The 143,306-nt window shown below is 48.6% G+C and overlaps 1 protein-coding gene across 4 annotated transcripts; it reads left to right on the top strand.

Annotated features, from left to right (window-relative positions):
- The first annotated feature begins 40,236 nt into the window (after positions 1-40,236).
- On the top strand, positions 40,237-129,183 carry WHRN (whirlin). Of its 4 annotated transcripts, none has more exons than XM_059925442.1 (13): positions 40,237-41,718; positions 65,032-65,250; positions 74,935-75,060; positions 106,086-106,288; positions 107,377-107,413; positions 108,587-108,799; positions 109,617-109,826; positions 112,685-112,717; positions 123,113-123,184; positions 124,773-125,310; positions 127,195-127,373; positions 127,889-128,011; positions 128,300-129,183. In XM_059925442.1, exons 1-13 carry the CDS (start codon positions 41,098-41,100, stop codon positions 128,480-128,482), a joined length of 2,757 nt encoding a protein of 918 aa, XP_059781425.1. In that variant the 5' UTR covers positions 40,237-41,097; the 3' UTR covers positions 128,483-129,183. The 4 variants fall into 4 exon arrangements, with proteins under 4 accessions (XP_059781425.1, XP_059781423.1, XP_059781427.1 ...); XM_059925440.1 differs by having other exon boundaries at positions 127,192-127,373; XM_059925444.1 differs by lacking the exon at positions 112,685-112,717.
- The last annotated feature ends 14,123 nt before the right edge of the window (positions 129,184-143,306 follow it).

Here is a 143,306-nt window from a genome sequence, read left to right as displayed (position 1 = left end):
GGGCCCAGTTGCTCTGCGGCATGTGGGATCCTCCCAGACCAGGGCTCGAACCCGTGTCCTCTGCATTGGCAGGCAGATTCTCAACCTCTGCGCCACCAGGGAAGCCCCTTGGGGTTTTTTTTTTTTTTTTTTTTTTTTTTTGCCTGTTTCTGGAACACAAAAATGTGAGGGGGTTTCTGTAGCCATCGCTGTTTTCCAGTATTACAGGACTCCAGTTAAATTCAGCATTGTCACTGGGAATATGCAAACACGCACACACGCAGGCACTTCAAACACCCACAGCTGCCTGGTTTCTCCACCTGTGTTACGAGGCACAGCTACCCCCATCTGGTGTCACAGCTGGCTCTCAGATTTCAGATAACTTTCTCCCATCATTTCACCATAACTCACAAGCTGTAACCCCTCCCCAACTTCCACAAGCAAACTTCAGTTCTTTCTCAAGGAAAGGTGCCATATTTATCGCAGTAGTTATGTATTTCTTAACCATTTAATATGTGTAAGACTACGGCACTATTTTTATTAGGTTCCTACGTTTTTTTTAAAATGCAGCACTGAAAACATTTTCCAGGGTTGTGCCCTTAGCCCATTTTCCCCATAAGCCCTGTGGTTTGTAATTGCACGGTTTGACACAGCACAGTGCTTCTCAGGAGCACGTAACATAGTCATGTGATAGCAGAGCTGACTGTACTGGCTATAGGACCTGAGGAGCCTCTTTGGAGAGAAAGTACCTGGAGCGATGACCCCACACTAGTGCAGGATCACTGGTCTCTGCGGTGTGTGTTCTGCAGGGCTGTGCTCCGTGGCGCCATGAAGGTTTGTGTCTAGCACAGGGGTACCCAGTGGAGGTGGGGAGTGGGACTGGATCCACAGCTTGCTCTGCTTGCCAAGCTCTTGGCTCTGTCTGCTCGGAGGGAGCTCCTGTTCTTAACTTGCACAGGAAAGAGGAGGAAAAGAGTTTTTAGTTGCATTTGGAACTGGAGTGAGTTAATTAAATGAACAAGATTGTGTCTGAAACCCCAAAATGAGACTCTACTAATAACCTAAAGAAGTGCTTCCAAATCTCCTAGAAAAGGATGCTGTGTATTGAACACTCAAGGCCCAAGGCAACTGGCCAGGAGCTCTGACTGCCCAGGGCCCCACCCAGGCTGCTCTGAGGGCTCAAGGGATGCAACACCCCTACACCTTCAGACTCCAGGGTGCCATGCAGAGCTTTGACCAAAGTGAAGGTAAAATTAAAGGTTCTCACCAAAATGATATAATGGGACCATTACTCAATAGGAAAGAGGGGAGGGGTGGGGGGAGGGAGAAAAGATATGTGCCAGTTGAACCATCTACTGGAAAATTAAAGCTATTTCTGTATTAATGTGACCACACATCCCAATGGACCCAGTACAGTCTTGGTGAATGTGCCCCCTTTATTCTCAAAAGGGTCCTGCTCACCCTATTTATTCTCCAAAAGTTGAGACACCTTAATAAATATTTGGTGAAAAAGCCTGTGGTGTAATAAGAAATATAGATTTGGTTTTTGTCCCTGGTTTCTGGCATGGTGATCCTAGATTCTAAAAGGATTCTAAAACGCTTGGCATTTTCTAAGTGATAAGAGTGTCTTTAGTTATTTGTAATGAGCCGTTTCAACCATACCTGAGTTTATGCTAATAAGGTGACCCTTGGTGAACCCTTAGATAGCTTAGAATGGAGACTTGTCCCCAGAGGAACCAACCCTGTGATTATAGGATCAGAATTTTCAGCCTCACTTCATCTCTGGGGAGGTGAGAGGGGCTGCCAATTGAGTCCAATCACCAATGGAAAATGATTTATCAATCAAGCCTACATAATAAAACTTCCATTAAAACCCTAAACAGTGGGGTTTGGGGAGCTTCCCAGTTGATGAACATATCTATGTGCTGAGAGAGTGGCTCATCCCATCTCCATGGGGACAGAGGCTACTGCACTCTGGACACTTCAGGACCTCACTTATACACCTCTTCATCTGGCACCGGTCATTTCAATCTAATCCAATAAAAGAGAAAGAAGAAGCAATCTTTTTTGACCCAACCCAAGGCTACCACTTACTTCAAGTTTTCCTTAATCCCCTCCTTCACCTCCAGCTAGAGTAGATCACTTCCTTCTCTGAGCCCTGGTGTTTGACCAGGTTCATACCCCTGCTGGAGAGCCAGGAATGCTCACTTGCATCACTTACGAATGTTTTTGGCTACAAGCAGCAAACTCATCCAGCAGTGGCTTAAATAAAGCAGACACTTACTATCTCACTTCATAAGAAGACTAGGGGTCCGAGGATCCAGTGAAATCCAGTCAGAGGTCCAATGAGATCTTTCAGGAGAACCAGTCTCTTCTCACATTTTGGTTCCTCCTTCCTAAGCTGTTAGTTTTTTTCATTTTCACTCTTGTCATCTCAGGGTCACAAGATGGTCATAGCAATTAGGCATAAATCCTCATACCAACCTCCCAGAGAAGAAAGAAAGGGCATGAGCAATAATGTCTTCTCCTTCTGAAGCTCTGTCTTTTCTGTGGATATTGAGGCCCCCAAGCAGATGTCCCCTTAAGTCACTTTGGCCAGCACTGGGGCCAGGAACGCTCACAAAGAGGGATGGGATTGCCAGGGCTGCCTTAGACAAACGGTAATTCTTCCTGGGGCTGGGAGAGGGAATCTCTGCCCTTACCGCATCCTGGGGAGGGGGTGGAGGGTGGAGCATGGCTTTTGGGCTCTGAAGCGGCCAACCTTGACCATCCATTTCCCTTGGCAGTCAGTTTCTCAGTGCATCTGCACCTCCAATACCCGGGCCCTTCTTGCAGACCTCGCAGGAGGCAGCCCTCCTCTCTTCCCCCTCTCAGGAGTGATGAAAGTCCAAGGAGTTGGAGAGCACTCAATAAATGTTTTATGAATAAATGACAACAAAAAAGAAGAAAAGGTTTGGTTTTATGAAGTGAAGCAGGAAAGGGGAGAATTTGGAAGAAATGCGTTTCGTAGACTTAATGAACAATAAAACACATAGATTAGGAATTCTTTGCCGGGAGCCCATGACTGAGTGTCAGGGGGTTCCATGAACCCCTGAAACTGTACGGAGAGCGTAAACGTGTATATGAAACTTGGGTATGGAGTGTCCTTGGTTTATGTTGCATCCTGAAAGTTTCTGCAACCCCCAAGAGACCTAAAAGTCCCACCTCGAATGGCCTGAAATGACACTCTTCAATTACCAGAGGGCAAACCAGGAGCCAGCATCCTACGGTGAATTATAACCTGACTGATCAGAGCAGCCAGGGCACCCAGTTCCGGGGACTTATCCCTGGACGACAGCCTTCTCCATCCGTTCTCCTTTTAGGAAGCCAGTGCAGAGCTGCCCTTACTCTGCCTCCCGGCACAGCCCGGAAAGCGTCTCTCACACTGACTCACTAGCATCCTCCCCCGAACAATTGTCTGCAGGCTCCATCACTCACTCTTGCTGACACACTGGCCTGGAAAGAGCCGATTCTAAGTGAGTGGCTGTGTGGGTATAGGGAACACTGGGGGGAGGGGCTGAGGAAAGGCGAAGGGGTGGAGGTAGAGCGTGTATCCACCATACAGAGTCACCGCAGCCTGGAAGAGGGAAGGGAAGTTTACTTATAGATGCTGGTGAGATACCTGTTAAAGTCTAAGCAGACTCTGCAGAGCCCAGAGCTTGCGCTTGGGAGTGGGGAATTGAGAGAAGTCCTTCTCTTCCTCTCCCAGTGAGCAGCTGCTTCTCACTTATCAGGATGGAGGGAAGGCTGCTGAACCTGCTTTGGGAGGCTGATTGTGCTGATCGGGGGATAGCACCCCAGCCATAATTCAGTGTGTGAGACCAGGCCCGGGAGAGCTTTCTCTGTTCAACCTCCCCGGTATGCACCCTGGTTGATGCCTGGACTTGCTGTGTGATCTTGGGAAACTCAATTGGCCTCTCTGGTTCTCGGTTGGAAGTTACAGGGTTGCACTACATCATCTGACTGCACAAAGGTTACTCCGGGAGGGTTCCAGTGAGGGGTCTTAAAGGCTGGGAGAAGAGGCCCCCAAAGAGGAAACAGAGGGACCCTGGCCTCTGGACATCTCATACCTATGATTCTCCAGCGTGGCTGCCCTTTAGAATCGGAGAGCTTGGTAAATATCAGGATTGCTCCCATACCTACTGACTCAGAATCTTGCAGGGAATGGGGACTGGAAAGGGGACTTTCAGAAGGCTCTCCAGGAAATCCTGAAGCAGCAGGTGTTGGAGATAAAAGATCTGAGCCAACCCATAGTGTTGCTAACCACCTCCTTCCCAGCTGCCCTGCTGCCCACATGGGAGATGCCAATTCCAGAAGGCAGTCTTCGCTTCAGAGGGAAAGAAAAAGCCTTCTGAATCCAAGAATCTCTGACAACAGTGGGGTCCACGTCTCAGCGGGTCCTCCGCGGGCAGTGAATCTCCGGCAGCCAGCCGCTTGGAGCACATCCTTCTCACACACATCTGTTGCGCTGTGCTGCCTGTCTCCCCCGAGAAGCATCGTTTCCAGAGCCACCAGTCTACGAAGATCCTGAGTGGAAATATCACTATCATTGAGGTGGTGACAGACACAATACCAAGAACAGTGTACTTATTATCACTGGAGAAAAACACTGAATGGGTTTCTGAATAACCTCGGAATGGCTCAGCATGCAGGAATTCATGATCAAACGTGGCCCCGCTCCTCTCAGACGTGCCCTTGGCACCATTGGTTTCTGAAATTTGCATTCCTAGACGGAAGATGAGGATGCAGAGAGCCTGCCGGCTGAGATGGGGTGGGGAAGGGAAGGGTCCAGATGAGTGCCGGGTGGTGGTTGCCTAGGGAAAAAACGATACGGGCTGGAATTGTTTCGTCACAATGACAGGCTCTGTGTGGTTTCAGAAAAAAGGAAATTTATGACCACACACGAAAGAGCCCTGAGCTGTATCTGATTCAATGTCATAAGGAAACTGTCTCCAGCTTCTGGTTCTGCTTTCCTCTGTGGGAGCTTTGGTGTTGGCTAGGCCCTCCCATTGCAGAGGTGGCAGAGATGATCCCCAATGGCTCCAGGCCACCAGCTTAGCCACTCCAGAGAAAGGATTCCTCTTTGTCTAGAAGGTCTAGCCAAAGTCTGAGGGTGGAATCTCATTTCCAGGTGTGTCATCTGAATTCCCAGAGCAAAGCAAAGCACAGTGGCCAGGCCTGGAGCCAAAAGGCGAGGTCAGCCGCACTCAAACCACATGAACTGACAGGATGGCAATGGCGTCTTAAGGGAAAATTAGGGTGCTGCTATTGAAAGAAGGGGGGCCAGATGCTGAGAAGGCACTCAGGAGCTCTTTCCAATCACCACAGCAGGTATGAAAAGTGCTTGCTTTGCCTATGCTGTGCTCACTTCTACCATCGATTTTCCTAGATGGATATTTCTTTACCTGCTGGTTATATGCTTTGGAGGAGCAGCTGTGACCCCTATCACCTTGACACTGGCAGCTTGAAGCTTACTATATAGTAGGTGCTTAATGAATCTGAGTGGAGTGATGTAACTAGCACAGAAGTCAGGTTAGAAAATCCTGAGTTTTTGTCTTGATTCTGTCCCTAACTTGTATGTCAGCTTTGAATATGGCTTCTTCCCCTTGGGCCTCTTTCTAATATACTAGATGAGGGGTCGGCAAACTTTCTCTGTAGAGGGCCAGATAGTAAATATTTTAGGCTTCATGAGCCATAGGGTCTCTGTCACAATCATTCAACTCCACCTCTGCAGCATGTAAGCTGCATGAAAGATAATATGTGAACAAATGGGCATTGCTGTGTTTCAGTAACGTTTTATTTACAAAAGCAGGTAATGGCCCAAATTTGGCTGTCTAGCCAGAGTTTACCACTCCTCTAGTAGATGACTGTTCCCTTTAACTATTGCTATGTGACAGGCCACTCGGAAATATAGCAACTTAAAAGAACAGGACTCAGTTATTTTGCCCGTGAATCTGCAATTTGCAAGACTCGTCAGGTACGGCTTATCTCTGCTCCAGGCAGCTTCAGCTGGGGAAATTCAGCTGAGGTTGGAGGAGCCGCTTTCAAGACTGTTCACTCACGTGGCAGACAAGTTGGTGCTGACTGTCAACTGGGAATTCATCTGGGGCTGCCGGCCAGAGGCTTGATACATTTTTTTCCAGTTTTATTGAAATATAATTGACAAACAGCCCTGTATAAGTTTAAGGCGTAAGCATAATACCTGACTTCTAGATATTGTGAAATGATTGCAACAACAAATTTAGTTAACATCCATCATCTCATATAGACTTTTGTTTTAAAGAAAAGAAAATGGTACTTCTTCATGCGGGCTTTTTGCATAGGGCTGCTTACGCTTCCCCACAGTATGGTAGCTGTGTTCTAACAGTAAGTACTCCAACAGATGAGAAGTGGAAGCTGTCAGTGTCTCAAGGTCTGAGTCGGGAAACTGGCACAGTGCAGCTTCTGTCACCTGCTGTGATTGGTCAAGCAGTCACAGAGTTCACAGAGTTCCCACCTCTCAATAAAAGGAATGTCAAAGAATTTGCAGCCATATGCAATTGATCACAATGACCTCTAAGGGCTCTGCTAGTTCAGATGCACCATGGTATGAAGACTCAACAAGCTGACCTTGGATTCCAGGAGCAACTGTCTAATTCCTTAAGTTGACTCTGTAAGAGAGCATCACCATAACCCATACCTGAATCCCTCAGGTTCCTCAACTTTTACAGTGCCCTGCAATCTCTCCCTCCTTTCCATCCCCACCACCACCCCTCAGAGCCACCTGAAGGTTGCAATGGCCTCTTAACTAGTCTCTTGGTTCCCAGTCTTTCCATGTATGCTTCCAAAGTCATCCCCCTAAACCATCTCTCTAGTGCTCCCTAATCAAAATTGTCGGTGACTTCCCACTGCCAGATTGGCTCCACTTTCTCTTCCAGGCTTACTTCTGAATACTTCTTTCAAGCTGAAAAGTCATATCCTTTGCCTGAAATGTTTGATTCTCTCTTCCATCCCTCTTACAATGAAATGTGACCCAGCCATTTAGGGCCAGCCTCTAAAAGTCCCTTGGTGCTTTTCCTAATTCTTAGACTTTAATTGTGTGGTCTTTATTATATGGTGGGAAGCTTAGGCCAACTTTGATCTTATCCTCTGTGCTTTTCTTATCCCTGTGCTATATGCAGGGACCATAACTTATTCCTCTCTGTGGTTTTGTATACAGAGGGTGCTTGGAAAGAGCCTGGTGAATGGAAGCCAACAGAAATACAGATCTCAACCTCTTGTCACCCCCCTTCCTGCCTCCTTGTCGTGGGCAATCCCAGGAACCAGGGCTGCAACTTCCCTGGCTTATGAGCCTTTCTCCTGTGCCTCTTGATTCTGATTCCAGGTTATGAGTAATTGCGGCTAATCTTTCCAGGAAAGGCTTATGCATGTAAAGGGGTCCAATATCAGCTTATCCCAGAGAAAACTGAAGAGTTGCCTGCCCCATTAGAAACCAAGTTTCCTTTTGGCTTGGTTTGTTTCCCCAGCTAACTGGATTTTTGCTTCTAGTCTATGCCTTAACATTTAGGCCTAACTCTGACCTGGCCCCTTCCCAGCCCAGAACCGTTCATTTGGCAACCCGTGCTCCTCAGGATGACATTCAAGCTCCTCATCCTGAAGTCCTTCATGACCTGGTCCTCACGTACTTGTCCACCTTCATTGCTGTCAAATCTCTCTCCTTGAATGAGTCTCCCCTTATTCCATTATATCGTGTGCTTTAGTCACTCTGAATTGTTTGGAATCACTGAAAAGATGAAGCCTCTTCAATGCCTTGGGACCTTTGCCTGTGCTCTTTCCTCTTCCTGGAATGGCCTCCATGCTGTGTCTGATCGAGACCAGGCTCTAATGTCACCACCTCCATGAAGCCTTCCCTCATTTTCCTCCTCCTCTTCCAACTGGGTTAGAATGTCCTTACTCTGCTCCTGTGGACCCTAGTGCTTCCCTTGGACATAGCACCTATTACACTGGGTTGATGGCACTTTAAAAAAAATGTCTGTTCCCCTCTAAATTATGATCTCTTAGAGGGCAGAGGTTTGAGCTTTTTTCCTCTTCTAATGCCAATGCCTTGGCACAGCAAACGTTTATTGGACGGATAAATGGTTGCTCATTACTTTGTAGACAATTTTGGAAAATAGAATAATAAATCTTAAAAACTCAAGTAACACACTGGGGGAAAAAACAGTTGTTATATATATGATAAAGAGTTAATATATCTATATTACAAAAATCTTTTATGAACCAATAAGGAAAAACTTAATCTCCAAAGAACATGAGGCTAAAAACATGAACACAAAATAAACACAAATGGCCAATAAACATATGGGGAAAAAAGCCCAATAAAGCCTTACACATGAAACATTATACCATTTCATGTTTCATATTAGTAAATGTGAAAAATGGCAAGATTTGGTTTTAATGAGGTTGTGAGGAAAGGAACACTTTCCTCCACTGCTGGTGGAATATTCCTGAGCTCCTTTTGACAATATGTTCTAAATGTCTTTTAAATGTGTAGGCTCTGCTAACCAACTATTCTACTAGAATTTTTACTCCAAGGAATTAAACAGTAATACACACACATCTTCACATACAGCTCCCATTAATTCCTCATTCTTTTCTGATTGATCGCTCTGCCGCTAAGAATAGACTGACATTACAGTCAAAGGAGCTGATAGTATCTCACCACTAATTCGGGAACAAGAGCAGAAAAGTCCTCTAGTTTGGCAGTGGTTTGATTATTGGCTACCAGCCTGTGGGAAGCCTTTCTCGGGCTGCTGTAATAAAGTTGGTCATAATTTATATAGGATCCACAAATTCGTCATCTGCTGTTCTAGTTGAAAAACATCCAGCAATTACTTGAAAGATCAGTTTGGGTGGAGAATTCTGGCTTGGCAATTGGAAAGGGAAAGTATTTATTGAGCACCTCTGTGTGCCAGGAAGTTACTTATATGACCTCATTTTCTCTCTTGTTGGGTAGCCAGCATTGTCTCTAGTTTACTGATGGAAAAACTAAGATACCGTATAAGGAGGAAAACTAGGATATGTACCAGGTATGCCCCACTTCAAAGCCCATGGATTTTCCATTGGAGGACAGTAGACCAGTTCTTTACAACTTAGCACTTGGACGTGCCATTGGTTGTTCAAGCAAAGAAGATTAAACATAGCTCTTCTGATCGTTCTTCATTAAACTGTATTGAGTGAAATATTGTATGACACCCACGTGCAGTAGCTTCAAGTCTTTTCTCAGGTACATAATAATAACCTATCATTCAAATGGAAGGAAAATAATCTGATTCTGAGCAGGACAGAGCGGAACAGGCTACTGAATGGATTCTCAGGGCAATTTCCTTTAAGCAATTACTCAGAGTACCCAGATGTGTTGTGATAACTGTTTGGGAACAGACTTCCCTGTCCTGGCAGCTTGGAAGTTCCTCTGAAATGCTTCCTTTTTTGCACATTCTATAAAATCAACAGACAAGCCTTACTGCATCTGCAGCATATCATAAGAAAATAATGATTATTTGGCTGATGCCGCAGTACCTCTCCCAGAGCCACAGGTATTGGTGTCTCATGCCTTAGCGCAGCCCTGTGATGGGCGTAGCAAACCTGGACTTGGCTCTGTGACTGAGGTTGGGCAGCAAACAGGAAAGATCAAAAATGTATCAGACTACTTAGAAGTGACTCACTGGGTCTTGTTTGTTTTATTGCTGTTGTTGTTTTGGGTAGAGTGGTTCAATTTGCAGTTAAACTTTTTTAAAAAAATTGGATTTGGTTTGTTAGAGGTTCGATAAATACATATAGTTCATGTGGGTTTTTGTTTGTTTATCTGTTTGTTTAGGTTTGTTTTTGCTTGCTTTAAGTTCAAATACCTGCTTCAAAGGTAGGGTGAAATATAAAATTATACACGGACATAACACACAGCAATATAGCCAAGGAATGTAACTTTAACTACCCATAATAAAAATTAAATTATACAACTCACATCAGCAGCCTCATTTTATCTTCTTGGTGTTCCTGCCTATCACCGTTCTGCAGATGGGGAGTTTATCGCAAAAAGTAATTAATGGATTTGTGGCTTGTCCAATATTATATCCAGTGGTTCTCAGTCTTCTTGTGTGAGAAGATGCCTTTGAATACTGGAGTTTGGGGCAGGCCACTTGGTGGGGTTAAAAGACCTACTAAGATGAAGGGAGCAGAAATTACGGTACAATGGCTGCCAGAGTCAGAGAACGTTTTAGAGCATAAGGGAGGCAGTTAACATACTGTTTTCTGGAAGGAACCATCCATGCAACTATGCCCCTCACCAAGTAAACTTCTTTAGTGCTCTGACCCCACCCCTTATATATATTCTAGCCGAATACAGTAGTCAGTAGCCGCATGTGGCTACTGAGAACTTGGGGCCATTCTGAATTGAGATGTGCTATCACTAAAATACACACATGATTTTGAAAATTTAGTATGAAAGAGAGAATGTAAAATATCTCAAAAATCATTTTTTCTATTGACTACATGTTAAGATAACACATAATCTGGATTTATTGGGTTAAATAAAATATATTATTAAAGTTTATCTCACCTGTTTTTGTTTTTTTTATAAATTTATTTATTTTTGGCCACGTTGGGTCTTCTTTGCTGTGTGTGGGCTTCCTCTAGTTGCGGCGAGCGGGGGCTACTCTTCGTTGTGGCGCACGGGCTTCTCATTGAGGTGGCTTCTCTTGTTGCGGAGCTCGGGCTCTAGGCGTGTGGGCTTCAGTAGTTGTGGCTCACGGGCTCAGTAGTTGTGGCTCGAGAGCTCTAGAGCGCAGGCTCAGTAGTTGTGGCGCACAGGCTTAGTTGCTCCGCGGCATGTGAGATCTTCCCGCATCAGGGCTCGAACCCGTGTGCCCTGCATTGGCAGTCAGATTCTTAACCACTGAGCCACCAGGGAAGTCCTCACCTGTTTCTTTTAACTTCTTTTAATATGGCTACTAGAAAAGTTCTCAGTAAAATTATGTATGTAGTTCACATAATATTTCCATTGCACCAACCTGCTCCAGAGACCAAGTTCCCTCATGTTCCAGAAAATACACAACACTTCATTGCAGCTGGCTTGATGTTGCTTCTTACCTTTTAGCAGGACAATGCAAGGGACATGGTTCCTGAAGACAGTACATGATTCAAGACAGATCCTGACCAAGGGAAATGGTCAGGATCTGTACCTGCTAAAGAGGTACAGCCATGAATCAATAGCATAAACCCAGAATACAAATCGTCCCAGCCTCCTTCCAGTTTGGAGATCATTGTTTACATGATGCACTTTTTCTTTCCAATTTAGGGGAATTTTATTTCAAATTTTGCCCACAGAATGAAAGCTTAATTAATATGTTTTATATCATCCAACATTTGTAGTTCACAAAATTCAGAGGTACATGAAATGTGTCCTTGGAGTTCAGGGAGAGGCGTGCCCTGCTACGCCCTGCATCTCGTAGCCACTCAACATTCCATCCAGCAGGCAATATGCAATGGCATCTTCTCTTAGTTATTACAAGAATTTTTTTACATAGTGATCAAAACTTTGCATTACACACAGAGAGACAGTCCAGTGGTTGAGAAATGCTGAATTAGTCAGGTCAGGGGACAGAGCAGGCCATAGGCAGACATTTCTCTTCACCCCTAACCTCATATATAAATAGCACTTATGTTCTAAGGTTGACCGTAGTACCGTTGTTGTTCAGAGACCACCAGATTGGGAAGGGGCTTCAGCAGTTGTCAGGGCTGGTCCCCGCTCTGTACAGGGGTCTCCTTAGTGTAATTCTTGATAGCAGCCATCTGTTGGAACCCCCCACTTGGAATAGAAACCTCCCTCCCACTCCAGGAACCAGGTGGTTGGAGGTTTTTTTTGTTTGTTTGTTTGTTTTTAACAGCTCTGACTGTATAAACTTCATGCATATATTGAAAGAAGTGGTCAGATGTTCACTGTGCCATGACCTTAATAAGATCTAGAGGGCTTCCCTGGTGGTGCAGTGGTTAAGAATCCGCCTGCCAATGCAGGGGACACGGGTTCGAGCCCTGGTCCAGGAAGATCCCACATGCCGCAGAGCAACTAAGCCCGTGTGCCACAACTACTGAGCCTGTGCTCTAGAGCCCGTGAGCCACAACTACTGAGCCCGCGTGCCACAACTACTGAAGCCCATGCGCCTAGGGCCTGTGCTCTGCAACAAGAGAAGCCACCGCAATGAGAAGCCCATGCACTGCAACGAAGAGTAGCCCCCACTTGCCGCAACTAGAGAAAAGCCCTCGCGCAGCAATGAAGACCCAATGCAGCCAAAAATAAATAAATAAATAAAAATTTTAAAAATTAAAAAAAAAATCAGTAACCCTGAAAAAATTTTTAAAAAATAAAAATAAAAAAAGTAAGATCTAGAATTCAGAGTAAATTCCCTCCCCCAACAATGATGAATTTCAATGCAAGCTTAGCTACTTATGTTTTTCCATGCCTCATAACCAATTTCACCATCAGTTGCCTCACCTCAAAAAAAGGAGGAGGGGGGAGTGAGGAAACAGAGCTTACTGAGTTGTAAAGACACGAGAGAGGAGAAAGGATTCTCTAGATGCTAAGTGCTGCATGCATGCTGGTCTGTTTGTCTCAATTCAGAGTGTTTATTTCTTTAAAACAGGCAGGGGCTGCCTTCCAAGTGCCCAGCAAGCTCTTGCTTTCACAAAGATGCATTGGCAATTACTCGGAGCCTGTTCTCTTCTAGGCATTTACAAATTGATTTGTTCCCGTGTTTCCAGGTAGAGAAGGTAAACAGCTGAGTAATGATCCATGGGTGAAGACTGGGAGTCCAGGGGGGCTTTGTATCTGGAGGAAGAGGTGTGGAGTGAGGAGGAGATGACCCAGAGTCCCGGGGGAGAGCAGAGGCTGTGTGCATGGTGTCTACAGACTTCAAATAAACACCAAAAATGGAGAGAATGGATCAGAAAGAGTACTTGATTTGGAGTAAAACAGAGATGGGTCTACATTCTAGCTCTGTCACTTACCAGCTGCATGACCTTGGAGAATTCACATCATCTCTTTGAGTCTCTTTCATCTATAAAATGGGAATAATAATATCTACCTTGCGGTATAAAGTAGTGCTTAAGTGTTTAGCATCTGGAGGCAGACTGCAATTTATTAGCTGTATGGCCTTTGGAAACCTGTTTTGTAAAACAGATTTATGAAGGTATGACTGTCATAAAATAAACTGCATATGTTCAAAGCATACAATTTTATAAGTTTCGACATATGTAAACACATGTGAAACCATCACCACCACCAAGGTAATGAGCACATCCATCACCTCCAAAAGTTTCCTCCTGCCCCTCCCACCCCTCCCAGTAACCCTCATTCCCAGAAAACCACTGATCTGCTTTCTGTCGTAATAGATTGATTTGCATTTTCTTTGTTTAGTTTTGGATACTTTCTATCACTGTGTCATCAAGTTCACTAAAGTTCTCTGATGTATAATATGCCATGCATGTCCTCTGATGTATTTTTATCTCTGATGTTGTAGTTTTCATCTCTTAGAACTTCAGGTTGGGTATTTTGATCTTTTAAGTATCTTCCTTGTATCTAGTTAACATGTCTAATCTTTCCTCTAGCTTCTAGAACATATGGAATAAAGTTATAATGACGGTTTCAATGTCCTTATCTACTAATTCTATCATCTATGTCATTTCTGGGTCAGGTTTAATTGATTTTTCTCCTTTTTTTACTGCTTTTGCATACCTAGTCATTTTTTATTGGATGCCAGACATCATAAATTTTACCGTGTTGTGTACTGGACATTGTTGTATTAAACAAACAAATCTGAATAGAGATCATTTTAATTTAGGACACTTATAACCAGAAAAGATAAAATGCATAGCTTTTAAACTTTGTACACATTTAGCCCATCCACTTACCATTTTATCTGGCCAGGTCGTTGTTATATATTTCTAAAATATATTTTTGAGCTGTTTTTCTGGGATGTGGTTCAGTTACTTGACGGCAGTTTCATCCTTTCAGGGCTTTATTTTATGTTTTATTTAGCATGACCAGAGCAATATTTAGTCAGTGTTAATTTTCTCTGCTAATGAGGCAATACCCTTTTTAGTCCTTTCACTAATGCCCCGTGTATTATGAGAGTTTTCCACTCTGGCTGTTTCCAGTCTTGTGTGAACTCTCAGCCATGTTCCTCTAGTTCTTTCAGGTGGTTCTTTCCTCAGTCTTGGCAATTTCCACACATACGTGCACTTGTCAGTAAACGGAAGACTTGTGAGTGACCCTCTGACAAGCACCAGAGTTTTCTCTCTGTTAAGCTCCCTTCTCTCTGGTACTCTACCTTACAAACACTAGCCACCTTGACTTTCTTGAACTCCCAGCTCTATATCCTCAACTCAAGGAGCCTGAGCTGGGGATATCAGGCTCTACCCCATATCCCCATCAGCATTGTAGACTAGAAACTTTCTCCAGGCAGAAAGCTGGTGCGTGCATAAGACACCTCCTTTGTTTCCCATCTCTCAGAGATTACTGTCCTTCGTTGACTGATAGCCAATATCCTGAGAGCTGTTGTTTGGTTTTTCAGTTAATCAAGAAGGAAAGTAAATCTGATCCCTGTTTCTCTAGTTTGGCCAGAAGTAGAAACCAGGAAAGTTACTTAAACTCTCTAAGACTCAATTTCCTTACCTATAAAATGCAAATAAAAATAACGCCCATGTCATAGAGCTGTTGCAAGGATTAAATGCTTTAATACGTGAGACTAATACATGGTAATTGCTCAATAGGTAGAAGCTATCATTTTTGTTGTATCAATAATTGTTATTGGACTTCCCTGGTGGCACAGTTGTTAAGAATCCGCCTGCCAATGCCGGGGACACGGGTTCGAGCCCTGGTCCGGGAAGATCCCACGTGCTGCGGAGCAACTTAGCCTGCGAGCCACAACTACTGAGCCCGTGCGCCACAACTACTGAAGCCTGCATGCCACAGCTAGTGAAGCCTACATGCCTAGAGCCCGTGCTCTGCAACAAGAGAAGCCACCACAGTGAGAAGCCCACGCACCGCAATGAAAAGTAGCCCCCGCTCGCCACAACTAGAAAAAGCCCACGCGCAGCAACGAAGACCCAAGGCAGCCAAAAATAAATAAATAAATTTATTTCTTTTTAAAGTTGTTGTTGTTGTTATTATTATGTATGGATGGGTTTCTGGGATCTGTAAAACTCCTGAATTTTCAGTCCCAAGCACAGTACCTGACACTTCAGTGGTATTAAATATTTGTAACTTTACTACTGTATCCCAGACCTCTCCAGCAGATAGCTACTCAGCCTCGTACTTTGGAGCAGGTTTAGAATGACCTTTGAGATCTTTAACAGCTGTCATTTCTATGCCTCAAAGATCTAATCGATATTCTCATTGAGCAAATTAACATTTGCAACAAACATACTTCGCTCCGGATTTATTATGTCCCCTAAATTAATGTAACAGGGGTATTCGGAAGAGCAAACCAGAGTTTAATTCATATGAGTCTGGAGGTCAGTCTCTGAGTTAGCAAGAGGAATTCAGGGCAAGAGAGAAAGAGCTGATTCCAATCCTTCCCAGGCTAACCATATGGGCAAATGAGATAGAGAACTCAGCTCTTTAAAAAAGGAGAGAAACCGGGCTTCCCTGGTGGCGCAGTGGTTGGGAACCCGCCTGCCAGTGCAGGGGACAAGGGTTCGAGCCTTGGTCGGGGAAGATCCCACGTGCCGTGGAGCAACTAGGCCTGTGCGCCACAGCTGCTGAGCCTGCGCTCTACAGTCTGTGAGCCACGGCTGCTGGGCCCACGTGCCACAGCTACTGAGGCCCACGCACCTAGAGCCAATGCTCCACAACGGGAGAGGCCACTGCAGTGAGAAGCCCGCGCACCGCAGCGAAGAGTGGCCCCCACTCGCCGCAACTAGAGAAGGCCCGTGCACAGCAACGAAGACCCAATGCAACCAAAAGTGAATAATGCATACATTCATTAATTTTTAAAAAAAAAGGAGAGAAACCTATCTGGGACATGCAGTTGAAATGAAGGAAATAGTGGCCTAGCCTCTCCATCCCCTTAATTTCCAACTCCTGGCCTTCAGGCATCTTCCCTGTGTGGTGACGTGGGTGTTAGCCAATGTGGTGTTTATAACTTTTTATGGACCAGACATCCTCTTGGCTCCTCCTGGGGGCCTGAGGAAAGCCAGCAGTTTGAGGCAGGTCACAGTGTGTCACCTAAAGGAGTAGGACATATTCTATGGCAGCCTCAGACAATGTCTACATTTCAGTGTTCTTATAAGACCGCTCCCTTCCCACCTGCTTCAGTCATCAGAAATAGGGTCTGCTCCCCCTGTCACATCTTGCCCTAGTGTTGCAGAGACTTATGTCTCAGGGGCTTATTAATGCCCCACACATGTTCTTAAGAAGCAGGAGCCCACTGGTACTGCTTTATCTTGTTTAAGAAAAGTGGTTTTATAGTCATTAAGAACTAAAATTCTCATGCTCAAATCAGCAGTGACCACTGGTACACTGGTTTTGCATAATGGTACCTGCAGTTCATTAACAAACAGTCATTTGCCCCTTTTCATCTCTGAAATCAAGACAATCACAGACAGAATTTTCACAAATATCTGCACACTAAAAAGGACTAAGTTTGGTCCTGAAGGCTGTTTTAGGGCTGATGGGGTACGAAAAAAGCCATGACGTTCAGGGAGCGTGTCTGCGCTTAAACCTAGCCCATCATTGGGAACCTGCACTGATTCCTTTGTTCAACAGTTATGAAAGAAAGGTCTAAGATAACCTCCTATTCTCAGATGGCTGCAGTTCAATAGGGATATAAGACAAGGACATAAATTATTGGAACTCATTGTAGAAGACGCTTAAGAAATTGTATTGCATAGCGGTTAAGATTTAGAACTTTGGAGTCAGACCTGGGTTCACCTACTGGTTTTGACTTTGACTGTGTGTTCTTGGGCAAGTCATTTGATTTCCTGAGCCATTTCATTCCTCATTGGTTTCCTCTTTTGTAAAATGGAGAGAGAGAGCAGTTGTGTGAATGAAACAAGATGAGATATGTAACGTACTTAGCACATTGCTCCAAGTCAGCGCTCAGTGTTAGCTATTTTTTTTAAAATAAATTTATTTATTTTTTAATTTATTTTTGGCTGCATTGGGTCTTCCTTGCTGTGCGCGGGCTTTCTCTAGTTGCAGTGAGCGGGGGCTACTCTTCGTTGTGGTGCGCAGGCTTCTCATTGTCGTGGCTTCTCTTGTTGTGGAGCACGGGCTCTAGGCGCGAAGGCTTCAGTAGTTGTGGCACGTGGGCTCAGTAGTTGTGGCTCGCGGGCTCTAGAGCTCAGGCTCAGTTGTTGTGGCGTACGGGCTTAGTTGCTCCGCGGCATGTGGGACCTTCCCAGGCCAGGGCTCGAACCTGTGTCCCTTGCATTGTCAGGCAGATTCTTAACCACTGTGCCACCAGGGAAGCCCAAGTGTTAGCTATTATTATTCATTGTTTTTTTCAGTCCAGAGGACAGGATCTTAGATGGTTCCTCAGAGGCAGTGGCAGCCACTTGGTGGCTCCCTGGACCCCAGAGAGGGTGGAAGCTACAGCATTCTGCTTCTGCTCTCTGTCGTCCCAATGTTTCAAAAAAAAATTCAAAATGGTGCTACTTCTGTCTGGAGGCCTAAGCAGCCTCGGCACGGGGTACATAAGCTCTGTGTCCACTGCTTTTCTTACCTTATGTTCCTTGACAATCACATAAACCCTGGGAGTTTGAACTCCCACCTGAGATGCTAAGATTCTGTATTTCCAGACAATGCAGTTTGTCCCAAATTAAATATTCCCCTCCCTGTGGCTGCAAACTCATTGATAAATGGCATCATCCTCCCAGGCATTGAAGCCAAAATCCTTACTGACATCCTTGATGTTTCCTTTCTCCTTTCCTTTACCCTGTATCACCTGCCACCCTGCCCATTCCCCCTTTCTGAGCCCATGCAATCAAGTCTTATCTGTTTCATCTGCTAAGTATTTCCTGAATTCATCCACAGCCATGACCCCGTGTAGATCACTGTCGTCTCTCACCTGATGGGCTGCAGCACCCCCATCTCCCCAGTCCTCCTGCTTCTCCCTTGTCCGTGTCAACCCATTCTCTACTCTGACATCCACCCATGGGTCTACCCCGCTGAAAAGCCCTCCATGGATCCCTATACAATCTTCTTTCTATTAACCTATCTATCCAATCATTGCCTTCTCTCCTAACAGATCCCAACTTTGCTTGGGGTAGCAATGTGCTCAGTTAAAACAAACAAACAAACAAAACCCTTACTTTCCAGACTCTCTCAAAGCCTTATGAGCAGGTTCTGGTCCAAGAGATGTATGCAGAAGTCTATAGATTGAGGTTTCTAGGGGAGCCATGGTTTTCCTGATAAAAAGAGACGGCTTTAAGCGGTACCAGGCACTTTTTCTCTTCCCTCTTTTTGTCTGACTCACAGATTGATGAGTGGAGAAGGAGGAATCATCTTGACATCAGGGAGATGAAGGTCATACATTAAGGTTGGTAGAGCAGGAAGGTAGAAAAAGCCTGTTTTCTTGACGACTTCATGGAGCAGCCGCAGTAACCTAGGACCATCAAGCTCCAGACTTCCTTTCCTACACAAGGAAAATAAATCTCTATTTGGTTAAGTAACTGCATCTCAGTTTCTGTTACTGAAGTCAGATTCAGTCTTAACTGATACACTCTCCCATCAACTATAGGAGCAGTTTGTAAACTTTAGTGAGCGTCCAAATCACTGGGGCGCTTGACACAAATTCAGCGTGGGGACTTCACCCCAACGGACTCTCTCCTAAATGGATCTGCAGTGGGGCCCTGGGACCAGTATTGTTTAAAAGCACCCTGGGAGCTCCCATTACAGATGTTCCATGTAGGACAATTAGAGAAACACCAAATTCTGAAAGTTACAATTAAGCTATTAAGGAAACACACAAATTCTGGATTTATGAGGGATTTTGTGAGCTGGCCTCTGCAACTTCTCCAGTCATCTCTAGCCACTCCCATTACGTGTACTTCCCATTCAGTGACTTGACTTGTGCTGTTTCCATGTCTATGAAGCCCTTCCCACCTTTCTGGGCCTGGATGCAGTCCCCAAGATGCAGCTCAAGCATCCCCTCACCTGGGAAGCCTTCCATGCTCCCTTAGGCTGTGCTTGTTGTCAATCGTTGAGGAGCCCTTGAAAAGTTCTGGATGGAGATAGAGTTCGGAAGATACGGGAGGGAAGGAGAGACAAAATGTATGTAGGGAAAGACTTGCCTGCCCACCTGTTGCCACTTCTTTGGTCTGAACGGAGGTGGGAGGATGGAGAAGAAGACTTTGGGGGAATTTTTAATTTTATTGGTTTTAGTTTCAGTCCTCCTTTTATAATAATTTCTAGAGTCTGGAATCTGTAGCCAGAGCTGAAAGCCTGCCCCAGAAATTCATTAATTTTAGTGGGCTGTTTTCTCCTTTTCACTTTTCATCTACATTTCAAGAGTTAGAGTCAACACCGGGCATAATAGAAGCAATCAGACAGGCCCCAGTGGAAGCCAGGAACACCTAATTAAATCCTTATATTTGCAGGTCTACCTCTCAAGAGAGGAAAAAACATTGTCTAGTTTGATATTTATGGAGCTCATTCATTCATTCAATCATGCATTCACTCATTTATTCACTCCCTCACTCTGCACTGACAAGATTCTCTTGGTTACAAGTTGAAGAATCACAACTCACGCTGTCTTGAGTCAGAAAAAGGGAATTCATTGGTTCATGTACCTGGAAAGTCCAAGGGTTCAACTGGCTTCCCACACAGGGGGCTTAAACTATGTCCCCAATTATCTGTCTTCCTCTTCCTCTTTCTCTCCTTTTCTTTTTCCCTTCTCCCACCTCTCACCTTCCATCCTTCAGTCAGACTCTCTCCTTGTGGCAAGTAAAAGAGCCTCCAGCAGCCCTAAGTAAGTATCCTAGCAGCTCAGCAACCCAGGGAAGAGAGATTGTCTACTGCTCACCCCAACGGAAAAATCCCAGGGAGAACTCGGATCTAGCTCATGTTACATGTCCTTGCCTGAAACCAATTTCTGTAGCTGGAAGTTTGGAATAGTCTGATTAGCTAGGCCTGGGACACATGGCCATGGTGGAGAGTGTGAGTGGTCAAGTTCAGCACCATCTAATCGCAAGGGATGTGTACAGGATACTGAAGAGACATAGCAAACAGATTCTACCATTCAACCCATCCATGCATCCATCCATCTATCTACCCTTCCATTCATCTATCCATCCATCCATGGATCTGTCCATCCATTTTTCTATCTAATAAGCATTTATTTAAAGCTTTTTCTATGCTTGGCACTATACGGGCACTCATGTACAGATCACCTACCATATAGCTAAAGGGCAGGATCAGGGCTTGGTCTAAAGTAAGTGCTCAGTAAGTGTTTGAATGAATTAATAGATGACCCTCAGTCTTAAGCCTGGGTCATCAGAACAATGAGGATGCCCCTGACAGAAAGTGAGAGTGTGGACAGGAAAAGTGGTTCCCGGGTGAAGGGGGCTGTGCTGGGCAGAGTGCTTGCATGTCTCATGTTGCCCCCAGAGTTGTCGGTGCCACCACTGCTCCGCTGGCAGCAGGAGAGCCAGGCAAGGATAGGAATTATCTGCCGCTCTGCACTGCCAGTCTCAGAGGCTGGGGACTCAACCAATTTTTCTGAGTGATCAGATGAGTAAATATTTAGGAATGAGAGTCAGCAGGGAGAAGTGATGGGATTTAAACGGTGATACAATATGCCGGGCTGCTTTGGGGAGGCCTAATAATGGGCAGGACAAGAAACTGGGAGGACAAGAGCCCAGCGTCCAGGGCACTAATCAGCCAGCGACTACGTTCCTTGTTCCCTTCCTCTCCCTTGGGGATGTTCCCAGGGAAGGGAAGGACACCCTGCCCTACTCTCTTTTGGGCTGTTATGTCCATCAGCTTTTGGATCACATCACTGGGTATTCTGCGTACCCACCAGTGATGGGAAATGTCCTGGTCTTTGCTATAAGAACGTCCACCCCCATGCTTGCCACCCAGCTTTAAATAAACATTAGCTCCACGCAGCCCACAGGCTGAGTGGGGTGGGAGCTCAGAGGTAGTTGAAGGACAGGATTTTTATGAGCATTCTCAACTTTTAGTGCATTCATTCATTTGTTCAATTGTTAATTTACTCATAAATGTTCTCTTTCCTTCATTCATTCACTCAACAAACATCAGTGAGCCACATTATTAGTGGCCTGCCCAGATCCCTTCTTACTCTTTCTGTGCCCCATACCCTCTCCTTAGGTGTGCCTTCTCTTCTGACAGCCAGCATCTGTAGGTCTTTTGGGGAATTTACATCCTCGAAACCCCCAGGGTGACTCTACCAATGACAGCGGAGGGCAGGAATCAGAAAGCCCCAGACCCCTGGCCTCTAATCAGGAAAACTGAGGTGTCATTTACACTCCAGCATCCTCCAAAGGATCAGGCTGAAACTGCCCTCTGAGGGATTTTGTCTGAAATTCCATCCTTGCCCAGAGGGCTGGGGCTAGGGCGAGGCAAGTGAGGCAATGGGGTGCAGAATTTATGGGGACCCTTATTCTCAGGTTCGTGCACAAACCTCCACACATTTTGCACCCTGGGCACTTGGTTCCCGCAGCCCTGCACCCTGCTTGCTGGCCTTCCTCCTCTTCCCTATCTGTTTCCCCTGCTCCTTTACTGGGTTCCCCTGGGAGTACTTCCAGAACTATCTACGCGCCCGCAAATCTTCATCTCAAGGTCCCTGTATGGGAAATCTGACTGAAGTCAACTGAGTAAGTGCTGTCTGCTGGAAACTGTCCTGTGTATACAGAAAGGAATAAGACATGTTCTCTGCCCTCAGAGCTCACAGTCTGGTGGGACCATGTGGTTCTGGGCCCTCTGTCTGCAGATAACCATGCTCCCTCTGGGTGCAGCCTGGGGAACAGAGCAACTTACCCGAGCGCTCAGTTGACCGGCCTCAACTGACTTGCTACGCAAAGCTGCCCAAGGCTGCTGCTTTGAGGAAAATCCACAGCATATGGAAAACTAAGAGCACTTTGTAAAATAATTGGCTTTGTACAGTCACCTGCTGCAGACATCCACGGATTTGCATGCTGTAAAGGCAAAGAGATTTGTTCTTAATTAACTTATCCTACAGTGTTTGGATTTGAGGTTTAGTACAATCCCAGCTGCAGGAGAGACATTTGTCTCTTGTCACCACGGAGCCTCCGAGTTAGGATATGAGGCCAGGGTGCTCTGAAGCAGCCCAAAAGGAAACCATGGAGCCAACAAAGGGATTTCACACTTGGAGTAAGTCCAGAGACCCACCCCGGCAACACACACATGGGTTGAATAGTATCCCCCAAATCCAAGTCTACTTGGAACCTCAGAAGGCGACTTTACATGGAAATAGGTTCTTTGTAGAGATGTAATTAGTTAAACATCTAGATAGGAATCATCCTGGATTTAGGGTGTGCCCTAAATCAAATCACTGCTGTCCTTATAAGAAGAGGAGAGGGGTTAATATGGGGACTTCCCTGACGGTTCAGTGGTTAAGACTCCGTGCTTCCACTGCAGGGGGCACTGGTTTGATCCTTGGTCTGGGAACTAAGATCCCGTATGCTGTGCGGTGTGGCAAAAAAAAAAAAAAAAAAAGTTAATATGAGAAGAGGAGAGGGCACACTCAGACCAGAGGAAGAAGGTCATGTGAGTATGGAGGCAGAGGTAGAAGGCTGCAGTTCCCAGCCAAGGAACGCCAAGGATTATAGGTAGCTGCCAGAAGTTAGGAAGAAGCAAGGGAGGATTCTTCCCAAGAGCCTTCAAAGGGAGCATGGCCCTGCCAACACCTTGATTTTGGATTTCCAGCCTTCAGAACTGTAAGAGAATACATTTCTGTTGTGTTACATCAACAAGCTCGTGGTGGTTTGTGATGGTTGCCCTGGGAAACTCATACAACCCCAAGCCTCTTAGGAGAGTTACAGAAAGGACGTCTTAATGAAGTTACAAACCAGGGTCCAGGCAATTTAGAGCCATGGGCTAGGAGTCAAGAAATTGCTGAAAAGTGGCAACTGACTAGCAACCCCCAATAGGGTCCCTCCAACTTTTCACTAAATGCTTACGACTAGAAAAAAAAAGAAAGGTCCCAGCAATGTGGAAAACTAAGGTGGACTCTCAAATTAAGGCCATTGCGAGGAACTGACATGAATTCAAGGCTGATGATGCAGAGGGACTGGGAAAAAAAACCTATCCAGGCTTAATGCAAGGTATACACTCCCCTGGTCCAGGTAAAAGAGACCACCAGGCACGCTGTGCTGTAGAGATGAGCCTTTCGGATTTGAACGCACAGCCTCCAGAATTGTGAGAAGTGAGTTTCTGTGGCTTAAGCCACCCAGTCCGTGGTATTCTGTTATAGTTGCTCAAACTAAGAAACTATCAGTGGGCATTCAAGGGAGGATGCAAGGCTGGAGGAGGGGAGCAGGGTCTTGCTCACTCCTGTTTGTCTACCGATCCTGTCAGTGCTGCCATAGCAACAGCCCTTGTTCTTGAACTAAGAGCTGGTTCCAGTTTCCAGGTGTTCCAGCCCTCCCAGAACCAGCCTCATAACACCCCTCGTGAAGTGCAAGCAGCAGCACCCACTCCCCGCCCCACCTCCAAGCCACTAGGCTGTACCATCCCCAATCCCTCCCCTTTGCTCCCCCAGACCCAGAGGTGGTCTTTGCTCCCTTGCAGTTACTCTCTGTATTACCTCACTGTTCCCTTTGACTTTCCATACCACTAGTACTCAATGAAACAATCCCTGTATTAAATTCTCCCTGTTAAAATTAGAGTGGTTTTTGTTTTCTGACCCTGATGTCCCGGATGGGAGCTCCTGCAGCAGCCTGGATCTTGGAGTAGTGCTGTGGGCAGAGCCAACCTGCAGTGGACACGTGGTCTGAGCAAGAAATACACACACACCTTTGTGCTGTGACCCGCCAAGATTCCTGAGGTCATTTTTTTTGATGGGGCACAATCTAACTTATCTTGACTAATACAGAAGCCCTGAAGTCACAATGCCCTCCAGTTGGAATTATACCAGGAGGATTGTCTTGCCATGCTGGTGGGCAGGGAGCTGCACCCAGAGCAAGCTACACACTCTGGCAAATTTACAAATACCCCAGAATCTGGACAGATCTTGCTGTGTTTGAAACTGAGTAAAAAAGAAAAATCTGTGGTTTAGGTATGAATATTTTTATTATATAAACAGTTTTATAAATAAGGAAAAGACAAACACCCCTGTAGAAAAATGGCCTAAGGTACATATGAAAAAAAATGCTCAGTTTTCCCAGTAATCAAAAAATAACAACAACAAAAAAGTATGTGAGGAGGGAGAGATAAATTAGGAGTTTGAGATTAACATATATACACAACTATATATAAAGTAGGTAAACAACAAGGATCTACTGTATAGCACAGGGAACTATACTCAATATCTTATAATAACCAAATAATGGAAAAGAATCTGAAAGAATATGTGTGTGTGTGTGTGTATAATTGAATCACTTTGCTGTATACTTGAAACTAATGCAACATTGTAAATTAACTATTCTTCAATTTAAAAAGAAATCATGTCAAATGAAAAACCAAAAAATCCTAATCCCCAGTACTTCAGAATGTGATCTTATTTGGAAATAAGGTCATTGCAGATGCAGTCAGTTAGGATGAGGTCACACTGGAGTAGGATGGGTCCTTAATCCAATATGACTAGTGTCCTTATAATAAGATGGCCTTGTGAAGACAGAGACACAGGGAGAAAGCCACATGATGATGAGGGCAGAGACTGGAGTTAGGCCGTGCAAGCCAAGGAACACCGAAGATTGCCAGCAAACCACCAGAAGCTAGGAAAAGGAGGAAGCATTCCCCGACAGTTTTCAGAGGGAGTAGGGTCCTGCCAACACCTTGATTTTAGACATTAGCTTCCAGAACAGTGAGACAATAAGTTTCTGTTATTTTCAGTCACATGGTTTGTAGCAAGAATAGCCCTAGGAAACTAATAAAACCGTTTTTACTTTTCACACTGGAAAAGAATAAAGAGAATAAATTCCCCAGCATTTAGCAGAATGTTCCTGAGGGGTGGGTAATAGGCACAATTATACGCTGATGATGGGAGATTGTGCTTGTACAGTTTTTTTTTGTTTTTTTGTTTTTTGATGAATAAATTGGCAAAGTGTACCAATAACAACCTTAAAAAAAGAATATACCTTTTGGGGCTTCCCTGGTGGCGCAGTGGTTGAGAATCCGCCTGCTAATGCAGGGGACACGGGTTCGAGCCCTGGTCTGGGAGGGTCCCACATGCCGCGGAGCAACTGGGTCCGTGAGCCACAATTACTGAGCCTGCGCGTCTGGAGCCTGTGCTCTACAACAAGAGAGGCCGCAACAGTGAGAGGCCCGCGCACCGCGATGAAGAGTAGCCCCTGTTTGCCACAACTAGAGAAAGCCCTCGCACAGAAACGAAGACCCAACACAGCCAAAAACAAATAAATAAATAAATAAATTTATAAAAAAAAAAAAAAAGAATATACCTTTTGACCCAGTAGTTATATTTCTACAAATTTATCTGGAGAACTAAGGTAATAAAAAGATGATTATAGCTACGTTGATAATAGGAGAGGTTAAAAATTATCTACTTGTACAAAATAGGGGCTTGCTTAAATAAATCATAGCATATTCTATGCGTTCATTAAGAATAATAATGTGTAATTACATGGGACTGAGTGAACTGATGAGGATGAGTATAATTTTTGTGACTTTCTGTCTGAATTTAAAAAAAAAAAAAAAAATTCCACAAGGACTCAGAGGCAAAGAATATACAAATCAATTTTCACTGCAAAGTAAAGGAGCTGTTACAGTGGAGGATTACTGGACTGAATGTCAATACTATGACATAGTATGAGTGTGTTTCATGTTTGGTAATTGCAATCATTGTTGCTTTTGTTGTGGTCATCCATGTACAATGCTTGGTGTCAGTCGATTTATCTCTTGTAAAAATAAAATACAGTGTGTGTGTGAAAAAAAAAAAAAAAAAAAAAAAAAAAAAAAAAAAAAAAGAATAATAATGTATTGCCACAGAAAAGGATTTATCACATATTGTAGGAATGACAGAGAAATTCAAATGATAAAGTACATATATAGGGTGATCCTGTTTTTTGTAGGGAAAGATGTATATATTTACACATATACATATGCAAAGAAAAATGTCTTCAGGGTTTAGTAAAGTACTTGGCAATTAGTAGATGCACAATAAACATTTACTGAGTAAAGTAATGAATAATGAAATGAATAAAAGTTATAAACTAAAACGTTAACATTAGTTTTCTGTAGGTGGTAAAACTATGGGTGATCTTTTTTAAAAATGTTTTTTATTGTTTTTGAATTATATCTATTTTCTAATTTTTATACAATAAACATGCGTTACATCTATACTAAGAAAAAAAAGAAAGGAAAAAACCCTTGGGTTTCTGTTTCAATTCTGCTATCAACTTATTTTTTTATCACAACCTCCCCCTCCCCCTCATCCTGCCTCAGTCCCCAGCAAGAAGTGGGAGTTGGTTCGATGACTTCCATGCCTTTCTCTGGTGGCCTGGCGGAGGATGGCGGTGTGGAAGGCTCTATAGAAGAGGGAACAGGAATGAAATAGAACTGGGAACAGAAAGATTCCCCAGGAGCCCTATGAAAGCATGTAGGGGAGGGAGCCACTAGCTGTAAATCCTGTTGGGGCCTCAGAGGCCAGCAGGAGGCATAGTCAGAGCTGCCCAAACACTGTCAACTTAAGTGGACCTGAAGCCATATCACACCTGAATCCTGGTTTGTAAAAAGCCAGCAAAGAAACAAAACAAACAAGAATAGCAAAGAAGGAACTAAAAGTTACACGAACAGATGTTAGCCTAGAAGAACCCAAAAGGCTGACTTGAGAGCTATAAAACTCTCTAAGGCTTCGTGCAGCCTCTCTGGAAAACAATCTAGTAGTTCTGTTAGACATGGAGTTTCCATATGACCCAGAAGTTCTACTCCTAAGAGAAATGAAAATATATATTCACACAAAAACCTGTACATGAATGTTCTAAACAGCAGCATTCATAATAGCCAAAAGGTAGAAATAACCCAAATGTACCTCAACTGATGCATGGATAAAGAAAATGTAGTCTGTCCATACAGCGGAATATTACTCTGCTACAAAAAGAATGAAGTACTAATATAAGCTATCACATGGAGGAACCTCGAAAACATTACGCTAAGTGAAAGAAGCCAGTCACAAAAGCCAAATATTGTTTGATTCTGTTTATATGAAATATCTAGAATAAGCAAATCTCTAGGGACAGAAAGTAGATTGGGGGGTTGCCTAGGGCTCAGGGGGATAGTGGATTGGGGGTCTGGTGGCCAAAGGGTATGGAGTTTCTTTTTGGGGTGATGGCATATGTTCTAAAATTGATTGTGGTGATGCTGTCACAATTCTGTGAATATATTTAAAATGACTGAATTGTTAACTTTAAGTGGGTGAATTGTATGGTACATGAATAATATTCCAATAAAGCTGTTATTAAGAAAAAGAAAGAAAAAGAATAAGACCTCTAAGCCTACCTTTCCCTAAACCAGGTATCAGTTCATCCAGCAGACAATTGTGATGACAGCTCCCATTTATTAAGGACACCCCTGTACCAGGCAAGGGTGTTAATCATGCGTGGAGCCAGAGGACGAGAGACATGTGGCCCAGCCACACCTTTCACCCCAGCCAACAGCCAGTGAACCCACAGCTATGTGAGTGAAGCCATCCTAGTTCTTCCAGCTACCAATCCTACATGATAGAGCCCAGCAGAGAGCAGTCAAGCTGGGCCAGACCAGAAGAACTGCCCAGCTGACCCACAGAAGTATGAGCTGAATAAATGATTATTGTCTAAGGGTGGTTTGTTCTGCAGCAGAAACTAACTGACACACTTTGGGTACAAAAGTTCGAGAGTTCCTCCGGGGAACATGCTGTATCAAGCTGTAGAGCTGCTGGGTTATAGACTGGGCATGTCTTCAAGTCTACTAGAGATTGCCAAGTAGTTTTCCACAGTAGTCGTGCCAATTTACACTCCCACCAGGCCTGTAGGCGGTACCTCTTGCACCATACTCTTGCCAATACTTGGTAATGTCAGATATTTTGATTTTTGCCAATCTGATGGTGTGAAATAATGTCTTGTTGTTGTTTTAATCTGCAATTCCCTGCTCTCAAACGAGGTGGAACCTCTTTTCTGATGTTTGTTGGTTGAACGGGGTTTCTGCAAAAGAGATGACACCCTCGGTCAGGTTTGCATTTCTTCACCTTCACAATACGGCAGTGAAGCTCACAATGAGCTTAAGCTCATTCCTTAAGCTGCATGAAGAAGCTTCGCTTCGATTCCAGAGCACCCTCTCCAACCAACTCTCTTCACCTGCCTTCTTTAAGGTTCAGCTCAGCCACTGTCTCCTCCAGCAAGTCTTTCCTGACTTCCAGCCCCCATGTTGGGCTAGCTGCCCGTTCTGTGCCACGGTCACCTCCTTCTCCCTGAGCACCCACCTCATTGTAGTGTAATTGTCTAAGTCCCTCCTTGAGCAGAGGTCAGGGGAACAGGGAACCACTGCCAAGCCTCCCTTTCTAGGACCTGCCCTCTCCGCTCAGTGCTGGACCCTGGGTGGCCTCCATCCTAAACAGCTTTCTGAGCAGAGGGGTGAAAAGGGCAAATTTGAATTCACGTACCTTGAGACCATTTATCTTCACCTTTGTTTGCTGTCTTGAAGGTTTATAGAGGGCTTCCAAGTTCATCATCTCATTTTGATTTAGCAACAATAATAATAACATATTAACTGAATTAATTATTATTATGTTTATGTGGCATTTACTGAGGACTAACCATGTGAAAGTCACTGTGCTTATCACGTTACATGCATTATCTGACTGAATCCTCAAGAAGACCACACAAGGAAGACAGGTAAGACGTGTATGTCCATTTTATAGACACAGAAACTGAAGCTTTCAGAAGCAGGTGAGTCAGGGTTTAATCCAAGGTCAGTCTGACTCTGTGGCCTGTGTTTTGCTCCTAATCGTGGAGCCACACTGCATCTATGAATCTGAGACCAAGACCCAGAGAAAGGGAAATTGTCTCTGAAAACCTTCCATGAAATTCCACTGCTCACCCCTCATCCTCCCCTCACCTCGTTTAATCTGAGGTGGGTGGGAATGAACATCCTCAGTTTACTCCCACTGTGAAAAGTGAAGCAATTCAGCCACATGCTCCTGGTCCATGGTGAGGCGATAGTGGAGCCAGGACTCAGGATGGAATCCTGAATCTGGATCTTCAGTGCCCAGTGCCCGTCCCCCCTACACCTTTGCCCGTACCCCACTACACCTTTGTCCAGGCACCACGGCATTGGAATCACCCAGGAGCCCGCGAGAAGCACAGAACCCTGGGTCCCATCTCATCCCATCTCATCTCATCTCATCAACTGAGATCTGCACTGTAACAGGTGCCCGGGAGATTCCTGTGTGTGTCGAAGCGTGAGAAGTCCTGCCCACACCAGGCTGCTTGAATTTGAGTCCCTCCACCACCTGTCTTAGGGAAGGACCCTGAGCGAGTCATCATACCCTTTCAACTTCAGTTTCCCATCTCTAAAATGGGGAGAGTCAAATACTATAACACTTGAAGCACAGCAACTTTAAATAATTGTTATTAACCATGTGTATTAGTTTCCTATGCCTGCTGTGACAGATGACCACAAAGTGAGTGGCTTAAAAGGACAGAAATTTATTCTCTCCCGGTTTGGAGGCCAGAAACCCAAAATCAAAGCATTGGCCGGGTGGGTTCCTTCTGGATGCTCTCAGGGAGGATCCATTCCATGCCTTTCTCCTAGATTCTGGTGGCTGCTGTCAGCTTAACTCCAACCTCTGCTTTAGTCTTCTCCTGGCCTTCTTTCACGTCTCTGGGTGCCAAGTCTCCCTCTTTTCTCTCTTATAAGGACACTAGTTATTGGACTTAGAGCTCACCTTCAGGATGATCCCATCTCAGGATCTTTAACTTAATTACATCTGCAAAGACCTTTGTTCCAAATAAGGTCACATTCTGAAGTTCTGGATGCGCATGAATTTGGTGGGGTGAGAGGGACACTATCCCACCCACTACAGCCTGTTTTGTGTAGATTAATTGCAAGAATAGTCCCAGTTGTTCCCTTCCCTGTATCCATGCCCCTTGCAATGTGACTTTGCAGTTCTTCTCAATGGGAGGCAGAGTCTAAACCCCTTCCCCCCACCCCCCCACCCCGCACCTTGAATCTGGACAGGTCTTGTGACTTGCTTTGCCAACAGAACGTGGTGGCAATGTGGTTCTGCACTCTCTCTCTCTCTTGCGTTGCTGAGAGAGAGCCAGGTCAAGTCAGCCAACTGGAGGATGAGCCACCACATGGAGCAGAGATGAGGCATCCCAGCTGAGGTCAGCACAGCCAGCCAGACTCCAGATGATCTGCCCGCCGACTGACAGACGCATATGTGACCCTAGCCAAAAGCAGCCAGGCAGACTCAGATCAGCAGAACCCCTCTGCCTAACCCCAAGTGAGTATTTATTATTGTATGCCACTGAAATTTTGTGGTTGTTTATTATGCAGCGTTATTGTGGCAAATGATAACTGTTACATGCTATCATATAAATATAAGTAAAATAGTATAACAGCATGTTTCAATCTAGTAGTTGTAATCTCAGTAGATTGTTCAGATCTCCCTAGCATGTAAATTCCATGAGAACAAAGACTTTTTCTGTTTTATTTTCCACTGCATCCCTACTTCTTAGAATAATGCATGGCGCTTAGTGTGTATTCAGTAAGTGTTTGTTGCATGGGTGGACCAAATCCAGGCTCTGCCTCTTGAAGGCTTAGACTCCCAGCCTCAGTTTTCTTGTCTATTAACCAGGGATGATACCGAAAGATGGGAGAGTTGACATGAGTGTTAAATGAAGAAAGCAACATAATGTACCTGAAACAGAGTAAGCGCTCAGTAAATAGAAGTAAATATTATTTGGAATAGGGAGGTCTTAACCTTTTGGGCTCTTAGACCAGAGAATTTAGAGAAACGAAACATCAACACACACACACACAGAAGAAATATGTGCACAATTCCAGGGACTTCACAGATGCACTGAAGCACAAGCCCCAAGTTAAGAACCCATAATTTAGAGGTATTTATAAATTATCAGTTATTTTTATTATTATGTCCACCGTCAGTAGCACCTCATAAATCTTCAATAAGAAGGTGCTGCTGAATGAGTTAATATTAAAAATGGATCAGACTTCCCTGAAATTCCTCAGCCAATGACCATCTCAGCCCATGGGCAGGCCTTCAGGCCCATCACCTGTAAGGAAAGAGCAATGACCTTGGCTTATTCTGACAAGCAAAAACATAGGCACAGAGCCTTCTCCACATGACCAGCAGAGGCTCCCACAGTCTCCCTGGGCCACCCTGCCCAACCTCCTCACAGTTCAGTAAAAAACTCCTTTCCTCCAACTCCCAAATCAGGACAATGTGATTCTGAGATGTAACTGCAGCCTCCTTCTTTCTACACTGCCTTTTAATTAGGCATCAAAAAGCCCTGGAGATCATACTGCTCCCTCGTAATGGTGTGTTCCAGAAAATTACTGCCATCGGATTAAATTAAGGAAAGGTTATTCAATTGATTCGTCAGGCATGTCTCAGTGGTGTTGGGTTAGTATCACGGACTATCTTGCTGTTATTGTTATTTACAGAGCGAGGTGTCAACACACGTCCTTCTGGAAGGTTATTGATGAGACAAACTAGTTCTCATGGAATAGTTAAGAGAGGCTGAGAAATCGTAGCTGAAATTGGAACATAAGGATTTTCACCAATCAGACGCAGAGGAAGAAGCATCTAACATTAGTTGAGAGTATACTATTGTGAACTGAATTGTGTTCCCCCCCCCCCAATTCATATGTTGAAGTCCTAACCCCAGTACCTCAGAACATAACTATATTTGGAGACAAGGTCGTTGAAGAAGTAAATGCGTTAAAATGAGATCTTTAGGGTAAGCCTTCATCCAGTATGATTTGGGTCCTCATAAGAAGAGGAAATTTGGACACAGACATGCCCACACAGAGGGAAGGCCATGTGAAGACACACAGAGCAGACAACCATCTACAAGCCAAGTAGAGAGGCCACAAAAGAAACAACTCTGCCGACACCTTGATCTCAGACTTTCAGCCTCTAGAACTGTGAGAAAATAAAGTTCTGTTGTTTAAGCCGCTCAGTCTATGGCACTCTGTTATGGTAGCCCTCACAAACTAATACACATACTGTATGCCAGATGAGTGCCTGGCATATACAATTACATTGGATCCTCATTGCGTTCTTTACTATCTGCATTTCACGGATGAGGAAACAGACCAGAGAGGTTACTCCCTTGCTCAAGGTCTTCCCAGCAGGTGAGTGGCAGAACCAGGATTTGAACCTCGCTCAGTCTGACTCTGCTCCCTGCCACACATTGCTGCATCAGATTGACATGAGGAGAAAAGGCAGTCACTGGCCTGCATGAATTTTGAAAGTCCCTTCCAATATAAACAGTCTATGGTTTGGTACGCCGTGGAGGTGCAGACATATTTTTAGCAAGCTCTAGTGTCTACCATACCCTTGAAAGAGTGCCACCCTCACTGAGGATTCTTTATGAAAAAGTGTATAAATCTTCGAGAGATGTTAGAGAAGGTGCCAGATGCTCCTCTAGGAAGAATCGGAATCCACACTGGCAAATTGATGTCTCTCTGTTGCTTTGAGGATACTGTCGAAATCGCCGAGCTCAGCATTCCATGTCCATCATGATTTGCCTCTGCCCGCCCCCTTCTCCAGCCAAAATCTCTGGCCACATGCTTACTGAATCCAACTATGCAGAACTTCCTTGCATTTCCCTGAACAATTTGTACTTTTTCCTGCCTCGGTGTCTTCGTTCATGCTGTTGCTTCCTCCTAGAGTGTCCTTCCCCGCATGTCTACCTGATGACCCCTTACTCACCCTCCCAGGGTTACCCTTCAAATGTCCCCTCTTTCAGGAGGCATTCTTGACTTCACCTGGAAGAATCAGGGCTTCCTCCTCTGGGCACTTGTTACACTTTGTCCATTTTCTATGTGAAGGCCACACCCTAAGGTGACCCCCACAATGAGTTACACCCTTTTATAATCCCCTCCCCGTCAGTGTGGGCAGAACCAGTGACTTGCTTCTAACCAATAGTATATGAAAAGTGATAGGGTGATTAGGTTACCTTTTATGACAAAGATGATGGGATGGCACTCCTAAGATTACCTTACATTACAGAAGACTCCATCTTAGTAGGCTGGAGAGAGAGAGACTCCCTTGCTAGCTTCGAAGATGTCAGCTGCCATGTGTGGGCCATATGGCGAAAAACTGTGAGTGGCATCTAGAGTCAGAGAGCAGCCCCTAGCCAACAGTCAGCAAAACGGTGGGGCCTTCCATGACACTGTCATTAAAGATAAACTCTGCCATCAACTGAATGAGTTTGAAAGCGGATCCTTCCCTAATCAAGCCTTTGAATGAGAACACAGCCCTGCCAACACCTTGACTGCAGTCTTTTGAGATACTGAGCTGAGGAACCAGATAGACGATCCCCAGACTCCTGACCCATGGAAACTATGAGATAATAAATGTGCATTGTTTAAGCTCCCAACTTTGTTATAATTTGTTACACAGCAATAGATAACTAATACATTCTATTACAACACATAGCCAGTATTATTCTTTATATATTATTCCCAAGTAGATGGGAGCCATGAAAACAAGGACTAGAGTTCAGCTCTTTCAGCCCCACATGGTGCCTGGCACATAGTAGGCACCTGATACATGTTTGTTGAATGAATGAATGAGTATGATTTAAGGCTCCACTTGATTTAAAAAAAAAATCACTATAATTCTAGAATATTAGAACTCCATGTACTGTTACCTTCATAGAAGGTCAATAAGAATATCAAATTTCCAAGGAATAAAGAAGAATGCAGAGAGCGAGCATTCTTCTGTAACAGTTATAGATTCTTTGACAAAATTTGCCAAGCAGTTGGGCACACTGGGCCGTGTAAATGTAATAACAATGTCTGCCAAGTGTCTTTGAGGATGGTCAAAGTCAAAGGCAAAAATCACAAAACCTGCTGAAAGGCAGCTAGGACCATTAGCTGCTATTTGAAACCCGGAGGCAAAGAGACATTAGGAGCCTCAAACCAGTCAGAGGAAGAGTCATCATTCAGCTGTGGAGCCAGAGACAGAATTCTAAACCTAAATCTGCTCAGAACCCCCAGAAAACTCTTCATGCCTCCCCCCCGTCCTTGTCTTCTCCTCCCCTTCTCCTCTTCTGCCCTAGAAACAAACACTTAATTCTTAGAGCTAGAAAAGCCTGCCGATCCCTGCCTCCCAAGCCCCTCATTGTACAGATGGCAAGACTGAGGCATGGAGAGAAAGGATTTGGCCAAGAATATACAGAGGATCCCAAGGACAGCGTTCTTTTTCAGAATCCCGACAGACTGAAGTTAAAAATAGAAACACACAAAACAAAAAGTCTGCTCGAGGAGCAGTGAGGAAATGAGGCAATTAACCAGAAATTTAAAGCACCTGACTATTAAAAACCAAAGTTTTACAGGATCAATACAGGCAAGGCAAGCTAAGGAGTTATTTTCTCAAAGCAATTTTTAGAGCAGACCAGACCTCCCCTGGTCCCAGGCACTGCGCTACCTGCTTTACATGCATTATCTTCACTAGCCTTCCAACTATTTCTTTTTTTTTTATAGCCCTTTCTATAGCTCTTTTTTTTTTAATAAATGAAGAAACTGAGGCTCGGAGAGGTGACGCGATTCGTCTAGGGTTGTATAAGCTGGAATGATTTAAGCGAGTCTGTCTGCAGTACTGATCCTTTGCTGTGATGCTGAAAGAAGGCTCAGAGAAGGGGATGCCAGCTGGGGAGCCTCGTCTGGGACCCTCACACCAGGGCTCATCACGCTCCCCTCCAGCCACCCATTAGTACGTTTGATGCACTCAACATGACAGCTCCAGGAGGGCAGGAACCATGGTGGTCTTGTCCTTACTGGATCCCCAGAACAGCTGCCTCGCAGAACAGAGGAGGAGCTAAGGAAAATTTGAATGATGAGTGAATGGACAGAGTGAAGGCATGAATGGATGCCCCAGTTAACCATGTGGATGTGTGCATGGTAAGGATGTATTTGCTGGGGGCTTCTCTAATCTGAACCAAGCTGATGTGTGGAGTGAGTGTCCCTGTGTAACTAATATATAATCCTCTGATTAAAGAAGCCCTTCCAGACTTCGTAGCAATCGGATTACACAAGCACTCCTGATAAAGTCACTTCCACTGCTCTGCCTCTTTCCAGCCCACAGATCAGCTCCCTGCCATTTATTATTGCCATCAGAGTTTGCTGTTTCCCCAAAGCTGTGTGAGAGAAGTCAGCCGCAATCTCATCTGTCTTAATACAAGGTACAGTGAGAACATGTAGTGGGCAAGCATGGTGGGTGGTTAACAACACAGACTTTGGGGAAACTACTTCATAGCCTAGACACTCAGTTTCCTCATCTGTTAAGTGGGGGTAATAATAATATCCGTTTCACAGGATCCGTTGTGAGGATTAAAAAGAAATAACACCTGTAAAGGGCTTAGCTCTTTGGAAGCATTCAGTAAATTTTCCTTTTAGCTACAAATCAGAAAGCCTGGGACAGACACCTCTAGCTGCCACTGGGACTGTGGACCAGACAATGACCTTCTCCAGCCTTGACGGTCCTATCCGTAACCAAGGGTGGGAGAGGAAGAGAACTAAGGATGCATTCAACAGTAATTACTGAGCACTTACTATGTGCTTGTCCTGGAGCCGAGCACCCAACACAGAGGTAAAGGAGCTATGGTCCTGTTCTTGAGAGCCTCCCACGCAGTAAGAGCTTTGACCGAGACAGATGCCAAGCCCTGTGGAAGTGCTTGGTACATGCCAGGCAGGGTGATAAGCACTTTGCATACCTGAGTTCAATCAATATTATAACACTAATGGCAGTGCCACTGTCCCCATTTTACAGGTAAGGGCACTCAGGTGCAAGAGCCCTCCATGACTTGCCCAAGGTCACACAGGTAACAAATATCAGAGATGGGATTTGAACCTGGAGATCAACTCTGTGCTCTAACGCCTTTCTAGCACAAACACCACATGATTCTCCATTACCATGAGACAGACTCTTTGGAGATTATACCCAGGCTAAGATAAATACCTGTATCTCTCTTCTTCTCCTGATGTTTTTGTGCTTTCTGTTTTTCTCGCCTCTCTCTTATCTCCCTGCACTTCCACCAATACTGACTGCATTATCTACTAGTCATAGAGGCGAATGCGTTCCTTTTCTTTGCTGATACCATCCCCACTGATATTGCAGGGAAGAGATAGGCTCTGGTACTGGAGGAGAAGTGATAACTCCAGTGGCTAACCTTCTTTCTTTAGGGATCCCAGAGCTGGGAGGGGCTCCCTAGGACACCCTACACCAGATGGCTTTGAGTGTCCTCCTCCTTTGTCCAGACTGAGAGCCCTGGGGGTCCCCCAATCCTCTTCATCTCCATCTCTCTCAATGACATCTTTTTATTAACCCCCTGCTCATCCTCTCCACCATAGAATGTCAGCTTACCAACCAGGAGCCATTAGTGTGTGACTCGTTTTTAACCTCTGACATGCCCAGCCCAACTTGCAAGAAATGTGGTCTTTATGCCGCTCGCATAGGGTACCTTTCAGCGTCTTCAAACCAAACACTTGAGAGGCTGCACAGCACAGTGACTGAGTAAGAACTCTGGAGCCAGATGGCCTGGGTTCAAATCCCAACTCTTTCATCAGCTACCGCTGTAACCTTGGGGATAGTAATGTCCCTACATCTCGGTTTTCTGTCTTTTTTACCAGAATGATGATGGTGGTGGTGGTAGTATCTCTCTTTACAGAATAATTGGGAGACTGAGTGAGTTAAAATTTTTACAAATGTTTAAAACAGTGTCTGGCACTCAATAAACATTAGCTATATTTTTTTATATGTCCCATGGGAAATGCATCTCAAATGAAATTAATCTCTATTGTCTTCTAAGGATATGTTCCCGTAGATAAGAGGGAAGGGGAGAAGCTCCAAATGACTATGAAATAGTAAAAGGATTTCAAAAATTTCCGTAGAAAAGAGGAGAAACTAACAACATTAGGCGAACCTATGCGCTGTGTCGTGCTTTCACTTACTGCACAGGGTGTGGTATTTACAGCTGTGCTCTTGAGAGACAGGGAAGGTTTAGAAGCTTCATTTTACAGATGAGAAGGGAAGCCATTTGCCATGGGTCTCTCAGCTAGTAAAGGGACGTTCTGAGGTTGGAATAATGGTTTTCTGCCCAATATCCAGAGTGCAGTTCGATATGTTGTCTCTTGGTTAAAACAAGCACATGAGAAATAAACAACCAAAAATCCAGTTCAACACAAAGCACTTCTGAGTTGAATACAATTCACTCTTCTTCCCTCTGTCTTTTCAACTGCTCCAGTCCAAGTTTCCAGGAATATCCACAGGAGAAGGGCATTGATTTGCCAGAGTTGGGTAACAATAATGGACTATATTAAAAGTGGCTTTGATGAAGACAGCCACAGGAAGCCTGCAGCGGACACAGGAGAATTCTATTTTCCTTCTGAAGAGGGCAGTATGCAACCAAGGCCAGGTCTGCTCACGTACTCAGGGTTTCCTTCCAGGTCTTGAAGGCTGGAGGCCGTGCAGCCCTCAGAAGCGCAGGCATCTTGGGTTTCCAAGAGCTTATTTCTGAACGACAAACACATCTTCAGACATGAAATAGGATTCTTGAGGTTTGAGCACAGTTACACACTGCCTCGCCTCCAACGGTACATAGTGCAAACTGATACGAAGGAGGTCATGCAAGATGGCTGGAAGAAACCCCAATGAGTTCTTTTTCCATGTTCTTGCACTTGTCTGCCCCCCAAATTGGCCTCTATGACATTAAACAATAGCACAGCATCCCAGATGGTCTCTGATGTTTGCAGAAGAAAGTGTTTCCTTTTCTACTAAGACCTGTGTTCAGCAGTAGTTTCTGCTGCCTAAAGCAAAATACCGTCTTGCAAATATCCTCTGCACAGAAATAAAATGTTAGGAATGGGGATCTTAGCTCTTGGGATGCATTTATCAAGCCAATCACAATAACTATAATTAGAACACAAAGTAAGTGAAAGCTTAGCATGAAATACATTTGCAGAAAACCTGAACTGCATACAATGAAGCCCTGCCTGGTGGCATTTTGAGGTTTGCCATTAATATATTTTGGGGGTGAGGGAGATTGATTTTTTTCTTAAATACCTTTGGCTAGTTACATCAAGGCTTCAATGGCAGTTAAGAAGGAGAAGGAAAGATACACGTCATTAACTGCTGTAACAGAGCTGTCAGATGGATGTCCAAGACACTGGCTGTTTAAGACACCCTCTCAAATATGTTCACTGGGCATTAATTTAATCAAGCTCTGTTTTAGGGAAATGAAGAAGAGAATTGACAATCTGGGGAGAATAATATAACTTCAATTCCTAGTCTCAGTTCTGGGAATGCACTAAGCTAACAGGGTATAAAATCCCTCCATGTTTCCCCATTGTCCAAAAAAGAAAATCCATTCCCTTCATTCTTGTGTCACCTCTTTGATTGATAAAGTCCTTACCATTTTCTCCTCCCATAAACCTGGGCTCTCTCAGCCGTTACAACACTTATCATACTGGTTTTTACCTTAATTTATGTGGTCTTTCTCCCCTGCTAGACTAACTTCCTTGAGGTAAGAGATTTCATTTTTTTAATTGGGGTCTCCAACACTCAGCACAAGATCCAGGACAGAATAGGTGATTGGAAAATGGTGAATGCAGAGTGATCAAATAAGTAAATGAATGAATGAATGCTCCATCCTTCTGGGTCCAGCTCAAACCTACTCCTTCAGGTGACACCCCATCTCTCCCTCTCCCAGATAGAAGTCAGGTGGTTCTAGAATGGCAATTCCAGAATATTTGTAGGGAAAATATGTCTTTCTATAGAAGATAGATTAGGAGAGACAATTCAGGTTGGAGGGGATGTGTGCGAGGTAGGTGTGTGTGTATGTGTGTGTGTGTGTGTTGGGGTCACTACTGGGCTCCTTAGAAAGTCACCTCTGAATAAAAGCACAGGCTTCCCTTAGATTGTATTGGGGGGTGATGGGGATGAGAGTCTCTAAACCAGCCTTGGAGTATCTTCCCATTTGTCTTGGTATGGGAAGGCATAGAATACTTTTTTCCCAACCCACTTCATACACATTTTTAAAAAATGTTTATTTTGAGATAATTGTAGATTCACATGCAGTTGTAAGGAATAATACAGACATCCCATATACCCTTCACCCGGTTTCCCCCAGTGTTGACAAGATCATAACCCTGATCCTGACATTGATACAATCCACCCACCTTATTCCGATATCTCCAGTTTTCTATTTTATCTGCATGTGTGTGTGTTGTGTCCACTTTATATTTGTGAAAACGTTTTTCCCACCTACTGGAGATCGGGCAGGGGTCCAGTCTGATCTATCCCTGCACTGGAGTTGGCTCCTGCAGACACCAGTATATGCTTGAAGAGATAGGTTTCTTGCACACAGTAGGTGCCCAACAATCGTGCACATAAACACATGAACTTGAATGTTAGTGTGTGCAAAAAGGGACCGCGAGCTTTCAAGGTGAAAACTGAGCCTGAAGCATTTAGTATTTTAGGGTCAAAAAGTTGGTTATTCCCCGCCCCCCGCCATTGTGAATTAGCTAGCTGGCTAGTTGCACCAAAGCGATCCTGACGAACAGGCTTCCATCGCGGAAAAGCAGTTTTTGAGGTCCAGCCCCCCGGCCCGCGGCTGGAGAAGTGGGGAGACTCGCATTATTCTCCCACCCCTACCCCCACTTTCGCCCCTTTCTTCCCTGGGGTTGGACTGTTTCACCCCGTCTCCAGGCAACCGCCAGGCTCGAAGCCGGACGTCATTTCCTGAAGAGCCCGCCGGGGGGAGGGGGCGGGAGAGGGGGAGGGGCAAGGGGGCGGGGCCAAGACTGGGCTGGCGAAAGCGACGGCGTCGGAACTCGCTGGAAGATCGGCCCCGGGCTGCTCAACAGTTCTCAAAGTCCCGGCTCGCGGGCGCGCGGCTCCGTCTGCGCGCGGGTGGTTCGGGGGGCGCAGGGGTACCCGGGCTGCTGCCTCCCAGGGCTGCCCCGGACATGCCCCGCACCCCCTGCCGGACGCCCGTGCGGCTCCATCAGCTGCGATTCGGGGGACTCTGGGACTAGAGCGCCCCCCACCCCAACTTATGACTTTGGGGCCCCCCAGCCCGAGAGGAACGGGCGGCCCGGCTGGGGGAGCCCCGGGCATGGTGTGACGGGGCGGTCAGCTTAGCTGGGCACCCCCCACCCCACTGCAGCCACCCGTCGTCTCTGTGCCCTCCAGAATGTAGCTGCTCTCTCCGCGTCCCCCCGGGCTCCAGCCGCAGTAGCCGCGACCTCCGGGCTCCAGCCGCCAACTCCTTGTCCCTTGGGACCCCGCCGCCGTCTCCGCCTTGCCCGGACTCCAGCCTCTGTCTCCGCGTCCTCTGGACTCCAGCCTCCGTCTCTGCGCCCCGAGGACTCCAGTTTCGCGACACCCTCCGTCTTCGCGCGCCCGGGACTCTAGCACTGGTCTCCGCGATACCCCCAGGATTCAGGCACTGTTTCCGTGCCCAGCCCAAGCCTAGACTCCGGCCGCCGTCTCTGCGTCTCCCCGGATCCAGCCCCTGTCTCGGCGTCCCCCCAGCTCCAAAACCCGGACTTCGGCTGCGATCTCCGCGCTCCCGGGGATCCAGCTGTCGCGCCAGTGCCAGCGAGTGCAGCGGCTGCCCCACCGCGCGCCCCGAGTCCGCCCGGCCCTCGGCGGGGACATGAACGCGCAGCTGGACGGCCTGTCGGTGAGCTCGTCCTCCACCGGCTCTTTGGGCTCCGCGGCCGGGGCGGGCGGCGGCGGCGGGGGCGCGGGGCTGCGACTGCTGTCTGCCAACGTGCGCCAGCTGCACCAGGCGCTGACGGCGCTGCTGAGCGAGCCGGAGCGGGAGCAGTTCACGCACTGTCTGAACGCCTACCACGCGCGCCGCAACGTCTTCGACCTGGTGCGCACCCTGCGCGTGCTGCTGGACAGCCCGGTCAAGCGGCGTCTGCTGCCCATGCTGCGGCTGGTCATCCCGCGCTCCGACCAGCTGCTCTTCGACCAGTACACTGCCGAGGGTCTCTACCTGCCCGCCACCGCCTCCTACAGGCAACCCAGCTGGGGCGGCCCCGACGGCGCGGGGCCCGGGGAGGTGCGCCTAGTGAGCCTGCGGCGCGCCAAGGCCCACGAGGGCTTGGGCTTCAGCATCCGCGGGGGCTCGGAGCATGGCGTGGGCATCTATGTGTCGCTGGTGGAGCCAGGCTCTCTGGCCGAGAAGGAAGGGCTGCGAGTGGGGGACCAGATTCTGCGTGTCAACGACAGATCCCTGGCCCGGGTGACCCACGCTGAGGCCGTCAAGGTAGGGCTCTGGTTTGGGGATGAGTACGGGGCAGAGTGGCGAAGCTCCTCATATTGGCAGTAACTCCATGCTGTGTGTCCTTAGGCAAATCGCTTGACCTTTCTGGGTCCCATTTTTCTTAAAAGTATTTCTTTAAAACAGGAACATCTAGTTTTTTGAGCAAATAGATGCCAGGCACTTGGGATATAGTGATGGGCAAAACGGACATGGACCCTGCCTTCGTGGGGCATAAAGGCTAGTGCGTGGGAGACAGGCATTATCAAATACTTAGGCAAATGTGTGATTACAAAGTGCGAAAGGGGCTATGGGTTCTTATGAGCGTTAAAAGAGAGAAGGTCTCTGCTTGGCATATAGTTAGTTATCAGTGGGTGACCTCCCCTTCTGCTGTTGTTATTCTCATTATTCTCTAGGGTTTTGCCCCTGAAAGAAAGTTTTGTTAGTGTCAGAGTGGTCCAAGGAGTCTGGTCTGGTGACCCACAGAGTTCTGGCCTGACCCTGCTGTTTATTGAACCAGGCCATGTATCTTGGGACACGTCACTTGCCCCCTCATAACCTCTGGTTCTCACTTGGACTGTAAGTGTCTCTAACGTTGTTGGGAAGGAGGCGTCTGCCTGAATGTCAAAAATAAATTCCCCAACCCCTTGAGAGAAGTTGTACTTTTTGTGTCTGTTAATTGAGAAAAATAACCTCCTGACAACTAGCTCTTAGGGATTTAATCATGCTGTTTAAAGGAATGTACATGTTTGCTGATCTCGTGCCCAGGGCTATTGCAGATCAACTGGAGTATGAGGTGGAGAGCGTTTGGTTTATGTGTGGATTCAGGGATCCCTTGCAGGGGTATACACACACACACACACACACACACACACACCCCACCACCACCACCACCACGACCTTTGTGTGCAAGAAATGAAGAGTTCTGGGGAAAAGGAACAGTGACACAATCTGCTTCTGCAGGGAAAATGCTTCCCAGGGGATCGGGGCGGCCTGTGACCCAGCTTCTCACCACCCCACCACTCGCCCCTGCCTCGGGTCCCCTCTATGCAGGTGTTTTGGACTCCAGCGGAGGGCCTGCAGGCTGCTGGGGAACGCTTAGGCAGCAGAGGTCCCCGGGCTACTTCCTGTGTCTGTTGATGACCTGTGGCCAGGTGCATCTTGAACCCACTTCCTGACTGTTCAGCTGGGGCCTGACCATCCTCTGACCTTGGCTTCCCTCATTTGCTTCCTGATCTGTCTGCCCCTCAGGGAGGCCCCTGAGGATTTTAGAAACTTCTTCACTGCTTCTGAAAAAAGACGGATGAGTTTATATTGTTCAAGGGTGCAGCGGACAAAGCTCCTTGTGGGTTTCAGGACATCCTCCTGTCTGTCTCCTCCCCCCAGCCAATCTCTTCCTGTTATCTGACATTCCACCTATTTATAAAGAAATAATCCATTAGCCTTTGACCCTAAAAGGTCTGGAGTTCCCAGATGATCCATTTATACTTGGAAGATACTTGATCCAAATGGTCATTTATAAACGTGGATTCAATTTTAGCGGCAGTTTAAAAGGACTCAGGTAGCTTAATCATCACAAGGTGATAGACTTGAGAAAGGCCTCTGGTAACATGGACTTTCAAAACACTGAGTCTCCCTTCAGTTCCCACCCCAGACTCTGCGGCACCTCTAAGGCTGGAGCTGCTCAGTTGTGAGTTTCCGATAGGCCCTCCCCCATCTCGTTGATGGCGCTCTGCATCTTCTCCCTGAACGTCCCTCGACTACGCCAAGGTGCTGCTACCGGGTGACTCAGAGCAGCCCCAGGCCTTAATTAGCTCCTGTGTTTCCTCTTGTTGCTTCCAGAGTCAGACCTGAACTCTCTTGGAATAGCTTTTGAAGCTCCCGAACTGCCCTTGCTGGGGGGGCGGGGGGCGGGGTGGTGTTGATAGGAGCAGAACTGCCCTGGGATGGGTGAGAGCCAGTGCCATCCGGGCAGCTCCTTATCGCTGTCACTTTTCCTGAACAGGCTGAGGGAACACTTGCCTCTCGGGTGACCCTCTTCCTTCCGGCCAGTGCCAGACACATAACCAGCCTGGAGCACACCCCTTTGGACCCTTCAGAAGCAACAGGCAAACGAGTGCTGCTTTGTGTCACCTTAACTCCAGGGAGAAAGGGGGACGGACTTTCCATGGATGGAATTTAAAACGGAGGAGGCGGCACCTCATCGCTGAGGCCTCAGGAGGGCCTGGGCTTGCAGGATAGGCGGGAGTTTCAGGGACAGTTTAGAACACTTGCAGCTGTTGACACATTTCCACGAAATTGAAGGTGTTAAGTCCCTTAACTGAAAGCCCGAAGAGGCCCCGGCTTCTCTATGAGGTACAAACTGCCCTTAACCGGGATTTCTGCCCTTCCAGCCCCTCTTTATAAGCTACGGTGCAGGGATTTTAACTTCAGATTTTATTCAAATGGCACCAGTGTTTCTGCTTCTGTCCTTCTTCTGTTCCAGGATATCACGTTGCATTTAGTAGGAGACGTGTTTTCTTTTTTCTTCTTCTTCAATTTTATTTTATTCATTTGTTGATTTTTTGCTTCCTCCCACAGTTTTATTGAAGTATAGCTGGCAAGTAAAAAGTGTATGTATTTAAGGTATACAATGGGATATTTGATACACCTTTATATCGCAAAATGATTACCACAATTAAGCTAATTCACATATCCATCACTTCACAGTTACTTTATTTTCATGGTAAGAACACTTAAGATGTACTCACTTAGTAAATTTTAAGAATACAGTTCAGAATTATTAACTGTAGTCACCGTGCTGTGCATTAGATCCTTAGCACCTACTCATCTTATAACTGGAATTTTTACCAATATCTCCCCTTTCCCCCACCCCCAAACCCTGGCAACCACTATGCTACTCTCTACTTTCATGAGGTCAATGTCTTTAGATTCCACTTATAAGTGAGATCATACAGTATTTGTCCTTCTGTGTCTGGCTTATTTTACTTAGTATAACGTCCTCCAGGTTCATCTGTGTTGTCACAAATGGCAAGATTTCCTTTTTTAAATGGCTGAATAATATTCCATTGTATATAAATATATGCCACCTTTACTTTCTCCCTTCATCTGTCAGTAGACACTTAGGTTGTTTCCATGTTTTGGGTATTGAGGAGATATGTTTTCAATCTTGAAATCTTTATTTTTCCTCTGCAGGTAGAAAGTGGGGAAAGATCCTCTGAGCTTTTCAAAGGAGAGATTAATTGTGTGTGTGTGTGTGTGTGTGTGTGTGTGTGTGTATAAAGAAAATTAAATTTTAGGAATCAAATTCCTTAAGAGTTGATGAATCAGAGAGGGTCACCTCCTCTCAGTGAACAGAGGAGATTGAGTATACAAGGGTTCTTCCACTTCTCTTCTGACAAATTAAGTATCCATTGTTAGGGCAAGTTCAGTGAGGATTTTATCCTCTGTCTGGTGGGGCTCCCATCCCTCTCTTGAAGCCTATTTGCTAAATCAGCAGGGACAGGTGCGGATAAGGCAAGCCATTTACTATTTGCAATTATGTTGAAACGTTTGATTTTTGAAAAGTGTATCTTGAACGAACAGGAGCCAAGCTAATAATAATAAAAAAGTAGATCTTTCAAAGATTTTCAGCCAAAAATGCTTGATAAATTGGCCAAGAAGTCCACAGGCCAGGGATGTTGCATTGGACTCTGCTGCACATTTGTTATGTGACCTTGGGCCAGTCACTGACTCTCTACGGGTCCTAGGGTGGATGAGCCAGGCAGTCTGTGATTTGCTCGGTATGTACTACACAGAGGCGTTTAGAGTGTCTAATCCGGTGTTTTCTTGTTCTTTTGGAATTGATTTCGTTTATCGCAGAGTAAAGAAAGTTGGCTAACGATTGGGAGACAAGAATCTTGGCACTCTTGGGTAGCCTCCTACCAAATCAAGAAATTGATGGCTTACACACTGTGCTGACGAGAAGTTGACTGTTGTCCCTCAACCCAAGAACACTAACCCTTGTGCCATTCCAGAGTAAATGAGAAAACGACAACAGGACTGTGGCATGCCCAGCACCACCCTGGGAGCAGTCAAAATCAAATTCACTCACGCACTTGCTTTCTGAGTCCCTGATTCTTCTGGTAGCAGAAAGCGGGGTATCCATGTGCCGCCGGGATGTGTGTGTATGGGTGCGTGTGTTTCATCTCGATAAAAATTAAACGGCTTCATTACAGTCTCTGAATCCCCCCAGGTGCATCCAAGGAGCATATTAGAATTTGAAACGTTCCAGAAGTTTAAAACAGTGGCTGGCCCTTTCATTTAGTTAGAGTTATCACACCCTCCCTTCCTTTGCATAATAACCTGGGAAGAATCTGTCTGTATTAATATAAGTTATTGTATTTGGTCTGGCACATTCTAAATGACACATTTGTCATCTTCCCATTGTACATGGTTGGCTGAAGCCATTACAAATTATCACCACTTCCAACTTTGTGTCTGAAATGCAGCTCCTCCTCCCCTGTCTCATTCCTGTCTTCCAATTTGGAAACCATGGGTAATGTGTTCGTGGGGACACACAGGCTTTCCTCTGGCTCTGCACTCACGCTTGGGTCCTCTGAGTCCTGCCAGCAATGACATGTTGAAAGCTCACTATTAATAAAACTATTATTGAATAGATGTTTGGTTGCTGGGCCCAGAGCGTGAGGCAGTACCTTGAGAGGGTGCATTTCTTTAATTTAGTCTTGTGTATTTATTTGGCTCAAGGTTTTAGAAAATGATGGTGCCTTTCAACTGGTTATTTGCGGTTCAAATCAAAGAAGCATTTTCTAGGGTGGAAGAGAATGCCTTTATTTGTTTTTTTCAGGATTGATATTTTTATAGTAGAAGATTCCTGCCTCCTGACTTTAAGCTGGACGGGAAAGAGATGTAGAATCACTCCAGCGCTAGCTTCTTGTTTTTCCCCCTCCCCCTCCCGACAAACCCAGTTGTTTATTACCTGCCGTAGATTCATCATTTAGATGGAGCTACAAAGATAAGTATGATCCTTTAACCCCCGACCAACTGGATTTTGTGCGCGGTGCTACTTCCCACCTCCGCCTGCCTTCAGCCACAAGACACCCAGTCTGTACGCACCTGTCAAGTGCACGCAGCCCCTTGCCTGCCTGTCGGCTCGTGCTTGCCGCACATGTGCATCTCCGAGTCCTAATCCCCCCCGCCACCCTTCAAAGGGCTTTGCACTAAAGCAGGCGTTCCTGGGGATTAGGCTCCAACTGGCTTTCCAGCAAGGTTCTTGGATGACCTGGAAGGGCAGTGTTTGGTCTCCACGGCTTAGGGACCCCGGACTAGTGCCCAGCAAGGACCAGAGAATCTGATTAGAAGGAATGACATTTCATGGCTAGAGGTAGCTGCAGGCTGCAATACAAATCTTTCAAAACCGATTCTATTTCTTCCTTTTTTCTTTTTCTTTAAAAACCCCCAAGCAAGAATCTGATGTTAATGTTGAGCTCACACAGAGTTCTAATTGCGCCCCAGGGCAGGGGCCGCCTTTTCAAGATTCCTGTGCTGCAGACATTTCCATTTTACAGCAGGGCAGGTGGAAAGGGCGCAAAGAGCAAGAATCAGCCTCTCCATTTGCTTCCCGTGCACTCGGGCATCAGCTGCAGGAGGCAGCACCATGGGGTCGGTGCACTTGTGTCTTAACCTTGCTTTCCGGAACACTACTGGGAAGAGAGGAGGCTGACTTAGTGTGTGTCTACTGTATGATGGGTGCCTTCTCCCCCCACAGGGAAGGCAGGGAGGTCAGGAGGGTCGTGCCCAAGGAGGTGAAATTGACTAGCCCAGGGTCACCATTGGGATTAGGAGTTAAGTAGCCCTTTTGCCTTACCTCCCCGCCTGGAACCCAGCCCCTAGGGTTATGTACCTGTCCTTCTGGAAGGCAATGCCAGCCCCCTGCTGGAAGGCAGGCAGACGGCACATTTTGTGCCTGACATTCAGGGGGCCTTTTAAAAACTATCCAAAGGCTTCATTTTACTAAGTGGGGAGTCTGATGCTTACATGTCGAGAGAAAGTGGCATGTTTTAGTCCAGCCTGTCATCAGGCAGAGCCGTTTGTCCGCTGGTGCTGTAAGCAGCGCTTACCACACCCAGGCCTGTGGCTTGTACTTGGAAATCAGAGATGACCAGTATACAGCCCGTGCCCTCAGGGAGTCATGAGGGGGACTTGGATCCATCCATGGCCACAGGTCACCAAGTGCTGTTGTTTTTTGTTTTTTTAAATTAATTAATTAATTAATTTATGGCTGCATTGGGTCTTCGTTGCTGTGCGTGAGCTTTCTCTAGTTGCAGCGAGCGGGGGGCTACTCTTCGTTGTGGTGCCCGGGCTTCTCATTGCGGTGGCTTCTCGTGTTGCGGAGCACGGGCTCTAGGCGCGCGAGCTTCAGTAGTTGTGGTGCACGGGCTCAGTAGTTGTGGCTCGCGGGCTTAGTTGCTCCGCGGCATATGGGATCTTCCTGGACCAGGGATTGAACCCGTGTCCCCTGCGTTGGCAGGCGGATTCCCAACCACTGCGCCACCAGGGAAGTCCCACCGAGTGTTTTAAGTGCCGTGACATCTGCATGCTTCTGCATCCCTGCCACCCTCTCCAAAGCAGCATCGCCCCAACCCCCCCAACTCCTCCATCCTTGTACCCTGCTTTAATTTCCTTCAGCACACTTGTCACTACCAGAAGGACATTTTACTGTTTATCATCTGCCTTCCCCACTTCGAGTAAGCTCCACGAGAACTGAAATTTGACCTGCATTACTCACTGACACACCCCCAGCACCTCCACGGTGCCTGGCACACAGTAGGTGTTTTAATAAATAAATATTTGCTGAATGAATGGAATGATCTTACTCCCAATACAATGCTGGTGACTTCAGGATTCCTTGGTTCTTGAGTGTGATTGCTTAAGAAAGTCTGTGGGTTGCAGTGTACTGGGTGCTGGATAGAAAAATCAAGGAAAGCCATAGGCTCTACTGCGTGCTGTACCAGGAAGCTGGCTGTGTGGCTCTGGGCAGGTCACGTGACATCTCTGAACCTCAGCTTCGGAACTGTGAAATGGGCAGAGCTACCTCCCACTTGCCTCCTTCCCAGGACGGCTGTAGGGATCAAATGAGTTAATAGGTATGAAAACCTACTGAATAGGAAACCCTCTAATACCATTTAAGTGAAAGACCTTAAAAAAAAAGTGTGGTCTGTGACGGTGGGCAATAGCTTTTTTTTTTTTTAATATATTTATTTTATTTACTTTTTATTTTTGGCTGCGTTGGGTCTTCGTTGCTGCACGCGGGCTTTCTCTAGTTGTGGTGAGCAGGGGCTGCTCTTCATTGTGGAGCACAGGCTCTAGGCGCAGGGGCTTCAGTATTTGTGGCATGTGGGCTCGGTAGTTGTGGCTCGCAGGCTCTGGAGCACCGGCTCAGTACTTGTGGCGCACGGGCTTAGTTGCTCTGCGGCATGTGGGATCTTCCCGGACCAGGGCTCTGAACCCGTGTCCCCTGCATTGGCAGGCGGATTCCTAACCACTGCGCCACCAGGGAGGCCCTGGGCAATAGCTTTTTCCAACGTCTGCAGCCCAAATCGACCCTAAGAGACACCTTCAGTTATTTGATTTGTCACTTTGCTTTCAATTTAAAAATCACATTCCCAGAAGTGGGTTATTTCCACAGCCTGACTGTGTCTGAGATTCCAAAATAGAATCATTTATGCATTCTGAAGCAATCAATGAACCAATTTCGGGTGAGATATATCTTCTATATCTTCTGGCTTTTTATTATTAAAAAAAAAAAAAAGAAACACTTCAGGTTTCAAGAAACCTCAACGTTTCAGGTGAAGGGCAAGTTCCTACTAATCACATGTATGTTTCAAAGCTGCTTTATCTGAGAATGCATAAATGGGTTTTTTTCTTCTTTTCCAGTCCCAGCCCCTTTGCCTCCTTCCCCCTTTGAGAATTTGTGTTCCTTCTGCTAAATTGGCTGTGGTACTGCTTCAGCTGGCAGCCAGTTTCATAGTTATTTTTCCTTTCTACCTGAGTTTTCATAATATCAGCATCCTCTCAACTTTGAATGCAAAGCAAATAGATCAGCCTCCCATAAACAAGTCCCAAGCTGTCCTCTTTACGGTACTTTTAAGCTGCAGGCTACAGGGAAGAACATAGTAAAGTGACATCAAAAGTGTGTTTCCAGACACCCAGGGGTTGGGGCCTTAAAAGTGGTGGTTCACAAATTAACAAGCCTCCCCCAGACAAGTCTTAACCACTCTGAGGTTTGGGAAGCACATCTTTCTTTTGGATTCCACCCCTTTCCCCCACCCCACCCCCATTTATATCCACATAAAGACTTGATCAGAAAGGTGGATCGAGCCTGTCCCCATCCTTAGCTGTTTCGGAGCACAATTCCAGATGTGCAAGGTCAGCTGATATATTGGAAAATCAAGAGAAGGGAGGTCTGTACCCAAGAGGTAACTTTTGGAGATGGACCTGGGTTCATCTGACAGTGTACTTGGCTGTGACCTTGAGCAACTCCCTTTGCCTGTCTGTGACTCAGACTCCCACACTGGTGAGCCTGGTTCCCCGTCCTTACAAACAGGTCACTGACGCCGTTGCACATCAAAAGTTTGAGAAATAAGGATGTAGAGGTCCCACTGAAAGGATTGAAATGAAAAATGCTATCGACTGAATTTGGCTGGCTTTGAAAGTTTTCCGTTGTGCCTGTTGAAAGACAAAGAAAAAATGTATTTGGAAGAAAACTCTGGAACTTGGGACTTTCGTGATCCATTGTAGATGTTTGAATTGCACAGTCATTTACTAAATGTAATCAATATTCCCACATAGACAGAGTTTCTTTAAAAATGTAATTGCTCCTATCTGGATGTTGGCATCTGCATTTTCATTTTACAGCAGTAATCAAGCCCAGGGATTGAATGGAATTGTATGCCGCGACCTCCCTTAAAAATGTCGGGAGGCAAGACAGATGCATGGCCCAGAGGCCAGCGTGTGACAGCCTTGTCCCCCGATCAGCTGCATGCCCAACCTTGTTCCCCAGCGTCCTTCCCTGTTGGGCGCCCCAGGGGCCCTGACGAGGAGGCAGAGGAGTTAGCTGTTTCCAGAACCCGTTTAAGCAATTAATGCAGGTGAAAGTGGTGATTTGACAACATGGGCATCCGCACTTTAAAAAAAAACCCTGTAATTTATTTGAACCACTTCTGCAATGGTGTTCTAGGCTTCATTAAGAGATTTCTGATTAAGAAAAGAAAAGAATAGAAAAGTGGTCCAGCTATCAGAAATTAACCTCCCATGTAGGCAGGGAAGCTTCGCTCAGAAGTCCTTGGGGAGGGGTTTTCCTTCTGCCATTTCCATCCTCCTGGCCCCAGATGGAGGGTGTGGTGTCCTTTGGTGTGTCTGGACCCAGCATGACCTTTATGCTTTTCTTCATCTCTCTTCCGCCTCCCTCTTCTTTCTTCTTGGGTTCCCCAAACCTCTCCCAGATTTTCCCCAACTCTCCTGAACCCTCTCCCCCTTCCAAGAGTCCTTCCAAATCCTGAGATTTTTAAGTCTGCTGGGCACGTCAGGATGTTCAGATCGCCCACAAATTCCTTCCCCTCTTCCCCCAAATGTCTGTCTCTTCACCCATCTCCTAGCAGTGTGGTCTCTGAACAGGATCTGTCCTCCCTTTAGTTTATTTATTTATTTTTATTTATAGTTTCAGTTCTTCTCTCGTATTAACAACAACTTTATTTGCCCTGGAAGCCCTGGCTCATCTCTGACCCTCTGATGGCACCTCTCCACTCACCTGCAAATCGTGGACATTTCCCAAGTTAGTAACTTGACCTGCTCCTCTTCTCCATGGTCCCCGTTGGGGATCGCACCGGCGCTGGCGGGGTTAGACTCTCTGGGGCTGACCTCTCCCCAGCGGGTCTCAAACCACTCCTCCCCCGCCGTCGCCACTGCCGGGCCTCAGAGGCCTCCTTGCTGTCTGTCTGTCTCCCATCTTGCTCACCTGCCGCCCAGTCCATTCTGCACCCTGGAAGCAGGGTGAACTTTCTAAACTTGGGTCTGATCCAGCCATGCCCTGCCTAGTGCCTCGCACCGGAGCTGGGAGCCCGTGGGGCAGAGGCCGAGCCCCTCACCCTGATGTTCGGGCTGCCCATGATCCGATCCCTTTGTACCCACAGACAGTGCTTTTCTCCGGCTGTTCCCAAGTGCAGTTCACAGTTGGCCAGACAAGCAGCACGCCCTCCTCTGAAACACGGCTTTGTTTCTCTCCACCCGTTGACATCCGCGGCCCCAGTGCATCCTCCCAGCAGCCCTGCCGCCCACATGCAGCTGCCCCATCCGCGAGAAACCTTCCCTTCTCCCCTCCCCTTCCTCCGGGTAGTGGCCTCCTTCACTCTGTTGTGACACAGGGTATATACTTCCTAGTGTTTTCTTGTGTTGCTCTGCGGACAATAATAACCTTTGTATATATAAATTCACTTAAACATCACGATAGCCCTGTCAGGTAGGTACCACGTTTATTTGCTTCATTTTGCAAAACTACAAAGAATTTGTCACTTGCCTGTTGTCACAAAGATGGAAAGTGGCAGAGTCAGGATTTAAACCCAGATTTTGTTGACTTGAGGGAATGTATCCATCACCCCAGCACCGGAAAGAGGCAACATCCTTCTGTGCTTGAACCTGGGCTCTAGAGCCAGACGCTCTGGGTTTGAAGCCCAGCTCTGCCACTTTGTACTGTAGGGCCTTGAACAAGCTTCTTAACCTCTCTGATTCTTAGATTCCTCTTCAATAAAATTGTGATGGGAATAATAGTCAAATGGCAAGCAAGTTACTTAACTTCTCTGTTCCATTTCCTCATCTCTAAAATAGGGATATTGATGGCATTGCAGGTAACGTATTGAAGCACTGGGCACATCTATTAATTTGAACATTGAATGATTACCCACTATGTTCACTCCACTGTGTTGGGTCTGTTTTCCTACCAGGTGATGTTCTACTTCGTATAAAATACATAGCACACAAGATGCTTACAAGCCTATAATACTGAGCACACTCATAAATATGGCCACGTGGAGGGTCCTCTGTGTGCCACCAGGAACTCTGCTCGGGCTTCACACACCGACTCTTCACACAGCCCCCCGGGGAGAGGAAACCGAGCATCTGGGAGGGGAAGTGACCAGTCACCTGCACACAGATGGGAGGTCGCAGGACCCGATTTGAACCCAGCTCTTTATGCCTCCAAAGCATTGCTCTTGGCCACTGCTCTCGACAGCTTCTGAGAAGCGGGGTGTAAGCCCCGGTGCTGGCCAGACCTGGGGTTTAGTAAATGTACGCTTCTTCCCCAATTTTTTCCATTTGGCATGAAAAGCCATGAGGAACCAGACCACCCAGGCCACAGCCGCCCTGCCCCTTCCTGGGAAAGCTCTATGCATGTCATTGACTAAACCTTAGGTACAGAGGTGGCAGTGGGCACTCCTTGCCTCCCTTCCTTGTCCCCCTCTCTTATCTCTCTCACCATGCCCTGACCTTTGTCAGGATTTTATTTTGTGCAGTCTGTGGAAATTCCCTAACTAGATAACTGTGACCTCACCTCAACCCCCGTTAGGATAAACCTGTAACTTATGAAATCATCTCACTGGATGGTGGAGGCTTGAATCTGTCTTGCTGTCTGCCATCTGGGCAGGATGAGGACAGAGTCTCCTCGGCCTTGTGTAGAAGACTGGTGGCCATTGCAGACTGGGTAAATCAAAGACCGTTTTGTTCAGTTCATAGGAAACATGAGGAGTAGAGGAGTCTGGGCTTTTAAAAATAAAATGTGTGTGTGTGTGTGTTAATGACCTAAGAGATACGGGTTCAATTTAGAAAACTTAGAAACCCCAGAAAAACACAAAGGAAAAAACCCCCCAGATCTTGATAATCCCCTCCACCCAGAAACAGTCACTGTGGACAATTTGATTCCTGTCTGTTCAGTCCCCTGTGTGCCTGTGTGTGTAAATTTGCACTGGGAACCCTCTATAAAACGGCCACTCTGAACGTGGTCATGGATCCTGCCTCTTTCACCAGACAATGTATCAGGACTGTTTTCCCACCTTGATAAATGTTTCTCGAAAATGATTTTTAATGATTGCATAATATATCATAGCAAAGGGGTACATGGTTTATTTAACTAATTTCTTCTTGTTGGACTGTTTTTTTAAAAAAACATTATCCATATTTCTGCTTTAAACATCCTTGCACATTAATCTTTAAGCACATCTCTAATAATTCTTTGGACTGTCTCTCTAGAGGTGGCATTGGCTCAGGGGATAGGCAGATTTCTATTTTATTTTATTTTATTTTATTTACTTATTTATTTTTGGTTGCGCTGGGTCTTCGTTGCTGCACTTGGGCTTTTCTGTAGTTGCGGCAAGCGGGGGCTACTCTTCGTTGGGGTGCGCGGGCTTCTCATTGTGGTGGCTTCTCTTGTTGCAGAGCACGGGCTCTAGGCATGTGGGCTTCAGTAGTTGTGGCACGTGGGCTCAGTAGTTGTGGCTCATGGGCCCTAGAGCGCAGGCTCAGTAGTTGTGGCACACGAGCTTAGTTGCTCCACGGCACATGGGATCTTCCCGGACCAGGGCATGAACCTGTGTGCCCTGCACTGGCAGGTGGATTCTTAACCATTGTGCCACCAGGGAAGCCCGGATAGGCAGATTTTTAAGACTTGGGTGGATGTTGCCAAAGTGCTCTTGGGAAGGAGTTTGTTTTTATTACAGTCCCTCCTCCCAGCATTAGCAGTGTATGAGACGCCTCATTTTTCCCCAGCCTTGCCAACACTGGATATCGTATTTCTTTTCCATTTTTGACAATCTGATCGACAAAATGTATCCTACTCTGATTTGCGTAATTTAAATAGTGAAGTTGAACTGCTTTGCATGTTTATTGTTTGTATAGCTGTATATACATATATATATAGAATGTATAGAATATATATAGAATATATAGAGTGTATAGAATATATCATATATCTTATACATATATAGATATATAATACATATATAAAACATTTATTTGGTGTATAACTTTTTGATGTTCTTTGCCCATTGAATCACAAGAATTTGACATCTCCATGTCATCAAATCTATCAGCCTTTTTCTTTATCATATCTCCTGGGTAGATTGTTAGGAGGTGGTTGATTCATCCACCTTGAATTCAGATTCTTCAGTCTAAGGGTGAATTAAATTGGAAGCCCATCCCCGTATTAACTGAGAATGCACAGAAAGTAATGACAGACGGGAATGTGGAGAGTCAGCAAGGAGAATACTCCCCATCCACGTATCTACTCGTGCACTGAGAAAATGATATTGAAATAAACTGATTTTCCTGATGGATGGATGCGCTATGGACATTGATTCTAGACAGCAAAGCAGTCCATTGCAAACCCATCGAGGCACATCTGGTGACTATATTTATGACTCCTAGAATCTTGTTAGTTCCTCCTTAAAGGAAAAAAGAAAAGAATAAAGAGACAAAATTTAAAAGAACATTTGTAAAGCAATTTACTTAAATTATAAGAGACTAAAAGCCAGGCTTAGTGGATAATTGAAGAATTGCAGTAAAAAGGAATCAGTATCTTTCTGGAATCGCTCTGTCCTCATCTTGTGAATTGTTTTGCAAAGGGAGGGTCACTCTGTCACTATCTTGTAAATTTCTCATAGCATTATCGCCAAGGGCAACATTTTTTTCCCTCTCTTTGATCCTTCATGTTTTTCCTTTTCACACAGCCTTAGCTCGCTAAGACATTTAGGGGCAAAGATACTGGAGAGCAGGGGTTTTGAAATTTCAGGTCCCCGTTCCAGCCTCTGGGATCCTGGCATTCCCAGCACTGGAGCAAGGGTTTCCTTCTGCATCTTCACACTGAGCCTTTGGAGAAGGTCAAACTCATAAAGAAAAGAGAATGAGGGGAATGCACAGTTGATTTTTGAAAATCTACTTAGTAATTTCCCAACTAAAGGCAAGTTTAAACATCATTACGAAAACTGAAAAGGAGAAAAGAAGATGCAGATATTCCCACCCTCCCTAACTAGTCATCACTTCTCTGCCATCTCCCCTGGCCTTTATCTCTATGTATTCACATTTCCTCAGTGGTTTAATTACCTTCCTCCTTTCATTTTTGCTTCATACATATGTTGTCATGGTGCTTCCTGACCCTTATGTGGAGCTGCATTTCTGGGAGGGGGTCTTGGATGGGCTCACACAGCTGCTCTGCAGTCCACTTGATTTTCCCTGGGGTGCACCAGCTCAAGGAGGTGAAGTGGCCTCAAAGAGCCAGAACTGATGCCCATGTCGTGACACCGCTTTGCCCAGATCCTGGCCCCCTGATGGGCATACAGACATCAGGTACGCTGCAATTAAGCTGCCCTTCTTGGAGATACCATTAATTCTTACCACACTACTGCCCGCTGATGTCAACATTCCACAAGAAGATAGACTGATAATGTTTGGACTTTTGTTTGTAAATGACATGCATTCTTAGACCAAAGTCAGCAGCAGCAAAGTATTTCTGGGAAGTGGAAGAAGAGAGGTAGGATGAGAAAGCAGAGTTACTGCCCAAGTGTCTGTGAAAAATATCTCTGCTTCCAGCTACGTATAGAAGATGTCTAATTCTTGAGATGTCCTTCAGCATTCATTCAGACACTTGGCAGTTGTTTTACTGAGCACCTTCTATGTGACTGGTGTGATTTATCACCCTCTTTAAACTCTACATATCCCATGTACTTATTTGTTAATATATTTGTAGTTAATATTACTTCCTACTTCAAAAATAACTGAGTGACTTAACCTAAAAAGCATATCGTGAAAGAGGCACGTGAAAGAGGGATCAGAAACCATATTGAAAAGTGTATTGTGTGTGTGTGTGTGTGTGTGTGCACGTGCACGCGCGCACGTGTTCACACACACAGGCATGTGTGAGGTGGTGCCTTTATAGGAATGATATTTCATAATCAAATGGAATTCTGAGCTTCCTAGCAACCAAGGCAAAAAGAGAAATTAATACATATTTTTTAGATTCTATAGAGAACTCATTGGTACTTCAGGAGAGGTAAAATTCCTCATTGGCAGTCAATTTCAAGAGGAAGGAAGTCAATTTCAGGAGGAAGGCAATTTCAGTTGCATTTTTCATTGTCTCTCGTTTTATGTGGAATCACCCACCATCTCCTATCTTTCATATTTATTGATACATCTGTGACCAAACCAGAAGAATTTCCTGTCTTCTCCATCTATTGAGAAAGATGTGGATAAAATAATCACTTATATAAGTGAGTACGCTGAGATACGTACTTTCAGGGACGGGGAGCAGTACGTGAAAATAGCTTGGAGCACTTGATACTATAAGGAAGGCTAGGTGGCAGGGCAGGAGATGAGGCTGGCCGGGCAGCAGGACCAGCTGTGCAGGCCTGAGAGGCACTGGGAGAGTTTGGGGCAGGGCAGGGAGGGTCCCACTTGCATTTTAAAAGGATGTCTGGACACCCTGCAGAGACTAATTTTGAAGGCTGAGAGAGGAGGCTAGAACGCTGTTGCAGTTAGCGGTCCCTGTAAGAGGTAATAATTAACACAGACAAAAATGTGGTGCAGAGGAAGGAGCTCTGAAGACAGAGTGTTAATTAGGGCTTTACTTTCTCATGACATTAAAATATGCCACAGGGGCAGAGAGTCCACACACCAATTTCTGTCCTCCCTCAAAGTGGGGCTAATGGGGAGGGTCTTCCCTGTGCCTATGGCTGCACCTGGGACCAGTTCAGGGTTCAAGAGCACAAGGCCTCTCATTTATTTACAGCCTGTAAGTCCACGCTCCCTTTTCAGATCCTCTCCTTGTCCATCTTGTGAGGCCAAGACGTAGGATAGGCCTCGTGTTATTTGAACCTTCTTGAACTACTGGTAAGAGATGTATGAGTTTGGAGAATCCAAGATTCAAGTCCAAGCCCAGCCTCTTATCCTCTGTGTGACCTTACATAAGACACTTAAGCACCCAGATGTTCTTTCTTCATATGTGCACTGGGAAGAATAAAACGCGTGGTCATTGCAGTAATTTTGCTGTTATCAATAATATTAACCACCATTTGCTGAGCACCTGCTATATGCCATGCCCAGTGCAAGATGCTTTGTGTACATTATCTTGTCTGTCCTCATTTTGTCCACACATGTCCATAAGGGTAGGCATTAGTAGCCCCATTTAACAGGTGAGAAAACTGAGGCTTGGAGGGCTTAAGGAACTTGCCTGAACTCTCATAGCTAGGAAGACGTGGAACTATGTCTGGGAATGGTTTTCTAGTGAGTATACCTTTTACTGAAAAACTCTTGAGGGATCCTCCCCCTCAGCCACCTTTTTATTTTGATGCTTTATAATACTTTGGTCCCCAGAAGGGATTGGAAGATAGAGCCAAGATTTGCCTAAACGGGGAGATTTCTGGAGCCTGTGGAAGAAGGCATGAAAGAGGATGGATCCCTGCGCCACAGTGAGCTCTGCTTCGGGAAAAGATCGCTGCACAGCCCTCACCCAGTCCCATCCACAGCGCCCATAGATGGGGGGCATTCAGGCCTCCTATAGGTCCAGGTTTCACAGTGCTGCCTCCTGCAGGTAATTATAGGAACTACACAGAGAGGGACAGGGTTGCATACGAAAAACAGACAGCCCACTGCCTCTGGGATTCCACTTTTCTCTGGTGTAGAGAATTAGATGCACGTGTGCTCCAAGATGCACGTAAAAGTATGTTATTGCAGATTGCTCGTGCTGGCAAAAATGAGAAGCAACATAAATGTCCAGCAATAGGGGAGTGGGAATTCAGTGGTTGTGCATCTCTGCCAGGGAATGCCATGTAGTGTTGGAAGAGGTGATCTTTTGAGGAAGGAGCTTCAAAATATATTTTTAGCTGAAAAAAAAAAGATATCAATGAAATCTTAAGTATGAGTCAGCCTGTGTAAACCTCAGACAACAATAGTTTTGTGTGTGAACATCCACGTGTTTGTAAAATGCACACAAGAAGTCGGGAAGGATAGACACCAGAATGTAGCTGTGTGTGGTTACCATGGATGGTGAATTGAGACTTCTACTCTGGGTTCTCTGTAATAATAACACCTAACCCTTCTGTACCTCTTACCTATCTTCCAGGCACTAAACACTTTATGTATATTAACTAATTTAATCCTCACCACTGCCCTGTGAGATAATACTACTATTATCCCGTCTTATGCCTGGGAAACTGGGGTACAGACTGGCTAAGTAACTTGCCTGAGGTTGCCATCGGCGGGTAGCAGAGCCGGGATGGGAATCCTTGCAGCCCTGCTTCAGAGCTGCGGCTCTTAACCATTCCCTCTTCTGCTTCTCTCTCCGCATTCCACGTGTGTCTGAGGTGTGTATGCTCACGTGAGTGTGCAGAAGCATGGAATGGTGACCCAGGGCTGCCTGAGCCCCAGGCTAGTGCACTGCTCTTTCTGTGGCCTCATTTGAACAAATTCCTGGGGGCTGCCTGGCATCTCGAAAGCCCAGTGAACATCTTGAATGAATGAGCAAATGAATGAAATGAATGAATGGGTAAGTAAGTGAAGGAGAAGAAGCAGGGGGAGGGTATAAAGAAAACAGAACATGCATTGTGCCTTAAGGAACTTGTCTTGTAGTCTTAGAGACAGAATGTGTGCAGGTGATGCAGAGGCTATAGTATAGATGGCAACAAAAACATACAAGTGTGCTGGGTGCTCTCCGAGAAGGGGAGTCACTCACTATCTAGGAAGGCTTCCTGGAGGCGGTGGGAAAGGGGCTGAGTGTCAAAAGGCGGGGCTGATATGAGGAAGTGTGGATTAAAGGAAAGAAGGACGTTTCTGAAGAGGAGGAAAGTTGGGAGGGAGGGGCTAGAGTTGCTCATGTATTTGTATCCATGTAGATGGGAGGTTTAGAAAATTTCTAGGGCTTTTGTTTGGGAGAAGAAGCTGGCAGACTTAGGAAGGGAATTCATGTGCATTTACTACCTCCTCTGTGCTATGTACTTTATAGGTAGTTTACATTATCTTAATAATCCTTACAACAGTTGCATTTTAAATGCAGAAACAGGCACAGAGAGGTTAGGTTATTTGCTCTGTGCCACACAGCAGGTCAACCTCAGAGCCAGGATTGGTGCCCAGTGAGTCTGAACCCAAAGCCCAACTAGGCAAGGTGGGGTCAGGAAGAGCAGGGTAGCACCATCCTTCCCTCTCTTCCCCATCACTAACCTGGGTCTTAGACCAGCTCCCCTTCCTGAGTTTGAGTGATCTGTTCCCCAGAAGAGAAAACCTTGCCCTGAAATAAGCTGGATGGCTCACCATTATATGTCCTTACTCGAGACTTTTCTGAAACACTTCTTTTGTACCTGCCCCTCCAGACAATAGTCTAATGGTCTTGTGACGTTGTGCTTGCACTTTGGTGCATGTTTTTGAACACGGGAGCGTGTGTGCATCTGCCATGCTAACACCCCGCCCCCCAGTCCCTTCACATTGTAGCCGTCTCCAGTCTATTTCTCAGTCCTCTGCTGAGCAGAGAATTCTATCGCCTGGCCTGTGATTTTGGGGTATCGGAGTCAGCTCCGAAGAGCTGCCTCCTGAGAGCATTAATCCAAGTAGCAAAGTTATTAAGTTTGAAGACATACACATATAATTTACATTTCTACAATCATAGCACGCAGTCTGAGTAGTCATCTGGTGATAGGTCGTATCTTAGCCATGCCACCTGCCAGGTCAGATCGAGATTTCCGTGATCTGACCTGGTGGAATGCTGGTAAGCCCCTCGGTCGAGTTTCATCCGTAAATGTGATAACACGCAGGGGAGCAGAGGACTCTGGTGACGGTTCTTGCTTGCAGTGGACTTTCCCTAGATCTCATGGGATTTTTTTTAGCCTTAGCTCATTGAATTCTTAAAAGTATCAGGCACTGTGCTAATAGGGTTCCTCTACCTAAAGAGAGAGCAGAAAAGAGATCTTCATTTTACAGGAGGGAAACAGATGAACAGAGAGGTTTGGTAACTTGTGTGAGGTGGCACAGCTTATAAGCAATTGATTTAGGAGACTGGCTGATGCTGCAGGTTGCTGCAGCAGGAGAGGGGTGTGGTTGACAGTCACCAACAGTCACAGGCAGAGCACGCAGGCTGCTTTAGGGTAGCTTTTGGATGTGATTTACCGCACATAAGCAGCTGCCTACAAAGAGCAGGGAAATACAGTGGTAGTCCCATTGGAGTGTGTCCCCCCAGCCCTCAGGTCCCTTTGAAGGTCCCTCTGCTGCCCATGATAGTGCCGAGTTGGGGTGTGCATCCTGCAACACCTGAGATGCTCCATCTGCCCTTCTGGTGTTTTCTTAAACCCTTTTGGTCCCTCCCAGTTGATATGGAACCTCAGAGCCTCCAGGCTCAAGATCTGGTTCAGGGACCTGATAGCAACTTCTTTTCTTCTAAATACAGAGGACATTGAAGTTTAACTTGGGGCAGGACCTTAGCAATCAGGGATTCCAACCCGTTCATTGCCAGTTGGCAAAACCGAGGCCCAGCAAGAGGAGGACGTAGCCCCCGACCACCCAGCAGGACAGTGGCACAACAGGGACATGCCTGGGTCTCGGTTTCACAGCCGGAGTTCTTTCTAGTTTACCCTACTGCATAGGGCTGCTTGCTACTGAGGCTCGCCAGTGAGAGAAGCCACCAGTTCTGTGAAATGAATGGCCTGGGCACCTAAGCACACTATCCTCCAGATGGCCTGAGCCTCGGGGATTAAGGTAGCAATGGTGAGTAAGTATGGGAGGCAGGTGGAAGGGTTATCAGGGCAAGAAAGCACCAGCCAGCTCTTTTTAGGAATTAACCCCTCCGTTCAGTGACACCTTTTAAAATAAGCAAGCGGTTGTTTGTAAAAAAAAGGAAACAAGAAGGCAATGAGAAAGTAGAAACTGAGTTCCTAGACCATCCCCTCCTCCTCGCCTTCCCTGCGTGACACACAAGGTTTAGTCAAAGCACAATGGATGGAGGCCTTCCCTCGGGGTTCTAATGGCCACGGCACCAAGACCATATTCCCAGAGCCTGCTTGGATGTGGAAAGTGCTGTCTCAGAAATCTCGTTTTTTCTTCAGTTTTGCCAGGAAAATAAAGATGCATGATGACGCAGTGGATGATGATATTCGTGCTCTCCAAGACCCAATGAAAGCCCATATTTACCCCCCCAAAGAGCCAATATCAGAGGTTCCAGAATGGTCTAGGCTTGAGTGGCCGTCAGATTTTCTGGTCCCACAGGCTTGTGATGGGGAAACTGAGGTGCAGAGGCGAAGAGGCTTGTCCAGGGCTGGCCTCCTGTGTCTGGGCTGTACCCTCTCAGTCCCTCCCCATCTCGGGTTGCCAGTGTCCCCCTTCTGTACCACACTGGGGACGGGCAGCACTTGGGAGACTCAGTGACCTCCCAGGCCCTCTCCGGCGCCAGCTCTCCGTGGTGTTCTCATCAAGGTCATTAACATCCTCTCCGTTCTCAAGGTTGCTGCTTGCCTATTTATAGAACTGACCAAGAGAATGCCACTATTGCCAGCGATACAGAATACAAATCAAGCACTGTGCGTTGGTTTTCATTCTCTCAGACACCTCTTTTTTTTTTTTTTTTTTTTTTTTAACTCCTTGGGCAATGCTTATCTGCGCCTGGTTTCCCTTCTCAATGTGGACACTCCTGGGAGGAGAGGCGAGTGGGCTCTGCTACCTGCTGACCCCCCACTGTGTGCAGAGGCCCGGCCCTCAAGCACACTGTTTCGTTTAACCCACGCAGTCCTGAGAGGTGGGCAGTGTCTGCATCCCACATGTGCTGCTTTCAGAGAGGAAGCAGCCGGCCCCAGGGCTCCTGACCTACAAGTGACAGAAGCGACTTAAATCCAGTTCTGCCCAAATCCACAACGTCCATTCTTTCCACTTGCCTTCCCCGTTCCTAATTCCAGCGCAGCCTTCCGGATCAGATGAGGAAGGTGGCTGCAGGGTGATGCCTGTGCGTGCTGTGGTTCTTTGGAGGCCATATATGTGCTTTCTCATCCAGTCAGGGCAACCAGGTTTTTCTGAGGACCTACTGTGCGCCTGACAGAGCCTTGTCTCTCTCCAGGCTGCAGGTGCCACGAGGATATGCCCACTTTGCTCTCTCCAGGCCCGGCACACAGTAGGCTCGGTGAGCCCTTGTTGATGAGTGATGGGGCTCAGACTCACCGTCTGTCCAGGGAAGGGAGCAAAGAAGAGGCAGGCCAGTTGGAGCAGCCTCAGAGCCGCAGCAGTGCCTTCACGGAGGAGGGAGCAGGGGGCAGGGCACAAGGGTCGGGAAGACCGCTCAGCGGCTGCAGTGGCTTCTGCGGCTGGTGCCCATGCCCTGAGTTTTGGCAGAAGCCCACTTGGTCTACGGCTTCCTCCATCCTGCATCTCTAGCTTCACAGAGGTTTTATTTTCCCAACTGTTCTGTCAGGGAAGTCCCAGGGAATGTGAAAAGAACACTGTACAATCTTTCTCTGCTCATCTTCTCAGAAATCTTTTTCACAAGCAGCATTTTGGAGAGCTGCCATCCTCTCGTTATCCCTCCACCCGGAACTGGCATTAAGCTTGCCCATCCTCCTCTGGAAGAGGTTCAGATGTCAGGGTGTCCAGTCCTGTGGCCCAGTGTCCTTGTCTGGCAGCCCCACCCAGCCAGGGCTCCCCACTGTCTTTGAAAGCCCCACCCTTGACCCCTTTTGTCTGCCAACAGAACTGGGGGGTCAGTAGAACCCAGTGCCCCACAGATTCAGAGAGCTAAGTGCCTCCCTACCCTTTTATGTACATTGCTGTTTTCTGTCATTGATTGCAATATACCTTCATTCTGGAACATTTGGAAAATATTGAGAAACAGGAAGGACAAAATAATCATCACCCATAATTCTGCCACCCCGAGAGAAGCACTGCTGGCATCTTGGCATGTTACTGCTCAGTTTCATTTTTTTTTTCCTGTGTAATTTTTCTCTTAACATAACTGAGATCACACTGTAAGACAGGATTTATATCCTTTTGACCGCACTTAACATTAAAATGTATCACACATCCATGGCATTACAAATACTCTGTAATGATTGTAAAATGCGATTTTAACGGCAGCGTGAATTTTCCCACGTGCAGGTACTATCTATCATTGGCTCAGAAGTCCCAGGTTTAGGGGTATGTTTGCTGTTAATCCCAGTGCTAAGTGACCGTCTCCCTGAATAAAGGGCTTCATGTCAGTACAGGTGCATCATGGGAAAGCAGCATGGCCGCTCCCAGGGCTCAGAGTTTGGGTTCACCTCTCCCTGTGGCTGTTCCATCCCCAGACTAGAAAGTGTAGAGTCAAGGTGGTATCCACACTCAAAACTAGTTGCTGTACGAAAGGAACCCCATACTAGCCGTGCGGGCAGGTCATTTCCCTCGTTTTCTTCCACTAAATCATGGAATCCCTCTCCCACTAAATTGGATTCCATGAGGATTTCAGGAGATAAAGCACATCAGGTACAGAGCCGCGTGTTTCATACATACAGGCGCTTTATCATTGTTAAGCTACCATTGGTATCAGTATTTTTATCTCTTGACTCTCTTGTCTAGTAATTTATCGGGGTCACCGAGGCCACCCCCAGTTTCCATAAGGGCTCACGGGTTCGGCAGATGATTGTGCTTGTGGCTAAGATTTGTTACAGCAAAAGGCTACACAGCACAGTGAGCACAGGAGCAGCACGTGAGGCAAAGTCTGCAGGAAACCAGGCAGAAGCGTCTGAGTCCTGTCTGTGCAGTCACACGGGATGGGCTTGATTCCTCCAGCACGGAGTTGTAACAACACGTGTGAAATGTTGTCTACCGGGGATGCTTATTAGAGACTCAGCACCAGAGGTGGGCACCTCTGTCTGTACCCACATCCCAGACCCCCACATGGTTTGCACAAATAATTCAGGCACGGCGAGCTGCCCTTATTAGTTAGGGAATGGTGGGAACACTCAGAATCCAAGTTCCCAGAGGCCCGCCCAGCAGGCCCTCGTAAGGCTGCAGTTGTAGGCCTGCTCGGTTAACTCTGTTCTGCACAGGTATGCTGAGAGGTCCTATTCCGTGTGTTTGGACTACTTCAAGATGGGGGCCGGAGTGGGGTGAGACAGACGTCCTCATTTCCATAGGACAAAATTGAGGGCTAGTAAAGGGAAGACACTTAGGAGCTGGTCTCCTACTCCGTGTGCGGGGTCCTGAGAGGAAGCAAGTTCTGGATAATCCCGCACCATCCCCTTTCCTGCTAACTCGTGTCTCTCTCTCTCTCTCTCTCTCTAGGCTCTCAAGGGCTCCAAGAAGCTGGTGCTGTCGGTGTACTCAGCGGGGCGCATCCCTGGCGGCTACGTCACCAACCATATCTACACCTGGGTAGACCCCCAAGGCCGCAGCATCTCTCCGCCCTCGGGCCTGCCCCAACCCCATGGCAGCACCCTGCGGCAGCACGAGGGTGACCGGAGGAGCGCCCTACACCTCCTGCAAGGCGGGGATGAGAAGAAGGTGAGCCTCTGGGCCTTGGCCTCGCCGGGCCTCCTGGAGGTGGAGGGCTGGGAATGGGGGGCTGGCCATCAAGATCACACTCTCCTTGCCAAACCCAGAATAGGGAAGTTTCTTAGAGGCTGGAAGAAGGGGGTTGGCCTGTAGGGGCTGTGGCCTTCGTCTCTCCCTCAAGTCCCAACTGAAGGGTTTTCTTTTCGTTTTAACCTATGCACCACATACCATAATTCACACTAAGCTGCTGCAACAAGAGCCCAAATACTGTGATTTAAATAAGCTAGATTATCTCCCCCTCCCATAGCAGAGTAAAGGGGACTATCTAGGCTGATGGGGCAGCTCTGCTCTCTGTCTGCCATCCTCTGGGATACCGCCCCCTTATGGTTGAAGTCTAGTTCCCCGTAGCCCCTAGAGTGGAAAGAGGAAGAGAGAAAGCTCGGATGATTTACACTAGAGATGAGTTAACTTCTCAGTGGTCCAGACCCAGGCGCATGGCCACACGCAGCTGCCAGGACTCCAAGCTCCACAGGGCACCTTTTGCAGTGTGGGTCTCAGGTTGTAAGGAACAGAAACCAGAAACCGGTCCTGGTCACCTTCCACAAAGTCAGAATTTACTGGAAGGGTGTGGGCAGCCCCAGAATTGAAGCTGAGGGACTCGGGGTGCAGTCTCCAGGAAGAAAGGGATCCCCATGGTTTCTGTTCTCTGCTTCCTTCCCCTCAAGATTCATGTTCCAGGGAGGGAGCACCTGATTGGCTGGCGGGGAGATGCCCTTTGATTGACAGAAACACCAAGACCGTGGCCGGTGGAGGAGGGGTTGTAGCCCAAAGCACCATGGGGTGTTGTAACCTGAAGAAGATGGCCATGGGCATCGACAGATGCCCCCTACAGAGCCTTCCTCCCTGAGACCATGACTGTTTCTTTAAAAAAACTTAGAAAGGACTGAGAGATGGTCCCCCTGATATTTAAGGTTCACTGCAGGTGCTGTTTGCATTGCGCCCTATGGTTGCTCCTGGGACCAAGAAAGTCATTCCTGTAAGCATGACTTTGGTGTGACCATGACCATGGTCAACGCATGACCATAACTTTGGTCTCTGGTGTTTTAAGACCTTGACAAGCTTGGGGCTCTGAGCCAATCACCTTCCCTCTGGAGACTCTTTCCTCGGCTCTCTTTTCCTGTCCATAAGACCATAACATTTATTTAATGGGTTTTGTGTTCTTTGCTCAAATGTTGATATGCAGGAAGCGGCAGAGATGGCGGGGGCTTCTGTGCCAGGCAAGAGGCAGTGGGGTAGCCAGTTCGTATGCACCGTCAGAGCCTGCCTGGGCTTCTTCAAGGTGGCCAGGGTTGCAGAGGTGGGCTCATGTCCCCCTCCCCGCCAGGCGATGTTGCTCTCTGGCCATCTTGAGAAAGCAGCACAGCCTGTGGCATTGAGTCATTTTCAAGGCCAGCCTTCCAGGGTGGGTAGAGAACTTGCTTTATCTTTTTCTCAAGCTCTTCCCTGTATAGGGCATGAACTTAGAATAGTAAGAGCTCACCGTGTGCTGGCTCTGTGCTTACAGCGTCTCACTGAATCCTCGTGGCTTCCCCATGGGGTAGGTGTCCTTATGCACATTTTACAGATGCAAAATCCGACATTCAGGGGACACTGCGGCAACTAGGACCCATTGAGCAGGTCAGCCCACACTTAGTGAGCACCTATGCCTGACGCTGTTATGGGTGGTGGGAATGGAGAAATGGACAAGAGACATGAGGCCTTGCTCTGGGGAAGCTTCCAGTGAGTTTGGAAGTCGTAGGAGGCGTGAGACAAAAATCCAGAAATGAGCATAAATGAGCAAGATAATTAAGGTGGTGAAGATTGATGGAAGGAAATAAAATCAGGAAGGGGGTTAGAGAGTGATGGGGAGGGAGGCTCTGCTTCAGATGAGGTGGGCAGGGAAAACCTCTCTGAGGAGATGACTTCTGAGCTGAGACTGAGAGAGGAAAATGGAATTACCACGTACCATTCTGAGCACTGAAAATGCCAGGCAGCAAGGACAGCATGTGCAAAGGCCCTGAGGTGGGAATGAGCATGGCATCTTCAAGTCTTAGAGAGAAGGACCCTGCCACTGGAACTGAGTGGGTGGGAGGATTGGGAGGATGTAAGCTGCCCTCTGGGAGTCTTAGAGTAACGTATATAGGAATGTAGAAGGCAAAGGCTGAGGGAATCATGCTCCAGGGAGGACCCGGATACCTCAGGAGGCAGGAAATACCCTGAACCACGCCAGAGAAGCCTTCACAGATTTTATAGCTCCAGGCTGAAGCTTCTACACACCCCCACCCCGTTCCTCCTTTTGCTGATACGACATGGAGCCCCTGTTTTCCTGTTGAGGAAGGGCATGGGGGAAATGTCTCTGGAGCCCTCACTTCTGGCCCCCTGGCCTGATTCTCTTCTCTCCAGCAGCCTGGTCTCAGCTAATATTCCAGATAGCCACGACCAGACTCCCAGACTTCCCGTGCCAAACTTCAAAAATCCTAACCTCAACCCCAGTGGGAACACACCTTCTAGGGAAATGAGTTCTCAGGGCAATAGTGATGTAAAAATCACACGTAGCAAAATTACCGTTGAAAACTGCCAAAGCTGTCCACTGAAGCTGGTTCTGGTTTTGCAGCCCTTGCTAGGGATGCCCTTCTCCACACTGAAGTGTGAGAACCATCCCAGGAGGCTGAAGGAAGGAACAGAAGGGAAGGACACAGGTAGCGCCTCTGGGAATCGGGCCTGTCTGCTCTCAAGTCACCATCACATCGTCAGAGGCGAATAGGGTGCAGAGTTGTTCAGTGTTCCAGTTTCCCATTCTGGGCTAACCCCCAGCCTCTATAGTACAGATGTAGCCTCTGTATGAAAAAACTGGAACAGATCTGTTGTGGGAGTTAGATAGGATGGTGTCAGCGTGGCAGGGAGAGTAAGACACTGGAACCAGGCTGCCTGGGTTCAAGTCCTGGCTCCACCACTTGCCAGCTGTGTGACCTTGGATAAGTTACATAACCTCTCTGAGCCTGAATCTCCTCTTCTATAACATGGAGACAGTGGTAGGGCCTCCTCTCCCCACCACTGTGTAAGGCTCTTGGTTCTGTGCCCTGGTACGCCCAAAGTGCCTGGATCAGTGCCTGGCACAGTGGAGGTGCTCAGTAAGTATTTATTACATGAATGACTGAATTAAAATGCAGGGCTCAAAGTCCCCTACTGCCCCCTGCCAGGGTCACTGGCCCGTGAGCAAGTGAGCAAGTCTCAGTGGTTTCTCGGTCCCACGGCCCCGCTCCGGGCTGAGCAGGCAGACCCTCTGCAGCAGCGGCTGCTCCCCCAAGCTCATGCCTTCAGCAGCCGCAGAGATGATGTGGGGCCTGCTCCTTAGCTCAGGCTGGGACCCAGCTGGGAATGGAAGGCGAGGAGCCTTTGGGACCGGCTCTGAAGAAAAACCTACAGTTCTCCTCCTGTGTTTCTCCTTTACCATCACACTCACAGTGCTTCTGACACCAGATGTGGGGCGGGGGGGGGGGGGGGGGGGGGGTTCCCACCAAGCAATTCTCTGCGACACCAGCTGGATGTATTACAATTTAACTCAATTCTGACACTGTCTACCTGGAGAGAGTGTCCAGTCCCACAGCTTAAGGACTCAGTCCCATGAAACAGCCCCCTACCTGTCCCCACTTCAGATACCAGTTGCAAGTCCAGGTTATCACCTGTGCTTCCAACTGATCGGCTGTAACTCAGAGGTTCCCCTGACCCCGTCTCAGCTTTGATTAATTTGCTAAAGCGACTCACAGAACTCAGGAAAACACTTTACTTACTGTGCACCAGTTTATTAGAAAAGGATACGGTAAAGGATACAGGTGAACATCCAGCTGGAAGGGCTGTGTAGGGTAGGTTATGTGGGAAGGGGCGCGGAGCTTCCATGCCCCCTCCAGGTGCACCACTCTCCCCACGCCTCCACCTGTTCACTGACCCAGAAGCTCTCTGAACCCCATACTATTGGGATTTTTATGGAGCCTTCATCGTGTAGGCATGATCAATTTTTTTTTAAATTTTATATTTTTGGCCGCGTCGGGTCTTAGTTGCAGCATGCGGGATCTTCGATGTGGTGCGCGGACTCTTCATTGTGGCACGTGGGCTTCTCTCTAGTTGTGGTGTGCGGGTTTTCTCTCTCTAGTTGAGGCGCGCGAGCTCAGTAGTTGTGGCACGCAGGCTTAGTTGCTACCCGCGGCATGTGGGATCTTAGTTGCTACCTGCGGCCTGTGGGATCCCTGACCTGGGATCGAACCCGCGTCCCCTACATTGCAAGGGACCCACCGGACCGCCAGGGGAATCCCGTGCACAATCAATTATTAACTCCACTTCCAGCCCCTCTTCCCTCTCTGGAGAAATTGGGGTGGGGCTGAAAATTCCAAGCTTCTAATCATGGCTTGGTCTTTCTGGTGACCAGCCACCCTCCAGGAGGCCAATCAGAGTCGCCTCATTAGAATAAAAGATGCTCCTAGTGGTCTTATCACTTAGGAATTTACAAAGGTTTCAGGAGCTCAGTGCCAGGGACGAAGACAAAGACAAAATATATATTTCTTAGTATAAATCACAGTATCGCAGCTGGTATCGGAACTCCCTGACTGTGTGACCTTGGGTGAGTCACTTAACCTTGGGTGAGTCACTTAAGCTTCCCTAGCCATGGTTTGGGGATGGTCATAGCAGCCATATGGGGCTGTTTCAAGAATCAATAAATCATGTGCACAGAGGATAGTGCCTGGGGCATAGTAATTCATTGCAGTAACAACCATCATTTATCCAATGCTTCCTAGGTGCTAGGTACCTTTCATATCTTTTTTGTCCCCAAATGTTTATTGATGTCATCTCCTGAGGCTGCTCATGCTGCTTCCTGGACAGGGTTGGGGTTCTAGAGGAAGGTGGGAAGGGGGATGGCAGTGCCTGCCCCGGGTAAGCTGTGCAATTCTCATTTCACTGATGGGGAAACTGAAGATCAGAAAAGCAACAGGCCCTGCCCCAGGGTTGCCCAGGAGTAAAGGGCAGAACCAGGATGTGAACTCAGGCCTGTGGGAGGCAGTGCAGTGAGCTGGTTCAATGCCTGGGCTCTGCCAGCTGTTTGACCTTGGCCATGTCATTTCACCTCTCTGGCCTCACTTTCCTCACCTGGGAAATGGAGATAATAAGAGAAACCATAGAGGAGGAAAGAGGACTCAACGAAGTAAGGCATGTAAAGTGCTGAGCACAGTGCCTGGGATCTAGGAAAGACTCAATACGTTCAGTAACCAATTGATTTAGTGAGTTATCATTATATTCTTATTATTGGTGGGAATGGTATTCTTTTCACTGTGCCAGGCTGCCTCTCACAGCTTAGCGCCCTTTCCCATAGGTGAGTTTTGTTTCCTGCCAAGTGCTGGTGGAGTTTCCAGCAGGTGATGGAAGCAGATACCCTGCTGTTGATAGGTCTGTTATTACAGTCCTGGGATGAAGACTCCGTTTTATTCCCACGTGAAGGATTTATGGGGAAGTGACTGGCAGGCAGTGGGGTTTGTTTTCATCCTTAGTATTCAAAGGTGGGGACCACAGCCGTCTGTGTGCTCCTGGGTTCCTGTCTGCTCTCTCCCCCCAGAATCTTCATGTCCCGGAGCTGGAGAGACCAGGTGGGGGTGGGAATGGGGGAGGGACTGACCCACGTCACCAAGTGAACTGGGCTGGAGCCTTGGTGTGAGGCCCCCAGGCCAGGCCTGGCTTGTTCCATGCCCCAGCAGCACAGCCCGCAGGAAGGGTCCATCCGGGTTTGAGGCGGGAGCTGCCACTCTGTCCTCAGCCAGCCTCAGTGACCTCCCCCAGGGGTGAAGCTCGCCTTCCCTCACCCCACCAGCATCGTAAGGCACACACCTTGTCTTAAAGGAGCTCCAGAAGTTGGCCTCCTCTGCTGCTAGCCCTCCCCAGTAGTCTTCCTAAAATCCGAATCTGAGCCTTTTCTCTCCTGCTTGAAGCCCAGGCTTGTTGACCTCGCTCACTGCCCCACACAGGCTAGTGCCATCCCTTCCTTCCCTGCCACTCTCGCACCAAACAGAACCCTGCAGTGATCCCAGGGGGCCTTGCTCTGTCCTGTTTCTGAGCTTTTGCACACGTTCTTGCCCTCCCCTTGCCCTGGTTGACCCCCTCGGCCTTCAGGGCTTGGAGGTCATATTTCTGGGATGCTGTGCCTGTGGTCGGGCTCCCAGGAATGGACTCTGAGACCAAGATTTCCCTGAAAGAGGTTTATAGGAATGTGCCTGTGGTAGACAGAATAACGATGCCCCAAAGACGTCTACCTCCTAATCTCTGGAGCCTGTGAACAGGTCACTTTACGTGGCAAAGGGACTTTCCAGGTGTGATTAAGATGAGGATCTTGAGATAGAGACATTATCCTGGATTATGTGGGTGGACCCAATGTGAGCACAAGTGTCCTTAGAAGAAGGCAGGAGTGTCAGAGTCAGAAAAAGGTGGTGTGATGCCAGGAGCAGAGACAGAGAGAGATCAGAAGATGCTACACTGCTGGCTTTGAAGATGAAGGATGGGGCCATGAGCCCAAGAATGCAGGTGGCCTCTAGAAGCTAGAAAAGGCAAGAAAATGGGTTCTCCCCAAGAACCTCTAGAAGGAATGCAGTCCTGTTGACCACTGTAGACTTTTGATCTCCAGAGCTTTGAGATAATAAATCTGCATTGTTTTAAGCCCCTAAATCCATGGTCATTTATTACAGCAGCAGTGCAGTGCCCTGGGATCACCACCAGAAAAGGCATGAGGAATACAGGACTGGGCAGAGGGAGGAGTGGGCTGTGATACCATCTCTGCAGAGGCCTTGGCTGGTCCCAAGGGAGCTCTGGAGCTGGGGGTGACTTGCAAGGTCGTCCTGAATTGAGGCAGGGGTCAGGCTTTTGCTCATCTGCGTCAACTAGTCATTGGATGGGAGCTGCTCCAGGGAGGCTGTGACCTTAGGTGAGGCAGGTCCTGGCAGGCACTCAGCTGTGAGCCATCAACAGCCAATACTCCAGCTCAGGGGTTCCTCTGAGGACAGGGACCCAGTTAGATTCTCCCCTGAATCTGTGCCCAGTGCGGAGTTGGGGTTTGGTTTGCATTGGATGGAATACCAGCAACGGCTCACATGTGCACGGCCTGTCCCTATCTAAGAAGCAGCCCATGTTCATTCTCTCGCATGAAGAAGGCTTCCTCATTCTTTCCAGATCATACCTGCCCAAGCTCAGCACCATGGCTTGCCCAAGAGGGACATTTTGAAGATAATAACAATAGCTGACGCTGTGTGAGTGCCTCTGCTGTGTCATGATTCTAAGTGCTCCAAGTAGGTAAACCCATTCATCACTCACAACAATCCAATAAAGTTGCTGTGGTTGTTTTCCCCATTTTATAGATGAGAAAACTGAGGCACAGGGAGGTGAAGTAACTTGCCCAGTGTTACACACCTAGCGAGTGTCATTGCCGGGATTAAACTTCCACAGTCTGGCTTCAGAGTCTACACAGGCAGCTACCACACTGTCACCTCCCAAACACACAGACCTGGATGTGATGAGGGACCAGGGTGAACCAAGGTGGACCTAGGTTACCACAAACCTATCCCAGCCCTGGAGCTGCATTGGGGAAGGGAGGGGGCTAGGAAGTTGTTCCCAAGTCCAACTTCAAGCGTCCCCAGAGCCTGCTGTTCCCAGAACTCTGACATTTCTGGGTGACTGCTCACAGGTCCCCCTGAGGGTTCTGTGGGCCTCAGGGATGCTCTCCTTATAATGTGGTCATGGTGTCTGATGAGGAAATGGGGGCACAGGACTAATGGGGTTGGGGCCACTCCAGTGGGCAGCACGGCCTGGCACTCTCCCACAGGGATGGGCCTCCCTGACATGCTGCGGAGTCTACAGTCTTAGAACCAAACCATGTAGATTCGTTCTGTGTGTAGGGATCTCTCCCGACAGTGGCCTGCCAGCCAGTAGGTGTCAGCTGCGGCTGTGTGGCCTTGTCTGGTTTTGTCCTGTGCAAAGTAGCACCAACAGTGGCTAACATCTACTGAGCGTTTACTGTGGTCCAGAGACTAGCCTACATTTGTCTCTCAATTTGATCCTCTCCCTAGTAAGCTTATAAGGCAGACACTATTTTCATCCTCATTTTCTAGGTGAGGAGGCTGAGGCACAGAGAAGTGAAGTAACTTGCCCAAGGTCACACAGCCGGGCCCCCACTGGTCAGTTTGGACTTGAGTCTGTCCTCTTCAGCACCTCCCCGCTGACCTCCGGTGGTGAGGGTGTAGAAGAAGGAAGATAATAAATGTAAAAAGCTTCTCCTGGTGGCTGGTGCAGATAACTCTTAGATGAATGACTTTTCGGAAATAGAAAGCTAGTTGGATGGCTTCCCTAACGCCATGACATTTGCCCTCCCCTGATGCCCACCGGGACCTCCACCCCTTCCTCTCCTGTGGGTGGTCACACTGTGCTCTCTTTAGGTCCCTTACATGTCACTGGGTCTTAACTTGTTGCGGGATGTTTTCTGTCCTTTTGGGGTAGGTTCCAGCTGTTCTGGCCACTTGTTTTTGTAAGTTCCCCTTTCAGACGCAAGGCACACTTAACCTGCATGTTCCTGCAGGTTCCTGCATAGATTCCGAGGCTTCCTGAATCTGCCCCAGCCTCTCCTGCCCGGTCACCCGCCTCCCCGGCCCCCATCCCACCCCCGGCACTCCCTGCTCTGGCCACAGTGCCTCACTTCTCTGGTCCTCTGTGAAGTGTGCTCTCCTGCTGCTGTCCCATGACCCTGAATGCCCCTCTTGCCCTTGCCTGGTTGACTCCTGCCCACCCTCCAATCTCGTCAGAGATGTCACTTTCTCCAGGAAGCCCCACCCCACCCCACCCATCCCCCCACCTCCAGGCGGGACCATTGCTCCTCCTCTGCACCCACACAGCCCGCAAGTCACCCCACCCGGCTCTGATCACGTGGTACCGTGAAGGTTTGTTTACTGGTCTCTCTGCCCCTCAGGACTCTGAGCCCTTGGGAGCAGGCCCGTGTCTGGGTCATCTCCACACCCCCTGGCCTGGCACTGGGTCTGCCCTTAGTGGGCGCTCCCTGTGTTTGTGGGATGAAGCGCTGCTGAAGTGACACTGCCGTGGCCTCTCAGGATGGATGGCAGAGCAGGAGACCCCTGGGGAGGCGGGAGACCCCTGGGGTGGCAGGTGGTGGGGCCCTGCACCTGGACTGAGCCTTGATCCTAAGGTGGGAGGATGGGAGGTGAGGGAGCTGGGTGGAGGGTCCGCAGCCTGACGGGTACTCCCTGACTGAAGGGCGTATAGTCAAGGGCAGCCAGTGGAGGCCTAGAGAGTCTGTGGCCACCACGGTGTGAGGAACACATGAAAACCTGGAGTGTCTAGAGTGTTAGCACCAGAGGGGTCCCTGGAGGTCCTCTCCTCAGCGCCTTCCTTTTACCGCACTTGTACCTGTGACCCACGGAGGGGAGAGGGGCTTCCCCAAGTCACTCAGCAAACCAGGGGCAGAGCTGGGGCAGAAATCGGAATGTTCCAGGAGATCTTGCAGGCCTGAATAGGTGTGCCCTTCAGAGTATGGGAGGGGGGGTCTTTAGCCTGCCGCCCCCCAAAGTTCCTGGTGCCCTCCAGGCCCTCGAATACTCTCTTCCCTCCCTCCTGCAGGTGAACCTGGTGCTGGGGGACGGCCGGTCCCTGGGCCTCACCATCCGTGGAGGAGCCGAGTACGGCCTGGGCATTTACATCACTGGCGTGGACCCGGGCTCTGAAGCGGAAAGCAGCGGGCTCAAGGTGAGAGACCCCTGACTCCCAGGGAGGGGATGGGACGCCAGGCTGCACGTGCTGGGGCGAGGGAGGGAAAGACCTGTGTGTGGAGCCCTGTGCCGCTGATTTCAACAGGACGTCCGGCGGAGCAGTGGGCCCCCCACGCGAAGGGCCTGTCCCAGCGGAGAGTCCTCCCCTGGCTGCGTGGCTCTAGTTCAGAGCTCAGAGCGGGCAGCAGGAGCCGCCACCCCTCCCAAACCCCGAGTTCTCCTAGCGATCCGCAGAGCAGGGCAGCCTCCCACGAGCTGCTGGGCAGCAGGCCGCCTTGAGCTCTTCGTGGCTGCTGTTTTGGAAACACTGCTGATGGCCTGTGATGGCCCCGACTTCGGGGTTGATTGTGGTACTCGGAGAGGGAAGAGGAGAGGACGCTGCAGGCTGGGGTGGGTTTGCACCGGGCAGCCTCGGGGCTGGCGTTTGACCCAGAGCAACCAGCAATTAGATCTCATTTTAAAGAGGGCTATCTGTGTGCCCAGCATTCGTAATTGACATTACACATATCATCTCATTGAACCTTATCCCGTGCGGTAGTATGTTATTACCCGAATTTCCCGGTTGGGGAAACTGAGGCATGTAGCGGTTAGACAGACTTGTCCAAGGTCACGCAGCTGATCAGTTGCAGAGCAGGGTTTGAGCCCAGTAGTCTTAATTCCAAAGCCCATGGTCTTAACTGCTACACTGTATCCCCCGCTGGGGAGGGCCAGGATCTGGCTCAGAGCTTTGGGGGGGAGGTGACAGTGAGTGAGGCAGGGACTGTCCACAAGGGCACTGGACTCAGGACACAGGTCACCTAGATAAATGGCAGCATGCTTTTGGGCTAAATCCTGATGGCAGGGATGCCACAGCAGCAGTGACCCTGGGTACAGGTGGCGTTTGAGCCACGTCTTGTGGGACGAGAGAGGCTGTTGGGTAAAGGGGCTGGGCTGTGGAGCTGTCTGGTTGAAGGAGCCATGTGGTTTGACCGTGTGTGACTGGATGGGCAACTAGCCACATGTGAGGCTGGGAAAGAAGGCACGAGATGAGGTCGTGCCTTCCTAACAAAGGGCCCTGAATGCCCCACTGACGGAGGGAAGCGGATTCTCTATGCAGACGAGAAGAAAGGTCATGGCGGATCAGAGTGGTGGTCAGGAGACCTCTCCCCCCACCAAGCCACAAAGGATGAGGCTGGAGTGGCAGAGAGACAGCAATGAGACTCCAGCCCCATCCTCCATGACGTGGCTCGGGGGGTTCTCTTAGGAAACAAGGCATAATGGGAAGAGCTCTGGGTCTGGAGTCCAGATCCCAGCTTTGCTGCTTTTGCTTTAGTAGCTGTGTGACCTTGGAGAATCCCTCTACCTCTCTGAGTTTCCCTTCCCTTTCCCAGATAATAACAATATATAGCATCTCTTTCTCAGAAAAAAATGAGGAACAAACTCACAGTGACATTAAAAATAAAGGTTAAAATTATTGAGGGTCTGTGTTATGGACTGAATGTTTGTGTTCCTCCCAAATTTATACCTTGAAACCCTAACCCCCAAAGTGATGATACTAGGAGGCGTGGCCTTTGGGAGGTGAGTAGGTCATGAAGGTAGAGCCTCATGAATGGAATTAGTGCCCTTAAAAAAGGGACCCCAGTGAGATCCCTGGCTGTCTTTCCGCCTTGGGAGGATACAGTGAGAAAGAAGTTGGCAGTCTGCAACTCAGAAGAGGGTCCTCACCAAAACCTGACCACACTGGCTCCCTGATCTCAGACATTCAGCCTCCAGAACGCCAAGAAATAAATGTCTGTTGTCTATAAGCTATCCAGTCCGTGGTACTTTGTTATACAGCCTAGACTGACAGACAGTCTGCTCTTTCCCAAGCACTTTATGTCATAAAATCACCTAAACCTCCCAACACTCCTGTGAAAGCAGTTCTTCCGTTAGCCCATTTTATAGGCGCAGTATCTGGGACTCAGAGAGCTGCACAGCTGTAAGAGGCAAAGCCGGGATTCCCATCCAGGAATCAGAATTCTGGCTCTAGAACTGTGCTGGTTACCAGGCCAGCCTGGGCGGGGGTGGGGAGAGGAGTAGATGCCCCACAAATGTTGGTAGGTTCTAGGTGATTCTGAAATGCCCTGGGTCTCAGGCTTGCTATGCTCTCAGCGAGTAAAGATGATTCCTTGTTGGGACTCCAAAAGGAGACAATCTCATGGTATTCTATATGCAGATTGTATTTAATAAATTTGTTATTTTGTATTAATTTTAGATTTACTGAAAAGTTGCAAAGAGATTACCCATTTGTTCTTTATCCGGCTTCCTCTAATGTTAACATCTTATATAACCATGATGCGTTTGTCAAGACTAAGAAACTAACATTGGTACAATACTGTTAAACAAACTACAGACTTTATTCAGAGTTCACCAGTTTTCCCACTAATGCCCCTTTTCTATTCTAGGATACAGTCCAGTTCAGCATAGCACGTTGTGTTTAGCCTGTATGCATTTTTAATTCCATTTATTTTCCCCAAAATTTCAAAAAAGATTGAAGTCAGTTTCTAAACACAGAGTAAAGATTTTTTTTTAAACGATTAAGTGAGGAAATTGGGAGGAAGGAAACTGGAGGCAGAGAGAAAGAGAGAAAGCCGAGGTGAGAGTCCTTCCGAGAACACTCACCGTGTGGGGCTGCAAACCGCTACAGGCAGCACACAGATTTGACTCCGAGCTTCCTGGCAACCAACACAAAGAGGGAAGCAGGTCAGGGACATTTGTAAGATGAAAACAGACCAACTGTGCTGGAGAAGCCTGGTTATTCCTCTTCCTGAGGCCTGAGGGCAGTTTTCCTCTGGTCCTTCTTAGAGAGGATGTTGTGTGATGACGTAAGCAGTGTCTTCAGCGACAGCAAATGCATGAGCAGATTCCATACTTTGTTGGTGGTGAATACACTCTTAGTGAATCCATGTTAAGAGAAAGCGGGAGCGGGGAGCGGCAGCGTGCAAGAGAGATGACATGCTAGGTTCTGGCCAGAGAGGACTGAGCATCTCTCTCTCTCTCTCTCTCTCTTCCTCTGATTACTGACAGGTGGTAGCTTTGCTATCATGTTAGCCACTTACCGAGCAGTTACTATGTTAGGACTGCGCTAAATGCTTCACATTATCTTACTAATTTTTGCAACAGTATATGAAAAAGGAATGTCTTTCTCCCTCTTTGACAGGTGGCAGATTCAGGAGCAATAGTAGGCAGCTTGCCCAAGGTTGCCCAGCTAGGAAGTGCTAGATTTGAACTCACACCTGCTCACTCCAAGTCCATACTCTTAACCACCATGTTCCACTGCCTCCCAGTGATAACGTGTGTGTTACCATCTCCAGTTTACTGTTGAAGAAACCAAGGCTCATGGAGATAAAGGCCAAATTCTTTCTCATGTCAGAACTGGGATTTGAACCCAGGCCTCACAGAGCCTAGGGTTGTCCTGTTTGGGGGGAATGGGAGGCCTAGGACCTTGCCCTGAGCAGCTGTGTGAAGGTGGACTTGTCCCCTGCCCTCTGGGCCTCAGTCTCCCAGCTCAGACCGTCAGCAGTTGAACGGTTGGGCAGGCGGATCTCTGAGGCTTTCTCCTAGATCTGCACACTTTCCCGGCCTGAGAGCACCAGTGGGTGCCCAGGCACAGGAACGTGATCCGTTCTCCTTCACCTGCAGGTTCCCATACCCACTGAGAGATGCCAAAGTAGGTAACCTGCCGGCAGATCCCTCTTTTGTGTGGAAGGAAGGAAGGAAGTGGGCATTACATGCAGGCAACGGGTCTCCCTGGCTGCGCCTCCTTTCCTTCCTTGCATTTAATCAGCAGATATATACTAAGGATTCCTGCGTGCCACTCACTGTACTTGCCCTGTGGTTTCTGAGCTGAGCCAGACAGACACAATCCCTGACCTCCTGGAGCTTACTTTCTAGTGGGAAGACAAGGGCGGAATAAGTTCCACAACTGTTTGTTTAATTACAATTGTGATAAATACCAAGACGGCAAAGTACATGGAACTCTGAGTGTCTGGTGGTAGATATCCAGGAAGGCTTCCTGGAGAAAGAAACATTTCAGTTGAAATTTAAAAGGAGAAAATTAATTATGTGAAAGAGGAAAGGAGAATTTCAGGCAGAAAGGACAGAAAATGCTGAGTCCCTGAAGTGGGAAGAAGTGTTCCAGGATGCAAAGGAAGACCAGAGTTGGCTGAACGCAGAAAGCCAGGCAGGGAGAAGGTGCCAAATGATGATGAGGAGGCGAACAACCAGATCACACAGGGTGTTTAATGCACCCAAGACTGCAGCCATGAAAAGATGATGCTTGAGATCTGCAGTTATTAACATGGAAGGATGTCCATGGTATGTTATGAGGTGGGAAACAGACTGCCAAACCACATATCTATCAGGATCGCATGCATATTGTATACATATACAAAAATATGCCCAGAGAAACGTCTACACGTGGTTATCCCGAGGTGGGAAGATTATGGATGATTTTCATTTTATTCTTTACATCCTTATACAGTGTCTGAATGGAGCAAATACTAGTTTTATAGTCATGGAAACAGCAACAATAAAGCGGTTTCCATTTTGAAACAAGGCAGAGGAAAAATATTCCATAGAAGTTCTTCAGTTACTTTAGTTTGCTTCTTAGTTGCAGGCAGAGGCTTTATTTGTTCGTAAAATGCCCACCTTCAGTAAAGTCCCTTCCATCTTCAGTCCCCACCGCAGTAAAGCATTTTATACTCCCTGCCACTGTTTTACTTTCTTTTCCAAGGTCCCTCGCATATGCTAACACCTGCCTACACTCACTCAGGCGTCCAGGACTGACTGATTCTGTTTGTTGCCAACGCACTTTCCATGGAATTAGGCATATTGAAATGGAATAAAGGGGCTTGGCCGTGTGGGCGGTAGAGCCAAGAACAGGCTTTATTTGTAAATGGGGCTCCTTGCCGCCCTGCAGAGCTTTCCTGGGGCAACAGTTCCCCTTGTGCCTGGCTTCCAGCCACTCCCTTAGTTCCTGAGGGGCGCTGAGAGTCCAGCCAACACTGCTGGGAGGAGAAGCTTCTCGGAGGAGGTCAGGCACTTCCCAGCATTCACCCGGGGGTGGGGGGTGGGGACCTGGGGGGCGGCCGCATGGAACTTGGAACTGTCCCACCCTCCCGGCAGGGGCTGACTGACCCTTCGGCATTTGTCTTTAAGCCTCTCTTACTCCTTTGCACCTGCCGCCCAGCAAACCCTACCAAAGAATGGACCATAAAGCTTTGTTTGTTCCTTTAAGGACAGCCAGAATTGACTGGCATTTAAAACTAATAATAATGGTAGCAGTTGCTATTTATTAACCAGTTATTATGAATTGGGCACTGTGCTAAATGCTTTAGGTACACTCTTATTTAATCCTCCAATAATCCTGCGGTGGGCATTATTAATAATGCCATTTAATAGAGCAACTGAGGCTCGGAGAGGTGTAGCACCTTGCTCAGGATCACACAGGGATCCGGCCCTAGCCCTTCAAGCCCTCTAAACACCATGGGCTTTGCTCTACCACCTCCCTAGTACCCTAAACTGGCTAAATATCAAAAGAATGCGGAGAAAAGCAACAAAGGCCACTTAGTCTTCTTAGAAATCACCAAGCTTCTGAAGCCCAGAGTGGTTGTCCCTGACCCTGCCCGGCTCCTTGGCCTTCACCCTTGAGGTCGTTCCAGGGTGGGAGGCCCCTTTTGTTTTTGCCAGTGGGAGCCACGCTTCCATCCTGGCTGGGGTTCACTGGGGCAGGATCTCTGGTCTCATGAATGCCCCACCCTTGGGGTCACCACTGTGCTACTTGTGGTCTTGGGGCCGGCCGTGGAGCATCTGCTTCACATTCGGTGTCTCAGTGGCTATGGGGATGAGCTGCTACTTTGCAGATCTGTCTTGTGTGCTGTGTGTCAGCTAAATTGGAGAAGCCAGCTGGGCTGGGCTGACCCCCTCTGCAGACTGGCTTTTGCCAGGGTTCTCTCTAGACTAAGCCTGGGATGGCATCCTTTGCAGAACACTCACCCAGTAGCAAGTGATCTCCACGTGTCAGCTCTTACCCTCACCACAGCTCTATGAGGTAGGAACTTGTAATCCCATCATAATTTGGGATTATTTATTAATGACTGTCTCTTCTCTGAGATCCCAGCAGCATGGGGCAGAGACTGGTGTTCTTTACACACTGTTACCTCCCTGCCCAGACAGTGCCTGGCACACAGTGGGTGTCTTGAATGAAGGAGTCAGTGGCTGCAGCTGAGGCAGGCCCCAAGCCAGGTCTTTTTGACTCCAAAGCTCCAAGCTTGAGCACTGCTTCATTTGCATCCTGGCCTGAACACGGCACAGAGCTGGCAGTTTTGTTAAGGGATGAATCCTGCTAAGAGGTGTTAGTGGTTTTTACAACTACCTGGGATGGGCCTGAGCAGTCAGACCTTTTCCATTAGAGACTCCTGCCTTCATGTTGAAGAAGCTGAGTAGCAGCCATGGCCCACAGTGAGGTTTGCTCATCAAAGGTGCCCATGGGCATTTGGTGCCACCTTCAGCTCTTCCCTGATGAAGGATAAGTGGCAGGAATCCATCTATATGCATAGATCCCAGCCTCCAACGCTCCCATTTGACACATGGGGAGACTGAGGACCAGAAGGAGGGGAAGGACTGGCTGAGGATCATGGAGAGGTGGGTCCAGACACCTCTGGACGGAGCCCCTCCATCATCTGGCAGTTTGACTTTGCCTGCTGACTCTGTCTCTGTGTGTCCCTGAAATAGTTCTGCTGGGAGAGAATGAGCCAGGAATACTCTCCAAGGCTGCTGTCTGTGTATTCTTGGTGGGAAAAGGGTGTGGCTATTACAGAATACTTGTTTAGTAAGGATCCTCTAAAAGTATTTTTATCTGTGATTATGGCTGATTTTACAGCAGTCCTAATGAAGATAACAAAAATTACCTCTTAATATTTACATAATTCCTAACAGTAAAAAAAAAAAAAACCTTAGATAATAAGGGTGTGTTACAAGCAACTCTCTGCCTATGAATTCTCTAACTTAGATGAATGAACCAATTTCTTGAAAGACACAAACCACTAATACTCAAGAAAGAAAAATAGATAACCTGAAAGTTCTATATGTGTGTCAAAGAAACTGAATTTATAATTAAAAACCATCCAAAAAAGAAAACTCAAGGCCAGATGCTTCCACTAATGAACTCTTCCAAATAGTTAAGGAAGAAAATTATGCAGTCTCTCCCTGAAAATAAAAGATGAGGGAATGCTTCCCAACTCATTTTATGAAACCAGCATTATGTAATACCAAGAACAAACAAACACATTTCAAGAAAACTACACATCACTATCCTTCATGGACATAGATGTGAAAATCCTCAACAAAATTTTAGCAAAACAAATCCAGCAATCTATAAAAAGGATAATATACCGTGACCAAGTGGGTTTTATCCAAGGAATGCAAGGCTGGTTTGACTTTTGAAAATCAATGTTACTGAGAAAACCATGTAATCAGAAAAAGCATTTAACAATATTCTATGTCCATTTATGATAAAAACTCTAATCAAATTAGGAATCAAAGGGAAATTCCATAACCTGATGAAGGGCATCTTCACAAACCTATAGATAACATATTTAATGGTGAAAAACGAAAAGGTTTCCTCTAAGATTGAAATAAGGCAAAAATGTCATCCCTCACCACTCCTATTCAGTGTCATACTAGAAGTTGTAGTCAGTGCAATAAGTCCATAGAAAGAAAGAAAAGGCATACAGATCTAAAAAGAAGAAATAAAACTCTGTTTACAGAGACTGATCATCTGCATAGAAAATTCCAAAGAATCTACAAAAAAACTCCTAGAACTAATAAATGAGTTTAGCAAGGTGGAGGGATACAAAAGTCAATTGCATTTCTATATGCTAGCAATGCACAACTGGAATTCAATATTAATAAAAACAATACAGTTTACAGCAGGTATAAATAACAAAATATGTGCTGTATTTGTATGCTGAAAACTCCAAGAAAGACATAAATAAATGGAGATATATACTGTGTTCCTGGATAGGAAGACTGAATATTAAGATGTCAGGTCTCCCTAATTCAATCTAGATTCAACACAATCCCAATTCCAATCCCAGCAGGATTTTTTGTAGATATTTACAAGCTGATTGTAAATTTCGTAATGCAAAGGCAAAGAAACTAGAGGAGCTAAAACAATTCTGAAACCAAAGAGCACTGTTAGAGGACTTAGTACCTGATTTCAAGACTTACTATAAAACTATAGTAAACAAGATGATGCGGTATTAGTGAAAGGATAGACACATAGATCAGTGGAACCGAGTAGAGAGTTCAGAAATAAACCCACAAAAGCATACTTAACTGACTGTTGGCAAAGTGCAAAGGTAATTCAATGGAGAAATGGTAGTCCTTTCAACAGATGGTGCTGGAACAACTGGACGTCTGCATGCCAACAAATGAACCTCAACCTCAACCTCACACCTTCTATGAAAATTAACTCAAAAATAAATCGTAGACCTAAAAGTAAAATATAACACTGCACTACTTCTACAGGAATACATAGGAGAGGGACTTCCTTGGTGGTCCAGTGGGTAAGACTCCACACTCCCGATGCAGGGGGCCCAGGTTCGATCCCTGGTCGGGAAACTAGATCCGGCATGCATGCCACAACTGGGAGTCCACATGCCGCAACTAAGAAGTCCAGATGCCGCAGCTAAAGATCCTGCGTGCCACAACTAAGACCCGGTGCAACCAAAATAAATAATTTTTTTTTTTAAAGGAATACATAGGAGAAAAATCTGTGTGATCTTGCATTAGGCAAAGACTTTTTAGATGTGACACCAAAAGCATGGCCCATAAAAGAAAAAATTGACAAAATGGACATTATGAAAATTAAAAACTTCCCTCTGCAAAAGACACACTTTTAAGAGACTTGAAAAGACACACCACAGACTTGGAGCAGTCAATATTTTCTAATCCCACTTCCGACAAAGGACTTTTATTGAGAATGTATAAAGAACTCTCAAAATGGGCAAAAGACCTGGGAAATGGTCTTGTATGGAAAACTGGTTGCATGTAGTGATAGACACATGAGTCTGTGCACTTGTCAAAACCCATAGAACTGTACACAGAGTAATTTTGTTATATATAAATTATAAAAAATCAACCCGGTTGTTGCAGGGATAGATGGAGAGCAGACTGAGACAAATGAAGACAAAGGAATCTAACTATTACAGATGATTCCCGTGACCACACTGAAAGGGGATGGAGAAGGAAGAAGCTGACCTAAGCGATTTTGAAAAACATTGTTTCTACCAATACTGTAAGGCAAAGACAAGACGAACTGTACTCAGACACTGTACTCCAGTTGGCAGATTTCTTTTTCTCAAAGGGATGTGGATTAAGAATTCTGAAACTACTTCATCTGTACAGGGTTCATTTGAAAAAATAAGTACATTTTAGATAGTGAGAGCCAGGTTTCTCACTCTCAGAGAAAGTTACAAGGAAGGAAAGGGAAAATAGAATAAACCCTGTGGTGCCGGACTCGTCAGAGGTATCAATATGGACTCATTTACAAAAAAAAAAAACAAAAGGTATACATTTTCCCACAGATAAATAGATACAGAAATCAATATAGATGTGTATATATGCATGAGTTAGTACATACACATATAATTCCTCACTCTATCCATTGAGAGGGGTTGTACCCAATTAAAATAGGTACAACTAGCACTCAGATTTTAGTTTCTAAATACTATTCTCTAAATGAAAGGAACCAGGGCTCTTTGTAGGAGTCATTGATTCCAGGCCTAGGGCAGAGAAGCCTGGGGTATCTTTTGGGACCAGAAAACAAAGATGTGCTACCAAATCAATCAACCAATCAATCAGCCTATCAGATGTGTACAGAGCCAACCTGAAAGAGCACCTCATGGCCAAAGGAGAAGACAGTAAATATCCATGGATCCATACTAATGTCATTACATAAAGAACGGAATAAATACATCAATGAGGGAGAAGCGACCACTCTTCCTTAAGGAAAAATTTCCCATGAAAAAATGAAGGAATAAGGGAAGAGAAAATCACCATTAGAACATTACATTACAGTATTAATTGCTGTAGGCAAGATGCACCAATGGAAGCTAAATTGTGGGCAGAAGTTTAAGCAGAAACACGATGTTCTGCATAGTTTCAAAGTATCTCTACCAAATATATTTTGTAATTATGCAGGGAAAAAGAATAAGTTCACAGTGGAGAATCCTGGCAGGTACCAAGTTAGCCAAGTGTAATACATATTAAGAAAGAAATCTTAACTTTTTTCTAATTGTAAACATGACACTTGCTGGTTGTAGAAAAGTCAGATCACGCGCTGACTCGTGTTTGCGGTGACAGTCCTTCCTCCCCTGCCCCTGTCCAGCCCGGGACGTGACAACTGTCAGCCGTTGGCGTGTCTCTCCAGACCTTTTTCTCCCTGGCCTGTTGTGCACACAGTGATTTGGGGACCTTTGTTCATTCTGTTCCTTTTGTGACCCAACCATCAGCTTCTTAGAAAAGTGCTTCCTTTCTCAGTTCAAAAGCTGATGTCTCTGACTTCTAAGATTTTGACTAAGTTGTTGCCACTTCAGAGCGACGAGAAGGCCCTCCTCAAAAGTCGAAGCACAAAAATGTAGCACAAGTGTATCTTAGCCATCTTGTTATCATTTTTTACTACTGCGATTTAGTATCTATGATGTTCTCTGCGGTCCGCTAGAGAGAAAACACAAGAAGGAGAAACGAAAAAGTGTCTCCTGAGCGTGTCCGTTTTCTCACCTTGAGCAGGATTTGGAGAGAGTCTTGCTGGCTAGGTGGCAGGGAGGGTGAACAGCCATGTCCCTCCCCGGGCACCCCAAGCCCGTGGTCTTTCTTGTGGTTGGAGGGCTGTGGGCATTCAGGTGGGCATCAGGTGCTGGTGATCTGGGGACCAGAGTGAGGCATGCGCGACGCAGCACCTGGATTTGTGTCTCCTGCGTGCTCTGCATGGAAATCGTGTTGAATGGGGAGGGTGGGCGTGGGAGACAGAAGGCAGCGAAGACTCCTGGCGGCCCAGGTGATGTGCTGGCTGAGCATCAGTGAAGGGAATGGAGACAGTGAACATCCACTGAGTGATTTTCCCAGCCCAGCACCCTGCTAAGCGCTTTTTTAATGTTCCACCTTAATGAATCCCTAAACAATTCTTGACGTAGACACTGTACATCTACTTCATTAAAGATGATCAAACTGAAGCTCCGAGAGGTCACTTGCTCAAGATCATACGGCAAGGAAGTGGTGAAACTGGAGTAGGGGTTGGCTCCAGGACCTCCCCTGTTAGCCACGAGACCCTATAACCCTGAACTTGCGTGATGGAAAAAAACAGACTGACGGCCCTTGGCAGCCAGGCCCTCAGCCCTCCCTGCTTTTGCTCAGGTCTCTGACATCAGCACAGTGACATCAGCACTTCTGCTTTTGGATTTGGAACCTGGAGGATTCTCCTGGCCATTCAGAATATGTTTAAGTAAAAGTATGGTGGAAATGGCAGAAGGTACGGCAGTGTGAGGGTAGTAATAATAATAATAATAATAAGGAGCAATAATAATAGAAGGAAGTAAGTTAGGGCAGAGGAGTCTTCCAGTATTTCTAATTGACAGTAATAATCATAGGAATCACCAGCAACTGGGGAGTGCTCCCTCTGTGCCAACCAGGGTGCTTAGTGAGTGCTGTCCCTGCGCTGAGTCATTTAATTCTCCCAGCAACCCTGTGAGGAGGCAGTAGAATCATCCTCATTTTAGAGATGGGCAACCAAGGCCCAGAGAGGTTAAGTAATACGCCCAAGGTCACACAGCTGGTAGGTGGAGGAGCTGGGATTGAAACTCAGGCAGGTCTGGAGCTTAGTCACAGAAATCCAGTTCCCACCTCTTCCTTCCCTCATACCCCCTCCTCTGGCCAACTGCAGTGGCTCTTACAGGACTTAGAGGGTCGTCCCTTTGTAAAATGGTTCTCACGCAAACTGGGCAGCTTGAGCTTACTGCCCCCGGGAGGTGAGGGAGGAGTGAATAATCCTTGACTTCGGGTTGTTTCTCTGTGTATGTGGTGTGTGTGCTCCTGCCTCCACACACCCAGTGATGTTCCTGAAATCTACAGAATAACAACAGCACAAAAGCACTAATTTTCACCGACCACTCCCAGCCCAGTCCCGCCCAGGAGGGATCATCTCGTCTGTCCTCATTGCAGCCCATCGCAGAGGTACTGATTGTTGTCATCCCCATTTTATGGATGAAGAGACTGAGGCTCAGTGAGATTAAGCAGCTCGCCCCAAAGCGTGTTCCTGGCTGGCAGAGAATTGGCCATTCAAATGCAGAGCTCTCTGAGGCCACGTGCTCACCTCTGTTGCCAACTGGATGGCTGAACACAGAAGTCAGAATGTCTCTGACTGGTAACGTGGTTTTTTAAATTTTACATTGAGAAAGGCTTTGTCCGTGTTTCTGTGCTTCCAAACCCAGTGCTCTTTCCATTCGCAGGGACAGCAAATAATCTCTATCTTGTGTGCCAATGCCATTTAATTAGTGTGGCTGCAGAAGTGTTTGTACTTGTGTGTTTGCAACTGGGTTCTGCCAGAAAGAATACTTAGCTAAGCTAAGGCTCTCGCAGTAGTGTCTACTGTGGACAGAAGGGGGACCTGGGGCCCGGATGACTGGATGTGTGCCATCTCCATGGGAGAGCATGGGCCTAGCTCAGCTTTTAAGATTATCTAAATAAGAATTTATGATTAAAGCTGTACTTCAGCAAGAAAGTATTATTTGGGGAAAACTAATAACAACGGCAACCACTTCTCATACCCACTGTGCCAGGCACTGTGAGTCATTACCAGGCAGTGTCACATGGTGGTTAAATGCACACACTTTGGAGTCAAAATTACCAGCTGTATCACTTTATCTCCCTGGACTCAGTTTCCCCATCTGTAAAGCTGGGAAAATAATACCTTTAGGAACTTGTGGGGATGTAGCCAGAGAATCTCTATAAAAGCACTTAACACAGATACAAGCATTCAAAATATGCTGGCTTTGCATAGCACAGGGAGATCAGCTCAGTGCTTTGTGACCACCTAGAGGGGTAGGATAGGGAGGGTGGGAGGGAGATGCAAGAGGGAGGGGATATGGGGATATATGTATACGTATAGCTGATTCACTTTGTTATACAGCAGAAACTAACACAACATTGTAAAGCAGTTGTACTCCAATATTAATGATAGGACATTTTGCAGAAGACTGGGACCAATGAAACATTTGCTTTGCTAACCTGCAATGTATATAGGAATGCTATAGGTAAATAGAACCAACAACACAATAAGTGATTATCAAAATATTACTCTCACATTGCATAGTTATGTCTCTACCTTAAGACGGAATCTGACACAACACTGTAAAACAACTATACTCCAATTTAAAAAAAAAAAGGCTGAAAACAAAAAAAAGCAATTATACTCCAATAAAGATATTAAAAAAAAAGAAAAAAAAATATGCTGGCTTTAAAAAAATTATTTCTGGTTTTCAGTATAAGCCTGTAAGTAAATAGAATTGGTTCTGTTTGTGGATGAGAAAAATGAGGCTCCGAAAGTGGGAGTGATTTGCCCAAGGTCACATGCCAGGAAGGGGCTGGCCAAGGTCACAGGCCTGGCTCTCAGCTCTAATGCCCATCCATGTGGTTTCCGCTGTGGGTCCTGCCTCCCCGGTGAAGGGTCAGTCTGGCGTTGCCCCGCCGGGATGGAATAAACCCAGGCTGTCCCTTCAGTTCCTCGCCGGCATGCCAGCCCGGGCCCTGCACGGAGCCTGCTTGCGAGGAATCGTGGCAGAGCAGCCCCTGATTGCTTGGAGCCTTGAAAGTCCCATGGCTCTTTCAGCAAGAGGTGGGATAACAGCTTTCACATCATTGCCAAGCTCCACCTTAGAAGACTGGCTTTGCCTCCCTTCCCAAGCCCCTCGCCGGAGCAGGGCCTTCTCTGCCAGGCCTTTCCCTGGGGCTGCCTTTCCTTGGGGTGCGGTGGCCACCTCTTTCTCCTGGGTGGGAATCCATGAGCTGTGAACCTCCAGCTGGCATCTTGCTTCCCTTCCAAGGACTGTGGGGTGGGGGGGGGGGGAAGTTGTGCTTCTCATAGGTTCCAGGTTCTCTAAAAATAGTAAAAATAATGATACCATCACCCCCGCCACCTGTGTCCTAAGTACCATATTGTCAAGACTCAATGAGCGAATGCAGGTGAAGCCCAGTGCCTGGCACAGGATAAGCTCCCCTCAAATGGTAGCTCTGATTGTGTGAGTGATCTTCAGTATCCACAAGAGTGAGTGTGCTGGTGGGTGAGACTGGTCCTTGATGGCGTCTGAAACTCTCGGGTAGCTGATGGATCTGCCCAGATGATGAACACCTTTCCGAGGAGCCAGAAGGTGGTTTCTTTCCTGCGAATCCTGGCACGTGCTGGGTGACAGTTTTAGCCTCTTCCCCCCCCACCCCACTCCCACCGGCTGTGCCACATTCTCAGTCCTTCCATAGCATGCTCTCCTAGCCGGGTTTGTGAACTAGCCTCCGAATGCGTGTTTAGTAAATTGCAAACGTTCCAGTTGCTTACTCCTACCTCCTGACTTTTAAAGGGGCCCCTGCTAGGGTAGTAATTGCTCCCAGGCAGGCTATTGCAGAAAAGAGTAACACTTAGTTTCTGCAGGGAGGCCACATGAAGCAGGAGCCCAGCTGTGGCTTGCCCTGGTCACAGGAAAAGGGGAGAGCGGTTCGTTCAGATGCCAACGGCCCCCATGAACCGTGCTGTCCACAGGAGGAAGACGGGGCTTCCAGGGGCTGGCTCTCCTTCTCATCCCTGTCCCACATGGCCAAGGGAAGGGCCCGAGGAGCTGGGCGGCGACTGACCAGCACGGGAGGGTCGTCAGTTGCCCTCTGGCTCCACACGTGGCCATGCCAAGTTCGGTGCCTGCATATCGAGGACGTGCATGGTTTGCTGGATCTGAGGTCAGCCTGTTGCACCGTTTCATAAGGGAAACAATGATCAGCGAGCATTTCCTTAGCCCCTGCTGTGGGATAGGGCACACGTGACGGGCTTTGAGAGAGGTCAGTAACCATGCTGGGCAGTGCTTCAGGCACTTGACCATGCATATAAATTATCAGGGACCTTGTCAAGTGCAGATTATGATTCAGCAAGAGCTGCAGTTATTATGGCCTCATAACTCTCCCAAAACCAAGAGGTGTGCAATAGCCACAGATTCTGCTTAGCCTTGCCCTGGGTCAGGAAGTGGACAGGCCACAGCAGGGCGGCTTGTTTCGGCTGCGTGATCCTCAGGCTACAGCTGGAAGACTCAGTCTGGGCGCCGGAGCCATTGGGAGGCTTGTTTTGTCTCATGTCTGGAGGTTGGCATTGGCTGCTGGCCGGGGGCCCCCCAGCTCTTCCCTGCACGGGCCTCCCCATGCCGTCTTCTCACAGTGCTGGTTTGGGCTTCTTCTAAGCATGGTGGCTTAGAAAGGGATTCTGAGGGCATGGGTCCTGGGAGAGAGACAAGTAGAGCTGTATTCTTTTTATGACCCAGCCTCAGAAGGCAGGTTCAAGGGGAAGGAAATAACTCTTACTTCCTGTATCAGTTTCCTAGGGCTATTGTAACAAATGATCGTCACAACCTTAGTGGCTTAAAACAACATAAATTTATTCTCCCACAAATCAGGGTGTCGACAGGGTCATACTCCTTCTGAAGGCTCTAGGGGAAGATCCTTCCTTGCCTTCTCCAGCTTCTGGTGTTCCTGCCATTCCCCGGCTTGTGGCAGCATTCCTGCAGTGTCTGCCTCCTCGTCACTTGGTCTTCCCTGCATGTCTCTGGGTCTCACATCTCTCTCTCCTTTCTCTTCTATGGATGCCAATCATTGGATTTAGGGCCCACTCTAAATCCAAGATGATCTCCTCTCAAGATCCTTAACTTAATTACATCTGCAAAGATCTTATCTCCAAATAAGGTCACATTCAACAGGTACTGGGGGTTAGGACTTGGACATCACTCTTTTGGGGGGAGAGACACATTTCAAGCCACTACAGCTCCTGATGGAGAGTGGCAAGGTTCTAGGAGAGCCTGTAAGACTTGGAAAATTTGGGATGGGGACTGCGATTCTGCATTTCTCATAAGCTCCTAGGTTGTGGCTACTGCTGGACAAAGATACAGGCTACTGTTCTCAAATCTCAGTCTATTGAGGAGGAGGGAGGAGTAAATAGCAAACTAGGTACCATATTAATACCAATACTACATAATATTTGAATAACACACAGCATCTACTATGTACAGTCACTTGACGTACATTAGCTCCTTTAAACCTTCACAGCCACCTTTTAAAAAGGTTTTTGTCCCTGTTCATGGATGTGAGGCTCAGAGAGGTTAAATGACTTAACCAAGGTCACACAGCCAGGAAGTGGTGGAGCCAGGACTTGAACCCAAGCAGAGCTGGTTCAAAATCCTTGCAGTTACTACTGCACTCCCCTGCCTGGGCTGGGACCTCGGGAGGGAGCCATCAGTCCAGGGGAGGAGAGCCAGTGTGGCTGCAGAAAGGAAGTAGCTCCCTAGCTGGGCCTTACAGGGTATTCACTCAGGCACCTGAGATTTGCTAAACATGTGTGTGTGTGCCTGACACAAAAGCAGGAGCCAAAAGACATGTGCTTTCTGCCCTTGTGTAATCTGGTTGGGGTGTTGACTGTGGACAATTATACCAGGTAGAGAAGTAAAGGAACGGATCTTCAGGGAGGGGCTAGCAGGAGCAAAGGCACAGAGACATGGGCTGGGGCTTACAGGTGTGCTGAGGGGAACCTGGGGGCTGACCGGGAGGAGAGGCAGGGCGAGGCGGCATGGGGTGGGGAAGGAGACCCCGGCTTTTCCCAGACCTCACCGATGGCTGGACAAACCTGGAGAGACACATAGCACTTGGACTGATTGCATTAACTCCAGAATCAAGGAGCTGTTTGCTGTAAGGCAGACAGAAGGAGGCCAAAGCTTTCAGAGGTTGGGGAGTCCAGAGACCTGGGTGGGGCTGTGTACTAGAACTATTAACTCACACCCTTTGGGGGACTTTGTTTCTTTTTTGTTTATTTTTTCCAGCTATTAAAGTAATAGATTCAATATGTAATACACACACAAAAACATGCGACAGTAGAAGGACCCAGATGTCCTACCTTCCAAAGACAACCTTTGTTAACATCTTTTATTTTTTTACATATAATTCGCATACCATAAAAATCACCCTTTCAAAGTATGCAGATCAGTGAAGAACATTCATAAGATTGCACAACCATCACCACCATCTAATTTTAAAACATTTTCATCATCTCCCCCACCCCCTGCAAAAAATTCCTGTACCCTTTTAGCAGTCACCCCCATTTCTGTCTCTGAAGGTTTGCCTATTTGGGGCATTTCATATCAGTGAATCATAGAATATGTGGCCTTGGTGTCTGACTCCTTTCACTTAACATAGTGTTGTAGCATATATCAGTAAATTCCTTTTCATAGTGAAATAATATTCTGTTGTGTAGCTATAACATATTTTGTTTGTCCATTTGTGAGTCGATGGACATTTGGGTTGTTTCCATCTGTTAGCACCTTGATGTAGCTTCTTTTATTTCTTTCTCTGTACACTTTTACACAATGATATTATACAGTATATACTATTTTGCATCCCACATTTTCACTTGCGTTTTCCCATGTAATTAGAAACTTCTCATAAGTGCAATTTGTAATAGTTGCATGATAATACTCCATCTTCTGGCTGAATTTTAATTTACCTAACCATTCCCTTGAAGTCAGGCGTTTAGTTGTTTCCAATTGAAGTAAGATTTTAAAAGGAGCAACAAATGAGAGAAACCTCAGGGGATCTTTCCAGAAGAGCTTAAATCGCCTCCCAGCCTATCTGTGCCAGCAAGCTGCTGAGCCCAGAGAGGGACAAGAATGACTTATCCCAAATTACTAAGAGACAAGGATTGGACTGGATGGTGTAAAAAATATTCTTCTCCAGGGTGGCATAGCAGATCTGCCAAGGGCCCAGGCCCGCTCTTCCCCAGACCCCCAAATGTCAAGGGAGATGTTAGCTTTATATCATGGCCCCTGGCAAATTTTTACATTTCTTTTTTGAATTTATTTTCTTTACCCTCAACAATATAGTCTTCATATGCAGTCTGGAAAGCAGAGAAAATGAATAAAGAGCTTGAAATTAAAATTGCCTGGAATTCACCTCCCAGAGGCAACTCCTGTGAACATTTTGGCATACTCCTTCCCAGTCTCTTTAACACATTTGAAGACCGCATTAGATGGGCAATTTTAAGATAACATTAAAAAAACCTGAATTCACAAGTAAAGCATGACCACTGTAGAAGATGTAGAAAATCCTACACTAAGGGAAAACCTCATGCAACAGTCTACGTGTCTGTCCTTCCAGAGTGTTACGCTCACAGGGCATAGGATATGGACAAAAATAGTTAAGCAAAGTTGGGGTCAGACTATTTGCTTTCCCCCATCCTCCATAACATCTTTCCATTTCAGAAAGACCTTTGCAAAATATTAAGGTACAGAGTGGTGTTATGTGATTCCATTTTTTTTTAAGAAGAGAAGTATATTTGTACATACTTACATATGTGAAGAGAGTTCCTGGGAGGATGCCCAAGAAACTGTTAATGGTGGTTACTTTTTAAAAAAAAATTATACAGTTATACAATTTGTAGAGGTTACACTCCATTTACAGTTATTACAAAATATTGGCTGTGTTCCCCATGTTGTACAATACATCCTTGAGCCTATCTTATACCTAATAGATTGTACCTTCCACTCCTCCACTCCTATATTGCCCCTCCCCCTCTCTCCCCACTGGTAATCACTAGTTTGTTCTCTATGTCTGTGGGTCTGCTTCTTTTTTGTTATATTTACTGGTTTGTTGTATCTTTTAGGTTCCACATATAAGTGATGTCATAGATTTGTCTTTCTCTGTCCAACTTATTTCACTTAGCATAAATCCCTCCAAGTCCATCCATGTTGCTACAAATGGCAAAATTTCGTTCTTTTTTATGGCTGAGTAGTACTCCATTATATATGTATAATGGTGGTTACTTCTTAATCTCAGTCCTGGGGCCTGTGACTTCAGTAGTCTGGGGGCCTGAGATGTGTTTTTAAGGGAAGGGAGCTTTGGGGAGGCAAGATTTTTACAATTTGTGTTTATACCCATATTTTACTGTTTGCCTATTTCTATTAGATGCAATTTTAAGTTTAATTGGAAAAAATAATTATATGTCATTAAATATTCTGCAACATTATTGTTTATGACTTTATAGCATCACTGTATGGATATACCATAGGGTATTTGAGTGATCGATTCATAGACATTTAAGAGGGGGGTCCAAGTTATTTTTGAAACTTTTTGTTTTGCATAGTCTTGATGATTTTCTTGGGGTTAATTCCTAGAAGTAGAGTTGCAAAAGTTTTGTACCACTTTGTCAAATATTTCTTAGCAAGTTTGAACCAAAGTGTGCTCCAGCTGGCAAAGTGCTAGATGCCCTGTTAAACTTTCTCACCCAGATGGGGTGGTGAAAGCCTTTTAGTGTTTGGTTCTTTTTGGCTAACCATGAGTGCCACCGTGTTTTGAGCACCACCCATGTAGTAAGCAGGATAATGAGCCCCAAAGATGTCTACATCCTAATCCCCAGAACCTGTGAATATGTTAGGTTATATGACAAAGGGGAGTTACGATTACAGATGAAATTAAGGTTGCTGATCAGCTAACTTTGACATAGAGAGATGATTCTGGATTATCCAGGTGGGCCCAGTGTAATCACAAGAGGCCTTAAAAGTGGAGGAGAGAATAATGAGAGAGAACAAGAAAGATGGCTGTATGAGAAGGATTTAACCCGAAGATGCTGGCTTTGAGGATGGAGGAATGGGGCCACAGCCAAGGAATGTGGGTGGCCTGTAGAAGCTTGGAAAAGGCTAGGCAATGGATTGTGTCTTAGAGCCCCAGAAAGGAACTCAGCCCTGCTGACATCTTAATCTTAGTCCAGTGAGACCCATGTTGGATTTCTGACCTTGAGAACTGTACGATAATAAATTTATGTCCTTTTAAGCCACTAAGGTTGTGATAATTGGTCACAGCAGCTATAGGGAACTAATACAGTACAGTACATACTGTATCCCCAACACCTAGCATAGTGCTGGCCCTGAGGGAGGTTCTTGGTTCTTGTCTAGATGGTTCATTATATTTATCATTTGCCCAGTCTTACAAGACACAAAAGTAGTTTTGCAGTTGCCACATACATACCACTGGAAAACGAACCCACTAAGTTGTGTTCCTGATTTGTTTGCAGTACATTTTGTCTGTAAACTGAGTGTTTATAGTCAAAGTACTGTGTTACTTGGGTTATTTCTTTTTTCCCCTTCACCTTAGTTCTGTTATTGATTTGAAATAGGTTCATTTGTTTCTGCTGGAATTCAGTAGGGTTTCCCCACATCTTTATTGATTTAATTTTACTTTTTGAATAACAAAAACATCAAAACTGTACAAAAAAAACGTACTCAGAGTATTACTTCTCCCCCACATCCCTTCTACCCACCCCCACCACTCCTCGCAAGACAACTAAATAAGCTAATTTCTGGCTTATTTCTGTTTCTTTATGCAAGAATAAGCAGATACATGTATATGTTCTTTTGCCTTTCTTATATAAAAGGTAGTATGCGATAGATATTCTTTTTCAGTTAATTTTTAAAAATTTAGCGTCCTGGAAATCACTGCATGTCATTGCACAGAAATCTTTGTCATTCTTTTTTACAGCTGCATAGTACTCCACTGTGTGGCTTTGCTGTACTTTATTCAACTGCTGTCCTCTGTCTGGGCACTTAGATTGTTTTCAATATTTTACAGTTACAAACAATGATGCAATGGGTAACTCCATGTATATGTATTTTGTCACTTTGGGAAGTGTATCTTCAGGGTAAATTTCTAGAGTTGGGATTTCTGTGTCAAAGGGTAAATACATATATAGTTGGTCAATATTGCGACGTCCCACTCCATAAGAGTTGTTGCATCCTGAATTCCCACCAGCCATGTCTGAGCATGCCCGACAGGTGCTGTCAAGTTTTTAATTGTTTCCTATCTGATAGGTGAGAAAGGGTATCTTGATGTAGCTTAATTTGTAATTTTCTTATGAGTGAAATTGAACATCTTTTACTATGTGTATGGACCATTTTTATGTCTTCTTGTAACTTGGTTGTGTCTTTTATTATCCTTCTGTTGTCAAGATTTTGGACTTTTTCCCCTAAAATTTAAGAATTCTTTATATATTAAGGCTTACTAGCCCTTTATCTGTGACATGTATTACAAATGTTTTCTCCTTGGTTGTCATTTTCTTTCAACTTTGCTTATAGAGGTTTTTTTTTTTTCCCCAATGTGCAAGTTTTTTAAATTATCATTTAGTTTAGTTACCAATTCTTTCTTCTGTTGAATTTGAGGTCTCTTTAGAAAACCTTTCTTAGATATAGAGCATTTTATCCATTTTTTTCTTTTAACACTTGTAAATACATTTTTCTTTTTAAAGCTCTGATTAGCACACTGGCCCTGAACTCCATGCAGATCTGATTTATCCTTGTATGCAGTGTAAGATATGGATCCAATTTTATCTGTTTCCAAATGGCTACATAGTTATCCTAGAGCTATGTATTAAAAGCCCATCTTCGCCACAATGATTTGTGATGCCACCTTTATCATGTACTACATTTCTGTGTGTCCTCGGGCCTATTTCTAGCCTGTTCCCCTGTCTGTCCATCTGCTCATGGGTCAGTCCCCCACCATTTAATTGCAGAGGCTTTAGAGCAGGATTTAGTATCTGGTACCTCCTCCGAAGGTAGCAATTCTGTATCAGGGTTTTCATAGCTATTCTCGTATTTTGATTTTTTAATTAAAAATTATTATTAAAAATTAACAGATTCATTTTTACAGTAATTTTAGGTTGATTAAAAAATTAGGCAGAGAGTATAGAGTCCTCATATACCCCTTCTCCATCCACCCTTTTCACACACAATTTCCCTTATTATTAACATCTTTCATTAGTGTGGTACGTTTATTACAGTGATGAGCCACATTGTGATACGTTATTATTAACTAAAATCCATAGTTTACATTAGGGTTCACTCTTGGTATTGTACATTCTGTGGGTTTCAACAAATGTATACTGAAATGTATCCACCATTACAGTATCATAGGAATAGTTTCACTGCCCTAAAAATCCTGTGTTCTGCCTGTTCATCCCCCCACTCCTTCCCCAAACCCCTGGCAAACCACTGATCTTTTTACTGTCTCCATAGTTTTGCCTTTTCCAGAATGTCATGTGGTTGGAATCATACACTATGTAACCTTTTCAGATTGGCTTTCTCCACTTAGCCATATGCATTTAGGGTTCCTCCATGTGCAGTTTTATTTTTTCACATGAACTTTTTATGTCAGCTTATCTAGCAAAAGCTTGTTTGTGTTTTTATGGGGATAATGTTAAATTTTCAAATGAGAGAGAATTGACATCTTAATGATGCTGAATCCTTTCCAACAACAGGCCACCTTTTTTTTTTTTGTCCTATTTGTTGAGTCCATTTTGAGTGTTATAAGTTTTCTTCGCATGTGTGTTACACATTTCCTGTTAAGTTTATTGCTGTTTTCTCTCTTCTGTCACCATTATAAATGTAGAGTATAGAGCATAGAGTATATACTCTACCTCTTCTGATTGGTCACTCTGTGTATATGAAGGCTTGAACTTGAGAACTCACTGATTTTTACAGGTCTGTGGAGCAGCACAAGGCAGGTGAGAGGACTAGTTCCAGGCCAGCTTTACCCCAACTTACCAGGAGGCCTCAGACCCATGACATATTTTCTCTACCCCTCACCCCCCCAGTTTTCCCTCTTCCAAAATGAAGGACTGGATAAATGTGCACCATTTCCCAGAGTGAAATTCCAGCCAAAACTAAATTGTGGTTTGTGTTTTTACCTCTTTGCCTTACTTGTGATTGACAAATTAGATATTCTTTCCCTGCTGCAGTGCACAGAACCAGGCTGCAAGTACCCAGCCTCCCTACATGCCCTGGCCTTGACAAACTAGACCTTTACATAAATGGAAAATGTCTCTTGCCTGTCTACAGAAACCAGAAAGGGCAAGGGGACTAGCTTGCTTGTTCGTATATTTGTTCTTCCATTCATCTAATTGTTTATTCACAAGTTACTGATTCTGTCAGGCATTGGTGGGGTGCCTCCCGTGTGCCATGCAAGGGGGGTGCAGTTCTCTGGCCCTGAACTCAGTGCTTACAGCCCAGCATGGTCTCAAACTATGATGAGGGCTTTGGGGCTGGTACTGCAGAAAGTTCTTTTGGACAGTGCTGGTTTAGAGTGCCTTTGCGTCATCTGAGTTGAAATGTTGAGTAGGCGAATACAAGTCTGGGGCTCAGAATAGCAGTTGGGCTGGGTTCATATCTTGCTCTGCTATTTGATTGGTGGGTGTCCTTGGGCAAGTGACTTCACCTCTCTGAGCCTCCCTGCCTGCATCTATAGAACAGGCTAGACCATTCCATGCCGCAGGTGGTGCTTATTAAGTGTAGAGCCAAATTGTATGAGGTCACTGGCCTGAATGAGGTGCTCAAGGGGTTCGATAGCTGTTATTCCTCCTGGGTTTGACCTTTGTAATTGCTCTGATGTGTTTACTTGAAAGCCAAACTCTCCTGTGAGAAGCGCTCAGGAGTGGCTTCTCTGCCCTCGTTCCAACATTGACTCAGAGTATGACCTTGGGCAAGTCCTTTCCCCTCTCTGGGCCTCAGTTTTTCCACTGATGACCTGGGGGTTAGAGCAGGCCTTCTTTGAGGGCTGCCCATGTTCTGAATAGAGTAAGCAAGGACTGACAATGGACGTGTTAGTGTGAGAAGAAGGAACCAGAAGGAAGTCAGAATGCACCAGGTCCGCCAGTTCCATCCGTGGCATGTCTGAGAGGGTTCTGCCTTGTGAGAGCAAGGTTTACCAGAGAGGGTTGTGTTATGAGCTCCCCCAGACCCAGCCCTCACCCACAGCTTGCTTGTTCTAGGAACCTTCTGAGCATTTACCTTGATCTTTTTTTAAAAATATACAGACAAGGTTTACTGACTTCTGAACTGTTGGAAAAAACTAATGTTGTCTCATTAAAACTGCATTGCTCACTTGTACCAAAAAAAAAAAAAAAAAAAGCAAGAAAGAACAAGCCCATTAAAGTTTTAAACCTGACATGGGAGACTATTAAAGATTCATAATTGCAATAAAAGTCTTCAATAGAATTTGAATTTTCGTTGTGGTAATGCTACAGTCAGCGGAGTCCTCATTTGAAGCCGCAAAATCCATTTCAATAAAGACTTGGGAAGGTGGTGAAGAAGGGCCTGAAGTCAGCCTCCTCAGGGCCCTGGCCCAGCAAGGCTCCCACTGGCGTGCGCATCCGGAGAGGACGGATTCCTGCCTGCCGGCTCAGCACGGGGGTCGAGTGGTTGGCAGGTTTCTCCCCTGCCTCCCTCTGATGTGGGAGCTCAGCCCTGCTGCCATCCTTCCATGGGTTCTTTGGGCTCGTTTGTTCCTTTCACCAGGCAAGAACAGAGCACCTACTGTGTGCATGGCAGAATGCCCGGGACTGAGAGGTCATGTCAGAGGTGGAAGGATAGGCTGGTTTTTCCTCGAGGAGGAGCCGATACTGGTTCGAGCAGAGGTTTGGCAGGCTGGCAGAACGAAGGCCAAATCCCAGCTCTTGTCACTTCACTTTCTGGCCTCAGCCTCCTCATCTGTAAGATGGGGATAACAGTATGTGCCTTGTGGGTGTGGCCATCATGTGTGAGTGTTGACACGGAAGGTGGAAAGGCGGAGGGTATGGCTTTGAGAGACTCAGGGGAGGCAGAATTGCAGTATTTGGTTGGTGAGTGACCAAGGGTCACTTTAAGGGTAAATATGGTTTTCAAAAACGCAGCTAACATTTATTGAGGACTTACTGTATGCTGGATACTGTTTTACCTGCTTTGTATGTGTTCATTCAATAAATATTCATTGAGCACCTACCATGTGCCAGGTGCTGTTTTAGGTGCTGGGGATACAGTGGAGAGTGTATTAACTCATTTAATCCTCAGACCTATGAGGTAGGCACTGATGCTTTCCCCATTTTCCGGAGAAGGTAACTGAGCCACAGAGAGGGCAGGGAAATTACCCGAGGTCACACAGCTGGGAAGTGGCAGAACCTGGAATTAGATCCCGAGGGCAAGACTCCTGGGTCTGTAACCACACAGCAAATGGCTTCTCATTTAGTTGGTGTAACACTCTTCACGGATGCTGGTCTTATTCCCGTTTTGAGGGAAGAAAGGTCTAGAGCGGTAACATTATTTTCCCCAAGTCTCTTAAGGAGTAAGAGGGAATCATTACCAAGGCCAGCTCACTCCTAAGCCTGCTGAGCTCTTTCCACGGCTCCAGGGGCCTCAGACCCAGCGGAAGTGAACTCCTGCTTCCTGGTGGTTGGCTGGCCAAGTTCAGGGGGAAACCAGTGTCCTGTCCTTGTTGAAGTCCCTGTCCGCTCTCCTCGGAGCATGCCGACCCCGAGCCTGTCTCTCAGTGGCTGTGGATGATGGCGGAGTCTCTCCTCTGCCTTAAAATGAAGGGTACTCCCGCGCTCCATCCTCTGCTCCTTCATCACTGGTGATGAATAGGACGCCCGTGGTGAGAAATAAAATAAAGCCTCCTTTATTTATGCATCCCTCTACGTCCTCGCCATCGGCGCCTGTCTGAAAGCTGAGCAATGTTAGACACTCCATCACGCTCTGCTCCTGTCTCTCCCTTCTCCAGGGGGTCGTGTCCTGACAGCTCTGGGCTGGTGGGTATTTCCTTGGTTGATCAGCCTCAGGGTCTGGGCTTTGCTGTTGCCTCGCTCTGTGGTCCCTGACACGTCCCTGTGCTGCCTGTCTCCCCATACGTAGGGGACTGTGGGAGGCCTGACAGTGGCCACGTTTTCCTTTTTCCTTTTTGCCTTAAATCCGCCCTCCCCCTCCCCAGCCCGGGGTTATCTAACTCTGGAGCTGGCTACCGTGGGAAGGAGAGAGTAACATTTCAATGAATAAACACAGAGAGCTCTTAGGTATTTTTTTTTTTTTTGGTGGGGAGGGAGTGCTTTAGGGGAAGAGCCAGATGAAGACCTTTAAACACTCCACCTGGACTTCACATTGCACAAACCAAAGGAAAAGGGGAAGTGAGTGGAAGCGAGCCTGGGAGAGTAGAGAGGAGGGGTCTCTGCAATCCCTTCCCGTTTACTAAATGCCTCCTGCGTGCCAGACACTATGTGGGATAAAGGTGGCGCAGGGTTGGGGGAGATTAGGGGAGAGGCTGGGCTCAAAGGCTGGCTCGCTGTCCACGTGTGACCATGACCTTGAGCAAGCTGACATGTCAACCTGTCCCTGCCATTTGGAAGGGAAGTGAATGAAAATCTCTCGAAAGCCTCTCGAGTGTCAGGCTCTGTGCTGAGTGGTCCCACTTGCTTCTCAGAGACCTGGAAAAGGCGGGCAGTATCACGTGCCTTTTACCGACGAGGAGGGTACTTGAGCTGTGCAGGACCACACGGCCTCTGTGTCATGGCCGCCTGGCTTCAGAACCACGGGCATCTTTCTGTTGGACCGTAGGGACGCGACTCCACAGCCTGCTGGCCTGGGGCTGCTGTGAGCAGCAGGTGAGACGCTGGATTTATTTGAACGTGGCTTGTGAATTCTGAATGACGGTGAACATGCAGACGCCTGTTCCGACAGGGCTCCCGGACCTCGGGAAGCTTTCCAACAAGTAGAGGGAATGAGAGAGAGAGCTGGACACAGAAATGGGAGTCACTCAGACCAACTCAGATGCTGCAGAGGGCTGCGTGGAGACAACCCCGTCCAGAGCTTCAGTTTTAAAACAGGCTCTGAAGAAGAAGAAAGATAGGAGAGGATGGAAAGAGATGGGGAAGACGGGCTCACGTACCCGCCCCCCATTAAGTTGGGGTTTCCAGAGTATGACTCCTACTTCACACCTGTTCCCCAGGTGGATTGCACATGAACCCCACACTGACTCACAGATCGGGTAGGGATTCATTCAGCAGGCATTAGGGGGAAATGTGATTAGCACAGCAGACTGATTTCTTGGATGTTAATGTTTACGAGGAGGCTGCAGTAAATGTGTGCAGGTGATTCACAGCACTGCATAAATAACAGGTGCCCAGCTCAGGGAAGGGAGAGTAACTGAAGTTTGGAAACCATAGCACTAAATCGGTACACACACCCCCAAGAACCATTGCCCCCAGAGGCTACTGACACCCCGACCTCAGTGTTGCCAGATTTAGCAAATAAAAATGCAGGCCACCATTTAAATCTGAGTTCCAGCTAAAGAGCGAATACTGTTTTTAGTGTACATACGTCCCATGCAATATTTGGGGCATTCCCTGCTTCTCCACCTCGCTGTGAAGGGCCAGGTAAGTGCTTGTAGAATTGAGTTGCTTCCCCCGGGCCTGGACCTGTAGGGAGAGGCTTGCTCACAAAAGGATGCCCTCACTTATCTGGTCTCTCAGATGTTACTTCCTTTAATTAAACTGCTGGGATGAAATAAAGTGTGTGGGAAAGACTAAAATTGACTTCCTTAGCTTAACAAAAGCCAAAGCTATTGAGAGGGATACTTAAGGAAACAGAGCACTTCAGCAGATGAAAAGTACAGCCTGGTTCCAGCTCGGATCTGTGGGGGGACAACCGGGGGCAGAGGGGAGAGGTAGAGCCGCTACTCGGGGAGACTGTGATGACGTGGGCCGAGGGGGCCGACCTTGCCTTGAGAGCATCCCTCGGCTCTCAGTAAGGCCCGAATGCCTGCCTGCGAAGCTCTCCTTTGACACAGCTCTGCTTCTCAGCATGGGGGAACACCAGCTGGGAGAGAGGCACAGTGGGAAGTGGCGAAATCCATACCTCCGCACATAAGCACTTATTGAGCACTTGCTGTGTGCCAAGCCCCGAATCAGGTGTTGGGTCTCACCTCTAGCTCTTTACAAGGAAACCAGCTGGGGTTGCCTAAGTTCTCAGGGACCCCAGTTTCTCAACTAAGGGAGCTCCAAGATGCAGAAAGAGAGAAAAAAATTGTTGATATTGCTGGTGGCATTGGGAAACACATGCTGATGACTAGAGAGATTTATTTGGAGGGCAATCCTGGGCTAGGATTCCCCATTTTACACCAGAGGAAACTAAGGGACAAAAGCTCATTGGGGGATTTGCTTGAGCTCATGTGGCATGGAAGTAGCAGAGCCAGGATTTGGACCTGAATCTGATGGTCTTTGAAACCCTTAACCATAGCGTTATGCTGCTTCCTGGACTGTAGGGGTTGTTGAGGTTTTTTAAGCCGGGAAGGATATCATGAAAGCAAAAAGTTGAAGAAACATTATCGGGTGCTAGGTCTGAGGCCAGTTTAGAAGTTAATGCACGGAGGAGGATGCCAGCTCAGGAGCTCAGGTATGAGCAGGTGGGGACCCAGGTTAGGGGACCGATGGGAGAGGAGGAAGGTGAGACTTCCTGGAGAATCTACGCAGGGAATAAAGGCAGAGTTTATGATGGCGGTGGGTTTTCAGAGCTGGATGCTGCGGGCAGGGCTAGGGAGGAATGGCAGGCTTTGGACGTGCTGGATCTGAAGCCCGACAGCAGCCCAGCAGTAGAAAGCACTAGGGCCTTGGGACCTGACCTGGGTTTACACCCTAGCTGTCCTCTTCACTAGCTCTGTGACCACAAACTATTTACTTAACCTCTCTGAGCCTCTGTCTTCTCTCTGGTGAGATGCAGAGCAATGATACCTACTTGGCAGGATATTAAAGATATTAAATAAGGAAAACTATGTAAAGGGACAGACGAGGTTCTTGACATACAGTCAGCATCTGGTTAAAAGTGGTTTGAAATTTGGGGCCCCAGGCTGGTGTCATGTGTTGGTCCCCACTGAGCTGCAGCAGAGATGGTCCTGGAGCTAGGAATGGAGGGACTGGTGTCTGACTCTTCATTCATTTGATGAATTTTTATTGCATTCCTACTGTGTGCCGGGCCCTGGAGACATAGTGTGGAGAGGCTGGTGGGAAAACCCAATTAGAGCACAAGACGGAGTCCGCTGAGCAGCCTGAGAGCAGGGTGTGGTCTGTCTGGCTGTGCATGGTGTCCCAGCTCAGAGCCTGGCACGTAGTAGGTGTGCAGGAAATGTTGAATGGGGGTTGTGGAGGCAAAGATGCAGTGGGCCTTCTCTGAGCACATCAACGCTGGTGCAGAGGAGGGTGGGAAAGTCTGAATTTGTAACCACTTTCTGTTCTGGAAACTCCCCAACAGCAGGTGAGGGGTTAAAGAAAAGATGATAAACTGGGGACCAGGGTTTCAGTTCTCAGCCTCATCACCACATCTTATTCTCTTTTTCTTCCAAATTCCCAGTTGGCTCACCTTTTCCAAATTCTGCTTTGAAAAATGCTGGAAAACGCCCCTGGGAGTGACCATGTGCCATCAGCAGGCTGGGACGGGGGGAGAAGGAAAAGCGGCCAGGAATAATTGGCATTATGGGGACTTCCCTGGTGGTCCAGCGGTTAAGACTCCACGCTCCCAATGCAGGGGGCCCGGGTTTGATCCCTGGTCAGGGAACTAGATCCCACATGCATGCTGCAACTAAGGAGCTGGTGAGCCGCAACTAAGGAGCCTGTGAGCCGCAACTAAGGAGCCTGCCTGCCACAACTAAAAGATCCCGCACACGGCAATGAAGATCCCGTGTGCCGCAACTAAGACCCGGCACAGCCAAATAAATAAATAAATAAACAAATATAAAAAATAAAAAATAATTGGCATTATGGGGCTGCCCTTCAAGGCCACGGTGGGCTGTGACCCTGGGCAGCCCCCTCTGGTCACCCATCAGTGAACAGAGGAAAAGCACCGAACCTCCGAGTTTAAACATGCTGCACGTCCTTCTGACATGCCCCGGGTCACACTGCAGCAGCTTCCCAGCCAACCTCTTCTGGTTTTGTCACATACTTACGTTTATTGGAAGGCTCGTTTTTTTCTATTTTTTACTCCTTTCATTAAAAAATATGTTCTTATGTTACAAAATAAAACTGCCTTCTATTTTTAATTATTTTATTTATTTTTGCCTGTGTTGGGTCTTCGTTGCTGCGCGCGGGCTTCTCATTGCGGTGGCTTCTCTTGTTGCGGAGCACGGGCTCTAGCCACGAGGGCTTCCGTAGTCGTGGTGCACGGGCTTAGTTGCTCCGCGGCACATGGGATCTTCCCAGACCAGGGGCTTGAACCCGTGTCCCCTGCATTGGCAGGCGGATTCTTAACCACTGCGCCACCAGGGAAGCCCCCAAACCGCCTTCTTCATAAGAATCCAAGCAATATATTATTCTTTTAACGGAAGGCTAGTTTTCTCATTTATTGCTTTTTTTCTTGAGTAACTTAAAATGATGCTTACACTTTAAGGTAATATAAGAATGCATGCTTGTAAAAATTTTAACAGTGTAGAAGTGTAAGAGGAAAATAATGGAACTCTGCCTTCACACCTCATCCTACCCCCAATTCCATCCACCTCCAGGACTCTGAAATGGCTTTTGTTTTCTAGATAAGGGGACCCTTGGGAATCTCATAGACACATCCCTCAAAGCCATTGCTAAGTTGAGGGGAGGTGGCCCTTTCTAGTGACAGGAACATGAGTTGAGGATCAGGATTGGACAGTTGGTTCTACCATTGATTTGCTGTGTGACCCTCAGGAATTCACATAACCTCTCTGAGCCTCCTGCTGTATGACCTCAAGCACCCGCATAGACTCTCTGAGGCTCGGTGACCTCCTTGGTAGGCTACCCGGGAGGAGAATTGGGATCAGGGCTCTGAAGCCCTGACGTGTTGGTGTCCTGCAAACAGCCCAGGTGACTGTGTTGTGTTGTGGTCTTGGCAGGTTGGGGACCAGATTCTGGAGGTGAATGGGCAGAGCTTTCTCAGCATCCTGCATGACGAAGCGGTCAGGTTGCTCAAGTCGTCCCAGCACCTCATCCTGACAGTGAAGGACGTCGGGAGGCTGCCCCATGCCCGAACCACCGTGGACGAGACCAAGTGGATTGCCAGTTCCCGGATCGGGGACACCGCCACGAACTCAACAGGGTGTGGCTGCCCTGCTCTCTCGCTCTGAGCCCCAGGACCCCAGGGCCATTTCTGAAAGCCAGTAACAGCCCTTCCCACCTCTTCGCCATGCACCATGAAGACTGCACTGATTCTCATGAGCCTGTGGTCCCAGCCCCGGCGTCCCTTCCGTTTGCCGGGCAGGACCTCGGGCACATCCCTTCTCCCCTCCTGGCCTTGGTTTCCCTTGGAAAGCTGAGCCACAGGATCCGGCTCTCCCGTTCTTTATTTGCCCCCCAGCAAATCACATAACTTACTTTTTGGCCCTCAGTTGCTTTGTCTGAGGAGTGGGAGTCATAACCCCAGCCCCCATCCCAGATGTGTGGATGAGGATCCCATGCGTCACTTGGGTGAAAGGGTCTTGGGAGTCATAAAGTGAGATACAGTTGCCAGGTGGGCTGCGTAGCTGCTAATAATGTAAAGTGTCACCTTTGGATTTCCATCAGAAGTCTCAGACTGGCTGGTGGCCCCCAAGCCAAACACGCCCAGAGCATCTCTTTCTCCCTTTCTTCATTCCCTCCTTCCTCTCTTCCTTTCACCTGCACAGTATTATAACTTTAAAAAATTAGTTACCAACATTTAAAAGGTCATCTGGTTTCCCATGAAAAAAACTGGATTTCTGGCTGCTTCTTGAAAATCAGGGATCCTGGCAGCTTGAGCCCACGTTTTTTTGTGAAAATAGACCGGAGCCAAGCTGCACCTGCGCATTGCACTTCAGCATCTCCAGCTGACCCCATCCCTACCCTCCCTACTGTTGGCCTGACCCCGAGGCCACGAGGCAGTTGCCATTCAGTCTCTCCTCTCCTTGTTACCTCCCTGGCCCCTGTAGGGTTGGAAACAACTCAGGAGACCACCTTGCATGGTTTTAGAAATGCCATCCACATGGTTGGTCAGGAGGACAGAAGCTGCCCGTCTGTCCAGGGGTTGATATTCCGTTGAGTGGCCCCAGCAAGTGCAGGCCATAGTTCTCCCAAAGCTTTGCTCATCCCGCAGCAAAGCAACCGTTCCCTTCCCTGTGCCTGTTTGAACTGCTCAGACATGAGGCTGAACATGCTTGTCTTTCTTCATAGCTTTCCTGGGGATCTCACAGCAGAGGGGACCAACAAGGTAGGCTGCTCTCTGTCTGGGTGTCTTCAGCTTCTTCACAGCTCCCCATGCGGGGAGCTCTGGGTCTGGCAGGGTGGGCTGGGAGACTCACGGACACGGTCTCATTTCATCTGGGCAGCCCGCTGACTGTCCATCCTCCATCCTACACACGTCTGTGAGTGCCACCAGGTTCTGGGTACCGCCCTGGACACCTGGGTTAACGGCACGAACGGAACAGATCAGGTCCCCACCCTGGTGGAGGTTATCCCCAGTGAAGGAGACACACATAAAAACAAAACAAAACTGCACATGTATCTAATCACAAAAGACTTTCAGTGCCATCCAGGAAAGGTGCTGCGTCTGATGAGAGAGAATGACAGAGACACCTAGTTTAGATTGGGGGAGAGGCCAGAGGGAGAGGGCAAAGGCTCTCTGAGGTAGTGACACGGTGTCTGGGCCGTAAACTGAACGTGAAGTGGAGGTTAGTGAGATCAAAGTCTGGGCAGGAGCAGGAGGGGGATGATGTAGGCAGAGGGCACAGCATGTGCCAGAGCCCTGAGGCAGGTGCCACACTTGGCCTGTTGGTGGAAGAGCCAGATCACCCAGGACTTAGTGGGCCGTGTAAGAGGTTTGCCTGCTAACCTAAAATGATAGGTTGCCATTGAAGGGCTTAAACAGGGGAGCAAGGTGAGGAGATCTGTGTTTTCACGAGGTCCTCTCAGCAGCTCCGTGTAGGTGACAGAGAGAGGCAGAAAAGACAAGGAGGGAGACCGGATGGCGTCTTAGACACAGCTGATGGTGGCAGAGGCAGTGCCTCTGAAGGGTGGAGTGTGTGGGTGCAGATCTGAGCTATGTTTTGGAAATAAAAGTACTATTATCCCCATACCAAGAAAGATATTTCAACCTAGAGAGTAAAATGGGAACCATAATAATCATACTGCTTGACTCTGCATGGTCACGAGGCTCTGATGAGATAACATACGTAAAAGTGCTACATGAGTCGTGAAAGCGCTTTGCAACTGCAGGAGGCCGCGTGCTCTGGGAACATACCGGTAACATCTGCAGCTTTACCATGTGGGCCGAGACCTCAGAGGGACCCACCCCCTTCCTCGGCAGGGGGGTCGCTGGCTGGGCCTGGCCATTTGCCTCCAGAGCAGCTCCGAATTCCCAGGCCTCTGTCTTGCTGTTTTTCAGCTGGGGTTTTACAAGGGACCGGCCGGCTCCCAGGTGACCCTGAGCAGCCTGGGGAACCAGACGCAGGTGCTGCTGGAGGAGCAGGCGCGGCACCTGCTGAACGAACGGGAGCGCGCCACCATGGCCTACTACCTGCAGGAGTACCGCGGCGGCAGCGTGTCCGTGGAGGCCCTCGTCATGGCCCTGTGTGAGCTGCTCAACACCCACGCCAAGGTGACCCGCGCGTCCTCGCGCGAGGCGGGGCTGGGGGCGCCTGGCTTCAGCTCTCAGGGTCTCCGCATCCTTCCCTGCCGCCCTCTGTCCCCCACTCCTTTCCTGAGAACCCACAAAGAGTCAGGCCCAAACTGAACCCCAGGCGGAGGCTGGGGACCGAGACAGACCCTGCCCCGGGGGAGCCCGCAGACTCCTGGGGAAACTGTCAGTTAAGGTCCCTTGTGATTAGGGCCCTAACGCAGCGGCTTTCCATGCTGAGTGTACATTTCGAATCGTGTGGATTGCTCTTAAAAAGCGATGCTCAAGCCCCACCCCAGGCTGGCTGACCGCACGCATCTGTGGATGGGAGCCGGCCACCAGTAATTTTTACGAGCCCCCCAAGTGACTGTGCCGTGCTGCCCCCTTTGAGAACCCCGCTCTAGTGGAAGTCTGTTTGAGGTTCAAAAGCTGCACCGAGGAAGAAGTGATTAAATCCACTGGGAGTGGTTACATTTGGGAAGACTTAACAGAGGAAACGCAATTTGGAGAGGAGGGGGAAGGGACAGCGAGGGGCTTCCTGTTCAGGGACTTGCGGCCTTATGTGCAGGCTGAGATGCCAGGGAGGAAGAGGTGAGATGGAAGCAGGGGTCAGATGATGCTGGGCCCGGCCTCCAGGCGAAGGTGCTTGGACTTTTCTCCTAGGACAGTGGGGAGCCACGAGGGTGAAGGAGGGGAGGCCGGTGGCCAAGTTTGCATGCAGGTCATTTGGGGTGGCAGGGGGCCGTCCCACCTGCTGGTGGAGCTCCCTGCTGAGTGCCCGGCTTTTCCCTGCCCCCAGTTCCTGCTCCTCTCTGAGGTGAGAGGCACCATCTCCCCCCAAGACCTGGACCGCTTCGACCACCTGGTGCTGAGGCGGGAGATCGAGTCGATGAAGGCACGGCAGCCCCGCGGCCCTGTGGCCGGGGACACCTGCTCCATGGTCTCCTGCAGCGACACAGGCTCGTCCACGGGCAGCCACGGCACCTCCACCACTGTCAGCTCAGCCAGGGTGAGCTGCCCCTTCCCCGTCCCTGGCTTGATGGCCAGCAGGGGAGTTAAGATAACGGCTTTGGAGTGAGACCCATCCAGGTTCGAATCCCAGCACTGGGAGCCTGTGCTGGCATTCGACCCCTTGCCAGCTCTGTGCCTTGCCTTTCTGAGCCTCGGTTTTTTCACCTGTGAAAACCTCCTAATTGTTGGGTGCCTGCTGCATGCCAGGCATGGGCTCTAGGGCACAACCGGTGAACAAGGCAGCTGTGGCCCTGCCTCAGGCGCTCACAGTCTGGGGGATAGGGTGCAGGCTGCGGGAGAAAGGTGAAAAACACAGGTCATGAGACAAATAGAAAAAATAATGCCAATCCATGCGAGGATCCCACGAGAGACCACACAGGGCACTCGTGGTCGTGGTCGTGGTGATTGGACTCTTCCCTGAGACACACCCTCCTGATTCTCTGGAGCCCCAAAGCCCAGCCTGACTTTCTCCCAGACGCACCAGCCCCTAGAGAAGCATCTGGTCCATCTCATGGTGTGACTCTGCCCCCAGCATGCTCAGAGGCAGATTAACCCCGGGAGGCCTCTGCAAGGAAGGTGCAGAGGAAATGCCTTATTATCCGTCATGGGAAACAGCCAGTGACTAAGGCCCGTGCAGTGGGAAGAACCAGAGCTGGAGGTCAGGAGAGCCGGCTCGGCTCCATCCTGTCCTCTCCTGTCTGTCGGTCACTCGGCGCCTCTCTGCTGTGGAAAGCGAGTGGGAAAGTCGAGTTCCTTAAACGCTGTTACTCCCAGACACTGAACTGGGAGCTCTTACGGGTGGAATCTCTGTTAGACTGTGTTTGTTGTCCTGTTGGGGGAGCAGGAGGTCTGAGAGTGCGGTGATGTCCACCTGCAGACACAGGTGGTAAGTGGGCACAGATGAGCTTGCAGCCACCAGGAGACAGCTCTGGAGCATGTGTGCCTTTCCCTTGGGGACTCCAGCTCCCAATATAGCTTTTTTTTTTTTTAGCTCTGGGGATCTGAGTTTCTGGGGAAACTTCTACTCCTCTACCTCCTATCCCTACCATCCCAAGTTACCTTCATCCCCCAAGAGTCCTCGTCCTTCCTGGGGTGACCAGGAAGCTGCCACATGTTCCTCTTGGCTCTGGACGCAGCTGCAGTGGAGGCGATGTCACGCTTCGGCTTGAGCAGATCACCTCTGGGGCGGGGAGAAGGCTGCCTCCTGCCTGGGGCTGCGTGTTTGGCTCTGATGTGGCACATGGGTGTGAGCTGCTTTCAGGCTGCGGGGGCCCTGGCCCGAGGGTTTATTTCTCTCTGGGTCCAGCTCCACAGAGATGGGCTTGATAATGTCCATATGGGGCTTCAGGAGCCATCAGTCACTGCTCTAAAACTTGGAGGATTGCCGACTATAATTCTGGGATGGTCCCTTTAGAATCAGGGATGAGAAATACAGTGGGTGGGATGGGGTGTGTTCTAACCTGGGAGGCAAGAGGTTTAGGTTTAAGCCCACCCTCTCTGGGCCTTGATTTCCCTGTGGGTAAAATCACCTGAGGTCCTTGGTGGCTCTGGCCACGGCAGCCCGAGGCCCTGATGGCAGGACTTAGAGGAGTCAGGGTAACTATTATACCCAGGAAGGGCTCTGGGCAGGGGTCTCAGCCCCAGCTCAGCACTGGCCTCCAATGACCCTGTCCCAGCCCGGGGGTCTCTCCTGCACCTGGGGAGCGCTGACCCTGGCCATCTGAGCTCCAGCTGTGGCAGTTGACCCTGCCCTGCCGGAGAGACCCTCTCTATGGATTGGAGCACCCTGGGAAAGGCAGACTTCAGAAAGGCCACGGGATGATTTTGAGCAGGGAGTTTGTGGGACAGATGGAAGGGGTCTCCCAGCTTCTGAAATGGGAATAACCATGAGTCTGAGACCCGGTGGATAGCACGGGCATGTCAGATCAGGACTAACCAAGACCAGGGCGAGCCCTCAGGGGTGGGTGCTGAGAGAACATCGTACAGGCAGGAGAGGCGATGTGGAAAGGCTGCCTCGATCCGCAGTGCCTCCGTTTCCCTCCTGGCATTGGGGCAGCCGTGCTGCTTTCCCCAGCTTGTTGGGAGGAGTAAAGGATGAGTAACGTCCCAGACATGCTGCCCACAGCCCGAGGGCAGAGGAAACCTCTGTTCTTCCTGAACTGTCCCAGCCTGGCCGGAAAAACCACTCTGTATCTGGGGCCTTGCAGGCACTTGGTGGCTTCTGGAAAGCACTGGGCTGAGGGTCTGCCACTCCCCCTCCAAACTTCATCCCCGCTGGGTGCTCTCCACATGCACAGCCCAGGGCTCCAGTTTGCAGACGCTGAGCTTCTCTGCCACCACGGGGCCTGGGCCTCCCTGAAATCTGGGTCTTCTCTGATCGAGGCTTCTGAACAGGGTCCTCCTTCGGGCTCTGCCTTTCAGTTGCAGGTGTGACCTTGGACAAGTCACTTCCCTTTGCTTAGCCTCAGTTTTCCCATCTGCCAAGTGGGAATAATGACCCTAGCCTCAACTGCTAGAGAGTCCCAGGATTGCCCCCGGGGACATGACCATCTCCTGAAGGCCCTTTTTAAGGACACGTGTTATTTCTGCAGAGCAGTGAGGAACCCCTGGTTTCCTTCAAGGAGGCAGTTAGAAAGAGGCCATGCTGATTGTAGCAGTGGGGTTTCCTCACCCCTTCTTTATTCTTGCCCACAGCATCCCAAGTAAAGAAAAAAGGGACTTGGAGAATCCCTTTGTTTATTTTGCCTTTGTGTGTGTGTGTGCGTGTTTGGGAAGGGGGTTTGCTGTGCCCATTCCATCCCTAATATTTATTTGATGTATTTTTCTTTTTGCCTTTTGCCCACCCTTCCTCCCCAGGAGCGGCTGCTGTGGCTTATAGACCTGATGGAGGTACCGTCCTTCCTGCCGAGTGGGGCTGTGGGAGTGCCTTAGCTGGGGCAGAGGCAGGGGGCTGTGGTCCTTCCCCCCACCTCCTTACACCCGCACCCGGCCCTGGTGGGGAGCTGGGGTTCTTCCTGGTGCTCACTGTCTCTCCTCTTTGCCAGTTCATCAGGTTTTTCAGGCTCTGGAGTGAGAATGCCCTCTGTTCAAATCCCAGCTCTGCCACTTCCTTGCTGTGTGACCTCAAGAAGTAGTTTCACCTCTCTGAACTCAGTTTTATAAAATGAGGATGATAATTTCTGTGCTGTGGAGCTGTTGAGAGACCTCTCGGCCTTCGCATACGCCACACAATCTGTCTGTCTGGAGTGTTCTCCTTCTCACTTCACATGGCCTGGCTAGCTCCTGTGTGTGCTTCAGCCCTTAGCTCACATGCCACCTCTTCCAAGCAGACTTCCCTGATCCTCTCAAGGGGGGTGACTTTGAGCCTCTGGCTCCTTCAGCCCCTTGGGCTTCTTGCTGTTATGGCTCTTGTGTCATTATATTCCAATAATTTGTACAAGACTGGCTGGTTACCCGCCTTGACTGTGGGCTGCTTGAGGGCAACAACTGTGTCTGGAGTTACCATCGAATCCCTAGTGCTCAGCATAGAGCCTGGTCCATATTAATAATTTGGGCCTTTATTAATAATAATAGTAGCTGGCATTTGTCAAGCATCTCCATGACACTATGATAATGCTTTCCAACTGTATCTTCTTTGACCCTCCCAGTAACTAGGTGTGGCAAGTACTGCTATGATCCCCATTTTACAGAGAAGAAAACTGAGGCTTAGAGAGAAGTGACTTGCTTAGGATTGCTCAGCTAGTGAACAGTGGAATGTAGATTCAAACCCAGGCCTGCTTACCTCTGAGCTGGTGCTGTTAACACTGCAGTCTGGTTGTGATTCTTCCCTGAAGCAGCTCACCAGATGCTTGCTAGGCATTATCTATCTATCTATCATCTATCTATCTATCTATCTATCTATCTATCTATCTATCCTCTCTCTCTCTTTCTCTTCCTTCTGTTCTGTTACCAAATATCAATTGAGTGATTGCTATGTGCTATATCCAGTTCTAGGTGCTGGGAATACAGTGGTGAACAACAAAGAAATTCTTTCCATTACGGAATTTAGGGTAGAGCAGGAATGACAGACTAAACCACATAAATAACTGAAATGCACAGTATGTTAAGTGGTAAAAAGCGCTAAGGAGAAAATGAAACAGGAAAGGGGATTTGGGGAGGGGGTGGCATGGTCAGGAAGTGACACCTGCATAAGATCTGAAATAGGTGAGGAAGAAGGCCCTGCCCACAGCTGGGGAAGAGTGTTTCCAGCAGAGGGAACAGCGAATGTAAAGGCCCTAAGGTGGGAGCATGCCTGGAGTGTCTGAGCAAAGTCCGGAAGCCATGAGGCTGGAGCAGTAAGCAAGGGGAAGGGCAGTGTGGCGGATTATATGCTGAGGATGTTGACTTCGTGTCTGAGTGAGATGGGAGCCGTTGGCAGGTTAGAGCAGGGGCTGACATGATCTGACTTAGTTCACCAGGATGCCGCTGATTGTTGAGAACAGACAGGGATGGGTTTGAACCAAGAACAGGTTCATTCCCAGGAAGGGCCTGGGGAGGTCGTGCAGCCTGAGCTGCTAAGAGACGTGATGACGGGCTCTGCAGGCGCCAGCTCTTCCTGCTGCCTGGTCAGCCCTGGCCTCAGTTTCTCCTGGGAACACCCTCCCTCCACACCCACAGTAGGTCTCAGACTGGACACCCCATGCTGCCTGCATGCGGAGCCAAGGACAGAAACCTCCTCCTGGAAGCCCCTCTATGCAGGAATGCAGGGCACCAGGCCCATCCGGGGAGTCAGGAGCCCACACCCTTCCTCCTCTCTGCCCCCACCACGCAGTGCACCCTCAGGAAAGCCCCTCGCTCACTGTCAGCCTCAGTCTCCCCATCTGTACGATGCAGGCAGACCCCCAAGTCTCCTCCAACTCTGAGAGTCCTCTTGTCAGGAGATTCTGGAAAATATTCCAGGGGAGGCACGGCAAGGAATGGCAGCCCTGTGTTCCCACCACTTATCTGTGTATTTGAACAAGGGCTGCATCATTCCTCCTGAGAGAGAGCTTAAAATAATATTAATTCATTTGCCGCTAAGTGCCAGGCACTGGTCTGCAACACCACCATGTATTAGTGAGCTTTTGCTGCAGGGATGCTGAGTAACAAACGTGCCCCACAATCTGGATGGACAACAGCCAAAAACATTTCTTGCTCATGGCCAAAATCCCTTCCCTCGTGGAGCACGCGTGCTTTTCACGTCTCCATTAAAACGCCCGCAATGTTGCTTTAACCTCTGCCTGAGTGTCTTCCCCAGTACACAGGGAAAGCTGGTGGGGTCAGGCAGGGACCTCATCTTTCTCCTGTCTGTGTCCCCACTGCCAGCCCAGGGCTTGGCACAGAGCAGAGTTCAAGGAAATGTGAAGCAGAAACCGAAATGAAACCTCATTCCCTGGCCACCCAGGATCATCTTCTAACGTTCCAGCCTCCTGAACAGTTACCTCCCACATCGTAGGAAAATGTCCTCTGCTCTGGCGTTCAGACGGGCAAGGGGGCAGGCGGCTGGCTCTCGTGACCCACATGCCGCAGACGGATGCCCCAGTTGGAGCCGGTTTCCATTTAACCCAAATTCCCTGGATCGTGCTGCACGGTTATCAATCCCAGGTTAAACGTGGCTTATTCTGCAGCCATTTTCCCTCAAACAGACACAGTCGATCAAAGGAAATCAGATGCAGCCTTCCCCCTTCAACAAATTGTGTTTATTTTCCATTTGTCTAATAGAGAGTCAGCCCTGGGAATTTTGGCTGCCTCCAAACGGTATCATTCCCCTCCCATAAAGAGGTCGGCCAGGAGAGCTGTGTGAAAGAAGAAAGGCCTGCCCGACATTTCTTGAATTCCTCATCTAGTGTGAGCAGGCCTGTGGCAGAGGGCCTTAAGTGCACAAGCTCTGGAATCCCACACACCAGGGTTGGCTCTCCCAACTAGTAGCCGTTTCACCTTGGGCAGGCGACTTAAGCTTTTGGAGCCTCTGTTTCTGCATCTGTACAGTGGGCTGATAAGACCGGCCATCTACAGGTTGTCATGGAGATTGAGTGAGAGTAGGGGTGGACTTACAGGTGTGGACTATATAGGAGCCGATTCTATTGATACTCTAAAGGCTGGCAAAGGGCACTGCAGAAGAAAAGGGGCTGAAAGGCCAAAGCCAGCCTTGTACCCATGGAGCAGATGCTATTGAGGTCGGGGTGGCAGTGGAAGTTGCCCTGGCCTTACCCACAGCCCTCTTCCTCCTGGATTTGAGAGGTTTTGCACTCTAGGCCTCTCATGTACCTGGAAAGGGGCTCCCCAGGCTTGCTAGAGGGTGCTAGAGGTGGGGACCCTGCCTCTAAAGGCCATTGCCCGTCTCACCTGCAGTAAGGTGAGAAGGGGGTGCAGGGCGTGGCTGTCAGCACCTGGCAGTGTCAGCCTCCTCCCCATGGCCTCCTTGCCTTCCTCCTCATCCGGGGCCAAAGGAGGGCGGAGGTGCTCAGGCCTGTCTCAGACGCCTCCAGCTGCAGAGACCCCTGACTGTCAAGGCAGCTCTTTCCAGAAACAGGGAGCAAATGATGAGAGGTACACATCCCACCTGCTGCATCTGCCTCTGGTCCAACCCGGGTGAGTTTAGGAGTCTTCTTCTGGGCAAGTTCTTCCCTAGAGGGGGAGCAGGAAGGAGCCCATCTATTTACTCAGTCATTCTGCCGCTCCTTATTTATGTGGCAAGCATTCGTTGAGCACCTCCTGCATGCAGGCTCTGAGCGGGGCTCTGGTAGCCGGGAACAAGAGACAACAGCGCCCACCCTCACGAAGCTTAGCAAGGGCAGTGAGGACGGCAGCCTCGAATCAAATCATCTCCATAATTCACACTTTGATAAGTGGGTCGGAGGGTGGTGCGAGAGCACAGAGCCATAGGTTCACCGGAGGCATTAGTGACCCTCAGGGTGGCCGCAGCTTCGCCTCAGCCGGCGTCTGAAATAAGGACCATTCCTCCCAGTGCTCTGAGGAGCATTCTCCCTGTGTGGGCACTGCGAGTGCTGGAAGCTGCTTCCACCAAAAAGAACCACGTCCATGGAGGTCAGAGCCTGCTGGAACATGACCAGCCCCTGCTCCCCTCAGAGCCCGGGTTTGCCCGGCTATAACCTAGGAGAGCTGGACTAAACACTGACATAGGGGTGGAGGGGGGGGCTTCACCTTTTCTGTGCCATGGATCCTTCTGGCAAGCTGGCAAAGCCCTGGGACCCGTTCTTAGGATAACAGTTTTAAATGTTTAAAACACACAGGATTACAAAGGAAACAAATCAGATGATGAAATACCTTTTTCAAATATGGAAACAAATGGTAAAACATGTGCTTCTTTATCATCACGCCCAGTAACAAGGTCTGACGGCAGGTCGGTAACAGCTGTAATTGTCAGGCCATATGAGCATAAATGGGACTTTGCAGCCTCTGCAACGTGATACGAAAGATCTGTGACAGTGTCACAGGCGCTGCTGATTCTGCTGGGCTGTGTTGCCTCCGTTCGTAAAGGAAGGAGATGCTACATTTCGGTTAGAGGTTAATGAAAATGAAAGATGCAGGGTTTTCCCCCAGCCAGGTTCACCGGCTTCTGACTCCTTCCTGGAGCTCTGCTTTCCAATGCCTGTCCTAAGGGCTCTTCCGTCCCTGACCTGGAGATTCTGGGTCACCCTCTCTGTCCACTGAATGACGTCCTTGTCCTAAGACCATTGGGAGGGAGCTGCACGGAGGCAGAAGGAAGCACGAGCTGTGCTGGGACGAGGCAGTAACACCCGCCTCTCGGGAGGGCTTTGTGCACCATCTTCCCGGGGGCTTTTCTGCTTCTGTGGTTTGGTGGCCAAACATGGTAGCAGGAGTGGACAAGCTGCTAAAAGGCCCAGTGCCGGTTCCCATGGCCTCAGCCTCGCCAGCGAGTGCAGGTTCCAGCCCTCTGTGTTGAGGATTGTTTCTCTCGCTGTCCTCTCCTCTGCCCTCCCCTCCAGCTTCCAGACTTCCACCCAAGCCCTGGCTCAGAGAGGCTGGGACAGCATGATCTGTCTCCACTAGCACGGCCATCACCCCAGGGTCTGGCCACGTGATCCTTTTGGACCCCCAGACCCGTCCCCTTCACTCTGGGCAGCCCCCTGCCCCCCAGGAACACCAGGACTTTCTGGCTCTACCGGCTGCGACAAGCTCCCCTTCCCCAGCTCTGGCGAGGTCACCACCTCTTGCTGTTCTCTCAAGTTCCCTTCCTCCTTCTCCCCTTGCTCTCCTCTTCTTGGTCTTTTCTCCCCAGTCTTCTCCCTTCTCTTTTTCCCTCTTATTCTCACTCCTCCCTCTCTAGTTTCTCTCTCTCCCGCTGTCCTCTTCCTCTCAGCAGCCTCTACTGCCGACCTTCCAGAAGCCTTTGTGACTCTGTGCCTCAGTTTGCCCATTGACAGAAAGGGGAGGGCACTCCCAGCCTCAGGCCTCTGGTGCATTTTGGGGTGGAGGTGGGGGGAGCCTGTAGTCCAGACATCAGAGTAAAGAAGCAAGAAGAACAAAGAGCTGAAAATGGCACCTTTATGAAAGAGCCCTCCCATTGTAATGAGAGGGTGGAGGCAGAGGAGCCCCGGAACTGGGCTGGAGAGAGGGGAGGGGAGAGAAGGGAGAGAAAGAGGGCAGGGGAGGGGAGGGCCTCATTTTGCTGAGGTGGCACCCGGGCCACGCACAGCCTTACGGGCCTCCCTTTCCAGGATCACAAGTCCATCTGGCAGAGGCAAGCACAGGTGATTGCCCCTTATGATTTCATTTTCTCCCCACAGTTCCGTCAAACCAGACCCTGGGGTATCTGAGCCCTCACTGGGCAAACTCAGATGAAAAGGAGTTCTCCCTGCAAGGAAGGGGATTTTCTGAACCGCCGCAGATTTGAGGAGGAAGGAGATGGGGGAGCAACCGCAGCAGGTCTTGAGGGCATCCTGGCTCTCATGGGAAGTAGTCTGGATGACAGACTCACACCTTGAATAGGGTTCAGCTTCCTGCTCCGTCCTTGCTGTGTGACCTTGGGCAGGTGGCCTCCCCTCTCTGAGCCTCAGTCGCCTCGGCTGTAGAATTGATGAAGGGTCCCACCTGGCAGGATTAATTGAGCCGCCAGGTTTAAACCCTTAGCTAGTCTCTGGCCTCAGTGGGTGTGGGAGGAGGGCAGCCCAAGCAGCTGGGGCTGAGGGGGGTGGAGAGGAGGCCAGGACGCACGGGCTCCTTCGTGAGCTCTGACCTTGATCCTCCTCTCGAAGCCTGTTCCAGAAGCGTTTCTGCTGACGCATCCCCCGGGTTCTTAGCCTGCTGTCTGCAGCTATTTCAGATGCACAAGGAACATGGCTCGGGGACTCGGGGCTCCTGAGCGTCTGGATTCAGCAGATGGAGTCTGGCAGGGCTGGGCTCCAACCCGTCTGCCGCTTGCTCCACTTCAGGCCTTCCTCCCAGGGCCGGATGTCTGTCCCTGATCCACCCTCACCCTCCCACCTCTCCACCCCTGCCTTCCATCTTGGCTCCAGGATGCCACTAACAGCAGGGAATGACTGAGGCCAGGGGCCAGCGATGGCTGCGTTCTCTCTCGTTTCAGAGAGGGTCCTCCTGGGGCCCTTTGGTTCCTATAGTATCAGGACCCTATTCAATTCTGGGGTCAGGGTAAGGTTGCATGGGCTTTGGGGTCACCCTGACATGGGTTAGAAACCTGATCTGCTGTAGAATGGCCCTGTGGCCTTGGACAAGTCACTGCCTTCTCTGAGCTTAAGTGTAAAAGATGTGAGTGGGGACAGTCAGAGTGCCTGCCTTACAGGGTCGTTGGGAGAATCAATGAGATCATGTAAGGAAAACATCCAGCAGGGGTCTGGCATGCAGTAGGCCCTCCACAGTTTGGACTTCTCTGATGTCCTTCTCTCTAAGAGAAAGTCACGCCCTCCCTGAAGCGCTCGGCAAAACATGCTTGTGTTGTCAGGATCAGGATCCTTCCTTGCCCCCTCCCATGGGCCCTATTACAATGCCAGCCCCATCAGTGATCCCGAACAAGAGTTTGTGGGCAGCTCCATCATGCCTGGCCCTCTGCTGGGTGTTGGGGACACAGTGGCCTGCTCACCTTTTACCCCCATGAGCTTTCCTCATAAGTCAAGGCGGCCTGATAAATGCTTGTTGATCAACTAAATGAATATTCAAAGCTCCTGATGTGCCAGAACAGGACAGAATCCCATGTCTTCTATCCAACCGTGGACTGTCATCTAAGACCCCAGGGTGCCTACAAGGTGAATTTTGGGGGCAGGTGGCAGTGGCTAGCTACATTTGAGGTGACGGAGGCCCCTCTTGTCTTTGGTGTAGGCACCTCCCAGGTCTATGACCCCCTTGGGGCCTCCTGCTGAGGCCAAGGCAGTAACTGCCGAGTCTTGGGAAGTCACTGCCCGTAACCTGCCTCACCATTCACCTTCATCCTAGATGGTCTGTGTTGCCCAGCTGGACTGTTTCCTGGGAACACTGGACTCATTACAGTTTTGGAGGAGGGGGTGTATGAAAGGATTACTGTTTCTTTCCATCGAAGTGCTCACATGGGCCAGGGCACGTTGTGTAGCCATTTGGTTCCTAGGGCAGATTTGCAAGATCCCAGGCTTCTGATAACCTCCCCTCTTATATTGTGCCAGACTCTGTTCTGAGCATTTTTCAGGTGTTAATGCATCAACTCCATGAGGGAGGGACTGCTGTTTACCCATGTTAAAGATGAGGAAACTGAGGCACAGAGCAGTTCAGTGGTTTGCCCAGTGTCACTCACCTGTGAGTGGCAGAGCTGGGTGCAATCTCAGAAAAGCCAGAACCACTAATCAGTGTGTGAAAGAGCAGCCCTCCCCTCCTCAAGGATCCCCCCATCCTTGCATCACAGAAGCTGTCAGGGCATCTTCCCGTGAGGTGGTGTGCAGGAGACAGTGTTGGAGAGAGCGGGAGAGGTCAGGAAGCTGAGGTTTGCACGTAAGCCTCAGCTTTGTTGATGAAACAAGGCAGTTGTCCTGGCCTGGCGTTGCCCCAGAGGCATCACGGGACCAGATGAGGAGCCCTGGTGAGAAAGGCTCAGGGCCGGGAGGGCGGGGCATCTTGTAGGTTGGTGGATTCCCATGGCTGACCACGTGCCCTGTGCCCACCCAGAATGCTCAAGGCTTCAGGAGGCTCATTTGAGATGGGGGTCAGTGTGGAGTGACTTGGCAGCCTCTGCCCTAGGGGTATGGACTCAGGGGGCTCCTCCCATCCACCTGCTGCCTTCACCCTCGTTCAAGCCACCATTACTGCTCTCCGTGACCTACCGTAGCCACCTTGCTCAATTCTTTGCCTGCTCGGGCCTCCTCCCTGTGACAGCCAGAGTCACCGGTTAATTCATTCACCCATCGATTCATTCGCGGATTAATTAATTTGCTTAGTAAATATTTACCAAGCAGCCACTATCCTGAACACTGAGGATAGAGTAGGGACCAGGTAGTCACAAGTCCTGCCTTTGAGGAGTCATCTTAGTGGGGAGACAATAAGCAAATCAATAGTATCCGATCAGGTGGTGATAAATCTTATACAGAAAAACGAAGCAGGGTCAAGGGTTAGACAGAGGTGGTACGGGGGGGTTGGAGAGGGACGCTGTTTGAAAACAGGGCTGGTCAGAGAAGGCCTCACTAAGGTCAGAACTAAATAAAATGAGGGAGTGAGCCAGGAGTGTAGTGCAGGCAGAGCAGTGAGTGCAAAGGCCCTGAGGCAGGAACCATCCCATCCTGTTGGAAGAGTAGCAAGAAAGGGCCCAGTCACCAGGCACAGCGAAGGCAGAGTTTGGAATTTCCTCTGCATAAAATGGAAAGACCCTGGAGGGATTATGAGCTGGAGAGAGACACTGTCTGATTTACCTTTCAAGATTACATCCTGGCTGCTGGGTGAAGAATAGTGATCAGTGCAAAGGAGGAAAATAAAGCAGGGCAGGGGTGGGGGTTGTGATTTTAGGTGGGGTTGTCAGCGTGGACCTTTTTGAGGAGGTGATATTTGAGTAAGGTCTTGAAGGAGGTGAGCAAACAGATCACGCCTTGTGGATAGTCCCGGGGAAGCATGTTCCAGACAGAAGGAACAGCCAGTGTAAAATGTAAAGGCCCTGACATGCCTGCATGGCTCTAGCGTGGCTGGAGAGGAAGTGAGCAAAGGGGATCTTCTTAGGAGGCAAACCTGACCACATCTCCATGGTGACCCACTGCCCTCAGGCTTAGGTCTAAGAAGCTCTTGACTCATGGGGAACCACCTGAAGATTCTCAAGCATCCTCTATCCTTCCTGCTTAACGCACACCCCTCCCTCTGAAACATCCATCATTCCTTCCTTTGCCCAGCTTTAAGCCGTGCTCGCTCCCTCAGGAAGCCTTCCCGGATGACCCCTCCAAGCTGCATTATATGCCTGTGTCTCCTCACCCTGTGCAATCTCCTCCTTGCTTATTTGTGTCCACCCCACTCTCTCTAAGCTATTGAAGGCAGGGGTGGTGTCTCACCTCCTCTGTGTCCCCAGGCCCTCAGTCTGGAGCACTGAGACTGCTCAGTATCAGTCGCTGAACTTGAGAGTTGAGCGTTGAGCCCGGTGATGGTCGTGGAGGCTCCTTGCCATCCTGGGCCCGGTGAGGTGGAGAGAAGTAGCTCTGCTGAGCCCTCAGGAGCCCAGCTTAGAGCGGAGCACTGCTGGGCACCCCGGGGTGGCTGGAGATGGCAGCTCAGTGTCACCTGAGGGAGCGTTAGGCTTCCGGTGAGGTAGGAAAGGAAGGAAGAAATGAGCATCTTTGCAAAATAAGCTCCATTGAAACCGTAACCCTCTCCCCCTTCCCCCACAGCACAAAACCATTAAAATTAAAAGAGAGAGACTTTCCCCATCCGCCTCTCATCTGCATCTTGCCACTTTCACACCTCCCTGGGATCCTGGCAGGAGCAGTGGAGAGGGAACCCTTGGGTTTTGGAGGCGTTGAGAGTGTTGAGCACGGGCTGAGCTACAGGAAATCCCAGTCAAGGCCAGAGCCACCCCACAGCATCGGCATGTAGTTCAGGAGAGGCCTGGAAAGTCTCCAAGAAATTGACATCCTTGAAATTGATTTCCAAATGAAAATCGACATTAATTTTAATGTGTAAAGTAAATTCCCACGGAGTGGGGCAGGTCAGGAGAAACTTAAACCACAGCACAAAGGTGTCTCAGGGCACGTAGACTTGGTGTCCTAGAGAGCAAAGTGGTTTTTCCCTCTCAGTTTGTATTTGCTCACATGGCTTTCTTCTCTGTTCTAGAACACTCTGGACCTGGAGGAGACTGGGGAGGCCGTCCAGGGCAATATGAACACCCTCTCAGACGTTTCCCTGGTAAGACCCTCTCTGGCCCTTTCATTGTGTTGTTTTTTGTTTTGTTTTTTTAATATTTTTTTTTAATTTTGCTCGTGGCCTTTTTCTTTTTTCAAGTTTATTTGTTTATTTTTGCTGTATTGGGTCTTCGTTTCTGTGCGAGGGCTTTCTCTGGTTGCGGCAAGCGGAGACCACTCTTCATCGCGGTGCGCGGGCCTCTCACTATCGCGGCCTCTCTTGTTGCGGAGCACAGGCTCCAGACGCGCAGGCTCAGTAGTTGTGGCTCACGGGCCCAGTTGCTCCGCGGCATGTGGGATCTTCCCAGAGCAGGGCTCGAACCCGTGTCCCCTGCATTGGCAGGCAGACTCTCAACCACTGCGCCACCAGGGAAGCCCCCTTTCATTGCGTTTTGCCCTCCCGGGTCTGCCTGAGACCCTGGGGGCTGGCTCCCTGATGAGAGCCACAGGGAGGAGACAGGCCCTCAGCTGTGAGCTCTCAGCTAGTTCTGGGAATTTTAGGCAGGGCTGTCTCGCTGTTTGACTATTTGCCGAGTTGGTGTTACTTTTGATATGTTATCTGAATGTTGTCGTAGCAAGTACTGAAGCGTGAAGTGTGTGGCGAGAGCTCCTCAAGGAGGCCCTGTGATTGCGCTGGAAAAGGGAGTTAAACGTGACCTCATGCCCACACGCGCGCATCAGCAGTCTGGGTAGCGTTGCCTTGTGATATGACCCACATAACTCTTGAATGGCCTGGGCTTTGGAGCCAGACGGCCTGGGTTCAAATCCCACCCTCTGACACTGACTGTGTGACTTTGGGCAAGTTTCTTAACTTCTCTGTACCTCGGTTTTCCCATCTGTAAAAATGGGGGTAATAATAGTGTACTTACCCCATAAGTTTGTGGCAAGGAGTAAATTAATTAAACTAAGTAAAGACTTTGGAACAGTGCCCGCAAGGCCATCAGAGCTGTGCCAGTGTTGGATGCTGGCATAGGGAGGGGGGCATAGTGATGACAGGATCTGCCACTCACCAAGCACCTGCCGGCTCACAGGCCCCTTGCTAATGCATTACACGCACTGCTCCTCACCTCCCCGCGACTCTGCTGGGTAGGTGCAGTTTTCCCCGTTGCCCAGAGGTGCACTCAGAGAGGTGCTGTGCCTTGCCCAGGGCCACACAGCACCCCAGCCCATGTCTGTCCACCTTCTACCCACTCTCTCCCATCAGTCCTGTCACAGCTCCTGTCTCCAGAAGCTATGATAATCCCTTAAAAAGAAAAGCCAAAGAAAGGCCTTTTTTGTTTTCCATCTCTGCATCCTGCATCTAATTAAGTCCCGTGCCCTGTGACAAGCCCTGGCTAATGCCAAGAACTTCAGTTCCCAAAGGTAATGATGCCATCCCCAGAGACTCCTGCCAAGATCCCGATGCTTATCAGCTGCTGAGATGCAGGGAGAAGTTTTCCACTCGGGTGTTGCATTATTCAGAGCAGCGTGGCCAAGAGCTGCTAGAGCGGGGACGGAATTCCAGCCGGGGCCTGGTGCACTGGGGCGCTCAGGTCGCCCCTCTAACAGGCACGATGGGCTCTGACTCCTACTCCTGTTGGGTCTTTTGGCAGGATGATGTCAAGTCCACCTCCAAGGGACTGCCTAGCTACAAGCCACTGCCTCCCCCATCACCTTTGGCCCAAGGCCACGACCACCTGATCACCCAGACGAGGAAGCCGGGCAGAGAGGACCTCCAGCTGCCTTCCTCCGCGTCTTCCCACGCGGGCATCGTCTTCTCTGCTCCGCAGAACCGCAGCCCGCCGGCGGGCACCTCCCCCGCCCCAGAGGCCTCCTCAGCACAGGACTCGCCCTCCTCCCCCATCTACACCTCCATCTCCGCGGCCAACCCGGGCTCCAGGAGGCCGCTGGACGCCCATCTGGCCCTGGTCAACCAGCACCCCATTGGCCCCTTCCCGCGGGTCCAGTCACCCCCGCACCTGAAAAGCCCCCCTGCAGAGGCCCCGCTGGCGGGGGGCAGCCTTCTGCCACCCTCCCCCTCCGGCCACCCAGACCAGACGGGCACGAACCAGCACTTTGTCATGGTGGAGGTGCACCGCCCAGACAGCGAGCCCGACGTGAACGAAGTGAGGGCGCTGCCCCAGACGCGCAGTGAGTACCGCAGACCCTGGCGGGCTGGGCTCAGGGTGCTGCTGTGTCATCTTAGGGGCTCCCTGTCCCCCCTACGTTGACCTGCCCATCAACACAGCCAAGGTGGGACCAGATGCTCACCCTGTGAGCCGCCCCCTCAGGGTCAGGGGGGCCAGGGAACAGGGTCCTGAGCCCAAGCCCGCACTGAGGGGCTTTGGAGGCAGAGGCGGGAATGTGAGTCCCCGCTCTGCCGTTACTGGCTGTGTGACTGTGGACAGGCTGCCATGCTTTCCCATCGGGGACTGGAGATAACAGTGACAGTCCTGCCAGGTGGCTGTGAGGGTCGGGCTCCTCCTCCAGGGGCCCCAGACCTGGTCATCCTGCACTCACCTACAAGTCTCCCCAAGAAGACTGAGCCTGTTCAGGGCAGGGGTGGCTTCTGTGATCTCTGTCCCCCAGTGCTCGGCACAGAGCAGGTGCTGGGGGACAGGTGGGCATTGAAATTGCAATCTCTGGACTCCTGGAGGTCTCCTGACCTGGGGCTGCAGGGTCAGAGTGTGGGCTCGACCTTCCAGACACCTGGGAGGCCAGCCGGAGGCTGCATCCCCTGAGCTTCCAGAGGCTGTCCAGCTGGGGAGGTGGCAGGAATGGCAGAGCTGGCTTTCCACTCCATAAGTCTGAGCCCTCCGCAGGCCCAGGACCCCCTGCCTCCTATTAGTGAGTTGGCTACGTTTTGTTGGATTCTGCTGCCATCTTGTGGCTAAGGTGATGCGTGGGGCAGCCTTGGCCAGGGAAGGTGGCCAGCCGGGTCAGGGGACATTTACTGAGCACCTGCTGTATGCAAGCAGCGGGCAGACTAGGATGCAGAATGCGGGGTCCCTGCATTCAGTAGCTCACTGAGGGAAGGCAGCTAAGGGAAGAGCAGGCAGGATGTGGTGAGAGAAACCCGAGCTATCATAGATGGATCACTCTAGACCTGGCACGGAGCCGGACACACATGATAATAAAGCTAACAGGTGTACAGCACTCTCTGTGTGCCAGGAACACTGTTCTAGGGACCTTGCCGATATTAGTAACTCATCTAATCCTCCCAACAGCTCTGTGAGGCTGGACTGTTATTATCCCCATTTTACAGATGAAGAGACTGAGACACGGAATGTAATTGTGGAGCCAGGCAATCTAGCATAAGCCTGTTCTCTTGGCTGCTTCACCCAACACATCATGTCTGTTAGTCTTTACGATAACCCCATGGGATAGGCATCATTGCTCCTGGGTTAGAACAAGAACACGGAGGCTCAGAGAGGCTGTGTAACTTGCCCAGGATTGCGCAGCTGGTCGGAGAGGATTCAAACCCCACCTGCCAGACTCCAGAGTGTCTCAAACTCAGGAGCCAAGCCGTTACACACATAGTGAAGGGGTTTGGGTTTGACTGTTAAACCAGAGGGCGTGTGCCCATCACTCAGCTCAGGCCAGGTGAGGTCAGCAGGGGCACAGACCAAGCATGGCAGACCTTCCTTTTTTTTCCCCGAGAAGCTTGGAATTTGATTTTTGTGTGAAATCTCCTAATTCGAATGTGTTGGTCCTTCGTTAAAAATTGACAACACTGTGAGAGTTAAAAAAAACAAAACAAAATAAAGCAAAACAAAGCCCATATCTGTGGGCTGGGTTTGCCTCCTAAGCTCTGTTTTAATCATTACGCCAGGGGCAGTCAAAGCAGACGTCCTGGAAGTGGTGGCCTTGGGGCCAGGCCCGGTTGGAAGGGCAGGTCTCAGGAGGTGGGAGGGTGGCAGGGAGTCTCTGCCCAGAGAATCCCCAGCCTTCCAGCCTGCCGCTCAGCTCCTCCAGGAAGCCCTCACCAGCCCCAGCTGTAAACCATGCCTCTCCTCCTGTCCCCACTCCCAGCAGCCTCCACACTCTCCCAGCTCTCGGACAGCGGGCAGACCCTGAGCGAGGACAGTGGCGTGGACGCCGGCGAGGCAGAAGCCAGCGCCCCAGGCCGAGGCAGACAGGTGGTGTCCGCCAAGGGCAGGAGTAGCAAGGAGACGCCTCGGAACGAGAGGACGACCGAGGGGGCCGCCAAACCGGTGAGCGAGGAGCGGGGAGTGCCAAGGGGGAGGGGGAGGCCGGCTCCAGGTGAAGAACAGGAGGTCCTGAGCAGGGGTCAACTCGACAAGTAACCACAGGGGAGGTAGTGAGCCCCCCGTCACTGGAGGGGTGTGGGTGTCTGGAAAGACCGCTGTCTTCAGTCTGAAGGCCCTCCCTTGGCCACTGACACAGACAAGCCAGGTGCTCAAGGTGGGCCTCAAGGATCTTTAAGCTCAGTTCTGACATGATGTGGTGGCGAGGCAGTCGGCCTGCGTTCAAGTCCTGGTGTCACCCCCCGGGCAGCCTTGGGCCAGCCCCTTAACCTCCCGAGCCTCAGAATTAGAGAGCCGAGAACACCAAGTGCTGCGCTTAGTGCTAGCACACTGCAGGCTCCCGACCCGGGGCTGGAGTCTGCGCCCTGCTGACCCAGAGGCCTGTCGTGGCTGGTCCAGCCCCCAGGCCAGGCCCGTCCACCCAGGAGGCCTGTCACTGGTTTCCTTTCTCACACCTGCAGCCCGGACTCCTGGAGCCCACCTCCACCCTGGTCCGCGTGAAGAAAAGTGCAGCCACCCTGGGCATCGCCATCGAGGGCGGCGCCAACACCCGCCAGCCCCTGCCTAGGATCGTCACGATTCAGGTACGTCCCCAGGGACCTGCCTGACCGCGTCTCCCTACCCCTGAAGGTCCCCCTCTCAGCATGCCCAGGGGTTTGCCATGCCCAGGGATGACCCAGCACCCAAGGGCAGACCCAGGCTCATACCACCTTTGCTCTCGCTGAGCCTCAGTTTTCCTAATCAGGGCAGTGGACACCAGATTGTGGCTGCGTGGCTGGCAGTGGCAGGCCTACCCTGGTGGGTGGTCAGGGCCAGGCTGGCCTAGCCCTCAGGCACCCCATGTGCTCGTGCCCTGTGTCTCACTCCTGCAGCGAGGCGGCTCAGCCCACAACTGTGGGCAGCTCAAGGTGGGCCACGTGATCCTGGAAGTGAACGGGGTGACGCTGCGGGGCAAGGAGCACCGGGAGGCCGCGCGCATCATCGCGGAGGCCTTCAAGAGCAAGGAGCGTGACTACGTCGACTTTCTGGTCACCGAGTTCAATGTGATGCTCTAGGGGCCAACGCCCGGGGGCCTCCCACCGCTGCCCAGCCCCTGGCCCTGGTCCTTCCTCCCTCCTGGCACTATTGAGCTCCTTCAGGGGCCGGGGCTGCATGGCCAGGGTAGCAGGAAGACATCCCTCCACTCCTTCCTGGCCCACTGGACCAGAACCGGGAAGAAAGAGCTGGGCAAGGCAAACAGAAGGTCAGGTCGGGGTCTGGTGCAATGCCCAGTACACAGTAAGCACTCAGTATAAGCATGAAACCTCAGGAAGGGAAGAAACTAAGGGGAAGGGCAGAGTGCTTATGTCTTCACCTGAGGCCTCCCAGGGCCTGGAACTCTGGGTTGGGTGGAGGCCCTGCTGCACTCCGGCCAGCTAGGACCTGGCCCATCCCCAGATGCCCGAGCTTTTGTCTGGAGTGAAGTGACATGAGAATCCGTAGACACAGCCCCCAGCCAGGGCAGCATCTTGCAGGACCTTCAGTGCCACAAATAAGCATCGAGCACCCCCCCATTCACACCCCCGTTCCTCCTAGCTCCTCATCCTCCATGGTATTTATTATTTATTTCCATCCCACACCCCTGGGGACCCCAGAACCCCAGCTTCCCACCACACCCCTAGCCTATCCCAGAGGCCTTGCAGGTGACCAGCGTCGTCAGTGTATTTATATACAGAGCTTATGACTTTAATTTTTCAATAAAGAGATCTGAACAAGATTAGGACCCAGCGTGCTATGTGGCCTGCCTGTGTGGCTGGTGTTTTGATTGCTTGACGTGGAGAGGGGATGGTAGGACAGATGGAGGCACCCAGAATATCACATTTTCCCTGCCCCCCCTTGGCTCAATCTGGGTCACACAGCAGGTACGCAGGGGCACTGGAGCCACAGCCACATCTTTGGAACACCTTCCTTGAAGGTGATTTACAGATATTTTTAGATCAAAATGCACAGGCATATATAGTTGTTAAACTATAACGCTGTACCCCTGAAACTTACATAGTGATATTTTAAGTGCACATTTATGTTATGAGGCAGAATGCACAATGTGCATGAATGTTTTAAAACACAGAGAGGTGGCCTATCTCAGGGTGGGTCCCAGAAACTGACTCTGAGATGAGGATGTGTGTTCAGGTGATTCATTAAGGAAGTGTGGCGGAGAGTCCAGTATAGCAATGGGGGAATCAGAAGGGAAGGTGAGGAAGCCAAGCAGGATGTGATTACAGGCAAAGTCCTGGGAGGACAGTGGCAGCCTGACCCCACGGGGGACACTGGAGTGTAAGCTTGGCCTAGAGTTGTCCCCACTCAGGGAAAGGGGACAGGGCTTTCAAGCTGTCAGTCTTTGGACAAGGTCTGGGGTAGAGGGGAGAGGCAGTGGATTCCCAATCACTTCCCACCCTCTATCTGTGCACACCAAGCTGGTCCAGGAGCCAAGGGCAGTGGGTGTTAGAAGCAAAAACCCATGGAGGGAGCGGGGAGGGGAGGGGGCCAAAAAATGGTCTGCTACACAGCCCCGCTGCCAGCCCTAGTGCCCATTTCCTTCATCCCCAGTCTGTCTCTGGTGCAAGAACACTTTGAGAAGTCCTGCTTTGTCCAGCCCTGTGTCCAGGGGTCTGCCAGAAGTGGGTTGGGGGCAGTTGATTCCCCAGACTTGTACCAGATCTGGCTCTTAGCTGCTCCTGTCCCCTCCCTAGCTTAAGGAGACCACCTGAGGCCAGAGCCCTGGATTCCACTTGACCTCTAAAGCAGCCAGTATCCCCCAAAGCCCCAGCCCCTCCAAGGGGACTCTGTATGCTCCTCTCCAGCCCTAGTACCGCTGCAGGGAATAACCCTCATCTGGCTGCAAGAGGGCTTTGTCAGGCCCCAGATCTCCTGGCGTCAGACTCCAACTCCTGTGCGGTCACGGGCAGGTGATCTCACCTTTCTGAACCCTAGTTCCCAATGTAGAAAATGGGTGTGGTTGGCTGAGTAATGGCTCCCAAAGATAGCCAGATTCCTCTTGCGTGTGAGTGTTACCTATATGGCAAAGGGAGATGTGATTAAGGCATTTAGATGGGGAGGTTATCCTGGATTATCTGGGTGGACCCGATGTAATCACAAGGGTCCTTATAAGAGGAAGGCAGAGGGAGATCTGGCACAGCAGAGGAAAAGGTGTTGTGATGATGGAAGCAGAGGTTGGAGGGATGCAGTTCAAAGATGGAGGAAGGGACCATGAGCCCAGGAATACAGGTGGCCACTTAGAAGCTGAAAAAGGCAAGGAAGTGGATTCTCCCTGAGAGCCTGCAGACGGAACCTGCCCTGCCAACACCTGGACTTCAGCGAGGTGGAACTGATTTTGGGCTTCGGACCTCTCTTTGTAAGAACAAATTAGTGTTGTTTTAAACCGTGAACTGGTGGTAATTCGTTACAGTAGCCACAGGAAATAAATACAATGGGGACACTGCTACTTGCTTCTGATGGAGGCTGGGATGCTGTGTGTGGGCTCAGACTCCAGGCTCCGAGTCAGCCCCAGGGAGACGATTGCAGTTGGGATGCTGGTGAACAAAGGAGCCGTCTGACCTTATAAACACCACATCCTTTCCAGGCCCAAGTCCTTGTGCATCTGTTCTGAATCAAGAGGTTTTCATCTATTACTGACTTGCTGTGTGAATTTCAGGCCAGTTACTGGCCTGCCCTATGAACTCCAGGACAGGTCGTGACTTCCGTGTCTTGTACCAGCCATCTCCCCACTCCATCCAACCCCAGGGGTCAGGGAGCTCCCGGCAGCTGCTGCCCACCGTTCCAAGTTTGTCCTCTGAAAAAAGGACAAGAATGAGTTTCTGGAACTGTTGGTTCTGAAATTCCTGGGTCTGACTCCGGGGCTGTAGGCCATTGGGTATGAGGGTTCCCCTCCCAGTAGAACTTTAAGCTTAAAAAAATTCCTTTGCAAGTGGGCTTAGAAAGGCCAAGTTACTTGTCCCAAGTTGCATACCTTATGAGTGGTAGTGGACAAATTTGGACCCACGGCTACCTGAGGTTCACAACGTGAAGCCCCAAGATAAGCATGTGTCCTGTCCTGTTGCCTTTGAAGGGACCTAAAACAATGGGCTAAGGCAGCTTGGATATTGGGAGAGGGAGGGGCCAGAGGTCCACCTGGCCACAACATCTTTACTCATAATGCCGGAACTGGGGGCAGGCGGAAGGTATGACTAGACAGTTTCAGGGTCTGCTGCTAGATGAAGGAGAAGGCGGAAGAGGGCAAGTTTTTGGTTTGCAACAGGGCCTGCCCAAGCAAGTGCCGAGTTGGCCTTCAAATCACTTGGCACCCTCTCTGCTTGGAAGAAAGCAGGATGAGGGATGGAGTAGACCACTGTGAGGATCGCAAGGACAGAGAACAAGGCACACCTCAAAGAGTCCACACCTCAGAGTCTGACATTTGGACTCAAATTCTACATCCACCACTTCCTGGCTGTGTGATCTCGGGCAAGTCACTTAACTTCTCTGAGCCTCAGATTTCTCATCTTTTTTTTTCATCACCGTATTTATTTATCTCTTTTTATTTTTATTTTTTAATTGAAGTATAGTTGATTTACAATGTTGTGTTAGTTTCAGGTGTACAGCAAAGTGCTTCAGTTATGTAAACATATATATATATATATATTCTTTTTCAGATTCTTTTTTATTACAAGATTGAATATAGTTCCCTGTGCTATACTAGGTCCTTGTTGTTCATTTTATAGATAGTGGTGTGTATCTGTTACTCCCAAACTCCTAATTTATCCCTCCCCCCCTTTCCTCTTTGGTAACCATAAGTTTGTTTTCAATGTCTATGAATCTATTTCTGTTTTGTAAATAAGTTCATTTCTATGATTTTTTTTAATTGGAGTAAAATTGCTTTACAATGTTGTGTTAGTTTCTGCTGTACAATGAAGTGAATCAGCTATATGTATACATATATCCCCTCCCTCTTGGACCTCTTTCCCCCACTTCCCCCCAATCTAGGTCATCACAGAACACCAAGCTGAGCTCCCTGTGCTATACAGCAAGTTCCCACTAGCTATCTATTTTACACACGGTAGTGTATTTATGTCAAACCTAATCTCCCAATTCGTCCCACCCTCCCCTTCCCCCCCACGTGTCCACATGTCTGTTCTCTACGTCTGTGTCTCTATTCCTGCCCTACAAATAGGTTCATCTGTACCATTTTTCTAGATTCCACATATATGTGTTAATATACGATATTTGTTTTTCTCTTTCTGGTTTACTTCACTCTGTATGACAGACTCTAGGTCCATCCACATCTCTACAAATGACCCAATTTCATTCCTTTTTGCAAATGAAGCAACAGACAAAGGATTAATCTCCAAAATATACAAACAGCTCATGGAGCTCAATATCAAAAAAACAAACAACCCATTAAAAAAAATGGGGGGAAGATCTAAATAGACATTTCACCAAAGAGGACATACAGATGGCCAAGAGGCACATGAAAAGATGCCCAGCATCACTAATTATTAGAGAAATGCAAACCAAAACTACAATGAGGTATCCCACACACTGGTCAGAATGGCCATCATCAAAAATCTACAGACAGGGCTTCCCTGGTGGCACAGTGGTTAAGAACCTGCCTACCAATGCAAGGGACACGGGTTCAAGCCCTGGCCCGGGAAGATCCCACATGCCACGGAGCTACTGAGCCCACGTGCCACAACTACTGAAGCCCGCGCACCTAGAGCCCGTGCTCTGCAACAAGCAGAGAAGCCACGACAATGAGAAGCCTGTGCACGGCAAGGAAGAGTAGCCCCCGCTCACCGCAACTAGAGAAAGCCTGCACACAGCAACGAAGACCCAACACAGCCAAAAATAAAAACAAATAAATAAATATTTTTAAAAATCTACAAACAATAAACGCTGGAGAGGGTGTGGGTGTGTAGGGACCCAGTGGTAACCTGGGGAACGGGGAAGAGCTTTCTGCCACGAGGAAAGAGAACTGGGCTGCAACACAGCTGGATGCCAGACCTTGGGCAAGTCACCTCCTGTCTTTGGGCCTATTCCACCCCCTCCCCTCTGTGAAATAAGATTGGTCCAGGAGCCCTTTAAATTAGTGTCATTGATTTATTTCTTATAGGCCTGGTGCTATGCATATTTATTTACTCCCCTCAGCAATCCTGTGAGGTGAGAGTTAAGAATCCCATTTACCTGAAGTTCAGTGGCAGCCGCTGGCAGAACTAGGGCGAGAGCCTAGGCCAGTTTGACGCCTTACACTGCCACCCTTCACGGTGCGCTTTCACTTTACAATGGATTATTTCTGTGCTGTTCTCACTGCAGGACCTAGGGCAAGTTCTCATCTCTCTCCAGGCCTGCGTTTGCCCACTTGTCTAATGATGGTTTTGAGTAGAATACACTTGGCGGGTAGTGATAATACCCACTTACCTTTTACGAGACGATCGAGCATAGTAAGAGTTTACAACAGTGCCTGACATGTAAGTGCTCCAGAAAAGTTTATTACTACTGCTATGAAGCAGTAGTTTTGGCTATCAAAGTTTATGGTTTCTCACTCACTGTGGCTCTGTGCGACCCTGCACAAATGTCTTAACTCCAGGCCTCCCGTCTGCCACTGGGCGCGTTCCAGAAGGACACGCAATCTCCCAGATTTGAGATTTTCAGTCCTGGAGCCTGGATCTACGTCCGAACCCCTCGGGGCGGAACGTGGGCTGTCGCCTTTCTGCGATTGGTGGAGCTTCCAGAGGCCCCGCCTCCCAGGGCCTCGCCCTGGCCGTCACAGGCCGGCCTCCGGGATTATGCAAAATATCGCCGCCCCGCCCCGCGCCCGGATTGGAGGCCTTTGTTTGCCGCTCAACTCCGGGAAACCACCCGCGCGCCGTGGCGGCCAGCAGGTGAGACGCGGGGAGGGGTTCGCGGTGGGTCTGGGGCGGGTCTTGGCCTCTCGCAGGGTCTCAGTTTCTCCGTCGGCGGAATGGGGAGGGAGAGTGGACAGCATGGGTGGGCTCCGATCCACAGGGACTGCGCAGCTTTCGGCCTCTCCCACGTGGAAACCCCTGAGCACGGGAAGGAGACGGATCGCCGCCCCGGGAATAGGAGGGAGCCCTGGACGGGCTATCAGGATCCGAGTCCAAACGCCGCCGGCCTACGGGTTGCGCAGTCTCTACCCTCTGGCCTCAGTTTCCACCTCCGCGCAATGGGGGAGTTTGCTTTCTCTCTATCTCTCTCTGTTTCTCTCTCTCTCTCTCTCTTTCCAGCTGGGGCTGGTCACCGGGAGGGGAGGGGTCCCGAGGGAATCCGGAGGTGGTCCTTGGCTGGGCCTCGGGCTGTGTTTGGGTTGGAGGTGTGGCCCGGGTAGCTGTGGTTACCGGGGAGGTGGGACTTCTCTGTCCTGGGATTTGTGTGATATTCGCTCACCCGGCAACAACCTGCGCAGCCTGACAACTCGGAGCCGCGCGCCCTCCCCGGACGCCTAACGCAAGTTTCTTTTCCTCTTTTTGGCAGGGGTACGGAGGTAGAGCAAGGGCCAGCATGAGGGTGGGCAGCTCCGACAGTGGTAGGAACTGGAACGAACTGCAGGAATAAGGCCAGCCTCTCTTGGTACGAAGATGGGGAGACTAAGGCCCAAAGAGGGTCTGAGACTTGCCCAGGGGCGCGCAGCGGGGCGGCCGCCGAGCTGGCCTCTCCCCTGTGTGATGGGTCTGGCACAGGCAGAGCCAGAGCCTTCTTGCTGCGCGACTTTGGACAAGACTCTTCCCTGTTCCTTTCCCTGGCTTTTGTTGAAAGAAATGACAGGTTGGAGCGGATCGTTACCTACGTTTGGAAAGCTTCTGCTTCTCAGTAAGAAAGTTGGAAAGGAAAATTGCTGATAACAAACCTGGGCTGTTTTGGAGCTGAGAAGAGAAGCTGAGATTGGCTGCAGTGAAAAGAGACATTGTTTCTGCCCTCTAGAACAGAAGGAAAGGAAATGACTGAAACTGAAGCATGAAGGACTGAGGTTAGATACATATAGGGACTTCCAAAGCGAAATTTCGAGGCACCTCCTTTGGAGTTGGTGGGTTTTATTTTTTGACTGTTGGTTTTGTTTTGTCAAGAAACAGAATTTCTACCTATCCATTTGATGGGGCCTCCGTCTGGCTTACTTACCAATAGGGGATGGACCCCATGGTCTTTGGAGGATTATTTGGGTTTATTCCCAAGGGCGGTCTCAGTTCTTCAGAAAGAGGGAGAAGGTGCCCATGTGAGGACTTTAGGCAAAGACCCAAAGTCCAGTGGTTTGCATTTGCAACATGTGATTTGGGTTGTTTCTTGCAAGGGGGTTTCATCAGCTCTCATCAGCCTGCAGAGTCCGCCAGAAGTGCCAGCGTTTCCAGAGAGACTGGGAATGGTCCCGGCTCTGTGGCTGTCATGCTGAGAGGGTGTTTTGGAAACTGGTGCACACAAAGGACATTTCAATTTACCCCCATGAAGTGGAGAAGAAAGACTATTTTTTAAGCATCCAGCTGAGTCACCAGCTGAATTTCAGGTCCTTTTTATGTTTCCTCAGTCCAGGAGGTGGGACAGATCTGGAGACTGAGAGTTAGAAGAACTTGGATTGAATCCTCAGCCTGGCTTCAGTTCTGAGTGCCTCAGTTTTCCCCTCTGTAAAATGGGAATGGTAATGCCACTTTAAGGCTCAAGTGAGGTGGCATCATAGAAAGTTTTTAGGCTACATTTTAAGTTTGGAGATGAGGAAACTGAGGCCCACAGAAAGGAAGGCATAACAACAATAATACCGTTGATAATAATAGCTAATGGTTACGGAATGCTATATTCCAGCCACTATGCCAGGGGTTTTACTGCATCGAGTGAGGTCTGGGAGGGCAGGAGCTCTTGTCCATCTTGTCCCCAGTCACCCTCCCAGTGCCTAGGACAGAGCCCTACACATAGTAGGTACTCAGTACATTGTTGTTGATCACCTAGTGTTCACATCATTGCCATAAGATGGGTGCTATTGTTGTTTTCATTTTACAAATGAGAAGCTTGAGATTCAGAGAGGTTAAGTCACTCATCTGAGGTCACACAGCTCTTCACTGGGATTAGTCGGTTATTACTTTGGGATTTGCAGGGGTGTGTCATCTGATGAGAGCTGATTGTGTGCATCTCTTCCCAGGGCTGTGTTCAGTGATATTGTGTTGGTAGCTTGAAACTGACCATAATAAGGGTATTTACATTATAGAAATTAGTAAATGCCACATTCAGAGCTTTTTCTTTTTCTTCCTTTCTCCCTTCCTACCTTTCTTCCTTCCTTCCTTTCTTTCTCTCCGTCTCTCTCTCTTTCTTTCTTTCTTTCTCTCTTTCTTTGGTCTAATAAGAGAGCTGCCTGTGAAGGGTGTTGGGTGATGGAAGACGAGCCTTGCTCTGCATGGCAGCCAGAAGTTGGAGGGTTCCTGGTGGTACAGGAAGACCAAGGGGAGCCAGGCCAAAAGGCCTGCACCCCACTACAGCTCCCCTGAAGTGTGGGATTTTGGAAGGAAACTTTTATGAGATGAGGCTCCTAACCTGTGGTGTGAGTTGTGTAGGGCAGCATCCTTCTGACTTGGGAACAGGTTGTTGAATTCCAGGCCAAAATGTCTAGCCTTTAACCTGAAAGTGACAAGAGCCCAATTTGATGGTCTTTAAGCAGGGAAAGGCTTGGTCAGAATGATGCTCTAAGATTTATCCAGCAGCATGTCCTGAAGGGATTGGAGGATGAGTTGGGGGCATGGTGGCCGGGAAGAGGCCCCGGTTGATCAGGGGAGCCAGGAGGAGACTAACAAACAGCACCCCTGGTTTTCTGAGCACCTCCTGTGTGCTAAGACTGGCAAACACTATACCATTACTTTACAAGCATGTCCCTGAGGACAGTGTTACCCTCAGGCTGTAGATGAGGATATAGAACATATGTTAGGAAACATATCTAAGGTCAGAACCACCAGATTTGGACCCAGGCCTCTCTGCCCCCAAACCCTCACATTTTTGCTTTCTCAGTCCCTCCTGCATTCCAGCCTACAGTCCCATATTGGCTCTGATCTTCCTTGCCAAGTGTCAGCCAAACTCCAGCTCGGCTGCAGAGAGAGACCCCCCTGCTCTCAGTGGTGGTCTTGTACCAGCCCCCTGGATCCTTGCCAGCATTCCTCCCACCCCCCACTCCAAGCTGAGCCTATTGTGGGGGAGGGACCAGTGAGCAAAGCCAGAGTTGGATGCCCAGCTGTGAGTCTTCTCAGTCTTGGGACCACAGCCAAGGACCAAGGACCGGGAGGGACCTCAGGGTTCAGGAGGCTGCACTCAGCCCCCCACCCCTCAATCAGGGATTCATTCGGAGGGTAATGCTTTACTTGTGGGTGCAGATCCAACTCTGCCCCTAATGTGCTGTGTGACTTTGGGCAAGTTGTGTAACCTCTCTGAGCCTTTTCTCATCTGTTAAATGCCCGATTATGAGGCTCCAATCAGATAACACATGCCATGTCCCAAGATGTTAAGAGTGGCTAAGGCAGGGATTGCTTCCTTTCCTTTTTTGTGATCTTCACATAATCCTACATGTTGTATAATGGCTATATGTGCCGTGTGAAAAAGCACATGGTGTCAGAGTCTAAAAAGAGGAAGAGAGAAGTTGTGGGATGGGGATACAGAATGTCACAGAATGTCAGAGCTGCCAAAGCCCTCAGAGAGCCCAACCACTCTTCCCAACTTTCATAGGCGGGAAACCGAGGAGGGCCAGGCCCAAGGTCTCATCAGAATGAAGCCCTGCACAGACGTGCAGCAGTGGCTTTTGTTTGTTTTGCTTTGTTCTTTTAAGAATAGTAAATGTTCATTTTCCTCTTATTTTTTATTTTTATTTTTATTTATTTATTTATTTTTGGCTGTGTTGGGTCTTCGTTTCTGTGCGAGGGCTTTCTCTAGTTGTGGCAAGCGGGGGCCACTCTTCATCGCGGTGCGCGGGCCTCTCACTGTCGCGGCCTCTCTTGTTGCGGAGCACAGGCTCCAGACACGCAGGCTCAGTAGTTGTGGCTCACGGGCCTAGTTGCTCCGCGGCATGTGGGATCTTCCCAGACCAGGGCTCGAACCCGTGTCCCCTGCATTAGCAGGCAGATTCTCAACCACTGCGCCACCAGGGAAGCCCTCTTATTTTTAAAACAACTGTTATTTTTAGAAAACACACATAAGGAAAAAGAGTAAACTTGCCTTAGTTTTCTACCTAATAATAATTATTGTAAACATTTTGGAGGAACTCTCTCTCTTTTTCCCTTCCTCTTTCCCTTCTCTTTCTCCACATTTTACTGTGTTTTTCTTTAACGGACTCACACTGGATACACATTATTTTATAACTGGCTTGTTCACTTAACATATCACAATTTTTTACATCACTTTATTGTCTTCTACAGTATGACTGTTAATCACTGCATAATAGTCCTTTGAGTGGAAATATCATCATTTATTTTAATGGTCCTCTGTTATTGGACATCGAGGTTGTTTCCAACCTTTCCACCTACTGTAAGATTCAGTCGCAAAGTGATTAAGATTGTAGTGTCTGGTTTCAGACAGCCTGATTCAAACCCATCTTACTCTCCTGTGAAATGGGCATAATAATTCCTACCTCCTTGGATTGGTATGAGGATTAAATAATGAGCTTCTAATCCATGGAAGGGCCTTTACATAATAGGCACGCAATAAAGTTTTGCTGTTAGCAATGCGTTCCCATCACATGCACGTTTTTTTTGTTTGATTCTTTCCATGGAACATAAATTTGAGAGTGTGGGTGTGTGTGTGTGCGAGTGTGTGAGCATGAGTGTGTTTTCCTCAGTATGACCACACCCTCCTCATAACCCATGTTTCAGCTGGCTGAGGAAGGCCTGTTTCCTCCCATCCTTAACGATTCAAGGTGGAAACACAGTTTCTAGCTGGGTCAGTGACCCCCAGACCTGGTTTGGGGGCCACAGGGAGAAGAATCACTGGGATATGCCAGCATTTCTCTCCACCGGGTTGGGAGGGCTGGCCGTCCCCTTTTGTGTAAAGGACTCAAAGCTTGAGCTGTGGCTGATATTAGGAGAGCCAGGAAAATTAAACTCAGTCCTGCAGGGAACAGGCCATATGGGCATTTCATGAATATAGCCAAAGTCATTTATTCATGAGCTCTGTGCCAATTGGGCACTGGCCAGGGCTTTAGGTACATAGCCTCATTGACCAAGGATCCTGTAAAGCCCCATTTTACAGATGAGGAATCTGGAGTTCAGAGAGGTTAAGTGACTTGCCTGAGGCCACACAGCTTTCAAGAGAGAACCTGGAGGCCTCTGATTATTCACGAAGCCCATGTGCCCTGAACACCTGCTCCCCGCAGCCTCCCAGCAGCACAGTGTTTCTGCCTGTGTGGGCAAGTGGAATCAAGAACCCAGGAGATTTTATGCTAGAAGGTCACTTCTGATAACCTCAGAGAGAATCTCATTAAGCCTCAAGGCTCCAAAGCTACGAGATGGAAAAGCTTTTGTCCAGCATCACTCAGGCTGGAACTTGGGTCTCCACTTCCCAAGTCAGGCTTCCGTAGGTTCTTCTGGGTTCACTCCTGAAATCCTCCCCTGCTTCCTCACCCCCACATCCCTGTGGATTTTAACTATGGGGGTAAATTCAGCGACCTGGGCAGGAAGGAGTGGGTGACCTTGGGATGGGTTTTCATTTCTTCCCCAGGGAAGGGAGATATCAGGAGCTCAAGGAGGGGCAGAGGGTGAAATAACCGCCTTCAGCCTCCATGAATCCTGAAGTCGCCAGCCCCTGGTTTCCCCCAGGATGGCTGAGAAGCCTGGTGGTTCCACTGTACCCCCTGGACCTCAGGACATCATATGAAGGAGTGACTGTCCAGGCCTCATCACATCAGCTAGCAATGCCCATCCCGGTCCTGAACCGTGTCCTGGGAGGCGCGGGAAGACTTTAAGAAAGAGATTCACCTTCCCCACTTAGGTGGGGCTTAAGAATGACTGTGGAGGGAGGGAGCAGGGAGGGTGGGCAGTGGGAAAGTGGGTGAGAAATGGCCACCACGGTGTTAGAGCATCATGACCCAGGGGCTGGGGGAACAAATGGCCAAGGGCTTACTGGGCTCCTGTGGTGAGGACTGGCAGGCTTGTGCAGCCGCAGTGCTCCAGGCATGCTTCTGATGGAAGTACTCAAGCCCTGGCAGTAGGGGCCAAGGTGTTTTGTTTGCTCTTTTGTTTCTCCTGGGTGACCAGGAACTAATCTCTTCCCCATCTCTGGGCCTCAGTTTGCTGACCTGTACAATGGAATCATACCCCTGTCCTGCCTCCTTCCCAAAGTGATTCTCAAGCATCTAGTGCTATGAAGGATGAGAAAGCACTTTAGAAAACTGAAAGGCTCTGTGAGGAACCAGAGCCTCCTTATAAAGTTAGAACATTGGCTTAGTGAATTGCAATTTGTTGGTAATAAACTCCACTCCCGATTTTCTGGTGCCCAGGTTATTAATAATCTCCACAGGCTACACGGTGTGAGCACCAAGCATGGTCGTTAAAGACTCGGGTCTTTTTGTGTCTGAATCTACAGCAGCACTCACCAGCTTTGTGACTATGGGCAAGTTGCTGCAGCTCTCGGGGCCTCTGTTTACCTACCTGTAAAATGGGGATGTCACATCACCCTCACTGGATTGATGTGAGGGCTGCAAGCCAGGCTGGGGCGACTGACTAGATTCAGTAGATCATCCAGCATGTGTTCACTCTGCTTCTCCTGTGTGCCAGGGCCTGTGCTGGGCACGGGGATGTAATGGGACACTTCACAGAGCTCCAGTGGTCAGGCAGACAGACCTAACATCTAATTCCAAATGGCAAGTCCCTGAGGAGGGCACATGGGGCTGGGATCTGTAAGCTGCCTGCAAGTTACCAGGGAGAAGAATTGGGGTTGGGTGATGAGGGCAAGCACCAGGTATTTGTCCCAGGGACACCAAGGAGCCCCGTATTGCCCGAGCATGCTGAGGGCAAAGAGACTAGAGCGGTGGCCAGGGTGTGGAGTTTCATCTTCTTTCTCAGAGCAGTGGGCAACTAGCATAGTGTTTTAAGCACAGAAGGGCCGTGTTTGGACACTTCCATTTTGGAAAGAACCCTTGGTGCAGGGTGAGGAATGGATTGGAGGGACCTAAGAGCTTTCCAGGAGAGGCCGTTGCAGAAGGCCACGTGGGGATGCAGAGATGGGATGGATTCTGGTGAGATTGAGGAAATAAAATCAATAGGAGTTGATGATGGATTGGTTTGGGGATGTAAGGGAGAGGGGAGTATCCAGGATGATGGTCGGTTCTGGCTTGTGCACTTGAGTGAAAGATGGGCCAAGCTGCATGGGGAAGGGTGGGTTTGAGGGTAGCAGTATAATGAATGAGCTCAATTTGGTCAAGTATTGATAGAATTTGGCCGTGGGTGGAGATGGTGTGCCGGCAGGGGGCACCACACAAGCCAAGGCAGGGAGGAGGGTTGGTAAGAAGTGGGTGTCAAGGAGATGGAACAGCGTGCACAGGAGGCTGTTTCCCTTGGGGTTTGGCAGCTGCTGCTAAGTTGGGTTCGGGGTTATCCAGGGGCCATGGGGCGTGCCTGGCATCAGCAGCCACCTGGCGTTGATGGCAGTGCTGCCTGGGTTAATGGCCAGGGAGGGAGGGTGAGTGAGTGACGGGGTGTCAGGGGAGCCCGCCCCTCACACAATGGCCCACATGGTCACCAGAACTGGCAGGGAGGGGCCTCATTAGGGTCTGGCTCTGTTGCACGTTTGGCTGGGCTGCGGGTAGAGTCCCACCACCCAGATGAGGGTAAAAGGCAGGGAAGGGGATGGGGGATAACTGGGATGAGGGCCGCCGGTTCTAGCTTTGCCAGATACTCACAAACTGACCTTGGGAGTATTCATTCATTCATTCATTCATTAGTTCGTGTTCCAGACCCCCGGCTCTGCACTTTGTAAGTGTTACCTCATTGGGTCTTGGCAGCAGTGCTGTGGGGTGGCTACTCTTCTTATCCCTGTTATAGAAATGAAGAAACTGAGGCTTGGAGAGGTGAAGCCTCAAACGTCGCAGAGTTAGCAAGAGGTGGGGCTGGGATTTGAACCCAGGTCTGCATTGACTGTAAAATGCATTTTTCTCTCCTACACGGGTGGTTCCCAAACCTGGCTGCTCACCAGAATTACCTGGAGGGCTTTTTGGACAATACAGAGGCCAAATTTTCTCCTTTTTCTTTTTGTTTCCTGAATCAGAATCCCTGGATCCTGGGCGGGGCCAGAGTCGGGAGCCACAGCGTGCAGGGACGGGACACCCCTCTGCCCTGCTCCTGCCTCTCCGTCTTGGCTCACTCTGCTCGGGGCACACACACTTGCCGTTCTCAGGGAAAGCCCCGCTGGTTCCCACCTTGCCCTTTGCACTTGCCCTTCCAGAATACTCTGCCTTCAGCCCTTCTTGTGGCTTGTTCCTGCCCATCTCTTCCTTCTGGTGCCTTGTTTGAATGCCACCTTCTCACAGAGATCTTCCTGGCCATCCCCAAACTCTTTGCCCCAACCCGTTACTCTCTGACCCACAGATTGTCTACCAGGGCCACACATCCCAGTCACCTGGGACACTTTAAAATCGCTGATGGGGACTTCCCTTGTGGTCCAGTGGTTAAGACTCTGTGCTCCCAATGCAGGGGGCACGGGTTCGATCCCTGGTCGGGGAACTAAGATCCCTCGTGCTGTATGGCAGGGCTGAAAGAAAAAAAAAAATCGCTGATGCCCAAAGACTGAGTCTATGAGTCTGGGTGAACCTAGGCATCAGTATTACCAAAAGCAACCCATCTCACCCCCTCTGTTTCTCTCCATGTTTGTTTATTGTCTGTGTCT

This window comes from Balaenoptera ricei, chromosome 6 (genome assembly GCF_028023285.1).
Source record: "Balaenoptera ricei isolate mBalRic1 chromosome 6, mBalRic1.hap2, whole genome shotgun sequence".
Lineage (NCBI taxonomy): Eukaryota > Metazoa > Chordata > Mammalia > Artiodactyla > Balaenopteridae > Balaenoptera > Balaenoptera ricei.
The sequence above is the reverse complement of the archived record's forward strand: the minus strand, read 5'-3'. Positions and strand labels throughout refer to the sequence as shown.

Excerpts from the sequence above, each read along its gene's own strand:
- WHRN (XM_059925440.1), top strand. The coding sequence starts at position 41,098 with ATGAACGCGCAGCTGGACGGCCTGTCGGTGAGCTCGTCCTCCACCGGC. Across the intron at positions 75,061-106,085 it reads CGGAAAGCAGCGGGCTCAAG|GTTGGGGACCAGATTCTGGA; the intron begins GTGAGAGACCCC and ends TGGTCTTGGCAG. Across the intron at positions 107,414-108,586 it reads CAGCAGAGGGGACCAACAAG|CTGGGGTTTTACAAGGGACC; the intron begins GTAGGCTGCTCT and ends GCTGTTTTTCAG.